This window comes from Gopherus evgoodei, chromosome 4 (genome assembly GCF_007399415.2).
Source record: "Gopherus evgoodei ecotype Sinaloan lineage chromosome 4, rGopEvg1_v1.p, whole genome shotgun sequence".
In the NCBI taxonomy this organism is placed as follows: Eukaryota; Metazoa; Chordata; order Testudines; family Testudinidae; genus Gopherus; species Gopherus evgoodei.
The window spans coordinates 155,310,373-155,447,445 of NC_044325.1; the positions used below are offsets into that span (position 1 = coordinate 155,310,373).

The window sequence follows — 137,073 nt, forward strand, 5'->3', positions numbered from 1 at the left end:
AGGCTCACAGCTCATGACCCCCTCAAGTAATAACCTCATGACACCCTTGTTTGAGAACCCCTGCACTAGACACCCCCTCAAGCCTGGGGGGAGAACCCAGGAGTCTGGTCTCTCAGCCCCCCACTCCCCTCACACAGCTGGGGAGAGAACCCAGGAGTCCGGGCTCTCAGGCCAGCCCCTAACCCCTACTCCCCTCGCAGGGCCAGGAGAGAACCCAGGAGTCCCGGCTCTCAGGCCAGCCACTAACCCCTACTCCCCTCGCAGGGCCAGGAGAGAACCCAGGAGTCCGGGCTCTCAGGCCAGCCCCTACCCCCTACTCCCCTCGCAGGGCCAGGAGAGAACCCAGGAGTCCGGGCTCTCAGGCCAGCCCCTAACCCCTACTCCCCTCGCAGGGCCAGGAGGGAACCCAGGAGTCCGGGCTCTCAGGCCAGCCCCTAACCCCTACTCCCCTCGCAGGGCCAGGAGAGAACCCAGGAGTCCGGCTCGCTCCCCGGCGGAGGCGGGGCTCGAACCCGCGGCTCGGCGCGGGGCGAGCTGCCGCAGGACCATAGAGCTCGCTCCTTGCTGGCGCCGGGAGCAGGCGGGAGCGGGAAGTAGCGTAACAGGGTGGGTGGGTTGGGGACAGGATACGTAAAGGGACCTTCCTCCGCTCGCCAGCCAGTCACCCTGAGCCCCGGCCCGGCGCCTGCCCACCCCGGGGGGAGCCCGGATGCGAGCCCGGGTCCTGGGGGCGGCTCTGCGCACGGGCAGGCGGGGGGCGTCGCGCTCCCCCTCCCCGGGCAGCGCCGGCCGGAGCGGTGAGTGGGGCCCGGGGGCACCAGCGGGAACAATGGAGGGGAGCGGGGGGGAGGCGGTTCAGAGGGAGACGCAGCTCAGCCGCACTGGACCTCCCAGCGCGAGAGAGAACCCAGGAGTCCGGGCTCCCCCCTTTAATCCACTAGACCCCACTCAGCTGGGGAGAGAACCCAGGAGTCCGGGCTCCCCCCTTTAATCCACTAGACCCCACTCAGCTGGGGAGAGAACCCAGGAGTCCGGGCTCCCCCCTTTAATCCACTAGACCCCACTCAGCTGGGGAGAGAACCCAGGAGTCCGGGCTCCCCCCTTTAATCCACTAGACCCCACTCAGCAGGGGAGAGAACCCAGGAGTCCGGGCTCCCCCCTTTAATCCACTAGTACCCACTCAGCAGGGGAGAGAACCCAGGAGTCCGGGCTCCCCCCTTTAATCCACTAGACCCCACTCAGCTGGGGAGAGAACCCAGGAGTCCGGGCTCCCCCCTTTAATCCACTAGACCCCACTCAGCAGGGGAGAGAACCCAGGAGTCTGGGCTCCCCCCTTTAATCCACTAGACCCCACTCAGCTGGGGAGAGAACCCAGGAGTCCGGGCTCCCCCCTTAATCCACTAGACCCCACTCAGCTGGGGAGAGAACCCAGGAGTCCGGGCTCCCCCCTTTAATCCACTAGACCCCACTCAGCTGGGGAGAGAACCCAGGAGTCTGGGCTCCCCCCTTTAATCCACTAGACCCCACTCAGCTGGGGAGAGAACCCAGGAGTCCGGGCTCCCCCCTTTTAATCCACTAGATCCCACTCCCCTCTCAGTGCAAGAGATAGAACCCAGGAGTGTGAGCTCCCACCTCACCCACAAACCCAGAAGTCTGGGCTCCCAGCCCCTGCCCTTCTTTAATCCACTAGACCCCACTCAGCTGGGGTGAGAACCCAGGAGTCCAGGCTCCCCCCTTTAATCCACTAGACCCCACTCAGCTGGGGAGAGAACCCAGGAGTCCGGGCTCCCAGACCCCCCACGCTGCTTTAACCCACTAGACCCCCACTTCCCTTCCACATCTGGGGAAAGAACCCAGGAGTCCTGGGTCCCAGCCCCTGCCCTGAGCAATATTATTGGGGGCTGGGAGCCACCCCTCAGCCCAGCAGGGATACCCAACTCAGTCAGTGGGGGTCAGAGGGGCTGGTGCTCCCAGAAATGTGCCTGTTCAAACCTTGCCTGTCTCTTCCATTGCTCCAGGATGGGTGGGGGGGTCATTGCTAATCCCTAGGTGAACGAGGGGTTGAGCTGCGTCATCTGTGCCATCGCGGTGGCTGGGAGAGCGAGCGGCGTCCATGGGCTGAGACCCACTGTGAAGGGAGCTGATTTTTCCTCACCATCGGAGGCTGGCGAAACTGGCCCAGACGCACCGTCTAGGGCTTGTGTCCACGATTCCAGATTTGGGGTGGTTTCGGAGAGGCCCCACAAAATTGCCTGACTGGAAGTCAGGAGTCCTGGGCTCTCTGGGAGGGGAGTAGGGTCTAGTGGGTTAGGGCAGGGGGGGCAGGAACCAGGACTCCTGGGTTCTGTCTCTGAGTGGGGTCTGGTGGGCTGGAGAGGGGAGGCTGGGAGCTCAGACTCCTGGGTTCTAGCCCCAGCTCCGGGAGGGGAGTGGGCACTGAATCCTGAGAAAGTGACTCTGAAAAGACTTGGGGTTCATAACAGCCACACAACCCAACATGGGCTCCCCGTGCTACAAAGTGCTAATTGGACCCTCGGCCATATTAATGAGAGCGTCGGTGCTGCTGGCCGTTCTGGGGGCAGCGACATGGCCCCACAAAAACAAGGCGAGGACGGGAGAAAGCCTCTGCGGGCGAGAGATTTCGAGAACTCAGCCAAAGGAAGCTGGAGAGGCGACCTGAGCCAATCCTTGCTGCTGATAAGCTCCTGAACCTAGCAGAGAAAGAGCTGAAAAATCCGTGGCCGGCAGCTAAAACCCAAACAAACTCCCGTGTTGAATAAGGCAGCACATTTTACACCGCTGTGGGTGCTTATCCATTGGCACAAACTCCTAAGGGTGGGGGTGGATTTTCCGTCTCTTGAGGCCTCCCCATCTCAACTGGCTGCCTTCCCGGAAGAGGCTTGAATCAAACACAAGTGACTGGGTTCCCTACCAGGAGAAGTGGGTGCCGTTCTCTGACCTGGGTTCTACCGGATGTCAGACGCATCCTGGGCCTGGCCGTTTAAATCGGATTAAATTCAGGAAGGACCTATGCAAAGTACGGAGCTCAGGCAGGAGCAATGCGTCACCCAGATGTTGTCAGCAGCTACCGGTGTGGTGCTCAGCTCTTGTTCGAGGATGATAACAGTCGGCTGCGTGCGTGTTCCCTCTGTGTGCTGCCCCAGCTCTGCAGATCGCTGACACAGCAAACCCCGAGAGAGCCCTCAAAGACCACGCACTCTAATAAGGTACGAAGGAACCCGAGCCAGGTTTATTGTCACACGAAGCATAGGAATAGTTTCCCGTAGACCCTACAGGACATACTATGAATTTGTGCCCCGGCAATGGACCGGCTCAGTCAGTGGCGGGACTTACCACTGCTCCCTAGGCTGGCCAAAGACGCGCACACTGGGACCTACTTTTGTACAGTTACAGGGCAGATTATTCATCCCTCCTAACGTATTGAGGTTCAGCCCCTCGGCTCATTAGGGACTGTCTCCCCTTTGATCATGTTGTTCCAGACAAACAGATCTATCCATCATGCTGTCCTGTCTTTAAGATGCACCTGCCTGTTCCTTGTCATGTCTATGGAGTGTCCTTGTAGCAGGTTGTCCAGGTGCCATCTTGGCACAAGTTCCTCTTATTAGCCCTTATTTGTGAACGCAGCTGCTTCTAACAACCCTCTTCTCGCCAGTTGCTGGGAGTGAGGCCTGCCTCTGGTTCACAGCCCAGCTTTTGCTTAGCAATGTCTGGAAGTACTTTGGTTCAGGCTTCAGGCCTCAGACTAGGCCTCTGACACAAGAGTTTATATTTCAGGGCCTCATCTTACTACACCAGATACAAAGCGGGGAATGATGGCCTAGGAGGCAGAGCTGCAGAAAAGGACCTGGGGCTGAGAGTGGCTCACAGATAAAATACGAGTCAACAAGGTGATGTGGTTGGCAAACACCTCCCCCCCACCCCCACCCCCACCCCCACATGAACATTGTTCTGGGGCGTTGCAGGCGAGAGCTGGGAAGTCGTTCTCCCCCTGTGCTCAGTGCTGCTAAGGCCTCAGCTGTGTCCAGTTCTGGGCCCCGCGCGGAGGAGAAAGAGCCCCGAAAAGGAGGGAACAGTCCAGAAAACATGATTTATGAGGAGAGGTTGAAAAAGCGGGGTTGGCCTCGTCGGGAGAAGAGAAGACAGAACGGGGACACGAGCATCGTCTTCGAGCACAAGAAAGAGGGTTACAAAAAGCAGGGTGATCGATTGTTCTCCTTACCCGCAGAGGACAGGACAAGAAGCAATGGGCTTCAGTTGCAGTCACCACGTGTCCTAGGAGACCCCTTCCAGCCGCTATTGCGATGATAATAAATAATCATTGTCACTAAACCAGCCTCCATTCTGCAGGTCCCTCCACTGCCGGCCAGTGTATTGTCCCGCTGATCTTGGAGTCAAAGTTCTGGCCACCTGATCTTCTTGCATTTAGCCTCTTAGGCTTAGCTAAAAGCCTCGCTGCAGAGTGGTGCTCGGTGTTCTTAACAACGTTGCTAGGCGAATTCCTCACGTCTTCTTCCGCAGAAATAGTGGATGGCAGCACGGGAAGGAGCCGTCCCGAAACTGGCGGAGATGGGGTGAAAAATCTCTGCTCACCCAAATCCATCAATTGCACCTATCTTTCTAGCTGGGGCACAGGTGCGGGGGGTAGGAGCCAGGACTCCTGGGTTCTCTCCTCAGCTCTGGGAGGGGAGTGGGGTCTAGTGGTTGGGGGGCTGGGAGCCAGGAATCTTGGGTTCTCTCCCTGGCTCTGGGAGGGCAGTGGGGACTAGTGGGTTAGAGCAGTGGGGGCTGGGAGCCAGGACTCCTGGGTTCTATCCCCAGCTCTGGGAGGGGAGTGGAGGCTAGTGGGTTAGAGCAGGGGGGGCTGGGAGCCAGGACTCCTGGGTTCTATGTTGAGCTCTGGAAGAAAAATGGCGTCTTATATAGTGCAGCACCTTGTACGCTATGGCCCGATCTCCATCTGGGTTTGTGCAGCACCTGACACTACAGGGGCCCCTGATCTCAGTCAGGGTCTGTCCAACTCCCAGCAGAATGGTGTTACTGTAATTTAAATCATAATAGTAATAAAAAGACTCCACAGGCTGTTAGGTGGCTTTAAAGTTGCTGAAAACACAAAGTGGGGGGGAGGGGAGATGGTGTCAGGTTTTTAAAGGGATAACAGCCAAACGCGTGGACCAGGTTTCCCGAGTTGAGGAGTTAAAGCAAAGCAGCTAAATCCAGTTTCAAGGAAGTCAGGACCGAATCCTGGTCAAATCCGGAGCGACCCCAGTGCAGTCACGGCTGGGTTCTGATCTCAGTGACCCTGTCCCTAATTGGAGTGAGCTGGGCTTGCAGCCACGGATTTTGGAGCCCAAAATCTCAACCCTGCCACTGACTCATCGCGTGCCCCCGGGCACATTACTTCATCGTTCTAATTCCACTCCCTGTGTGTCAAGCAGGGCTAAGAATACCTACCTCACAGGGCTGTTGGGAGGATTAATTAGCTAATGCGCTCTAATTGCTTTGAAGATTAAAAAACCCCCAAAACCTGCATGGAAACTGACAAGGGCTATGAATTTTGTCTGAATAACCCAGGCCAGGAGGGCCGATTCCTGGGGCTCGTGCTGGGGATCCTGCTCCACTTCTCATCGGAATCAGGTGTCAGGATGGATTCAGATCTCGGTGACCCCAGTGTAAATCTAGAGTGACCCCCACTGACACTTGTGGGGACAGGGATCTGGGAGGGGAGAGGAGTGGGGTCTAGTGAGTTAGAGCAGGGTGGGGGCTGGGAGCTAGGACTCCTGGGTTCTCTCCCCAGCTCTGGGAGGGGAGTGGGGTCTGATGGGTTAGAGCAGGGGGGGCTGGGAGCCAGGACTCCTGGGTTCTCTCCCCAGCTCTGGGAGGGGAGTGGGGTCTGATGGGTTAGAGCAGGGGGGGCTGGGAGCCAGGACTCCTGGGTTCTCTCCTCCCTGTACAATTATCTGTTTTTCTTTTCTCTGTGTGCAGATTATCCCGATTCTTCCCCCGCTGTGACCTCCCGGATGGAGAGAGGGGAAGAGCCGAGCGTCCCGGATCTCCAGGGCTCTGAGGAAAGGGAGATCTCAGGAGGTACCCACACACATGAGCAGTGCCGGAGACTGGATTGGAGACAGTCCAGGAATCGACTGAGGCTGGGCTTCTTCGTTCTCTGAGAGGGGTGTGGGGGCTAGTGGGGTGGAGCAGGGGGGGCTGGGGCCAGGATTTCTGGGTTCTGTCCCCAGCTCTGGGAGGGGAGTTGGATCTGGTGGGTTAGATGAGGGGGATTGGGAGTCAGACCTCCTTGGTTTTATACCTGGTCCTGTAGTGGGGGTGCAACCGTCACTGCTCTAATCCACTAGACCCCACTCCCCTCCCAGAGCCAGGGGGAGAACCCAGGAGTCCTGGCTCCCAGCCCCCCTCTGCTCTAGCCACTAGACCCCACTCCTCTCGCAGAGCCAGGGGGAGAATCCAGGAGTCCTGGCTCCCAACTCCCCTACTCTAACCACTAGACCCCACTTCCCTCCCAGAGCCGGGGAGAGAACCCAGGAGTCCTGGTTCCCAGCCCTCTCCAGTTCTAACCCACTAGACCCCATTTCCCTCCTGGAGCCGGGGAGAGAATCCAGGAGTTCTAGCTCCCAGCCCCTCCTGTTCTAACCACTAGACCCCACTCCTCTCCCAGAGCCGGGGATGGAACCCAGGAGTCCTGACACATTCTTATTATCTTTCTCTCTCCCTTTCCCCCAGCGGAGCGGAAATCGCCGGAGGACAAACCTCCCCAGGACCCCAAGCTCGCTGGCCCTGAGTGGCCGTGGGAGAACCTTTCCTGGACCCAAGCGGGCCGCCCGCCCCGCCTCGAGCCCCCGTCCTCCTCCGCCCGGCCCCCTGCCCCGCCGCAGCGCAAGGGCGAGCGCCCCTACATCTGCAACGAGTGCGGGAAGAGCTTCACCCAGTGGTCCAAGCTGGTGCGGCACCAGCGCATCCACACGGGCGAGCGGCCCAACACCTGCACCGAGTGTGGGAAGAGCTTCACCCAGAGCTCCCACCTGGTCCAGCACCAGCGCACCCACACCGGCGAGAAGCCCTACCGCTGCTCCGAGTGCGGCAAGAGCTTCAGCTGGAGCTCCAACCTCATCCAGCACCAGCGCACCCACACCGGCGAGAAGCCCTACCAGTGCGGGGAGTGCGGCAAAGCCTTCAGCCAGAGCACCAACCTCATCAAGCACCAGCGCTCCCACACCGGCGAGAAGCCCTACCAGTGCGGCGACTGCAAAAAGAGCTTCTACCGCAGCTCCGACCTCATCCAGCACCAGATCACCCACACCGGCGAGCGGCCCTTCAAGTGTGCCCAGTGCGGCAAAGGCTTCACCCAGAGCGCCAACCTGGTCAAGCACCAGAAGATCCACGCCGGGGAGAAGCCCTTCCGGTGCACTGAATGCGGGAAGACGTTCATCCAGAGCTCGGAGCTCATCCAGCACCAGCGCACCCACACCGGTGAGAAGCCCTACGAATGCCTGCAGTGCGGGAAGAGCTTCGGGCACAGCGCCACGCTGGTCAAGCACCAGCGGCTGCACATGGGGGTGGAGCCCTACAAGTGCCCCACCTGCCACAAGACCTTCGGGCTCAGCTCGGCCCTGGCCCGCCACCAGCGCTGCCACACCGAGGAGCGGCCCTACGCCTGCAGCGAGTGTGGGCAGAGCTTTAGTCTCAGCTCCAACCTCACCCTGCACATGCGGATCCACCGGGGCGAGAAGCCCTACCGGTGCGGGGAGTGCGGGAAGAGCTTCGGCATGAGCTCCACCCTGATCCGGCACCAGCGGATCCACACCGGCGAGAAGCCCTACCAGTGCGCCGAGTGCGGGAAGAGCTTCGTCCGCAGCTCCCACCTCATCCAGCACCGCCGCACCCACACCGGCGAGAAGCCCTACCGCTGCGGGGAGTGCGGCAAAGCCTTCAGCCAGAGCTCCAACCTCATCACCCACGAACGCATCCACATGGAGGAGCGGCCCCACGTGTGCCACGAATGCGGCCAGCGCTTCGCCGAGGAGGAGGCCCTGCGGCGGCACCAGGAGGAAGGGCATAGTGGCGGGGCGGGAGGCAGGGGGCTCGGGGAGAGCCGGGAGGCTTGCATCTGCAATGATTGCGGGAAAAGCTTTGGAGATAGCTCAGCGCTGGCCAAGCACCAGGAGATCCATTCATCTTGTATCTGCGACGACTGTGGACAAAGCTTTGGAGATAGCTTAGCGTTGGCCAAGCACCAGATAACCCATGTGTCTTGCATCTGTAATGACTGCGGGGAAAGCTTTGGAGATAGCTCAGCGTTGGCCAAGCACCAGGAGATCCATTCATCTTGCATCTGCAATGATTGTGGGCAAAGCTTTGGAGATAGCTTAGCGTTGGCCAAGCACCAGATAACCCATGTGTCTTGCATCTGTAATGACTGCGGGGAAAGCTTTGGAGATAGCTCAGCGTTGGCCAAGCACCAGGAGATCCATTCATCTTGCATCTGCAATGATTGTGGGCAAAGCTTTGGAGATAGCTTAGCGTTGGCCAAGCACCAGATAACCCATGTGTCTTGCATCTGTAATGACTGCGGGGAAAGCTTTGGAGATAGCTCAGCGTTGGCCAAGCACCAGGAGATCCATTCATCTTGCATCTGCGATGATTGTGGGCAAAGCTTTGGAGATAGCTTAGCGTTGGCCAAGCACCAGATAACCCATGTGTCTTGCATCTGTAATGACTGCGGGGAAAGCTTTGGAGATAGCTCAGCGTTGGCCAAGCACCAGGAGATCCATTCATCTTGCATCTGCGATGATTGTGGGCAAAGCTTTGGAGATAGCGTCGCGCTGGCTGAGCACCAGGAGATCCATGCCCCATGCATCTGCCCAGAGTGCGGACAGAGCTGTAAGGACAGTGCTGCCCTCACCCGGCACCAGATCACCCACATGCGTGAAAAGCTTTACAAGTGCCCTGACTGTGGGCAAAGCTTTGGTGACATCTCTGCCCTCACTCAGCACCAGAGGAACCACATCAGGGAGAAGCTGAGGTGCCCCGATTGCGGGCAGGGGCTCGGGGTGAGCTCGGCTCCGGCCCCGTCCAAGCCTTTCCATGAGTGCTCGGCGGCCAGTGCCCACGAAAGAAGCCACGTCGAGGGGGAGCCCGTCCGTGACAGCTCAGAGCTTGGTGTCCACGAAAAAGGCCACCCCAGGGCAGAACCGTCCCACGCAGCTCTGGGCGTCCATCAAAGAGGCCGGGCCGCAGCAGATCCCTTCCCTGATGACTCAGCCAGCGGTGGCCGCCCCAGCTCGGGCGAAATGGCCAGCCTCATCCAGTGCCCGGCCACTGAACCCTACAAGTGCCACGACTGCAGCCAGAGCTTTGCTGAGGGCTCGGGTCTCTCCCGCCACCTGGCCTCCCACCCCAAGCCCTTCCGGTGCCCGCAGTGTGGGCGCGGCTTCCCGGACGCGGCAGCCCTGGCCCGGCACCGGGAAGTCCACGCTGGAGGGGAGCCGGCTGGGCTCGGGGAGAAGAGCCGCAAGAGCTGTGCCGAGATCTCCGCCATCCTCTTGCGCCAGGGAAACCACGTGGCCGGGCGTGGCCCACGGAGGCACGCGGCAGACGGCTCCCTTCCTCCCAGCGGCTCAGGCCTGGCTCGGCCACGCCTCCAACCCTTGGGCCGCGGACCAGCCACGGCTGCCCGCCGGGACGGGAGGATGTCTCTGGCACGTCCGGAATGTGGCAAAGGCTCCCAGGGGGGCTCTGTGCTCCTACAACACCTCCAGAACCATGTGGGGGACAGGGTGTGAAGGCCCCGAGGCCACCCGGCAAGTTCAGAGCTCGAGACTGGGCCGGGGGTGGGGGGAATATAGACAAAGGAGGGAAGGGGTGCCTGGTGGCACATGGGTCGCTGGAGGGGCATGAAGGTTTGAGGGCCCTGGGACAGGAGGCTGGGGGCGAGGAAGGGGAGGTTGGTGGATGTGAGGGTGGCTGGTCTGGGGATTTGTTTGGCAGGGATCTGGTTTGGCAATGAGAGAGATTGCCCTGGGATCTAGTGAATCTGGGTTTGTGGGGATCGTGCCGGAATCTGGGGGAGCCTGGGTTTGCCAGGTGTTCTGCTGGGATCGGGGGGGGAGGGCTGGTTTTGCAGGGGGTCGTGCTGGGATCCGGGGGGCTGGTTTTGCAGGGGGTCGTGCTGGGATCCAGGGGGCTGGTTTTGCGGGGGGTCATGCTGGGATCCGGGGGGCTGGTTTTGCAGGGGGTCGTGCTGGGATCCAGGGGGCTGGTTTTGCGGGGGGTCATGCTGGGATCCGGGGGACTGGTTTTGCAGGGGGTCGTGCTGGGATCCGGGGGGCTGGTTTTGCAGGGGGTCATGCTGGGATCTAGGGGGCTGGTTTTGCGGGGGACTGTGCTGGGATCTGGGGGGGCTCATTTTGTGAGGATCATGCTGGGATCTGGGAGGTTGATTTTGCAGGGGGCGCGGATGGGATGTGGGGCTGGTTTTGCAGGGGGTCATGCTGGGTTCTGGGGGGAGCCTGGTTCTGTGTGGGATCTGGGGGGTTGGTTTTGCAGGGGATGGGGATGAGATGTGGGGCTGGTTTTGCAGGGGGTTGTGCTGGGATCTGGGGGGTTGGTTTTGCAGCGGGTGGCAATAGGATCTGGGGAGTTGTTTTTGCAGGGGGTCATGCTGGGATGGGGGGCTAGTTTTGCAGGGTGTTGTGCTGGGATCTGGGGGGCTGGTTTTGTGGGGGATCATGCTGGGACTTGGGGGGGTGGTTTTGCAGCGGGTAGGGATGGGATCGGGGGAGTTGTTTTTTGCAGGGGGTCATGCTGGGATCTGGCAGGGGAGTGGCTGGTTTTGCAGGGGATCGGGCTGAGATATAATAGACAGACGTGACTTAGATCATGTTGGGATCTGTTTGGGGGATCCGATTTCACTGGGGGGGGGGAGCGGCGAGCCGTCCCTGGGTCGCTTTGCAGCTGTTCCCCAGCTGCCCCGTCTCAGAGGTGGCTGCATCTCAGTGCGGGATGAGTCAGCCCCGTGTAGGTGTTACCCAGCTCCCCAAGAGACAAAATACTTCCTCTTCTACCCACTTTGAATTTATCTCCTCCCTACTCCCAGCCATTGGCTCCCAACTGGCCTTTGTCTGCTCGCTCCGAGAGCCCCCTGTTCTCACAAACTCCCTCATTTAGGCGCTTATAGGTTGGGATCATGTCACCTCTCCAGTCAGCTGAGGTCTCTTCCTCTGTATGGGAGTCTTTCCAGGCCTCGAGTCAGTCGTGGGAGGCAGTATGGCCTAATGGGTAGTGCCTTGGCAGCCAGAACTCCTGGGTTCTCTCCCCAGCCCTGGTCAGGGAGTGGGGGCTGGTGGGTTAGAGAAGTGGGGGGCTGGGAGCCAGGACTCCTGGGTTCTCTCCCCAGCTCTGCCGGGTGACCTTGGGGCAAATGATGTCACCTCTCTGTGCTTCAGTTTCTCCATTTGTAAAATGGGGCTATGTATACCAACATTCTTGGTGAAGGTCTTTGAGCTCTCACCCCCCAATCCTTTCTCATGCAGGCCACTCGATTACACGTGTCTTTCATCTCCTGGCCCGGGAGGAACTCAGCTGGGAACCTTCCCTCGAACTGCAGCGGCTGGGATTTGAGAGCTGATCCAGGGATTGTTTTCGCCCCATTCTCTGCTTAGCCAGGGGAACTACCTGCAACTACATGACAGCAGAGCCTAGAATTAAAAATAAACTAAACTAAGGATGTAACGTTGTGAAGGATAATGCGGGCATTCAAAGGTGTGACTGTCAATAGGACTTTTGGAATAACTAGAGCTGGGAGACGTTTTTCGGCCAAAAATTTTTGGGGGGTGAAACATGCAGATTCCATGAAGCCGTTTGCAGTTCCTTGTCCGTTTCAGCAGATGGTTTCGGTTGGAAAAAACCCTAAAATCGATCCCGAGAAAGGGAAAATGTTTCACAGTTGTGATTGCGGCTTGTTTCAAAACCTCCCTCGGTTTGACTGAAATGACAACTCAAAAGCGTTAAAAAACGACAAAAAACCAAGGCTCAGAAGCAAAAGAAAATATTTTGTTTCACCGCAGATGGGATTTTTTTCAATTTTTGATTTGCCAAAAATTTCATAAACATTCAATTTTGACCCAAAACCTGAATTTTTGTTCCCCTCCAATTTTTCAGACCTGCCAGGGAACCAAAAACTCCATTATTCACCCTAAAATAAGCAATAGTTGGAGGGGAGGGGAGGGAAATGAAATCCACCCTACTCTGGGGTCTGAATTCTTGGGGCTTGAGTGGGATCTTCCTTTCCCTGGGGGCAAGTTATTCCAGAACTGGCCACCAGGGGGAGAGAGGATTGATCTGCCTTTCTCTGAAGCAGCTGGGACCTCACTGGTAGAGGTGGGATACCAGAGTAGATGGGCCCACTGCTCTGCTCTGAGGCAGCGGTTCCTTTGTTCCTCACTGTGTGGTTCTGCCAGCTATGGAAGAGGACCCATGAAATCTACTGTTGCTCCTGCTCTGGACTGGGCAGAGATGCCATGGGGAGGACTGGATATTAAAATCAAGGATCGGGTCTCTTTAAAAGCAAGCAGAGTGCTTGCTACACACTGGCTCCTTGTTCCTTTCACACTCCACTGTACACTGCGTTGCAAGCCCTTTTCTGTATCTGTGCAGTGGCTAAGCACTGGGGGTGCTACTGGGGTCTTAGGCCATGCTTGGTGCTCAGAGATGCTACCACAATCGGGATAATAAATACCGTTAATTTACGACCTTTTTGGTGCCTAGAGATGATGTCAGAACCAATGTATTCCCCTCGAAAGAGATCAGGGTTGTATTTCTGCTTTAAAATATTTGAGTCAGTTTTGGAGGCTGTTAGTGAAATGGGATGGAAATTCCACACCTCCTGCATTTCTGAGGTAGAATTTTTGTTCTACTCCCCAACCCCAGTGAAATTTGAAATTGTAATGAACTTTTTTGTTTGGTTGAAAACTTTCATTGAAATACTGGGATATGAAGTTTTACAACCACTGACGTGTTGAGAAATGCGGATAGAAAGTATTCAGAGAGATTCAGAATTCTGCTGGAAAATATCAAAATTCAAAATGTTGACAGAAAATGTTTTGTTGAAATTGGAAATGGATGCAAAACTTCATTGGAATTTCAAAGTGTGATTGTGGAAAAATGTCAGTGAGATTTGCCATCATGGGAGACAATATCAAAATTGAAATGTCAGTGAAAATGTGGTCGTGAAATTTGAAACTGATGAAAAATGTCATTGGAATTTTCATTTTTGTAGGGGGAAAATTTCAATGAGTCTCAAAATTCTGATGGAAAATATCCAAATTAGGAGTGCCACTGGAATTTTTGGGTTGAAATGCTTATGATATTTTGAGGAGGAATTTTGTTGGTGCTCAAAATTGAGATGGAAAATAGCAAAAATTGAAATGTAGCTGAAAAGTTTTCACTGAAACTTGATATTTTAATGCACATTTTCATCGATATTTGAGGCATCTATGAGAATGTTGGAATTAAATTTTAGAGAGATGAAATTTTGATGAAAAATGTCCCAATTTGAAATGTCAATTAAAAAAACCTTTTTGAAAATTTGAAATTGATGAAAAATGCACTGGAATTTTAATTGTGATGAAAATATTACGACGACATTTGAAATTCTGATGGAAAACGGAAATTTACAATGTCAGTGAAAGTTTTTTGTGTGAATTTGAAATGCTGGGGAATGTTTTCACTGAAATTTGAACTGTGGATGTGAAATGTTGCGATTGAAATTTTTGGTCAAAAATTTGAATAAGATTAAAAATTCTGATGGAAAAATTATTGAAATTCAAAACGTGGATGATTTTTTTTTGTAGAAATGTTGAACATTTTTACTGAAATTGGACCTTTTTGACCATTTTTGACGGGAAATGTGTCAATTCAGTTTCTGATGAAAATATTACAATGAGATCTGGATGGAAAAGAAATATCAAAATTTGAAATGTCGAAAATATTTTCTTGGAATTTGAAATTGATGAAAAATGTCATTAGAAGTTTCAATGGAGAGTGAAAAAAAATTCAATGCCATTCAAAATGCTCATCAAGAAGATCGACGTTTGGAAAGTGGATGAGAAATGTGAATGTTTGAGATGTTCTGAGATTCCGAATTTTGGGGGGAAAACGTTGCAATCAAGCACATTTGACATTTTGATGGAAAAAGGCTGAAATGTTGCAAGTTGTTTGTGAACATTTCAAATGTTGATGAAAATCTTCCCTGACCTTTGGAGGAGAAAAGTTGAGATTCCAGGTTTTGCATCACTAGAGCAAAGACAATGAAGCCAAGATTTTCCCCAGCTTCTCTCTCTTCTCTCTCTGTCTAGCTCTCCCATGAGGCAATGGGCCAGGGAGAATGATGCCCTGTTATGGATAGTATATGGAGAGAATGACCTTCTGTGTTGTCTCCATGCCATGTTGACCTAAACTGGCCAATTTCCTCCAAACAATAAACTGGTCACTGGGAATTTGTGATGTCTGGTGTGAAAAGGAAGCAGAATTTCACCCTCTCCCAAAAATCACTGGAGGCCAGCCTGGCCCTGAAGCATGTGCTGGGGATAAAGGAAGCCAGCTGGACCATCAAAATCAGTCTAGTTCTCTACCTCTGTGGGGCTGAATCGAATGACCCCTAACTGAGCCCGATGTTTCCTGCTCTAGGCTTTCTGTCCATTACCTACAGCCCTGCTCTACAGAGACAGACATCTTCTCCCACCCCGGTGGTGTCCCACGTGGATTGCAGCTCCCAGGGATGGGGTCGTTCTAGCACTACTGGTGGCCAGGAGGGGTACTGCGCCTTGAAGAGCCAGTGCCCCATCTAATGCAAGTTGCCCCCTGGAGGCCAGCATTGTACAACCTCAAAGGAGCACTTGGCGGATTTGCAACGATGCTGGTGGGTTTTTTTTGGGGGAATGACGTTAATAAAAACAAAGCTGGGCTTTAGGAAAGAAAAGCCAGCTCAATGTAGCTTGGAAGTGTGCGAACGTCTAGGAGATTCTCCGTTCCTGGGGACCAGACCTGCGGCCTAGGGCGCTGTGCTGCCTCGAGGAACTGGGTGCTTGCTCATGGATCACTCGTTTGCCAATGTTGCTCTAGGGTAACGAGAGTCTGACCTGGGCTTTCAGCGCCGCCTGGCTGATCTGGACATTTTCCAGCTGCTCTGACAGCAAGTCGTGGGTTACAATCGCTACATGAATTCTGTCCTCCTGTCAGTAATGCACACTGGGTCTGTCTGTCTGTCTCATTAGATTCTGGTCTGTTTGTCTAGCTGTACACTCTGACTCTCTATCAGTCCCCATCCATGCATCCATCCATCCATCCCCATACACTCCCCCTCCATCCATCCATCCACCCCCTGTCTATCCCTATACACCCCCTCCATCCATCCATCCCCATACACCCCCTCTATCTATCTATCTATCTAATCTCCGATTGTGGTGTTTCTACCTATCCAGCCCCCCCCTCTTCTATCTGTTGACTTGTCTGTCTCATTACAGTCTAGTGTCTCTTGCACTCTATAGACTCAGGGCTCAACATTCACTACTCTGCGGGGTAAAGCCTCCACTCTCAGCACGCAAAGAAGTGTGGTTAAGCTGCTGGAAATGACTGGTTTATTTGTGTGTGTTATTCATGTCATGGTAGCAGTTGTCGCCTAGTGACTGTTTCCTTTTTAGCTCTGTGAATGAGCAGTGTGTGGTAAATGCCTTTGCCCTGTATTCTAGGAATGTAACCAGCCTGTGGGTGACGACGGAGAACTCAGGCTTTTTTGTTGGTAGAGGAGAGATGTTTGTTAAAAGTTTTCTAAGATAAACATCAAGAATGTTGGAGTGTGTTAGTGTGTATCTGTGCCTGGAGATCTGGGGCAAAGCTCCCATTGAGTGCAATGGGGCAGGATTCACCTGGGGGGTGGAGGGGAGAGAGAGAGAGAGAGTGTGTGTGTGTGTGTGTGTACACACAGAGCTGTGATTCTCCACCAGCAGGGGGCAGTGTGCTGGTCTCTGGCTCGCTCTCACACACAGACATATGACGTTCACCTTACTGTCCCATATATTCCAAAACTCCCTGAAAATATACCCCAAGCCACTAACCCTCGGGCTCGGTGTAAGCTCAAACGCTGGTCTCTCTCGCCAACAGAAGCTGCTCCAATAAAAGATAGTCCCTCGCCCACCTTGTCTCACTAAGCAAATCAATCGAGCAACCCCCACACCACCCTCAAAGCGTGCCGCTAGCAGGGCTTTCACCCCCCCAAAACTTAGATGTGCCAGAGGCTGTGTGAAATCTAGCAGGTTTCTATCTAGCTGGCGTTATTTGGTCTGCAGAAGAGAAGAATGAAGAAGGATTTGATTGCAGCCTTCAACTACCTGAAAGGGGGCCCCAAAGATGATGGATCTAGACTTCTCAGTGGTAGCAGATGACAGAACAAGGAGCAATGGTCTCAAGTTGCAGTGGGGGAGGTTTAGGTTGGATATTAGGAAACACTATTTCACTAGGAGGGTGGTGAAGCACTGAAATGGGTTACCTAGGGAGGTGGTAGAATCTCCTTCCTTAGAGGTTTTTAAGGTCAGGCTTGACAAAGCCCTGGCTGGGATGATTTAGTTGGGAATTGGTCCTGCTTTGATCAGGGGGTTGGACTAGATACCTCCTGAGATCCCTTCCAACCCTGATCTTCTATGATTCTAGGTGTTCTGCTAGTGCTATAGAATTTACCCAGAAGGCGCCCAGACACAGTGACAATGGGCAGCCAGGATAAATGGACAAGCAAGCCCCCCACCCCGCACACAGACCTGTGTGAGAAGAGCCATGTGAAGTGTGCAGATGTGTGATTAAAAATACACTGTGTCTAGGTGCCAGAGCCAAAAGGTGAATTATTTGTGTGTGTGGGAGAGAGATTAGGATTATAAAATGTGTGCGCTTAAAACTATCAATGGTGTATGTGTGTGAGGCGAGAATGTGGAGTCCGGGCTGCCGAGAGCGGGTTCGGGGCCCAGTGAAAAATTTTTTTCAGGCTCCCCAGCAAGAGCGGACCGGCTAAACAGGGCCAATGAAGCCAGGCCCCAGGCCCCGCTGGGCCCCGGTAATTTGTACCGGCTTCCCCCTCCCTCATCGGCCCTGTGCAGAGTGCGTCTGTCTAGACATTGTGAGGATTTGATTTTTATCAGTAAATGTCGACTTCATCATATCCACCCACAGCCCCAAAACTATTTCCGGCGATAATCAAAATGTGCAGCGAGGCAAAGTGAGGAAAACACGGCCAGAGAACTCACGAGCATTAGATTTCAGGAGCTTTTGACCTGTGGTGGTGACTGTGTAGTAATGGTGACAAAGCTCGAACTTTTTGAATCTCACCAGCTCCTGTCATTTAATAATTATTCTCCGACCTCCCCAGCCCTGCCCCGATCTCTTCCATCATTTCCCGCAACTGTAAAATTTAAATCGATACAAATTGGGGAAAAAAGCTTAAACCCCGAAATGTTATTCAACCCAACGTTTAAACTGATAAAAAAGGCATAAAAATAAACATTGCTGTCCGCCTAAATTATAAAAGAGTACAAATCGAACACTGCCAAGGCTACATATGTGTGACTCTCAGATTCAAATGCAAATTGTGCGTGTTTGTGTGTGAGACGGATTAGAAATATAACTATGGGGTGTGTGTTTAAAACGACGTCTATTCAGAGGTGGATTAAGGTTTTGTGGAGCCCTGGACACACACACACACATGCACGCGCAGGCCTGATCTCCTCCAGTTGTTTTTGGACTTTCCCTCCTCACCCGTGTAGAAAATGTGTGCAAGTGATTTCCAGAGAAGAAACAATACGTGTATGTATCCTGCATTGTGTGTGGGAAGCGACTGAGCAGGGCTGCCCTCTGCGAGATGGAAGCCGGACTGTGCACGTTACCTGAGGAGAAGATCCCAGAGGAGCGGAGCAGGCCGTTAACCTGTGGAACTCACATCCACATGATGGGCTGTTGCAAGATTCCCAGAAGGACTGGGGATTTCATATAGGCAGCCAGAACATCCACATTTGTAAGGGCCAGGATTAGCAAACTAGACAAGGCTTCTCGCAGGGGAATTCTGGGCCTAAACCAAGCTTGAAACTTGGGGTTTGGGAATAAATTTTCCTCTACGGGGAGGTTCTTCCCGGACTGATCCCTAGGGGGGCACGCTGCAGTTTTCCCTGCAGTAACTTGTACCGACTGCTGGGCGATAGGGCCGTAGGGCTGATTCTGGCAGGAGGGAGGGGGCGGGATACCGGGCTAGGTAGGCCCTGAGGGAGAGAAGCTGGGCTTGGGGCACTGCTGTGGGGAAGCTTGCAGCACTGGAGTCCCTGGCTGGGCACAGCGAAACACACGGGGAGCCAGGACGCCTGGGTTCTGTTCCCCACCCTGGGAGGGAGGTGGGGTCTAGTGGGTTAGAGCGGGGGGGCGGGGGTCCAATGGACACAAAAAGCCCTGGGACAGCCCCTCCCACCAGCCCTTCACGTGCCCGGGAAACTACACTCCCCATGGTGCTTTGCAAGGGGGGGTGCGGCCTTTATCGGCAGCTTCCTGCCCCCCAAGCGGCGGCGCGTCGGAGGGGACTGGGGGGGGGGGTCGCTGCATGGAGCCGGGACCCCTGCGCACGGAGCCGCCTGCCGGTGCCACCCGCCCGGCCGGGAACGGGGCACCCAGGGCCGGTGGGTGCCGGGGTGAGCCCCCGCCGTCCGTCTGCTCCGCATCCCGCACCCCAACCCCAGCTCCTCATCCCGCGTCCCCGTGCACCCCATCCCGCACCCCTTCCCCGCACGCCCGCACCCCTGCTCCGCGTCCCGCACCCCTCTGTCTCCCTGCTCCCCATCCCGCAACCGCCGAACCCCCCGTCCCCGTGCACTCCATCCCGCACCCCTTCCCCGCACCCCTCTGTCTCCCTGCTTCCCATCCCGACCCCCCTTCCCGCACCCCCGAACCCCTGCTCCGCACCCCTCTGTCTCCCTGCTCCCCATCCCGCAACCGCCGAACCCCCCCGTCCCCGTGCACCCTATCCCGCACCCCTGTGTCTCCCTGCTCACCATCCTGCACCCCTGCACTCCCTCCCCGCACCTGCCGAACTCCCTCCCCCCACCCCTGTCCCCCTGCTCCCCATCCCGTACTCCCCAAACCTCCTCCCCGCACCCCTCTGTCCCCCTGCTCCCCATCCCGAACCCCCATCCCAAACCCCTGTCCCCCCCGCTCCCCATCCCACACCCCTCTGTCCCCATCCTTCCCTCCCCGCGGTCCCCGTGTACCACCTCCTCAAACCCCCATCTGCATCCTTCCCTCCTCCGTCCCCTCATCCTGCACCTCTCTGTCCTTATCCTTCCCTCCCTGCACCTCTGTCCCCATCCCTCTCTCTCTGTCCCCATCCCTCAACCCCCCATCTCCGTCCCTCCTTCTCTGCATGTCTGTGGACAGATAGATGAAAAGGTTTGTGGGGATAGAGAGAGGAGTATATGGTGGGAGAGAGAGCGTGTGGGGATGGATGGAGAGATGGGGGGTATGGATGGAGATAGATACGTGAATAGAGAGATGGGGGGATGAAAGGCTAGATAGATACATGGATAGAGAGGCATGTGGGGGATGGATTGTTTGGGGGTTGGATGGATAAATGGATAGAGAGGCATGGGGGGAATGGGTGGATAGATGGGGGATGGATGGGGATAGATACATGGATAGAGAGGCGTGGGGGGGGATGGATGGGGATAGATACATGGATAGAGAGGTGTGGTGGGGATGGGTGGATAGATGGGGGATGGATGGGGATAGATACATGGATAGAGAGCGTGGGGGGGATGGATGGGGATAGATACATGGATAGAGAGGCGTGGGGGGGATGGATGGATTGTTTGGGGGTTGGATGGATACATGGACAGAGAAGTGAGTATGGGGATAGGTGAACTGGCTATGTGCGTGGATGGATGGGTAGGAAGATGGATGGACCAAGGCGTATCATGTCTTCTTTTCCATCTCCTCTCTAAGACGCACAGTCCCCAGTTGGTACCACCTCTCTTCAGACAGAGCCCACCATGTGTCTTGGGTCGCCAGGGAGCATGAGCAGAACCATCCCCAGTGCAATGTCTCTCTCCTCCTGTCCCCAGACTCTGGTGCATGGGCTGCGGAGCAGGAAGCTCCCATGACGGTGTCAGTGTGTGGCTGGTGTTCTCTGGCGGTCCTTGTACTCAGCACCTGCTTGCTTGTTCCTCAGGTCATGGGTCCAGATGTCAGCCCGAGAAGGACAACAGATCTGCTAAGATGGCGCCACCAATCGGGGACGTTCCTGGAAAGGCCCAAGAGGAAGGTCTGACCTCCGTGTCATGGACAGGCCCTAAGACGGAGGAGGAGGAAGTCGCCAAGATGGCGTGTCTCAGAGGAGATGTTGTTATGGAGGCCACGAGGGAGCATGCAGTATCAGTGACCATGGCCAACATGTTGACTCCCAATATGGACATTCCTGGGAAGGGTCAATGGGAACGTTCAGCCTCCGTCTCACTGACTGTCCCTAAGGTCGAGGAGGAGGAAGAGACTGTCAAGATGGAGCCTTTCAATCGGGATGTTGCCGTGAAGACACAAGGGGGACGTTCACCGTGGATGACGATGGCCAAGATGATGCCTCCAAACTTGGATGTTTCTGGTGTGGGCCAGCCGGGACGTGTGTCCTCCGATTTATTGCCTGTCCCTAAGACTGAGGAGGAGGCCGAAGACACCAAGATGCTGCCACCCAAAGGGTCTATTTATGTGAAGGGACAGGGGGGACATTTTACATGGATGACCATGGCCAAGACGGTGCCTTGCTCCCAGGATGTTGACATGAAGACCCAAGCGGAACACTTGACCTTGATGCCATTAGCCATCCCTATGGCTGAGGAGGAGGCTGAAGACCCCAAAATGGTGCCACCCAATGGGAACGTTGACATGACGATCCAAGAGGGACATGCAACATGGATGACCATGGCCAAGATGGAGCCGCTCAACGGGGATGTTGCCGTGAAAGCCCAAGGGGAACCCTTGACCCTGGTGCCATTTCCTATCTCCAAGGCCGAGGAGGATGAAACCACCAAGCCGGTAACTCCCCCTGCTCCTGCTTGCTGGGAGCGCCCATACCGCTGCGGCGAATGCGGCAAAGCCTTCTCCCGGAGCTCATCCTGCGTTAAGCACCAACGCACCCACACAGGTGAGCGCCCCTATGGGTGCCTGGATTGTGGCAAGTCCTTCGGCCAGAGCTCCACCCTCAACCGGCACCGCCAGGCCCACCTGGCCGACAGACCGCACCGCTGCGCTGACTGCGGCAAGGCCTACGTGACCGCCTCGGCCCTGGCCCAGCACAGCAAGAGTCACCTGGCCGAGAAGCCCCATCGGTGCCCGCAGTGCGGCAAAGGGTTCAGCGAGCGGTCGAACCTGGTGAAGCACCAGCTGACCCACACGGGCGAGCGGCCCCACCGGTGCACCCAGTGCGGCCACGGCTTCAGCCAGAAGGCCAATCTCCGGCGTCACCAGGAGACTCACCGTGGCGCTGAGCTGCACCGGTGCGCCGACTGCGGGCGGGCCTTTCGCCACGCCCGGCGGCTGGCTCAGCACCGCCGGGCCTGCCATGCGCCCGGCGAGCCCCACTCCTGTGCCGTCTGCGGCCAAACCTTCGCCGCCCGCTCCCAGCTGGCCCGGCACCGGCGTGGCCACACGGACGAGCGCCCTTACCGCTGCGGCGTCTGTGGCAAGACATACAGCATCAGCTCCCACCTGCTGGTGCACCTGCGTGGGCACACGGAGGAACGGCCGTACCGCTGCGCCGAGTGCGGGGCCGGCTTCGCCGAGGCCGCCAAGCTGGCCCAGCACCGGCGCAGCCACTCCGAGGAGAGGCCCCACCAGTGCACGCAGTGCGGGCGGCGCTTCGGCCTGCGCTCCAACCTGACGCGGCACCAGCGGGCCCATTCCGGTGAGAAGCCGCACTGCTGCGGCCAGTGCGGCAGGGCCTTCAGCCGCCGCTCCAACCTGGCCCAGCACCAGCGGACTCACCGCGGCGAGAAGCCGTACCGGTGCGGCCAGTGTGGCAAGGCCTTCGCCGTCAGCACCCACCTCCTCATCCACCAGCGCTCCCACACCGGGGAGAGGCCCTTCCCCTGCCCCCACTGCGGCAAAGGCTTCACGGTCAGCTCCAACCTCCGGCAGCACCTACGGATCCACACCGGGGAGCGCCCATACCCCTGCACCCAGTGTGGGAAGAGCTTCCGGGCTCGGACTCACCTCCGGGCCCACCAGAAACTCCACGCATGAGCGGGCAGGGCAGGGCCGCGCGGGAGACGGCTATAGAGGGGGATGGCAGGAGGCGGTGGAGCTAGTTATGGGGTTAGTTGTAGCGTAGGAAGCACGGCTCTGTATGGCCATGGGGAAGTATTGGGCGAGGGATCACGTGTCTTCAGAGCCGTGGGGTCCATGGGAATGGAAGTTTCATGGATCTTCAGGCTCAGAACGGACGATGGAGGGGGTAGGTCGTAGCTTTGATGGGGGGTTCATAGGTGGAGTCTAACCTTGATGCAGCTGAGTATGAGCCACAGAGGCTCTCAGGGCACCGGTGGCAGATGAATAGGTTCAGAGATGACACGGCCAGGAGGGACCATCGTGATCTGACTTACAGAGCAGAGAACCTCGCCTGGTGATTCCTGCATCCAGCCCATAGCTGGTGGTCGAGCTCAAGCGAGACGTTGGGTTGTCGTTTAAGGATGCCGAGCGGCAGAGAATCCACCCGCACCCGTGGCTTGCAGCTCCATCCATTAATTAGGAGGCTGAGTTAAAAATATGGGCCATGGTTCTGGTTCTGAGGAGTGGGGTCTGGTGGGATAGAGTCAGGGGGGGCTGGGGGCCAGGACTCCTGGGTTCTCTCCCCAGCTCTGGAAGGGGAGTGGGGACTGATGGGTTAGAGCAGGGGGGCCTGGGAGGCAGGACTCCTGGGCTCTATCCCTGGCTCTGGGAGGGGAATGGGGACTAGTGGGTTAGAGAAGGGGAGGTGGCTGGGAGGCAGGACTCCTGGGTTCTCTCCTTGGCTCTGGGAGGGAAGTGGGGTCTGGTGGGTTAGTGCAAGGAGGGGGGCGGTCTGGGAGCCAGGACTCCTGGGTTCTCTTCCTGGCTCTGGCATTGTCCTGCTGGGTGACCTTGGGCATGTAGCTTCTCTGGTCAGTGCCTCTGGTTCCCTCCTGCTCTTTGCTTTGTCTTTTTAGCATGTGGGCTCTGCAGGGCATGGCCGGTCTCTCACTGTGGAGCACTGTTGGTCGGGGTCTGGGCAGTGCCTGGCATGCCGGGGCCCTGATCTCCGCTGGGGTCTGGGTAGCGCCAGGGCCCTGATCTCAGCCGGGGAATGGGTAGCGCCAGAGCCTGGCTCTCGGCTGGGGTCTGGGCAACACCCAGCGCGCTGGAGCCCGGATCTTGGCTGGGGTCTGGGCAGCACTGGGCGCGACGGGGGCCGGATCTCAGCCGGGGTCTGGGCAGCAGAAAGATCTGTCAGTCCAGACTTGGGCTCCCCACAGCCAGGAGCCACCTGTTGGGAATCCTCCCCTTCCCCAACAAACTGCCCGAAATGCTGATGTGTCCAGGCTACAGTGGCAGACTGACCTAGGGGGTTTAGAAGCCTCAGCTTCACAATTAGTATTATTAGTGTTTGTGTTCCTGTAGGGCTTAGGACAGGGGTGCGGAGACGGATCTGGCCCTCTGCTTAATTTCATCTGGCCTGTGGCAAGTCTCCATGCTGCGGGCTGGAACCCCGAGCCTGGCACCCTCTTCCCCCCCAAGTGGGGCTGCAGCCACAAGCATGAGCTTGCCCCACTGCCGGGGGAAGCTAGTGTTGCCAGCCTGTTAAAAGTCCGGTCGGCTCTGTGTGGCTCCCAGAAGTGGCCGGCATGTCCCTGCAGCCCCTAGGCACAGGGACGATCAGGGAAGCTCTGTATGTTGCCCCCGCCTCACGCTGGCTCCACAGCTCCCATTGGCTGGGAACCGGAGCCAATAGGAGCTGTGAGGGTGGTGCCTTCGCTAAGGGGCTGGACACAGGGGCTGCTTCTGGGAGCAATGCGGAGCCAGGGCAGGCAGGGAGCCTGCCTTAGCCCCGCTGCGCCGTCGACCGGGAGCTGCTGGAGGTAAGCGCTGCCTGGCCAGAGCCTGCACCCCAAATCCCTACCCGGTCCCTGGTTGAATCCCCTTCTGCACCCTAACTCCCTCCCGGAGCCTGCTGCCTCCCGCAGTCTGAACCCGCAGCCCCAGCTGGAGCCCTCACCCCCCTCCTGGATCCCAGCTCCCTGCCCCAGCCCAGTGGCAGTGAGTGAGTGAGGATGGGGGAGAGTGAGCGAGGGAGGAAAGGGGGGCTGGAGTGAGTGGGGGCAGGGCTGCAGGGAAGGGGCGGGGCCTCTGTGGAGGGGCGGGGCCAGGATGTTCAGTTTTGTACCCTTAGAAAGTTGGCAACCCTAGGGAAAGCCGCGCCCCACCCCCCGCAGGGCTGTGTGTGGCCAGCGAATGATTTTTTTTTCTTCTGTGGGTCAGTGGCCCCTGATAGAAAAAAGGTTTCCCACCCCTGGCCTAGGAGGCTGTGCCCTTGAACTGACCCTGTCTCACATGGGCCCTGGAGCTCCCAACTCCCATTGGCACGGTGGGGACCTGCCCTCTGGCTCTGCGCCCCAGCGCTGGGTGGCCACCTCACTCCCCTAAAGTGAGTGACATCAACGGGGGCTTGGGCCCTAAACTCCTCTGAGGTTCTGGGCCCAGGGCTAAATGACACTGGGACTATTGGACTGTCTGTCCAGCACTACACACCCCTCCCATGTAATCTGTCCATCCCCACCCCCCATCTATCCACCCCCATCCACTCCCTCTCTCTCTATCCTCACACTCCCCTCTCATCTATCCGTCTACCCCCATGCACCCCATCTAGCCATCCACCCCACCCCCCATCTATCCATACCCGTCCTCTCCCTCTCTCTCTATCCTCACACACCCCTCTCATCTATCCGTCTACCCCCATGCACCCCATTTAGCCATCCACCCCACCCCCCATCTATCCATACCCGTCCTCTCCCTCTCTCTCTATCCCCACACACCCCTCATCCATCCATCTACCCCCATACACCCCATCTATCTCTTTGTCTACCCCCATACACCCCATCTATCTACCCCCATATACCCCATCTATCTGTCTGTGTGTCTACTCCTATACACTCCCTCTATCTATCGACCTATCTATCTATCCCCATACACCCCATCTCTCTCTCTCTCTCGTTCAAGTGTCACACTCCAGTCCATTACATGGGATCTGACGCTTTCCCTCGCTGGACGACATTACCCATGTTAGAAAGTCAGAGTCTGGGTCACCTTCCCCCGTCCATGTCCCGTGTGAGTTACCCCCTTCCCTGTCCCTCTTGCCCAGCCTGCCACTTAGTGCCCATCTCAGGGGGCTCCTTGCTCCCCCACCCGCCCACCCCTGCTCTCCCCCTTTCTGGGGCTCGAGCTGGGGGGATTCGCGGGCTCTGGAGTTGGGGGTCAGAGGGAGTCTGGCTGATGGACTCCCCCAGATGGGGGGCAGCACACCCGGCATTTGGATCAGGAGCCCAGCACGGGACACGAGCAGGGATGGTGCCTCCTGGGAGACGGGAATGAGAAACGACACAGCTACCCTCTGTCCTGCAAGCACCCTTCCCATCAGATGGTAGGTTAGGACAGGGGAGGGGGCCTGGGAGCCAGGATTCCTGGGTTCGCTCCCTGGCTCTGGGAGAGGAGCTGATAGGACAAACTTGTAAGTTCTAGTGATTGCTGTTGGCTCTAACCACTAGACTTTTCTCCCCTCCCAGAGTTAGGAATAGAACCTGGGAGTCCTGACTTCCTAGTCCTTATAGCAGTGGAGCATCCCTGACCCGGCTATTTGGCAGTGAAATATAACGGAAAGCCCTAGTGTTTGTGTTGCCATTATTAGGTTTCAGGATTAATGCGTCACCCTAGAGACATATGCCAGGTCTGATCTCTGACTTGGACCTGGGAATCCCCCCAACTCTTGGCACCTGGCTCGAGTGGCTCCTCCTTTTAGGCCGGGGCGGGGCTTCAGATGTGGGAGGTAGGGGGCTCGCTCCAGCCCTCCCTGGCGATTCAATAGGTGAGCCTGGGGATGAGGCAATATTCTAATAATTTGCCATTCTGCTGTCAGGACTACAATTCCCATGATGCCCTGTTGCAGAAGCTATAGTACCCATGGTGCTTTGCGAAGGAAGACAGTAAAATGGTCAGCCACCCATTCCCTTCATGTACACTCAGCCTGGGGGGGGGAGGGGCTGAGAGCCAGGACTCCTGGGTTCCAGCTCCAGGAGGAGAGTGGGGATTTCTCCTTCAACAGAGACTGAAATTAGTATTTAGTGTCTGGAACGCAGTAATGCAGCGGAGCCGGACTCCTGGGTTCTCTCCCCAGCTCTGTGAGGGGAGTGGGGTCTAGTGGTTAGAGTGAGCGGGTGGGGGGAGAGGGAGTTGGGAATCAGACTCGGTTATCTGGGGTATTTTGCCCCCTTTCTGTTCCCCTATAGGGTTTTCCGAAGATCTCATGGCAGGTGGATGCTGAGGGGAGTTATATGACTGGGTCTTCCCATGCGAGCTAGATTCTCAGCTCAGCACCCCCAGGGGTCAAGTGGGAGTCAGCCCTGGGCTGCAACGGGGTCACCGACAGCTACTCTCAGACCCTCTGGTGTAAATATTGAGCCATGCCCTGAAAAACTGTGTGGTAGTTAATGGACTCTGGATTCACACCCGTTTCCTTGTATTTGGGGCTATCACACCGTCTCAGATATCTGCACGTGTTTGGGGGGGGGGGGGGGGTGAACTGATTTAATTCCTTTCCAATACACCCAGTCTTAAAGCAGCCAGAAATTTCCCCGTAGGGGCCAAAGCAGCTGGCAAGAAATTGCTCCCGGCTCCGAAATAATTGGTGGGCTATTTGGAGCTCGCAGGGTGTGATCACGCCGCCCGTCCTCACATCTTTGGGTTTGGGCTCCGTTGTGTCCAGCCAGCATTGCGGGTACAGGGGCTCGGTGGGGAATAGCTTTGTATCTCCGCGGTGGACTGAAATTCCACCAGCTCGGTTTGGCAGAATTCAACGGGGATCGTGTCCGTTTGACAGCTAAGAGCCATCGGGATTTGTAAGCGTTTTATTTCTGCTCGGGTTGGATTTTAAACTCTTCACCGTGGAGGCAGAGATTCAAGCTTCCTAACGGTTACGAACGCAAATGGTCAAACTAGACACAATAAATAGCCTTCAAGCTGCCGGCGGGAGCTTCCCCAAGGAGCATGTTTCTTAGGGTGCCTCGCTGTCATTTTTGACAAGCGCTGGATTTGTCACCTTGCGCCTGTCTGGTGAAATCCACCTTTCTGGATAAAAAAATCGACTCCTGCCAATGCCAAGCCTGGACCTTATTGCGTGGCCCTCTCCTGAAATTCAGGCAGCTGCACTCTGCCCTGGTGAGCAGGTTTGGCAGGGGATCGGGCTGCTACCCATTAAATTGTCTTGCAGAGGTGGAAAGCTAATAAAGGGGCTCTGGCTCTCCAGCCGTTTCTCACGATGCAGGAAGCAGCTGCATACCCTAGAGCCGCGGTTCTCCAATGGTGGGACCCCCGAGTGGGTCAGGGCCCCATTTTAATGGGGTGGCCACGGCTGGCTTAGACCGAGCCCCGCTGCCCAGGGCCGAAACCGAAGCCCGAGGGCTTTAGCCTTGGGTGGTGGGGGCTCAGGTGACAGGCCCCCCTCCTAGGGTCCTGGAGTGGTTTTTGTCAGAAGGGGGTCGCAGTGCAGGGAAGTTTGAGACCCCCTTGAACTAGAGACCCTAGGGGAAAAGGAGCCAGCAAGAAGGTGAAAGATTTGGGGGTCATCCTGGCTAATCAGCTAAACATGCACTCCCCGTGTGACTCATGCAAAGGGGCCAATGCGATCCCGCGATGAATAAACGGGAATCTCCCCTAGGAGCAGAGAGGTTATTTTACGTCTGAATTTGGTCCTGGTGCCCACAACTGAAGGATGTGGATAAATCAGGGCAGGGTTAGAGAGCGATTAAAGGCTCAGAAAACCTGCTGTACCCATAGCCTCCAAGGGGACAATCGATTTCACTTAACAAAGAGAAGGTCTGGGGTGACCCAGTCCAGAAATAACTCCATGGGGAGCGAATATTGAACAAGGGGCTTCTTCAGAGAAAAGGTCTAACATGATCCGATGGCTGGAAGCTGGAGTTAGACAAATTCAGCTGGGAAAGAAGGTGTCAGTTGTTAACGGAACAAGCAATTAGATTGGAAGGGCCCATTTTCAAATCAGGAGAGGATGGTATTTCAAGAGATCTGCTCTGAGAAGTATTTTGGGCAGGTCTCTGGCCTGAGACTGACCAGCTCCTGCCGTGGTGGCTTCGGCCCTGGGAATTGATACCAGTCCAGGGGGATTGCTGTTTTTGTAGGGCTGCGTGTGTGTCTCATGGGTGAGCCCGTCATGGGCAAACAGGTCGCATTAGAGGTCAGAGCAGCGGGCGCTGCGTTTTCTCCACTACGTCTGCCCTTCGCGGGCTAGCCCGGGTCGGCCGCCCCGGCCGCTGGAGCCTGAGGAGAGGGCATTTCGCTTTGCCGTGCGGAAAGTGAGACATGCAGAGATTCTCCCACAAGCCCAGCAAGGAAGCTCCACGCCAGAAAACTTCATGAGTGAGACGGGTTTCAGAGGGCTGATGAATATTCCCATCTGTGACACACTAGAACAGGACTGAGGAGAGACTGAAGCTTCACTTGAGGCCAGAGAGAGGTAAAAACCCGTAAAAACTGGAGGATGACTTAGGAAAGAAGAGGAGGAAATGATATAGGGTGGAATTTAGTAAAGAATGGGCCAGTAGTTAGAGAGGAGAGGACAGGAACTCTGGTTCACTCCCCAGCTTGGAGGGGAGTGGGGTCTAGTGGTCGGAGCAGGGGCGGCTGGGAGCCAGGACTCCTGGGTTCTCTCCCCAGCTCTGGGAGGGGAGTGGGATCTAGTGGTTGGAGCAGGGGGGCTGGGAGCCAGAACTCTTGGGTTCTCTCCCCAGCTTGGAGGGGAGTGGGGTCTAGTGGTCGGAGCAGGGGCGGCTGGGAGCCAGGACTCCTGGGTTCTCTCCCCAGCTCTGGGAGGGGAGTGGGATCTAGTGGTTGGAGCAGGGGGGCTGGGAGCCAGAACTCTTGGGTTCTCTCCCCAGCTCTGGGAGGGGAGTGGGGGCTAGTGGATTAGAGCAGGGGCGGCTGGGAGCCAGGACTCCTGGGTTCTCTCCCCAACTCTGGGAGGGGAGTGGGGGCTAGTGGATTAGAGCAGGGGGGGCTGGGAGCCAGAACTCTTTGGTTCTCTCCCCAGCTCTGGGTGGGGACTGGGGGCTAGTGGATTAGAGCAAGGGGGGGGAGGTTTGAGAACCTGCCAAGAGTGTGACAGGAGAACACATCAACTGCTATGCCAATAAGTCTTTATTACAAGAAGACGGGTAAGGAACGCAGGACCACAGCTGCGAGCAGTGCCGGATTCCTCCCAGGTACCTCCCTCTGCCCCCACCAAGCGCTGCTGCCCGCCTGCCCACCCCAAAGTGGGGATGACAACCACAGACCCGCCCCCATGCTGACTCCCCGACTCCCCTCCCCCTGCACACAAGGAAGTGTGTGTGTGGGGGAATAACTCCCCAAGCCCCACTCCCCCCAGACTTCACCAACAGAGTATCCCCAAGGGCTGCATAGATGTTCATGGGTTAAACGTGAGAAGCCCACCCCAGGTAGTGTTACTGATCCCCAGTCTAAACATGGGGAAACTGAGGCACAGAGTGGCATGCACCTCATGGTTACATAATGACAGAAGAAAGGGAGGACTGGGCAAAGAACCCAGGAGTTCTGACCCTGCCCCCAGTCCTCCCCCCTGCTCTAACTGCTACAGTCCACTCCCCTCCCAGAGCTGAGGACAGAACCCATCCCCCGCTCTAACCACTAGACTCCCCCGCCCTCCCCAAGGTGTATCGAATCTCCCAGCCTAACTGAGACACCCTCTGCTTTCTTCTCTCTGTAGTGGTGGGGTTACGCCAAACTCCTCGCAACTCACTTCCTGTTTAGCCCCCCGCACCCGCCAGACTGGAGCTGGCGTCCCCTAGTGGGGAAAGGCCCCAGGTCCGATTCCCCATCTCTGCACCTGTCTGCTGCTTCTCTACGGCATGGCCTCTACTCAGCTAGCACCCCCTATGGCGACGGGGAACGCTGCTTCCTTGCTAACGTCGCCAACACAGCTGATTACGGCATCCTCACCCCACCAGCCCCACGGCTCTAACCGCTACACCCTACTTCCCTCCTGGAGTCGGGGATAGAACCCACGAGTCCTGGCTCCCAGCTCCCCCTGCTCTAACCCACCAGACCCCACTCCCCTCCCAGAGCTGGGGAGAGAACCCAGGAGTCCTGGCTCCCAGCTCCCCCTGCTCTAACCCACCAGACCCCATTCCCCTCCCAGAGCTGGGGAGAGAACCCAGGAGTCCTGGCTCCCAGCCCCTCCTGCTCTAACCCACCAGACCCCAATCCCCTGCAAGATCCAGGGATAGGACCCAGGAGTCCTGCCTCCCCCTGCTCCCCTCCCCCTCCCCCACCTGTATACAAAAGACAGATACATTTCGTTCGGACCCAAACCCTCCACGCTTATTAGCGTCAATCTCAGAGGGTTCCTAGTGTGTCCTCCCCCAGCGCCCCATTGCCTCCCCCTCCGCTTCCTTCCCCTCACTGCTTCCTCCCCCAAAGGGTGCAGGTTCTCATACTCCCATGCCTAGCGCCACCGACACCCCCTCCTCCACCGGCACCCCGAGCGCCCCGGAGAACCCTTGTGTCCCGGCCCCCGGCGCCACCTCCAGAGCGGCGGAGGCCACTGGTGCCGCAGATCCTGGCGCCGCCCTGGCCCTCTCCTGCGCCAGCAGCTCCTCCCGGGCGTGCACCTTCTGGTGACGGGTGTACTGCAGCAGGTAGCGGAAGCAGAGGCCGCAGCGGGAGCAGCGGTAGGGCTTCTCCCCGGTGTGGATGCGCTGGTGCTGGAGCAGGGCCGAGCTCTGGCTGAAGCTCTTCCCGCAAGTCCCGCAGGCGTAGGGCCGCTCGCCGGTGTGGGTCCGGCGGTGCTGGGCCAGCGCCGAGCTGTGGCCGAAGGCCCGGCCGCAGTCAGGGCAGGCGTAGGGGCGCTCGCCGGTGTGGGTCCGGCGGTGCTCCAGGAGCTTGGAGCTCTGGGAGAAGCCCCGGCCGCACTCCCCGCACTGGAAGGGCCGCTCGCCGGTGTGGGTGCGCCGGTGCTGGGCCAGGTGGGAGCTCTGGCGGAAGCTCTTCCCGCAGTCGCCGCAGATGTAGAGGGTGCCGGGCGGGCGGGCCTCCTCGCCGGCCCGGTGCACCCTGCGGTGCTGGGCCAGGTGGGAATTCTGCCCGAAGCCGCGCCCGCAATCCGGGCAGCGGAAGGGGCGCTCGCCGGTGTGCACCCGCCGGTGCTGCACCAGGTGGGAGCTGACGCCGAAGCTCTTGCCGCAGTCCTGGCAGCGGAAGGGCTTCTCGCCGGTGTGGGCTCGCCGATGCCGCAGCAGCGTGGAGCTGAGGCCGAAGGTCTTGCCGCAGTCGGGGCACTGGTAGGGCCTCTCCCCGCTGTGGGTGGTCTGGTGCTGGATCAGGGTGGAGCTGAGGCTGAAGCTCTTGCCGCACTCGGTGCAGTGGAAGGGGCGCTCGCCGGTGTGGGTGCGCTGGTGCTGGGTGCGGGTGGAGCTCTCCGAGAAGCGCTTCCCGCACAGGCCGCAGGGGAAGGGCTTCTCGCCGGTGTGGGTGCGCCGGTGGTTGAGCAGGTTGGAGTTGCGGTTGAAACTCTTGCCGCAGTCAGGGCACTTGTAGGGCCGCTCGCCGGTGTGGATGATCTGGTGCTGGAGCAGGGTGGAGCTGAGGCTGAAGGCTTTGCCGCAGTCGGGGCACTTGTAGGGCCGCTCGCCGGTGTGGACCCGCCGGTGCTGCAGCAGGTTGGAGCTGCGGCTGAAGGCTTTGCCGCAGTCCGGGCACTTGTAGGGCCGCTCGCCGGTGTGGGTGCGCTGGTGCTGGAGGAAGGTGGAGCCCCGGCTGAACGCCCGCCCACACTCCCCGCACTTGTAGGGCCGCTCGCCCGTGTGGATGCGGCGGTGCTGCGCCAGGGTGGAGTTGGAGCCGAAGGATTTGCCGCAGTCCGGGCACTGGAAGGGGCGTGCCGGCAGGGTGGGGCGGGAGGACGGGGGGCCCGGAGGGGGCCACGTTGCAGAGGCTGGGCCCGGATTGCCAGCGAGGTCGAAACCAGGGGGGGCTTCCAAGCTGGCCTGCAACCCGAGTTCCCCGTCCTCGTGCGAGCCATGACGGAAGCTTAGCTCACTGTCCTCGTGCAAGCCCAGCTCGTCATCTTCGTCTGAGCCATGATGGAAGTTTAGTTCGCCGTCTTCGTCTGAGCTGGCGTGCAACCCAAGATCACTGTCCTCATGCGAGCCAGCGTGCAGCCTGAACTCATCATCTTCGTCTGAGCTGGCGTGCAACCCAAGCTCACTGTCCTCGTGCGAGCCAGCGTGCAGCCTGAACTCATCATCTTCATCTGAGCCAGTGTGCAACCCAAGCTCACTGTCCTCGTGTGAGCCAGCGTGCAGCCTGAACTCGTCATCTTCATCTGAGCCGTCGTGCAATCCAAGCTCACTATCCTCGTGCGACCCAGCATGCAGCCCAAACTCACCATCTTCATCTGAGCCGCCATGCAGCCCACGCTCACCATCCTCGTGTGAGCTAGTGTGAAGTTCAAGCTCACTGTCTTCTTCGGAGCCAGCATGTAATGTGAGCTCACTGTCCTCGTGTGAGCCAGCGTGAAGCCCAAGCTCAATGTCGTCTTCTGAGCCAGTGTGGAACCTGAGCTCACCGTCCTCATGCGAGCCGGCATGCAACCTGAACCCGCCATCTTGACGCGAGCCACGCTGGAAGTCAAGCTCACCGTCTTCCCCTGAGCTGGCGTGCAGCCTGAGCTCCCTGTCCTCGTGCGAGCCACGACAGTAGCTCCTCCCATAGGCTGTGGGGCTGCTGTCCGGCTGGGAGCTGGCATCTCCCACTCCCCTGCTGACGGCTGGGCTGTCCTGCCCCCACTCCTCGTTATCCGACCAGCACTGGATGTCACACGAGATCTCCCGCTCTGACCCCGTCAGGCTCAGCAGCTTTTCCTCTTCCTCGGCCCACGGAGTGGGGCTGGGCTCTTCCTCCTCGCTCATGGCTGGGGCTGGAGGGAGAAGAGAGGAATTCATGGAGTGAGTGACCAAGAGGGGACCTGACCCCCCTGGACTGGGAGCCAGGACTCCCGGGTTCTCTCCCCGGCTCTGGAAGGGGAGTGGGGGCTAGTGGGTTAGAGCAGCGGGGGCTGGGAGTCAGACTCCCGAGTTCTCTCCCTGGCTCTTGGAGGGGAGTGGGGGCTAGTGGTTAGAGCGGGGGGGTGGGAGCCCAGACTGCTGGGTTCTCTCCCCCCGGGTTTCAAGGCTGGAGGATGCGATGAATGTCAAAGGTGCAGTGTGTATACTCACACACACACACACACACACACGGGGGGGTCAGTGCTGCTCTCCCTGGACAAGGCAGGGGGAGGGCCGGCGGAGGGCGGAATGGGGCTGAGAAACGTGGGGGGTCCAAACAGCCTCAGCCTGGGGTGCTGAGCAAGTCACCCCGAGCTGGGATCCAACAGCTCAACCACCCCGACCCCAAGCAGGCTGGGGGGGACCCGGCACCGCCCCTGTCCCCGTGCGCCCCCGGGCCGGGCTGGGGGGACCCGCCACAGCCCCCAGTCCCCGTGCGCCCCCGGGCCGGGCTGGGGGGGACCCGGCACCGCCCCCGTCCCCGTGCGCCCCCGGGCCGGGCTGGGGGGGACCCGGCACCGCCCCCGTCCCCGTGCGCCCCCGGGCCGGGCTGGGGGGGACCTGGCACCGCCCCCCGTCCCCGTGCGCCCCCGGGCCGGGCTGGGGGGGACCCGGCACCGCCCCCCGTCCCCGTGCGCCCCCGGGCCGGGCCGGGCTGGGGGGGACCCGGCACCGCCCCCCTCCCCGTGCGCCCCCGGGCCGGGCTGGGGGGGACCCGCCTGGATCCCGGGCGGCCCCGACTCACTCGCGCCGGGGAGCGGGGGCTGGATCCCCGCTGGGGGCCCCGATCCGGCCCCTGGGGCCCAGCCGGCGCCGAGCCCAGGGCCGGGGTGGGCGGGGGCCGGTGACAGGAAGGTCCCGGCGTGAAAGCGGCTCCCGGTTACGCACTTCCTAGGCGGGGGTTTGAACTGGCGCCGGGGCCGGAGCCCCGAGACCGGGGATGGGGGGCGGATTTCCCCGGGGGGGGCTACCCCCGGCCCACAGCGCCCCCCTGCACCCCCACACCCATCCGCCCCATAGCCCTCTGGGTCCCACTCCCCCTGCACCCCCACACCCATCCGCCCCATAGCCCTCTGGGCCCCACACCCCCTGCACCCCCACACCCATCCGCCCCATAGCCCTCTGGGCCCCACTCCCCCTGCACCCCCCACACCCATCCGCCCCATAGACCTCTGGGCCCCACTCCCCCTGCACCCCCCACACCCATCCGCCCCATAGCCCTCTGGGCCCCACACTCCAGTCCCCCTGCACCCCCCACCCCCATAGCCCTCTGGGCCCCACACCCCCTGCACCCCCACACCCATCCGCCCCATAGCCCTCTGGGCCCCACACCCCCTGCACCCCCACACCCATCCGCCCCATAGCCCTCTGGGCCCCACTCCCCCTGCACCCCCCACACCCATCCGCCCCATAGACCTCTGGGCCCCACTCCCCCTGCACCCCCACACCCATCCGCCCCATAGCCCTCTGGGCCCCACACTCCAGTCCCCCTGCACCCCCCACCCCCATAGCCCTCTGGGCCCCACACCCCCTGCACCCCCACACCCATCCGCCCCATAGCCCTCTGGGCCCCACACCCCCTGCACCCCCACACCCATCCACCCCATAGCCCTCTGGGCCCCACTCCCCCTGCACCCCCACACCCATCCACCCCATAGCCCTCTGGGCCCCACACCCCCTGCACCCCCCACACCCATCCGCCCCATAGCCCTCTGGGCCCCACACCCCCTGCACCCCCCACACCCATCCGCCCCATAGCCCTCTGGGCCCCACTCCCCCTGCACCCCCCACACCCATCCGCCCCATAGACCTCTGGGCCCCACACCCCCTGCACCCCCACACCCATCCGCCCCATAGCCCTCTGGGCCCCACTCCCCCTGCACCCCCCACACCCATCCGCCCCATAGCCCTCTGGGCCCCACTCCCCCTGCACCCCCCACACCCATCCGCCCCATAGACCTCTGGGCCCCACACGCCCTGCACCCCCATACCCATCCGCCCCATAGCCCTCTGGGCCCCACACTCCAGTCCCCCTGCACCCCCCACCCCCATAGCCCTCTGGGCCCCACACCCCCTTCACCCCCCACACCCATCCGCCCCATAGCCCTCTGGGCCCCACTCCCCCTGCGCCCCCACACCCATCCGCCCCATAGCCCGCTGGGCCCCACTCCCCCTGCACCCCCACACCCATCCACCCCATAGCCCTCTGGGCCCCACTCCCCCTGCACCCCCACACCCATCCGCCCCATAGCCCTCTGGGCCCCACACCCCCTGCACTCCCCACACCCATCCGCCCCATAGCCCTCTGGGCCCCACACTCCAGTCCCCCTGCACCCCCCACCCCCATAGCCCTCTGGGCCCCACACCCCCTGCACCCCCACACCCATCCGCCCCATAGCCCTCTGGGCCCCACTCCCCCTGCACCCCCCACACCCATCCGCCCCATAGACCTCTGGGCCCCACTCCCCCTGCACCCCCACACCCATCCGCCCCATAGCCCTCTGGGCCCCACACCCCCTGCACCCCCCACACCCATCCGCCCCATACCCCTCTGGGCCCCACACTCCAGCCCCCCTGCACCCCCCAACCCCATAGCCCTCTGGGCCCCACGCCCCCTGCACCCCCCACACCCATCCGCCCCATAGCCCTCTGGGCCCCACACCCCCTGCACCCCCCACACCCATCCGCCCCATAGCCCTCTGGGCCCCACACCCCTTGCACCCCCGGCACCCCCCACCCCCATAGCCCTCTGGGCCCCACACCCCCTGCACCCCCACACCCATCCGCCCCATAGCCCTCTGGACCACACACTCCAGCCCCCCTGCACCCCCCACCCCCATAGCCCCCTGGGCCCCACACCCCCTGCACCCCCACACCCATCCGCCCCATAGCCCTCTGGGCCCCACACTCCAGCCCCCCTGCACCCCCCACCCCCATAGCCCTCTGGGCCCCACACCCCCTGCACCCCCCACACCCATCCGCCCCATAGCCCTCTGGGCCCCACACCCCCTGCACCCCCCACACCCATCCGCCCCATAGCCCTCTGGGCCACACACCCCTTTCACCCCCCACACCCATCCGCCCCATAGCCCTCTGGACCCCACACTCCAGCCCCCCTGCACCCCCCACCCCCATAGCCCTCTGGGCCCCACACCCCCTGCACCCCCACACCCATCCGCCCCATAGCCCTCTGGACCCCACACTCTAGCCCCCCTGCACTCCCCACCCCCATAGCCCTCTGGGCCCCACACCCCCTGCACCCCCACACCCATCCACCCCATAGCCCTCTGGACCACACACTCCAGCCCCCCTGCACCCCCCACCCCCATAGCCCCCTGGGCCCCACACCCCCTGCACCCCCACACCCATCCGCCCCATAGCCCTCTGGGCCCCACACTCCAGCCCCCCTGCACCCCCCACCCCCATAGCCCTCTGGGCCCCACACCCCCTGCACCCCCCACACCCATCCGCCCCATAGCCCTCTGGGCCCCACACCCCCTGCACCCCCCACACCCATCCGCCCCATAGCCCTCTGGGCCACACACCCCTTTCACCCCCCACACCCATCCGCCCCATAGCCCTCTGGACCCCACACTCCAGCCCCCCTGCACCCCCCACCCCCATAGCCCTCTGGGCCCCACACCCCCTGCACCCCCACACCCATCCGCCCCATAGCCCTCTGGACCACACACTCCAGCCCCCCTGCACTCCCCACCCCCATAGCCCTCTGGGCCCCACACCCCCTGCACCCCCACACCCATCCGCCCCATAGCCCTCTGGACCCCACACTCTAGCCCCCCTGCACTCCCCACCCCCATAGCCCTCTGGGCCCCACACCCCCTGCACCCCCACACCCATCCACCCCATAGCCCTCTGGACCCCACACTTCAGCCCCCCTGCACCCCCCACCCCCATAGCCCTCTGGGCCCCACACCCCCTGCACCCCCACACCCATCCGCCCCATAGCCCTCTGGGCCCCACACTCCAGCCCCACTGCACCCCCCACCCCCATAGCCCTCTGGGCCCCACACCCTCTGGGCCCCACCCCCCCTGCACCCCCCGCACCCATCCGCCCCATAGCCCTCTGGGCCCCACACCCCCTGCACCCCCACACCCATCCACCCCATAGCCCTCTGGACCCCACACTCCAGCCCCCCTGCACCCTCCACCCCCATAGCCCTCTGGGCCCCACACCCCCTGCACCCCCACACCCATCCGCCCCATAGCCCTCTGGGCCCCACACTCCAGCCCCACTGCACCCCCCACCCCCATAGCCCTCTGGGCCCCACACCCCCTGCACCCCCCGCACCATAGCCCTCTGGGCCCCACACTCCAGCCCCCCTGCACCCCCCCACCCCCATCCACCCCATAGCCCTCTGGGCCCCACACTCCAGCCCCCCTGCACCCCCACACCCATCCGCCCCATAGCCCTCTGGGCCCCACACCCCCTGCACCCCCCACACCCATCCGCCCCATAGCCCTCTGGACCCCACACTCCAGCCCCCCTGCGCCCCCCACCCCCATAGCCCTCTGGGCCCCACTCCCCCTGCACCCCCCACACCCATCCGCCCCATAGCCCTCTGGGCCCCACTCCCCCTGCATTCCCCCCACTCATCTGCCCCATAGCCCTCTGGACCCCACACCCCCTGCACCCCCCACACCCATCCGCCCATAGCCCTCTGGGTCCCACACTCCAGCGCCCCTGCACCCCCACACCCATCCACCCCATAGCCCTCTGGGCCCCACACTCCAGCCCCCCTGCACCCCCCACACCCATCCGCCCCATAGCCCTCTGGGCCCCACTCCCCCTGCACACCCCACACCCATCTGCCCCATAGCCCTCTGGGCCCCACACTCCAGCCCCCCTGCACCCCCACACCCATCCGCCCCATAGCCCTCTGGGCCCCACTCCCCATGCACCCCCCACACCCATCCGCCCCATAGCCCTCTGGGCCCCACACTCCAGCCCCCCTGCACCCCCCCACCCCCATCCACCCCATAGCTCTCTGGGCCCCACACTCCAGTCCCCCTGCACCCCCACACCCATCCGCCCCATAGCCCTCTGGGCCCCACCCCCTCAGTCCCCCCTGCACCCCCCACACCCATCCGCCCCATAGCCCTCTGGGCCCCACCCCTCAGTCCCCCCTGCACCCCCCACACCCATCCGCCCCATAGCCCTCTGGGCCCCACACTCCAGCCCCCCCTCCACCTCCCAGACCCATCCGCCCCATAGCCCTCTGGGCCCCACACCCTCCTGCACCACCCACACCTATCAGGGCCCACCCCCCACAGCCTCCCCCCCAAGCATGCATATGGCCCTCTACAGTCTCTACAACCCCCCCCAGACCTCCCATAACCACAGCCACCCCTATGACGCACACCCTGCCCCTCTGTGCACACCCCCATCCCTGCACTGCCCCCCATGCACCCGCCTAGCCCCCCTAACCCGCACCCACACCTGCAGTCCCGCTCTGCACCCCGTCTACACACACCCAGCCCCTCGAGGCCCAGGACGTGTGTGCACACAAACGCCACAGAGCTGCCAGTTCTGGCGGGAGGTCTTCCTGGAGGTTTCATCATGACCCTCTGTAATCCCTGTAGAGTCCAGGCCAATGCTGGAGGGTTGGCGGGAGAGACACAACCCCACTTGCAATGATATTCTCCAAGGCCCGTCGGTAGAAACCAAAATTCTTCCACTGTCCCCACTCAGAACTAGCCCCAGCTCATCCGTTTTGATTTTTTTCCGGCTTAAAACGAACAGACCTGGGTTTTTTCGGTAACATAATGAGCCTTTGCCCTGATGGAGCCAACCAAACAAATAACCATTGTGAACATAAACCAAAGGCTTTTATTTCACTTTGATCCCACTGAAGTCGTTTGATGCCACCTGCCATATTTGAGCCGTTGTCTGATCAAAACTAGAAGAAAGTTTGCCCTGATAGAACAAGGAAAGATTTTGACATTTCCATTGTTTCACCCTGAAAATGGTGGTGGGGTTTTTTTTTTTAAATACAAAGTGAAACATTTTCACTTTTCCTGGTGGAAACTGAATGGAAATAATTTTTGTAAGAAGTGAGATGATTTAACTTTCTATTGAAACTAAGTGAAATCCTCCTATTGCCATCAAATTAAAAAGTTGACTTTTCTTCCTTGTAACGAAGTGAAAATTGTAATTACGAAAAAGGGAAATGTTTATTGATCGCATATGAAAGAAAACCATCTTTCGAATTAGCTGAAATTTCAGCTTTCTCCAATTCAAAGCAATTTTCATTAGGACTCTAATCAACACGAAGTGCAGTTTGGGTTTTTGAGGGTTTTTGGGGGGTTTTTTGGTAAAGATTCACAATATGTTGAATTTGTTTGATGGAAAAATCAATCGCTTTAGCCAGAGCAGACATTTTCTTGCAAAAAAAAATCAGTTTAGATGAAGACATTTTTTGCTGGGAAATCTTTCTGCACAAACCATTTGGACCAGGGTGAAAAGAGACAGCCCCTGCCCCTAAATGCTCACAGTCTAAATAGACAAAGGCAGGATCATCCCCCCATTTTACACATGGGGAAACTGAGGCCCAAACTGATTCAGTGACTCCACAGAGGTCACATGGGGAGTCTGTGACAAAGCCAGGGATAGAACCCAGGTGTTCTGAGACTCAGTCCCCACTAGACCCGGCTTTCCTCCCAGAGCTGGGGATAGAACCCAGGAGTCCTGGTTCACAGCCACCTCTCCCCTGCCTCTGACCTACTTAACTCCACTGCCCTCCACCTCCAGACAGAACAAAAGTTGGGCAAGAAGCAGCTTTTCCATTGAGCAGGAAACACTAAGATTTCAAAAATATTTCAGTTCCCCCAAAATACTTTTATTTTGAAATATTTTTGAAAAATGATGGTTGGGGGGGGGGAATCACTTTGCATCAATCAAAATATTATGGTCCAATTTCAACCTTTATCAAAAATTATTTCCTATAAACAGTTATGTAAAGTTATATTAATAGACAATTGTTTATATACTTTTAAAAAAATCCAGTCTGTGAAATATTGTATACAAAATATTCATTGTATAAGTACACATATAGCATGATATTTAAATATTCTAGATAGCACATAATCGTCTAAGTTTAATGTGACTTAAATTTATATTCTATGAATATTCAGCTTGGGAGAACTAGATTCGTAATTTATAATTTGGATGCATATTGATGTTTATTTTTAACCTTTTTTTTTTTTTAATCAATTTAAACTCTCTCAGTTGCAGGAAATTCGGGGAGTGTCAACTAATTATTTAATGATCGTCTCTAAAGTTCGCAAGCCACTTTTGTCTTTGATTATCTGTCCAGGTCAATGATTACTAACGGAAATATTTATTGGTCAGTTTGGGGGCGCGGATGGTGAAACTGACGTTAACGGATACAAATGAGCCGATACAAATCCAGTCCTTCCAAGCCTAAAGAGTGTAGGGCTGATAACAATGACAAATGTAAAATTCAAAAATATCAAAACGAAACATCACGTTGAAGCAAAAAAACCCAAAATGCCCTGATGTGATTCTCCCCTGCCTGCCAGTCCCTCCTCCCCGAAATGTCATCCATGGCATTTTTTCCCTACATGAACATGGTCCATATTTGGAAAATTTCCCACCGCCTCTAGCCAGAACTCAGGAGTCCTGGCTTCCACGCGGGTACCTTTAATGCAAGTGCGTCTTTGCCTCTTATCACCCACCCACCGATTATGGAGCATAGAGCAGCATAGAAATCTGTCTCCTGTGAGGATCCAGCACGTGTCTGTGGCATTGTTTCAGATGATCCAGGGCCTAGCGCCAGGATGTCACTGTGACCCCATCCACTCTTGATTGAAAACTTGCCAGGGATGGAGAATTCACCACAGCCCTTGGGAAATTGTTCCCAGGGTGAATTCCCCTCCCTGTTACAAATTTGTACCTTATTACTCCTCTGAACCTGTCTAACAGCCAGTGGATTGTGTTAGACCTTTCTCTGCTAGACTGAAGAGCCCACAATCACGTCCATTCCCCATGGAGGTAGTTACAGACCATGATCTAGTCACCCCGTGGCCTTCTCTTTGTTCCTCTAAACCCCTTGAGCTCCAGGAGTCTCTCATGCTAAGGCAGGTTGTCCAATCCTTTAATCCTGGTTCTTCTCTGACCCCCTCTCCAGTCGATCCACGTCCTTCTCGAGTGGTGGGCACCAGAACTGGACACAAGACCCCAGCCACGGTTGCATCAGGGCCAAATAAACCTCTCGGCTCCTACTTGCCGTTCCCCTGTTTGTGCAACCCGGGATCACACTAGTTGGATCTTTAGATTCTTTTCAGAGTCCCTGCTTGGCAGGATACAGTCTGGCCTTGCACTCAGCTCCTTCTTGCTTTGGAGAACCAAACAGCTGGGCTTGACAGGTTTGAGAGTTTTTTTCGACGTGTAAGGTGGTGCTTATAAAGCCACTGGCTGGCTCTTGGGGGCAGGGAATGGGGCACGGGGCCTCTCCCCTCTAGGGGGCTGTGGCTCTGATCTGGCCCCAGGGCAGAGGACCAGCTGGCTCAGGGCAAGGGGCAGATTTTCAGGGGGGTAGCGTTCCCCTCCGAATCGTACAGCCCGGGGCAGAAATAGGGATACACACTCTCTGCAAACTGAGCGCTGAATGTATAGAGGTGGGCCATGCCCTGGGCATCGTAGAAGGAAACCTGGCCCCCTTCGTAGTCCAGGTACACCCCAATCCTGTGGGGCAGGGCCTGGGGGCGGAGCACCATTGGGGGCGTGTCCTTGGCCATGAGCTCGGCCCCGCCCCGGAGTCGAATGACCCAGAATCCCTTGCTGGGGGAGGCGTGGATCTTCCCTTTGCGGCTGATGGAGGCGTGGACCACGCCCAGCGTCCACGCCGGCTTCTCCCCGACCTCCACCTCCCAGTAGCGCCTCCCGGAGGCGAATGCCCCCGCGCCCAGCACGGCCACGCAGAAATCGAAGCGGGTGGGAGTGTCGGGGAGGGGCCGGCGGAGGTGGCCATCCCGGACCCGGATGCGATCCTCCGAGAGAACCAGGCAGGGATGAGCCGTGGTGGGATCCAGCGTCACCAGTGGGAGATCTGGGGAGGGAAATGGAGAAGGGGGGGAGGGGGCAGGGTTGGTTTAACATAGGACCCCCCTCTTGAGCCCCCACCCTGCTCCCTGCAGCACAGCGCCCCCTAGTGCCTCACTGGGGCTTTGGGGCCAGCCCTGACTGCCCGGGGAGAGCGCCCCCTACCGAGCCCTGCTCCCTGCAGCACAGCGCCCCCTAGTGCCACACTGGGGCATTGGGGCCAGCCCTGACTGCCAGGGGAAAGCGCCCCCTGCTGAGCCCCGCTCCCTGCAGCACAGCAACCCCTAGTGCCGCACTGGGGCATTGGGGCCAGCCCTGACTGCCAGGGGAAAGCGCCCCCTGCTGAGCCCCGCTCCCTGCAGCACAGCGCTCCCTAGTGCTGCACTGGGGCCAGCCCTGACTGCCAGGGGAAAGCGCCCCCTGCTGAGCCCCACTCCCTGCAGCACAGCGCCCCCTAGTGCCGCACTGGGGCATTGGGGCCAGTCCTGACTGCCAGGGGAGAGCGCCCCCTGCTGAGCCCCCTCCCTGCAGCACAGCGCCCCCTAGTGCCCGGGGAGAGCGCCCCCTGCTGATCCCACCCCGCTCCCTGCAGCACAGCGCCCCCTAGTGCCGCACTGGGGCCGGCCCTGACTGCCCGGGGAGAGCGCCCCCTGCTGATCCCACCCCGCTCCCTGCAGCACAGCGCCCCCTAGTGCCACACTGGGGCATTGGGGCCAGCCCTGACTGCCAGGGGAGAGCGCTCCCTGGTGAAACCCATCTCTTACCTATGTTGAGGATGGATTTCATGTCCTTCCAGGCAGTATACTGGATCGGCCCTTTGAATTGCCCTAGAGTCTGTGATAGGGACCCCGTATTCGGCCCACAAGGGGTAACCAGTTGCTGCTTCATCCTATGTAAGAGGGAAGAACCGCCCCCCCACCCCCCATAGGGTGTGTTAGTGAGCAATAATGGAAGTGTGGGGGGAATCAGGGAATGAAGCTGCTTCTGCAGTAGCAGACTTACCAGTCCAGGGAGGATTTTATGTCCTACGAGGGGACGGACATGGAGAGAGAGACAAGGAATTAGTATTGTTCTGTCTCTTTAAGACACTGTGGGGTGTTGGGACTGGCTGGCTCAGTGGGGTGGGGGATGAGACATGGGGTCTTTCCCTTCTAGGGGGCACCGACTCCCATCTGGCCCTGTGGTGGGGGACTGGCTGGCTCAGGGGGGTGGGGAATGAGACGTGGTCTTTCCCCTCTTGGGGGCGCCGACTCCCATCTGGCCCCATGGTGGGGGACTGGCTGGCTCAGTGGGGTGGGGAATGAGACATGGGGTATTTCCCCTCTTGGGGGCGCCGACTCCCATCCGGCCCCATGGTGGGGGACTGGCTGGCTCAGTGGGGTGGGGAATGAGACATGGGGTCTTTCCCCTCTAGGGGTGCTGGACTCACTGTCAGGAACTCCATGGTGTTCTGCTGGGGCAAGTGGGTCTGGGCCTCTGCGAGCATCTCCTGGGCTGCCTGGCATTTCCCTGCCAGCTCCTGCAGGTTCCTCTCCATCGCCCGCAGCTGGGCTCTGCCCGCCCGCTGCAGCCTTTCCTGCCACTCCTCCTCCTGGGCGACCAGCCAGCCCCGCAGCTTCCCGAACTCCGTGGCGATGTGATCCTCCAGGCTGAGCACCGTCGCCTGCAAAACACCGGCCAGCGGCTCCAACACCCCCTAGGTACCCTCTCACATCTCCTGAGCTAATACTGCAGGTACTAGAGCTAATACTCCCTGGGACCCAGCATCCCTTGGGCTAATACTCCCAGGTACCTCCCAGGATCCTTCTATAGCTAATACTCTCTGGGGTGCAGCAGCTGTCCAGCTAATACTCCCTGGTACCCAGCATTTCATGAACTAATACCCCCGACATCCTTCTATAGCTAATATGCCCCAGTACCTAGCATTGCTCCAGCTACTTGAGTACCCAGCAACTTTCTAGAGCTAATGCTCCCAGGTACCTACCATCTGTGCATTGCGAACATCCCAGGGTACTCAGGTACCCAATATCTCCATATAGCGAATACTCCCAGGTACTACCACCTGTGCATAGCGAATACCCCCAGGTACTCAGGTACCTAGCATCTCCATATAGCGAATACTCCCAGGTACCTATCATCTGTGAATAGCAAACACCTCCTGGTACTCAGGTACCCAATATCCCCATATAGCTAATACTCCCAGGTACCTACCATCTGTGCATAGCGAATACCTGCCAGGTACTCAGGTACCCAATATCTCCATCTAGCAAATACTCCCAGGTACCTACCATGTGTGCATTGCGAATACCCCTAGTAGCAGACTTACCAGTCCAGGGAACTAGTATCTCCATATAGCTAATACTCTCAGGTAATCAGAAATTAACTTCACTATACACCAAGTATCTCACATTCTCTCCAAGCTATGGTAAGACTCAAGGTACCCCACCCTCAACCCTACCCTTACTAGGGTGACCAGATGTCCTGATTTTATAGGGACAGTCCCAATACTCAGGGCTTTTTCTTACATACCTGCCTATTACTCCCCACCCCCAGTCCTGATTTTTCACACTTGCTATCAAGTCACCCACTCAGCCCTGCTGTCCCCTAGAGGGCTGCCTGCCTCCTCCCCACAGTCCCTCAGGTGGGGGGAGTCAGGGATCCCGCCCTTCCCGGATCCACTCAGCCCCAGGTACCTGGTGGTTCCAAATCCTCTCTTCCTCCTCCGTCTTCAGCTTCAGGAGCCCAGCGAGGCTGGACTCCAGCTGGGCTATGGCTGAGGGCAGCTCCTCCTACAGGGCAGCAAAAAGGCTGGAGGTGAGGGTGGGGGATCACAGGCCAGTGCACCCAGCTCCAACCCACCAGAGCCCACTCTCCAAGCGGTGCACAGAACCCAGGAGTCCTGGTTCCCAGCTCCCCCCCACTAGACCCCGCTCCCCTCCCAGAGCAGGAGAAAGAACCCAGGAGTCCTGACTCCCAGCTCCCCAGGCTCTAACCCACCATACCCCACTCCCCTCCCTGAGTCGGGGAGAGAACCCAGGAGTCCTGGCTCCCAGCCCCCCTGCTCTAACCACCATCCCCCACTCCCCCCCCTGAGCTGGGAATAGAACCCAGGAGTCCTGGGTCTCCCAGTCTCACCTGATGCTGCCCAGTGGCCTGGTGGATGGGGAGGAACCGGAGGTTTTCGTATAAGCCTGGTTCCCTGCAGAGCTCACTGGTGAATGCCTCACCTGCCACCCTCTGGGGTTCGCTGTGCTCCTGGCACCTGCCCCCTGGGCACACCCCCTCCCCTGCCCCACCAGGGCTCAGCCCCCTGGCCTGGTTGATCAGCTTCCCCAGCAGCCTGCAGGGGGCATATCTCCTGTCGGAGCAGGGCTCCCGGCATTCAGGGCAGGCAGGGGGGACACCCAGGGTGCCCCACATTCTCTCGATGCAGCCCTGGCAGTAGACATGGCCACAGGGCAGGGTGACGGGATCCTGAAGCCAGTCCAGGCACACGGGGCAGGAGAATTCCTCAGAGAGAGACCCCAATTGGGGGGCAGGAGAGGCCATGGGGGGCAGATCCTGGCTCCCAGCCCCCCTGTTCTAACCAGTAGACCCCACTGCCCTCCCTGGGCCGAGGGGAGAAGCCAGGAGCTGCTGTGCCTGTGTGCTCTGCAGCGAGGCCCAGGGAAAGGTGCGGCACAGGTTACATTTGCTCTACCCACGAGTTTATCACTCCCAGGGTGTGGGCCTGAGATCTCTGCTCAACACACCCAGCCAGTGAGAGATGCTCAGAGATAGACACGGAGTCCCAGCCAAAACACACCCACACCCACACTCACAGCCAGAATCTCTCTCACACACACACACAAACACAGAGGACAACAGCCAGAATCTCTCTCTCTCTCTCCTCACACACACACACACGCTAACAGCCAGAATCTCTCACACACACACACACACAAACACAGAGGACAACAGCCAGAATCTCTCTCTCTCCTCAGATACACACACACGCTAACAGCCAGAATCTCTCTCTCTCCTCAGACACACACACACGCTAACAGCCAGAATCTCTCTCTCTCACACACACATACACACGCTAACAGCCAGAATCTCTCTCTCTCACACACACATACACACGCTAACAGCCAGAATCTCTCTCTCTCACACACACATACACACGCTAACAGCCAGAATCTCTCTCTCTCCTCAGACACACACACACACTAACAGCCAGAATCTCTCTCTCTCACACACACATACACACGCTAACAGCCAGAATCTCTCTCTCTCTCACACAAACACACAAACACAGAGGCCAACAGCCAGAATCTCTCTCTCACACACACACACACACACACACGCTAACAGCCAGAATCTCTCTCTCTCTCTCACACACACACACGCTAACAGCCAGAATCTCTCTCTCTCTCTCACACACACACACGCTAACAGCCAGAATATCTCTCTCTCTCTCACAAACACACAAACACAGAGGCCAACAGCCAGAATCTCTCTCTCTCTCTCTCACACACACACACGCTAACAGCCAGAATCTCTCTCTCTCTCTCTCTCACACACACACACGCTAACAGCCAGAATCTCTCTCTCTCTCACACACACACGCTAACAGCCAGAATCTCTCTCTCTCTCTCACAAACACACAAACACAGAGGCCAACAGCCAGACTCTCTCTCTCTCTCACACACACACACACGCTAACAGCCAGAATCTCTCTCTCTCTCTCTCACACACACACACACACACGCTAACAGCCAGAATCTCTCTCTCTCACACACACACGCTAACAGCCAGAATCTCTCTCTCTCTCTCACAAACACACAAACACAGAGGCCAACAGCCAGACTCTCTCTCTCTCTCTCACACACACACACGCTAACAGCCAGAATCTCTCTCTCTCTCTCTCTCTCACACACACGCACATGCTAACAGCCAGAATCTCTCTCTCTCTCTCTCTCTCTCACACACGCTAACAGCCAGAATCTCTCTCTCTCTCTCTCTCTCACACACGCTAACAGCCAGAATCTCTCTCTCTCTCACAAACACACAAACACAGAGGCCAACAGCCAGACTCTCTCTCTCTCACACACACACACACACGCTAACAGCCAGAATCTCTCTCTCTCTCCCTCACACACACACAGCCAGCCAGCCAGCAACGCACATGCACAAACATGCTTGCTAATGGTCTCTCTCTGTCTCCGTCACTCTCACATACTAACAGCCAGATTTACACACACACCCCTCCCGAGGCAGGTGATGAGCAGAGCCGGAGGCACCCCCTCAGGCCAGCAGGGGGCAGCCCAGCACTCGCCGTCTGGCAGCCCCGGCAGGGCAGGATGGGTCTGGTGGGGATAAGATGTATTAACCAACCACAGACTCTAGGGGTAGGGGTGCCAGGGTCCGGTTGTCGACTGGAACGCCCAGCCGAAAAGGGCCCCTGGTGGCTCTGGTCAGCACTGCTGACAGGGCCGTTAAAAGTCTGGTTGGTGGCACAGCCGGGCTAAAGCAGGTTCCCCGTGGCTCCTGGAAGCAGCAGCATGTCCCCCTTCCGGCTCCTATGCATAGGGGCAGCTAGGGGGGTCTGCACTCTACCCCTGTCCCAAGCGCCGGCTCTGCAGCTCCCATTGGCTGGGAACTGCACCTTCCGGTAAGAGCCAGAGGGGGGACATGCCGTTGCTTCTGGGAGCTGCTTGAGGTAAGTGCTGCCCAGAGCCTGCACCCCAACCCCCTGCCCCAGGCCTGATCCTCCTCCCGCCCTCCAAACCCAGCCCGGAGCCTCCTCGTGCACCCTAAACCCCTCATCCCTGGCCCCGCCCCAAGCCCACACCCCCAGCCTGGAGCCCTCACCCCTTTCTGCACCCCAACTCCCTGCCCCAGCCCAGATCCCCCTCCCACCCTCTGAACCCAGCCCGGAGCCGCCTCCTGCACCCTAAACCCCTCATCCCCAGCCCCACCCCAAGCCCGCACCCCCCAAGCCGGAGCCCTACCCGCTCCTGCACCCCAACCCCCTGCCCCAGCCCAGATCCCCCTCCCACCCTCTGAACCCAGCCCGGAGCCGCCTCCTGCACCCTAAACCCCTCATCCCCAGCCCCACCCCAAGCCCGCACCCCCCAAGCCGGAGCCCTACCCGCTCCTGCACCCCAACCCCCTGCTTCAGGCCTGATCCCCTTCCCGCCCTCTGAACCCAGCCTGGAGCCCCCTCCTGCATCCTAAACCCCTCATCCCTGGAGCCCACACCCCCTTCTGCACCCCAACCCCCTGCCCCAGCCTGGAGCCCCCTCCCACACGCCTCATTTCCGGCCCCACCCCAGAGCCTGGACCCCCAGCCAGGCCCCTGCCCCGTGAAAAGAAGGGAGGGGGGGAGAGTGAGGGATGGATGGGGGCGGGGCCTCAGAGAAGGGGCGTGGCAGGGGCGTGGCAAGGGTGTTCCCTTCTGTGTGAGCAACCGCAACCCCTATCCAGGGGTGACAATTCACCGCACCCTGGGGCTTCAATTGGATGGTCACGCCCCTCCCCCACAGCCGGGGAGAGAACCCAGGCGTCCTGGCTCCCAGCCCCCACTCCCTCCCAGGGCGGTTCTGATGGTCACTGGCCCTTTAATTTTTAGTCATCCATAAAACGTCGCTTGGCCCTTTAAATCCCCCCCCCTTCCACTGTTGCGCTCTGATTTAATAAGGAAGTAATCGCTGATTGGTTAGATTCCTGAATTAGGCGGGACGGAGACAGGATCAATTTTCTCTTTCTGACTGGCAGCTTTGTCCATAGAGCCGTCTCTTGATTGGCCAATTACTGAGAATGGGCGGGACAAAGGGAAGAAAACAGCTCCACTTGCCTCTAAGCGCTCTTCCCATTTCCTGATTGGATAGGAACTGCACGCATACTCCCTGTGATTGGTCAATCTGTGCTAAGAGGCGGGATTTAGAGGACTATAAAGCCGTTGCCATGCGCAAGGAGAGGCCTCACGTTCTTACCTCTCTGATTGGCTTCATTCTCACTGAGCTAACCTCTGATTGGCCGAATCTTTGTGGAGGAGGGAATTGCGTGCGGAAACCGCCTCTCTTGCGCAGGGCCGCGCCCCTCTAAGTCTGATTGGCTGACAGTCACGAGACCCGCCTGCGATTGGCCCATACACTAGAAGGGGGCGGGATTTGGTCCCGCCAAACACCTGCGCGCTTCTGAGGGCACCGCCCCTGCCCGCCAGTCTGATTGGGCGGGTGGGCGAGAGCGGCGACATCCGGGCCCTCGGGGAAAGGCGCAGGGAGCGGCGGACCCGAGAGGGAACCAGCCCGGGGCTGGGAGGGTCCCGGGTGCGAGCCGGTGAGAGACTATGAGGCCCCGCCCCCTAGAACTTTCCCCTGCCCCGCCCCGCCCCGCCCCTTGGGACTCTCCCCTATCCCGCCCCTTGCGGAGACCCCGCCCCCTGGATCTCTCCCCGGCCCCGCCCCCATGGACTCTTCTCTGCCCCGCCCCTTGCGGAGACCCCGCCCCCTGGGGACCATTGGCCCCTCCCCACATAGGAGAGAGGCCACGCCCCATGGGGGCCCTGCCCCAGCCCCGCCCCCTTCAGAGACTCCCTGCCCCCACCCCATAAGGGAGAGAGGCCCCGCCCCCTCCCTGCCCGGCCTGCCCCTTGTCCCGAAGCCCCACCCCTCCCTCACCACAGCTGGTTGAAGCTCCGCCTCCCCTGTGCTCCCCATTTCCAGCCCCCTCCTGCACCTCCCCCTGTGCTGCCCCCTGCCCTGCTCCCCACCGCCCGGACTCCTGGGTTCTCTCCCCTGGAGATACAGGGCGCCTCGTCCCCCCTGCCCTGCTCCCCACTGCCCGGACTCCTGGGTTCTCTCCCCTGGAGATACAGGGCGCCTCGTCCCCCTCCCCTGCTCCCCACCGCCCAGACTCCTGGGTTCTCCCCCTGGAGATACAGGGCGCCTCGTCCCCCTCCCCTGCTCCCCACTGCCCGGACTCCTGGGTTCTCTCCCCTGGAGATACAGGGCGCCTCGTCCCCCTCCCCTGCTCCCCACCCCCCGGACTCCTGGGTTCTCTCCTCTGGAGATACAGGGCGCCTCGTCCCCCTCCCCTGCTCCCCACCCCCCGGACTCCTGGGTTCTCTCCCCTGGAGATACAGGGCGCCTCGTCCCCCTCCCCTGCTCCCCACCCCCCCGGACTCCTGGGTTCTCTCCCCTGGAGATACAGGGCGCCTCGTCCCCCTCCCCTGCTCCCCACTGCCCGGACTCCTGGGTTCTCTCCCCTGGAGATACAGGGTGCCTCGTCTCCCCTCCCCTGCTCCTGCTGGGCCCCCCTGACCCCGGATTCCTGGGTTCTCTCCCAGGGCCGAGGGGGCCCGGGTGCCTCTCCCTGATCCCCCCACTCGGCCTGCCTTCCCTTGGCAGGAGACGGGCGCCATGGCGGAGCCGCGGAAGGAGGAAGAGGAGGAGGCCGAGGAGCGGGGCAAGCAGGAGCCGGGCCACCGGGCCACCGTCGCGGCCAAGAACTTGGCCATCCTCAAGGCCCGCTCCCTGGACGTCACCTTCGAGGTGGGGGACGAGTACGAGGTCATCGAGACCATCGGCACTGGGGCCTACGGCGTGGTCAGCTCTGCCCGCCGCAGATCCACAGGTCAGCTTGGACACCTGGGTCCCATCCCCACTCTTGGGAGGGGCGTGGGCTCTAGTGGGTTGGGGAGGGACTGGAAGCCAGGACTCCTGGGTTCTCTCCTCAGCTCTGGGAGGGGAGTTAGGTCTGGGGGGTCAGAGCAGGGAGCCGGGACTCCTGGGTTCCATACGGGAGGGCTGCGCAGGGGGCGGTGTCTCTGCTCTGACCCTCCCTGCGCCGTCTGCGTCCAGGCCAGCAGGTGGCGATCAAGAAGATCCCCAACGCCTTCGATGTGGTGATGAATGCCAAGCGCACCCTCCGTGAGCTCAAGATCCTCAAACACTTCAAGCACGACAACATCATCGCCATCAAAGACATCCTGAAACCTGCCGTGCCCTATGACGACTTCAAATCTGTGTGAGTGCCCACCCGGACGCCTGGGTCCTATCCCCAGCCTGGGAGGGGAGTGAGGGCTAGTGGTTAGAACTAGGTGGGGTTGGGAGCCAGAAGTATGGGGAATAAGCAGGAAGAACTCAAATGCTAGTAAATAAATACACCTATGACACCGTTGGCATCACAGAGACCTGGTGGGATAATACACATGACTGGGATATTGGTATTGACAGGTACAGCTGGCTCAGGAAGGACCCGTACTGAAAAAGGGAGGCAGTGTTGCCTTATATATTAAAAATGTACACACTTGGACTGAGGTTGAGATGGAAATAGGAGATGGATTTGTTGAACGTCTCTAGGTAATGATAAAATGGGTAAAAACAAGGGTGAGGTCATGGTGGGGGTCTACTACAGACCTTCTAACAGGAAGAAGAGGGAGATGTGGCTTTTTTTAAACAGCTAACAGAACCATCCACATCACAGGACCTGGTGGTGATGGGGGGACTTCAACTATCCAGACATCTGCTGGGAAAATAACACCACAGGGCCCAGATTATCCGACAAGCTCTTGGAATGTATTGGAGACAATTTTTTATTTCAGAAGGTGGAGAAAGCTACTGGGGGGCGGCTGTTCTTGACTTGATTTTGACAAACGAGGAGGAACTGAAAGCGGAAGGCAGCTGGGGGGAAAGTGATCATGGAATGGTAGAGTTCATGATCCTAAGGAATGGTAGGAGGGAAAACAGCAAAATAAAAACAATGGATTTCGAGAAGGCAGACGCTAGCAAACTCAGGGAGTTGGTAAAATCCCAGGGGAAGCAAGTCTAAGGGGAAAAACAACTGAAGACAGTTGGCAGTTTTTCAAAGAGACATTATTAAGGGCACAAGAGCAAACTATCCCCCTGCATAGGGAAGACAGGAACTGTGGCAAGAGCCCACCCTGACTTACCCAGGAGATCTTCAGTGATCTAAAAATCAAAAAAAGAGCCCTACAAAAAGTGGAAACTCGGTCAAATTACAAAGGATGAATATAAACAAATAACACACCTTATGTAGGGACAAAATTAGAAAGGCCAAGGCACAAAACGAGATCAAACTAGCTAGAGACATAAAGCGTAACAAGAAAACATTCTACAAATGCATTAGAGGCAAGAGGAGGACCAAGGAGAGGGTAGGCCTGTTACACAATGAGTGTGTGTGTGGGGGAAATACTAACAGAAAATGTGGGAAATGGCAGAGGAGCATAATGACGTCTTGGTTTCGGTTTTCACCAAGAAGGTTGGTGGCGATTGGATGTCTAACGTGAATGCCAGTGAACATGAGGTAGGATCAGAGGTAAAATAGGAAAAGAAGTTAAAAATTACTTCTACAAATTAGATATCTTCAAATCACCAGGGCCTGATGAAATGCAGCCTACATACTGGAGGAGCTGACTGAGCAGACATCTGAGCCATTAACGATTATCTTTAAGAAGTCATGGAAGATGGGAGAGATTCCAGAAGGCTGGAAAAGGGCAAATCTAGTCCCATTCTATAAACAGGGAAATTAGGACAACCCGGGGAATTACAGACCAGTCAGCGTCACTTCTGTACCCGGAAAGATAATGGAGCAAATAATTAAGCAATCAATTTGCAAACACCTAGAAGATTAAATAAGGTGATATTTGTCAAGAACAAATCATGTCAAACCAACCTGAGAGCTTTCTTTGACAGGGTAACGAGCCTTGTGGGCAGGGGGAATGCTGTAGGTGTGGTATATCTTGGCTTTAGTAAGGCTTTTGATACTGTCTTGCATGACGTTCTCATAAAGAAACTAGGGAAATACAACCTACATAGACCTATTAGTAGGTGGGTGCAAAACTGGTTGGAAAACTGTTCCTAGAGAGTAGATATCAGTGGTTCACTATCATGCTGGAAGGGCATAATGAGTGGGGTCCTGCAGGGATTGGTTTAGGGTCAGGTTCTGTTCAATGTCTTCACCAATGATGTAGATCATGGCATAGAGAGGACACTGATAAAGTTTGTGGATGATACCAAGCTGGGAGGGGTTGCAAGTGCTTTGGAGGATGGGATGAAAGTTCAAAATGCTCTGGACAAACTGGAGAAATGGTCTGAAGTAAACAGGACGAAGTTCAATAAGGAGAAATGCAAAGTGCTCCACTTAGGAAGGAACAATCAGTTGCACACACACAATGGGAAATGGCTGCCTAGGAAGGAGAACTGCAGAAAGGGATCTGGGGGTCATAGTGGACCACAAGCTAAATATGAGTCAACAGCATAAAGCTGTTGCAAAAAAGCAAACATCTTTCTGGGGTGTATTAGCAGGAGTGTTGTAAGCAAGACACAAGAAGTGATTCTTCTGCTCTACTCCGCACTGATTAGGCCTCAGCTGGAGTATTGTGTGCAGCTCTGGGCACCACATTTCAGGAAAGATGTTGAAAAATTGGAGAAAGTCCAGAGAAGAGCAACAAAAATGAGGAAAGGTCTAGAAAACATGAGCTGTGAGGGAAGTTTGAAAATATTGGGTTTGTTTAGTCAGGAAAAGAGAAGACTGAGGGGGGACATGAGAACAGTTTTCGAGTACATAGAAAGTTGTTACAAAGAGGAAGAAGAAGAATTGTTCTTCTTAACCTCTGAGGACAAGACAAGAAGCAATGGGCTTAAACTACAGCAAGGGAGGTTTAGGTTGGACATTAGGAAAAGCTTCCTAACTGTCAGGGTGGTTAAGCACTGGAATAATTTGCCTAGGGAGGTTGTAGAATCTCCATAATTGGGGATTTTTAAGAGCAGGTTGGACAAACACCTGTCAGGGATGGTCTAGATAATACTTACTCCTGCCTTGAGTGCAGGGGACTGGACTAGACAACCTCTCGAAGTCCCTCTCAGTCCTGTGATTGTGTGACTCCTGGGTTCTGTCCCCAGCTCTGGGAAGAGGGTGGAGTTTAGTGGGTAGAGCTAGGTGGGGTTGGTAGCCAGGACACCTGGGTCTTACCCCCCAGCTCTGGGAGGGGAGTGGGGTCTAGTGGTTAGAGCAGGGGGGGCTGGGAGGCAGAACTCCTGGGTTCTCTCCCTGGCTCTGGGAGGGGAGTGGGGTCTAGTGGGTTAGAGCAGGGAGGCCTGGGAGCTCAGGCCGCTGGGTTCTATAGGGAGGGGAGTTTAGTGAGTTAGCAGGGGCGGGGGCTGGGAGCCAGGACTCCTGGCTTCAATAGGGAGGGGAGTTTAGTGAGTTAACAGGGGCAGGGGCTGGGAGCCAGGACTCCTGGGTCCTCTCCCCGCTGACCTCCCCATCCTCCGGCAGGTACGTGGTGCTAGACCTGATGGAGAGCGACCTTCACCAGATCATCCACTCCTCCCAGCCCCTCACGCTGGAACACGTCCGATACTTCCTCTACCAGCTGCTCCGGGGCCTCAAATATATCCACTCGGCCAACGTCATCCACCGGGACCTGAAGCCCAGCAACCTGCTTATCAACGAGAACTGCGAGCTGAAGATCGGCGATTTCGGCATGGCCCGGGGGCTGTGCACCAAGCCCGACGAGTACAAGTACTTCATGACGGAATACGTGGCCACACGGTGGTACCGGGCCCCCGAACTGATGCTCTCCCTCCACGAGTACACTCAGGCCATCGACATGTGGTCTGTTGGCTGCATCTTCGCTGAGATGCTGGGCCGCAAGCAGCTCTTCCCCGGGAAGAATTACATCCACCAGCTGCAGCTGATCATGACGGTGCTGGGCACGCCGTCCGCCAAGGTGATCCACGCCATCGGGGCCAACCGGGTGCGTGCCTACATCCAGAGCCTGCCCTCCCGCCAGCCAGTGCCCTGGGAGAGCCTCTACCAGCAGGCCGACCGCTCGGCCTTGGCGCTGCTGGCCAAGATGCTGCGCTTCGACCCCCGGGAGCGGATCGCCGTGGCCGAGGCCCTCAAACATCCCTTCATGGCCAAGTACCACGACCCGGACGATGAGCCTGACTGCGTGCCTGCCTTCGACTTCGACTTCGACAAGCAAGTGCTCACCAAGGAGCGCATCAAGGAGGCCATCGTGGCTGAGATCCGCGACTTCCACGCCCGCCGCGAAGGGATCCGCCGGCAGATCAGTTTCAAGCCCGCCCTCCGGCCTGCCGCTGTCACCGCCCCGCCCACTGCAGCTGCCCCCTTGCGCTGCCAGGACGTGGACATGCCCAGTGCGGGCTCCACCGGGGGAGACTACGCCATGGAGTCGCCAGCCCCCGGGGAAGTCCCATACCCTCCGGAGACCATCGACCTGACCTCGCCTGGGGCTCCCCCGCAGCCCGAGGGGCCGGCCGAGGTGAAGGCGGAGCCGGAGGCGGTGCCACCCAAGAGGGAGGGGGCCATCTCAGACGACACCAAGGCGGCGCTCAAGGCCGCGCTGCTGAAGTCGGCTCTGCGCAATAAGAACAAAGGTGAAAGGCTGGGATGTCTGGGTTCTCTCCTCCTCTCTGGGAGGGAGTGGTGTCTAGTGGTTAGAGCAGGGGGGGCTGGGAGCCAGGACTCCTGGGTTGTCTCCTCCTCTCTGGGGGGGGGGGAGTGGAGTCTAGTGGTTAGAGAGGGGGGGGCTGGGAGCCAGGACTCCTGGGTTGTCTCCTCCTCTCTGGGAGGTGAGTGGGGTCTAGTGGTTAGAGCAGGGGACTGGGAGCCAGAACTCCTGGGTTCTATTTCCGATTTTCATAGAATCGGAGTTGTGTGGGACCGAAAGGCACCTCAGTAGGTCAACTAGTCCCGTCCCCTGCACTCATGGCAGGACTAAGCATTACCTAGACCAGGGGTGGTCAGCCTGAGACTGAGAAGGAGCCAGAATTGACCAATGTACATTGCCAAAGAGCCACAGTAACAGGTCAGCAGCCCCCCATTCAGTGCCCCCATTCGCTCCCAGCGCCTCCCACATATTAACTTCTGAAGAGCCGCACGCGGCTCTGGAGCCCCAAGTTGGCCACCCCTGGTCTAGACCCTCCCTGAGAGGGGTTTGTCCAACCTGCTCTTAAAAATCCCCAGTGCTGGAGATTCCACAACCTCCCTAGGCAATTTATTCTAGTGCTTCACCACCCTAACAGGTCCAGCCTTTCCTGATGTCCAACCTAAACCGCCCTTGCTGCAGTTTAAGCCCATTGCTTCTTGTCCTGTCCTCGGAGGTTAACGAGAACAATTTTTCATCCTCCTCCTTGTAACAACCTTGAAAACTGTCTGTCCCCTCTCAGTCTTCTCTTCTGCAGACTCATCAAACCCAGGTTTTTCAATCTTCCCTCACAGCTCTTGGTTTCCAGACCCTGAATCATTTTTGTTGCTCTTCTTTGTCCACATCCTTCCTGAAATGTGGCACCCAGAACCGGACTCAATACTCCAGCTGATTCTGTATCAGTGTGGAGTAAAGCGGAAGAATCACTTCTGGTGTCTTGCTTACAACGCTCCAGCTAATACAGCCCAGAAGGATGTTTGCTTTTTTTGCAAGAACCTTACACTGTTGACTCATATTTAGCTTGTGATCCACTCTGACCCCCAGATCCCTTTCTGCAGTTCTCCTTCCTAGGCAGCCATTTTCCATTGTGTGTGTGCAACTGATTGTTCCTGCCTAAGTGGAGCACTTTGCATTTGTCCTTAATGAATTTCATCCTATTGACTTCAGACCATTTCTCCAGTTTGTCCATTTTGAATTTTCTTCCTATCCTCCAGAGCACTTGCAACCCCTCCCAGCTTGGTATCGTCCACAGACTTTATCAGTGTATCTCTGTGCCATTAGCTAAATTGTTGATGAAGATACTGAACAGAACCGGACCCCGCACCAATCCCTGCAGGACCCCGCTCGTTATGCCCTTCCAGCATGACTGTGAACCACTCATAACGAGTCTCTGGGAACAGTTTTCAACCAGTTTTGCACCCACCCTGTAGTAGCTCTATCAAGGCTGCATTTCCCTAGTTTGTTTATGAGGGGGTCGTGTGAGACAGGGTTTAGTGTAATCTTGCTTGTTTCTTTCTGTCTCTGCCTTGCCTTGGATAGCGGGGGCTGCGGGTTGGGAGTGAGGGGCACCGGCAGAGTTGGGGGGGCAGGGCTGGGCTGGCAGGGGCTGTGGGTCAGGAGTGAGGGGCACCGGCAGAGCTGTGGGGGCCCAGGGCTGGGCTGGCAGGGGCTGCAGGTCGGGAGTGAGGGGCACCGGCAGGGCTGGGGGGGCAGGGCTGGGCTGGCAGGGGCTGCGGGTCGGGAGTGAGGGGCACCGGCAGAGCTGGGGGGGGCAGGGCTGGGCTGGCAGGGGCTGCGGGTCGGGAGTGAGGGGCACCGGCAGAGCTGCGAGGTGGACCTAGGGCTGGGCTAGCAGGGGCTGCGGGTTGGGAGTGAGGGGCACCGGCAGAGCTGGGGGGGCAGGGCTGGGGGAGTGGGGGCTGCGGGTCGGGAGTGAGGGGCACCGGCAGGGCTGGGGGGGCAGGGCTGGGCTGGCAGGGGCTGCGGGTCGGGAGTGAGGGGCACCGGCAGAGCTGGGGGGGGGGCGGGGCTGGGCTGGGCTGGCAGGGGCTGCGGGTCGGGAGTGAGGGGCACCGGCAGAGCTGCGAGGCGGACCTAGGGCTGGGCTAGCAGGGGCGGCGGGTTGGGAATGAGCTGACTCCTCTCTGCTTTGTTGCCAGACACCCAGTGCTCTATGCCGGAGGCCCCGGACGTGCGGAAGCCGGTGACGGCCCAGGAGCGGCAGCGGGAGCGGGAGGAGAAGCGGAAGCGGCGCCAGGAGCGGGCCAAGGAGCGGGAGAAGAAGCAGAAGGAGAAGGAGCGGAAGGAGCTGCGGCGCGGGGACGTGCTGGGTGGGCTAGTGCTGAGCGAAAATGACCGCAGCCTGCTGGAGCGATGGACCAAGATGATTGACCGGAACCACCAGAAACCAGCTCACAATGGGCCCATAGACCAGGTTCTGGCTGTGCCTGCTGGGCCCGTTCCACCGGGAGCCACCGGCCACCTCCCAGCTACACCCGCTAGTCACATTCCATCGGGAGCCACTGGTCAACTCCCAGCCACACCTGCTGGTCCCGTTCCGTTGGGAGCCACTGGCCACCTTCCAGCCACGCCTGCTGGCCATGTAACACTGGGAGCTGCTGGCCAACTCCCAGCCACCCCTGCTGACCACCTTCGACCAGGAGCCACTGGCCACCTTCCAGCCACCCCTGCTGGCCACCTTCAACCAGGAACCGCTGGCCACCTCCCAGCCACCCCTGCCGGCCACCTTCCACCAGGAGCCACTGGCCACCTCCCAGCCACCCCTGCTGGCCACCTTCAACCAGGAGCCGCTGGCCACCTCCCAGCCACCCCTGCTGGCCACCTTCAACCAGGAGCCACTGGCCACCTCCCAGCCACCCCTGCTGGCCACCTTCAACCAGGAGCCGCTAGCCACCTCCCAACCACTCCTGCTGGCCACGTTCCATCGGGTGCCGTTGGCCACCTCCCAGCCACGAGTTTCCCCGAGAAGGCGCCAGCCGGTGGTGGCCCCAAACTCACCGTACTGCCGATAGTGACAGATCCAGCCCACGGCTCGGTCCCCAACATGGTCCAGTACTTCCCGGCCCCGCCCGGCTCCTTCCCTCCGGTTCTGGTGGCCCCCACAGCTTGCCACAAAGCTTTGGCTAAACCCGAGTGCCTTCTGAGTGTCAAATATGCCCCAGGTCAGATCTTCCAGGCCCCCTTTGGCCTGGCGGGGATCAGCGCATGGCCCGGTGTCCAGTGCCCAGAGAACTGGGCTGTGGCCGGGAGGCCGGCATCTGGGGAAGTCCCGACAATGCCTAGCGGGGCACCGCCGCAAGAGGGGCCATCAGTCCGCGCCGTGGGCAGCCTTGTGACACCAGGCAGGGAGGGTGTGGGGTTAGATCCGGCCGCTTTCCTGCAGGAGATGGGGAAGAGGGCACCAGACCCAGCAGTGGGAGGAGTCAAAGGGCCCTGCCAGCACCCGATCGCCACAGCCGCGTCGCCAGAAACCGCACCCACCACGGAGTCGCCTGACATCACCATGGTCACCCACCAGCTTTCCAAGTCGCAGGTAATGGGTTCTTTCCCCTCTAGGGGGCACCAGCACCGAGCCGGCGAGGTGGGCCTGGGTGGGGCGTCCCCATCTCTGTGGGGGGAGCAGCCGGTCGGGCAGGATCCTGCCCGGGTGGCGATGGGCCCTGGGGGGTGCCACACTCACCGTGTCTCACTGCCATCGCAGGTGGAGGATCTCCTGCCGCCAGTCTTCTCGGTGACACCCAAGGGCAGCGGCGCAGGCTACGGCGTGGGCTTTGACCTGGAGGAGTTCCTGAATCAGTCCTTCGACATGGTGGGGGAGAACAGGGACAGGTGAGAGCTCGCACAGCAGGGACAGCTCCCCACTGCTCTAACCACTAGACACCACTGCCCTCCCAGGGCCGGGGAGAGAACCCAGGAGTCCTGGCTCCCAGCCCCTCCCCTGTGCTGATCCACTAGGTCCACTCATGAGGATTCTTCAGACTCTTCAAGCTTTCTATAGGTCAGGCTCCCTGGTCAGACTACATCTCCCATGGTGCACCATGGCTCTGAGATGGGCTCCCTCATCAGACTGCGTCTCCCACAGTGCACCCTGATTCTCCTCCTCTAGGGGAGGCAGTGCACTATGGGAATCCCTGGCCATTGTGCATCATGGGAGATGTAGTCTGGCTGGGGAGTCCTACCCATGGCAAGAAGATATGATGTGTTACCCGCACACTCTTGGGTACCCACCCTTTCCCAGTCCCTAGGGCGCTGGGAAGAAGACACCTACCCCTATCCAGTTCCTGTCCAGACCCAGTTCCTAGGGCTCAGGAGAGGGAGGGCGCTCAGGGCTGGGGCACAGGATTGGGTTGCAGGGAGGTGTGGCGCTGGGGTGGGGCCAGGCCTGAGGGGTTCGGGGTGTGGGAGGGGGCTCAGGGCTGGGGCAGAGGGTTGGAGTGGCGGGGAGCTGCAGGCTCTGGAGTGGGGCCAGGGATGAGGGGTTTGGGGCACAGGAGGGGGCTCGGCTGTGCAGAAGGTTGGGGTACATGGGGTGTGGGGCTGGGGTGGGGCCAGGCATGAGAGGTTCAGGGCACAGGAGGGGGCTCAGGGCTGTGCAGAGGGTTGGGGTGTGTGGGGGGGATGTGGGTTCTAGGGTGGGGCTGGGGATGAGGGGCTTGGGGTGCAGGAGGGGGCTCAGGGCTGGGGCAGAGGGTTGGGGTGCCGGTGTGTGTGTGTGGGCTCTGGGGTGGGGCCGGGGATGAGGGGTTCAGGGTGCAGGAGGGGGCTCAGGGCTGGGGCAGAGGGTTGGGGTGCAGGGGGGGTGTGGGCTTTGGGGTGGGGCTGGGGATGAGGGGTTCGGGGTGCAGGAGGGGGCTCAGGGCTGGGGCAGCGGGTTGGGGTGCAGGGGGTGCGGACTCTGAGGTGGGGCTGGGGATGAGGGGTTTGGGGTGCAGGAGGGGGCTCAGGGCTGGGGAAGAGGGTTGGGGTGCAGGGGGGGTGTGGGCTCTGGGGTGGGGCTGGAGATGAAGGGTTCGGGGTGCAGGAGGGGGCTCAGGGCTGGGACAACGGGTTGGGGTGCAGGGGGTGCAGACTCTGGGGTGGGGCTGGGGATGAGGGGTTTGGGGTGCAGGCTGCCCTGGGACTGTGGTGGGGAGAGAGGACTCCCCGCCGCGGCCCTGCACACCCCTCCCCTCTCTCCTCTCCAGCACAGGCCCATGCGGCCGCGCGGCTCGGAGGGAACTGACCCGCCACCCGAGTCGATTTGCCCCCTGCCAGATGAGTTCTGTAACTGACGAACCACTGGAAGAACCAGAGGGAGATCAGGCCTCAGCCCTTACAGATGCTCAGCCAGAAGGGAGGTCCTGGGGCATCATGGGAAATGTAGTCAGGCTAAGGCCCCGGAACTACAACATCCATGAAGCTCTGCAGCAACTTTGGTTCACGGGTTCAAATCCTTCCCCGGGTCTCACTGGAAGAGGGCTTGGGGTTCTTATCTGGCCTGGCCTGACGTCCGTCCGTCTGATCTCTCTCTTTGTCTTCTTCCTCCCTCCAGCCAGGGCGATTCAGCCCCTCTCTCGGCCTCCCTGCTGGCTGACTGGCTCGAGGTCCATCGGATGAACCCCGCCGATATGGAGTCCCTCCAGCAGGAGCTGCAGCTAGGTTCTCCCATGATCCTCTCCGACATTCCCGACCTCCAGGACGCCTGAGGCTGAGATCCCAGCTCCCTTGTGCCTCCCCTCCCCATGGGGGGGGGAGGGTGGGGCCGGGACCAACCCCCTTCTTCCCCTCCCCCGGGGTCAGGACCGGCTATGCATCAGGGTCTCGATGGGGCAAGCAACAAGTAGACACTTCCCCCTTCCAATTGCCTGGGTCCATTGCTGGATTTGCCTGCTGTCCTGTCAGATCTCATGTTAGGCAGGGTCAGGAGGGCTCCACGCATGGCTGGGAGAGCTTGACCTAGTGGACACTGTGCTGTGGGGCAGGGGCTTATGGGGCGCCGTCCCCTGGGAGTCAGTGCTGGTCCTGACGTCCCAGAGCACCACTAGGGGGCACTGCAGTGCAGCATGGGTGTGTTTTGATTTCCTTCCTGATCCCTCTGAATTGCCCTGGAGCATGAGCGTGGGTCACACCCATTTGACTCTTACTAAGCCGAGCTGCCTAGGGAATCCCCGCCCTCGCTGGAATGGGCCAGCGCTGCTGAGGCCTCGGTTTGATCCCCGCCCACGCTGCAGTGTCGAGGATTTAGCCTGGGCTTGATCCCGTGGGACGTGAATCATCATCCTGCTGTGTCAGCCTAGCTGTCTCCTGTCATTTCCCTTCTCCTCATTCCTACCTCCATCTCCCTCCTCTAACTCTGATTTCTCATCCCGTCCCCTAACAGCCACCTTGCTCCCCCACCGATCCTGATCCTTCCAGCCATTTAAACACCTAACTCCGACCAGGATCTTTAGGAGCACAGATCTTGCCGGAAGTCAGTAGGGTTTAGGATCCTAATGGCTTGGATCGCTGTGGGATTCAGGAGCCTAAATCTTGTAAGCCATTTTGATGGTATCTCTTCTTGCGTCAATCTAATCCCCACCCCCTTCAGTGGAGACGGAGAACAGCTGATCGCTGTCCTCTTGTAACAGCTCTGAACATCTTTGAAAACTGTTTTCCGGTCCCCCCTCCGTGTTCTTTTCTCTAGACTAACCGTGCCGGTTTTTTAACCTTTCCCCATAGGTCAGGTTTCTAAACCTTTGGTCATTTTTGTTTCTCCCCTCTGGACTCTGTCTAATTTGTCCACATCTTTCCTAACATGGGGCATCCAGCACTGGACACACTGCTCCAGCTGAAATCTCACCAGGGCCGAGCAGAGGGGAGAATCGCCTCCCATGTCTTACATATGACACTCCCGTTAATGACAGGAGCCTTTTTCGCCACTTTCATTTAGAGTGACATTTTCAAGTGCAAACCCCACAAATTCGGTGTAACCGAAACCTTTCAGAAAGTTGGCTTTGGTTTTGCTGAATTGTTTTGATTGGAAAACCAGCCAAAAAACTCCAAGGGGGGAAAAAAATACATCTTAGAGCTGAAATGTTTTTGTTTTTTTAATTCCAAATTTAATATAATTAAAAAAAAATTAAAACTAGAAAGCCACAGAAACCTTTTGTTTTGACACTTTCGGAGTTGAGTTTTCTCTTTGAAGCGGCTGTTTGTTCAGAAATTACCTGTGAAAAGGTAAAAAAAAAAAAAAAAAGTTTGACTGAAAACAGATGTTTTTTCTTTTTGATTTGCCAAACGTTTTTAAAAATTGCGTTTTCTGTTTGACCCAAAATGATTTTTTCTTTTCTTTCAAAAAAACCAAAAACTCCAATATTTGTCCAACTGTAATTCCACCAGTTTACTCTGGTCCCCACTCTGTGTTGAATCTAATCTCCAATCCCCTCTTTACTTTCCTAATATAATCCCCATTCTCATTGTTTTAACCTGTCCAATCTAATCCCCACTCTGTCTCATGTAAAACGTATTCTCCTTTTAATCTACTAAATTTAACCCCCAATATAATCTCTTCCCCTTTTTACCTGCATAATCTAATCTCATTCTCAAATTTAATCCATAAAAGATGCTCAGAACTTTTTTTTATTAAAACAATTGGTTTCCATTTAAAAAAAGCCATTTTGACAACACCGATTTCCTCCCCCAAATGGTATCATTTCAACTCACTGTTGTTTGCAGAAATAGAATGTTTTATTTGAAAATGTCACAGGTTTCAATATTTTGTTTGGGAACGACCTTTCATTTTGATATTTATTTTATACCAAACAAAAACAAAAAAAATCCTCATGTTTTGAATGAACCAAAATGAAACATTTTGACCCAAACTGAACTTTTTTTGCTTGCAAAAAAATCTTGCAATTTTGGGGTGAAAAAACCCTCAATGTTTTCCCAGGAACGGGAAATCCGTTTTCCAATCAACTCTCCTAATCCCCAGGGTGTGCCTAATCTAATTCCCAATCCGTGTCTAATCTAATCCTCAATCTCTTTCATTTTCTTGTTTTATTCAATTCCACTGCCTATTGTCGTCTAATCTCCAGTCTTCTCAGATTCACCCAGGGAGCAGACACTCAAACCCAGGCACCTGGAAGCAGGTGACTTGCCCGATCCGTGCACACCCAGGCACCCTTGGAGCACCCATGGAAAAAAATGAGTGGGTGTTTAGCACCCACTGGCAGCCAGCTCCCCCCGTCCTCTCCAGTGCCTGCCACGGCTCCGCCAATCAACTTCTGGTGGGGGAAGGGGAGGAGTGGGGATGGGGTGTAGTTGGGGGAGGGGCAGGCGCAGGGTGGGGGGTTGGGGGAAGGGATGTAGTGGGGGCGGAGCCTGGGGCCGAGTGGGGGTTGAACACCCCCGGGGAAAGGAGGAAGCCAGCGCCTGTGTGCATACATGCTGTACTGCCCGGTTGCCACCTTCCCCAGAGCCACGGTTTCTGTGGAGGAGGGGTAGTTTTGACCGGTCCGTTGTGTTCGTCTGCTGCATTCAGGGCTGCCTGGGGGGTGGCAAGTGGGGCAATTTGCCCCAGGCCCTGCAGAGGCTCTCACGAGAATATAGTATTGTATAGTATTGCAAGTTTTTTTTTTATGGAAGAGGCCCCCGAAATTGCTGTGCCCCAGGCCCCCTGAATCCTCTGGGTGGCCCTGGGCCAGCAGGGGGCAGAGCAGGCTGGGGGTGTAGGATGGATGCAGTTGTGTTGGGCTGGGGAGAGGCAGGGAAATGGGGTCGGCATCCCCGGTCCTCTCCTGGGCGATCTGGAAATGTGGCAGAGGGGCAAGCCCACCTCTGAAACGAGCCCCTCCCCTCGCCCGTCCAGGTCCCCGACTGGCCCCGCTGGCGGCTTTCGCGTCCCCCCTCCCCCGGGGATCTACTTGGGCCTTTGCCACCAAAACGTGGGGGGGTTGAGGGAGGGGAAGGGGGCTTTTTGCAGCCGAAATGCTGGGAGGGGAAGAACGGGAATTGAGCCGGGACAGCTGCGACTCTGGGGTTAGGGGGATGGGGGTAAATCGGGATCCTGTGCTGCAGTTTACAGCCAAAATACTGTGGCTGGAGGGCAGGGGAGTCTGAGCCCTGGGAAAAGGCTTCCTGCACCCTGATCCCGCTCAGCCGCCCCACGCACCAGAGACACGAGCAGCCCCTGGTTTGCAGGCACGTGAGAAGTGTTTGAGCCCAGGAATTGGTCCCTAGCCTGGGTCCCTGTTCATTGGAGCCAGTTGTGTGTGTGTGTACCTGTGTGTGCGTACCTCTGTGTGTGTGCGTGCATACCTCTGTGTGCACGTGTACCTGTGTGTCTGTGTACCTGTGTGCATGTGTGTGTGCGCGTATACTTCTGTGTGTGTGTGTGTGTTTGTATATTTTTCTCCAAGCGGTTGTGGTTTTTATTGTAATGCGTTTGGCATTTAAACTTTGGATAAATGATTTTAATAAAGCCGGAAGCGCGGTGTCTGGAGGGTTGCTTTGGGCGTCCCCTGAGACTGGGGCCCCAGTGGGCTGGGTGCGGGGCCCTGCCATGCTGAGGGCTGCCTGACCCCCCTGGCTGAGATCGGGGGACCCTGTTGGGCCGGGTGCTGCATGGACCCAGTGAGAGACAGTCCCTGCCCCCAAAGAGCTCCTCGTTTAAACAGATAAAAGCAGGTGGGGAAACACGGTCAGAGAAATGAAGAGACCCGGTAAGGTCGCAGGCTGTTTGTGGCAGAGCTGCAGAGGGAACCCAGGAGTCCTGGCTCCCAACCCCGCCCCTGCTCTAACTCACTAGGGCCCACTCCCCTCCCAGAGCTGGAAAGAGAACTCAGGAGTCCTGGCTCCCAGGATCTAACCCTGACTCATACGTGCTACTTTAAGTGCTTGGACTACAGGGTAGGAGATCCCAGGTGCTTCATAGTCTCTGCAGGGTGACCAGTGCTAGCCCTGGGGCAAGGAGATTGAGCGGGGGGGATTGGAAGCGGCGTGTGGGGGTCTCTAGAGGGGACATGGATGGCAGGATTCCCAGGGCTGATGGAGTGAGCAGTTCCCCCACTGGATCCTAGTGACAAAGGGGACAGGGGAACTACCCAAAGAGGTTTGAGTGCTCCGGGTTCGGCCTGCCGCTTGCACAGCTGCCTCCTGTTCATTGCCGCAGGCTCCACCCAAGAGCTGGCTGCATCTCAGCGCTGGACAAGCTGTTCCCGGGCAGCGTTCAATGCGGCTGTTCCCAAGGTGCCCCACCCCAGAGCTGGTTGCGTCTCAGCACTGGGCAAGCTGTTCCTGGGCAGTATTCTATGCGGCTGTTCCCAAGGGATCAGGGCAGGGCTGTGGGCAGGGTCTGGATAGAGAGGGTGTGTCTGTGGGATCAGAGTGGGGCTGTGGGCGGGGTCAGGGCAGAGGGGCATGTCTCGGATTCGGGTGGGGCTGTGGGTGGGGTCAGGACAGAGGGCGTGTCTCTGGGATCAGGGGGCAGGGCTGTGGGTTGTTCACTCCTCCTGCTCTGGGATAGGGGAAGTGTCTCTGGGGCAGGGGTCCCTTCCCCTGGTGCAGAGACCTCCCCCCTCACCCCCTTACAGCTCTGCCCCTCATCACCCTGGACCTGGCCACCAACCACCCCAACCTGCTGCTGTCCCCCGACCTGCCCGCCGTCCAGCTGGTGGACGAGCCCCAGGAGGACGGGCCCGAACGCTTCAGCAAGAGCGTGTGCATGACGGGCTCGGCCGGGTTCACCCAGGGCCACCCAGAGGATTCAGGGGCCTGGGCCAAAGCCATTTCGGGGACACCTTCCATGAAAAAAAAGTTGCAATACCATAGAATACTATATTCTCGTGGGAGCCCCTGCAGAGAGCTGGGTGGGGGGCTCAGAGGGGGCGCTGGGCTGTAGGGAGTGGGTGCGGGGCTCGGCAGGGGGTGCTGGGCTGCGGGGAGCTGGACGGGGGGATCGGCAGGAGGCTCTGGGCTGCGGGGAGCTGGGCAGGGGAGGCAGGGGCTCAGCAGGGGGCACTGGGCTGCAGGGGGTGGGTGGGGGCTCGGCAGGGGGCGCTGTGCTGCAGGGGGCGGGCGGAGGGGCTTGGCAGGGGGCGCTGTGCTGCAGGGGGCGGGCGGGGGCTCGGCAGGGGGCGCTGTGCTGCAGGGGGCGGGCGGGGGGCTCGGCAGGGGGCGCGGGGCTGCGGGGAGCGGGGCAGGGGCTCGGCGGGGGGTGCTGGGCTGCAGGGTGGGTGGGGGGCTCAGCAGGGGGCGCCGGGCTGCAGGGAGCGGGGCAGGGGCTCGGCAGAGAGCGGGTGGGGGGCTGCAGGGAGCGGGGCAAGGGCTCGGCAGGGGACTCTGGGCTGCAGGGAGCGGGGCAAGGGCTCGGCAGGGGACTCTGGGCTGCAGGGAGCGGGCGGGGGGCTGCGGGGAGCGGGGCGGGGGGCTCAGCAGGGAGCGGGCGCCGGGCTGCAGGGAGCGGGGCAGGGGCTCGGCGGGGGGTGCTGGGCTGCAGGGTGGGTGGGGGGCTCAGCATGGGGCGCCGGGCTGCAGGGAGCGGGGCAGGGGCTCGGCAGAGAGCGGGTGGGGGGCTGCAGGGAGCGGGGCAGGGGACTCTGGGCTGCAGGGAGCGGGCGGGGGGCTGCGGGGAGCGGGGCGGGGGGCTCAGCAGGGAGCGGGCGCCGGGCTGCAGGAAGCGGGGCAGGGGCTCGGCGGGGGGTGCTGGGCTGCAGGGTGGGTGGGGGGCTCAGCATGGGGCGCCGGGCTGCAGGGAGCGGGGCAGGGGCTCGGCAGAGAGCGGGTGGGGGGCTGCAGGGAGCGGGGCAGGGGCTCGGCAGGGGACTCTGGGCTGCAGGGAGCGGGCGGGGGGCTGCGGGGAGCGGGGCGGGGGCTCAGCAGGGAGCGGGCGGGGGGCTCGGTGGGGGGTGCTGGGCTGCGGGGAGCGGGGCGGGGGGCTCGGCGGGGAGCGGGGCGGGGGGCTCGGCGGGGGGCGCTATCACCTTTCTCTCTTAGCTGATTTAAAATGTGCCCCCTGCATTACACAGAACAAAGTTTAAAAATCTCATTTTGCCTCAGTTTGATTTGCCACATGGACTAAAACTCCCTCTTTGCTCCCAGCCGGGGGGCGCGTTTCCGTTCTGCAAACCCTCTGCATGGGGACCTCCCCCCTCCCAGACTTGGGGATGCTGAAGAACTTTGAACAAATGATTTTCGAGATTTTGCTGCCGGATCTTTTTTCTCTTTCATGTTATTTGCACCGGAGAATAAAACCCAGCTTCGCTGCCAGGCGGAAAGGCTTCTCTCCAGCGCTTCACTTTAACAGGAAAAAGGGGAATTCTCAGCTGAAAACTTGGTCGTGACGAAGAAATTCAATATCTCGTTAACAGCCGCCTTCAGATACGTGGCTGCCGGTTAGATTTCAGTTCAGTTGTGTTTGGGCCGATGAAGACAGACCCTCTTTGTGTTTCGGAAGAGAGATTTTCAGAAGAATGTGCACTTCGGCAAATATTTAGAAGTTCGGCGACAAACACCTATGTTAAGGCGAAGTGAAAGATGCGAATGTGTATCACTAAGTTAAAAAAATAGCTGAGATCAAAATTCAGCAAAAGGTTTCCTCAAAAATGAGGAAATTTCAAGGCACCCCTCCCCCCGCACTTAAGGTTGAAAATAACTTTTCCATTAAGGAAGGAGAAAATAATATCAAAGCATGATTGAGCTCACAACCAAACCCACACAGGCACAACCAACCAAAACAAATGGAATAGATCCACCCCACCCCCCAAAAAAAAATCTAAGGAAAGTTCAAGGCAAAAAACTTTGTTAAGGGTGAAAATAACTTCTCCTTAAAGAGAAAATAATTTAAAAAAATGATTGAGATTGCAAACAAACAAATTGAATAGACAAGAAAAAAAAAACCCCAAAGGACGTTCGGACGAAATTGTGTCCTTGGTGCCTCAGTTTACCCACCTGTGATTCGGGGATAATAACCCCCGTGTCCTGTTCTGAGAGGATGGAGTCCTTTACATCAGCAGAGCGATTTGAGCCCCCTGCATGGCCGGGGCGAGAGGTGGGCATCTTTCTGGGTGCGCATTGTGGGTTGGAAACAAACATTAACTTATTGGGGCAGCTGGTGAAATGGCCCTGGTGATAAGCACCCCTTTGTGGCACGCCCAGTTTATCTCTTCCCCTCCGTGCCATGCGTTGACCCCATGCCCCAGAAGACAGAGAGCTTGAGAGGTGACCTGTGCATGGCAGGAAGCAATAAGAGAGGTTGGTCTAACTTAGGTTGGATGCACACTCCTGAGAAGCCGGCTGGAGCCTACGTTGTTCCTGTGGTTTGTTACGCTCACCGTCGAGAATTTCTGCCTTATTTCCAGTCTGAACTGAGCTAGCTTCAGTCTCCAGCCGCTGGATCATGTTAGACCTTTGTCTGCTAGACTGAGGAGCCAACGATCACACGTCTGTTCCCCACGGAGGTACTTGGAGACCATGATCTAGTCACCCCGTGGCCTTCTCTTTGTTCCTCTAAACCCCTCGAGCTCCAGGAGTCTCTCATGCTAAGGCAGGTTGTCCAATCCTTTAATCTTGGTTCTTCTCTGACCCCCTCTCCAGTCGATCCACGTCCTTCTCGAGTGGTGGGCACCAGAACTGGACACAGGACCCCAGCCATGGTCGCACCAAGGCCAAATCCAGGGGGCAAATAAACCTCTCGGCTCCTACTCGCCATTCCCCTGTTTGTGCATCCCAGGATCACACCAGCTCTTTGGGCTGGGATCCCACGCTGGGTTGCTTGTCCTTGAGGACCCCGAGAGCCTTCTCCGAGCCCCTGCCTGGCAGGACATGGCCTGGCCTTGTGCTCGGCGCTGCACGTTATTAATTATGGGTGTGGTGGTGGCACCTTGGGCTCCAGCCCCAGATCAGGAGCCCACGGTGCCAGGCCGCGCTTCATCTGAAGGAACACTGCTGCAGCTCCTCACTTGCTCCTAGCAGGAGCGGGACTTTACACGACAGACCTGCCACGTGAGCCGCTGTGGTGCTAAGAGGCAGAGATGGGGGTGCAGTAATGGCGTCGGCGGGGGAGGCAGGGCTCGGGGGTTCTCCTCGTCCGGGGACTTATTTACACCCTGAATTGCTTCAAGATCTAAACATCTGCTGGCAGTGGCCCTGGACTGTCTTTAGTAGTGGGGGTGCTGGAAGCCAGCCCCTTTACCCCTGGGCTGTGTCTCTGGGAGGGGGGCACCCAGACACGGGTAAGGGGGCTGAGGTGTGGTCACAGCTGGAGGGGTGGATGTGGGGCCAGAATCAGAGGCTAGGGCTCGGGCTGGCAGCTGGGACCCCACGTGCGGGGCCAGAAGCAGAGCCCTGGCTGTGGAGCCCTGGGAGTGGGGGACCGTGTGCAAGGCCAGCGGCCGGGGACAGTGGCCGGTGGCTGGCCCCTGGGACCCGAGCCGAGGAGTAGATCCCCGGGTGTGGGGCCGGTGGCCCCGCATAAAACCTGGGGGTGCTGCAGCACCCCCTGTGCCCCCACTTTCCGCACTTACGTCTGCTGATTGAGGAATCGACTTAGCAAACGGGCAGAGGTGGGCAAATGTGTGACTAGAGGGACTCGGATAAAATCAGTCCCGTGGGCCGGTCAAATCAGCAATGGCCGTGCTTTGGGGCCGATAGGGAAGATCTTAGAAACTGATTCCTCCTCCCCAGGGCCTGCTTTGGGCTTTATAAAACTGACCAGGCTGATGTGATTGAGAGAAATCAGACAGAGAGCAAGGTAAGAACTATCCCTCCTACTTTGCCCCGTGACCCATTACCCCCTGAGCCAGCCAGTGCCCTGCCCTGGGGGCAGATGGGAGCCGGCACCTCCTAGAGGGGAATGTTCCACATGGCTGGCTAGTCTGATATGGTCATTTGGGGGTTTTTCAGCTGAAGCCCCTCCGTGAATTATTCAGGGCATGGATGCAAGGATGTCCCCTGAGAAAGTCACGCTCCTGCTTTTCACTGTGGCTTGGGCGCTGCCTACTGGAACCTCAGGGGTAAGTGGCTTCGATACAATATCCCTGCCCCACCCCAGAAGTGGCTGCATCTCAGCTCTGGGCGAGCCATCCCTGTGCGATGTTATGTGCTGCTGTTCTCCAGCTGCCCCACCCTAGAGGCAGCTGAAACTTTCTGTGCTTGAATTTCCAGCAATCTGTAAAAGTCAGATATTGGCCACTTGCTGGTATAGTTTGTGTTGGAGAAGCACCGGAAAGCCCCATCCAGCAGGCGCTCCATTGTGTTGGGGGCTGCCTAGATCCCAGGGGGGCTATCGAGGCCCCTGGTGTGCCAGGCACAACACAAACACAGGCCCTGTCCTGAAGAGCTACCAGTCTGATAGACAGGGTGGGAAAGGAAACAATCTCCACAGAACCATGGAGATTTGCCCAAGGTCACCCAGTGATAGCAGAGCCAGGGATAGAACCCAGGAGTCCTGGCTCCCAGCCCCCCTACACTAACCCACTAGACCACACTGCCCTCCCAGAGGTGGGGAGAGGACCCCAAGATGTTGAGGACTCTCTACAGCATTGCTGTCTTAGCCTACACTTTGGAAGAGCTGCCACTCTATGAATCATTCAACGTGGCGACCAGAACGGCATGGAAGAGGCCCCAGGCATATGCCTACTTTGCCTTCAAGTCCTTGCATTTCCTCCTGACCCAGGTGGCCAAGAAGTTAGGAACCAAGGAGCCCCGTTGTGCCAACATCTACCGAGGAACCAAGGTGAAGTTCTCCACTGAGGGTTTGTTCTGCTTCGGCCAGTTCACGTTCACCTCCAAGAAGAGGTGCACAACCTTCTTCGTGCTGGTCTCGTGCCAGGGGTTCCCGGTGGGGAAATCTGTCCCGCTTCCCAGGGGAAGAGGAGATGGTGGTGCTGCCCTATAAGATGTTCTGGGTCACCGGGGTCAAGGAGACGCCAAGGAAGAAGACGGTGCGCACCAAGTCGGTGAGACTCTGCAGCAACCATAACTGTGCCTACCTGGGGAAAGGTGAAGGGGAGGACGCAGGGAGGGGTGCGAGCTATGGAAGGCCACCAGGGAGATAAAAACTAGCCCCTAGGGGGTGACAGCTCAGGTCTGGCCCGGGAGTGGGGTGAGGAATAGGACACAGGGCCTTTCCCCTCTAGTGGGTGCTGAGTCCCACTCCAGGCCATGGGACTCGGAGGCTGGCAGGGAAAATTAATTGTCTGTTTTCTGTTTTCCAGAAGGAAACAGTACAACGAGCTGCCGTGATCACTGAGGTATGGGGGTAGGGTGGAGACTCATCCCTTGGCTGGACAGGGAGCGTGCGTGGGGCTTGAGACAATTACTTATAGGACTCCTGGGTTCTCTCCCTGACTCTGGGAGGGGAGTGGGGGTCTGGGAGGGTGGGGGTTTGGTGGTCTAAGAATCAGGGCACCTGGATTCTTTTCCCTGTTTTGCAACTGACTCCCTGGGTGAGTTTGGGGGCTTCTCTGCCCCCCTCTGTGCCTGTTTCCCCTGCTGTGCTGGAGGGCACCGGCACCAATCCAGCTGGGCAAAGTGCCATGGCGGGGTTGGGGGTGGGTCTGTGGCTGAGGCGCGTGCGGACGACTAATGTGGCATGCGCTTGTGTCTCCCCACAGTGCAGTATTTGTGAGGTGCTCACCACATCAGAGCGAGGAGGGGAAGCAGCAACCCCCGGGATGCTTTTAGCCAGGAGCTCTGTGGACCCGTGTGTGTGTGTGTGTGTGTGTGTGTGTGTGTGTGTGTGTGTGTGTGTGTGAGAACAGTGCTGCCCCCTGCTAGAGGGGATCAGGGCCGTGTGTGTGTGTGTGTGTGAACAGCGCTTCCCCCTGCTGGAGGGGATCAGGGCTGCGTGCATGTGTGTGTGTGTGTGTGTGAACAGCACTGCCCCCAGCTGGAGGGGATCAGGGCCATGCGTGCGTGCATGTGTGTGTGAACAGCACTGCCCCCTGCTAGAGGGGATCAGGGCTGTGTGTGTGTGTGTGTGTGTGTGTGAACAGCGCTTCCCCCTGCTGGATGGGATCAGGGCTGTGTGTGTGTGTGTGTGTGAACAGCGCTTCCCCCTGCTGGAGGGGATCAGGGCTGTGTGTGTGTGTGTGTGTGTGAACAGTGCTGCCCCCTGCTGGAGGGGATCAGGGCCGTGTGTGTGTGTGTGTGTGTGTGTGTGTGAACAGCGCTGCCCCCTGCTGGAGGGGATCAGGGCCGTGTGTGTGTCTCTCTGTGTGTGTGTGTGTGTGTGTGTGTGTGTGTGTGTGTGTGTGAACAGCACTGCCCCCTGCTGGAGGGGATCAGGGCCGTGTGTGTGTGTGTGTGTGTGTGTGTGTGTGTGTGTGTGTGTGTGTGTGAACAGCGCTGCCCCCTGCTGGAGGGGATCAGGGCCGTGTGTGCCTGTGTGTTTGTGTATGAGGCTGTGTGCCTGTGACCTTTCCACCCTCATATTCTGCAGCCCTGTATCTGCTAGTGCAATAAACGCCCGCATTGCAAAGGGTTGGATTTTTTTAACCGTCACATCTGCAGCAGGACATGGGGCAGGAGTGGGGGCGAGAGGACAGCAGAGGCAACACAGGTTTTGTCGACAGTGGCAGGATTTAATCATTTTGGGAAATGAACCTCTCAGATCTAATCACCTCCAGCGTGGCCACTATTTGACCATGCTAGCTGGGCAGAGGTGCTATAAACGCCGAGCGGCTGGCCCGGAGCACAGAGTTTCTCTCTGCCCAGCAGGCCGGGGTCCCGGAGCAGCGTTTAGATCTAGAGCCGAGCAGAAGTTTTCATGCCAAACTTTTCTTCCCGGGGAAAAAAAATGGAGATTTGGTGAGTGTGAAACGTTCTGTCAATTTCACCGACTTATTTATTTCGGAGGGGGAAAAATGAAGAAAACCAAACAAATTCAAACAAAGAAAGAAAGAATAATTGCATCTGGCAGTCGCAGATCGGCTACAAGTCCCCTCATACCGTCCCCACCACAAACTGATCAAATGCCATCTTGAAGCCAGGTAGGTTTTTTGCGCCCCCTGATCCCCTTGGGAGGCTGTTCCAGAACTTCACTCCTCGGGTGCTTAGAAACCTTCGTCTAATTTCGACCTAAACTTGTTGCCGGTCAGTTTCTCTCCATTTGCTCTTGTGGCCACATGGGCACTTAACTGAAATAACTCCTCCCTCTCCTGGGGTTTATCCCTCTGATGTATTTAGAGACAACAGTCATCAAGGAAAAATCATAAAAGAACTAGATACGTCCATGGAGGGTGGGTCCATCAATGGCTATTAGCCAGGCTGGGCAGAAACGGTGTCTCTAGCCTCTGTTTGCCGGAAGCTGGGAATGGGTGACAGGGGATGGATCACTTGATGATTCCCTGGTCTGTTCATTCCCTCTGGGGCACCTGGCACTGGCCACTGTCAGCAGACAGGACACTGGCTAGATGGACCTTTGCTCTGACCCAGCAGGGCAATTCTTATGTTCTTATATCCCCCTGCAAGATGCCGGGATGCACCCCTGGATGCTGGGACTCTGGCCAACAAACGGCGACTGGGGTGCAGCGGAAGGGTCCCTGCGAGGTAGGAAACTGAGGCAAAGGGCAACAGGCCAAAATACCAGGGCCGGTGTTCAACTTTGCCAGATTTCCCAGGGGTTTTGTTCTGTACTCTTAAGAGGAACCCCCGGCTATCGAACCCGGCCTTTGGAGCTGCCGACACTGCCGGTGTCGGGGGTCATTGGAGAAGGTCACCCCTTCATTTCTACTCATCCCCCAGCTCCTAGACGGCTCCGCTCCTTGCCTCACTCGCCACTAGGTGGAGATGGTGTGTAGCAAATTCCTTTGTGCCTTCTCGTCTCAGAGCTGCTTGTTTCCAAGCTCCAGATTTAAACAACTTTGATCCCGGTACCCGTCAGGGCCATGGCATCTCAGAGCCACCTGTCTTCCATGGGCAGCAGGTTATATGGTACCAGTGGCTGGGCCCCACCTATATCCTGAGGCTGGATTGGAGCCAGCGCCCCCTAGAGGGGCAAGGCCCCGTGTCCCATTCCCCAACCCCCTGAGCCAGCCTGTCTTCTGGCCTGGGGCAGGATCGGGGCCAGTGCCTCCTAGAGGGGAAAGGCCCCATCTTCCATTCCCCACCCCCGGAGCCAGCCAGCCCGTCACCCTCTTCCTTTTATTTCATCACACCCTTATACTCCTGCAGCAGGGTGACCAGATGTCCCGATTTTATAGGGTCAGTCCTGATTTTTTGGGTCTTTTTCTTATATAGGCTCCTATTACCCACCACCCCTTGTCCCGATTTTTCACATTTGCTGTCTGGTCACCCTACCTGCAGCCCCACAGGGCCTGGGCTCCCAGGGTAGCAGCAGACCAAGCCTAGAGCTTGCGGCGTAAACGCGGCAGAGCTGGATAAAGTGAACAGAGCCCATTGCTAGCGGCTGCAGTGCATCCACCCTTTGCCATTAGGCCCAGTCACAAACCCCGGCACCTCCCTTTCCAGTGCGGCTTTCCTGGCCCCGCTACCCCAGCTGGTACGCTCGACGGCGTCCGCACCGTGCCCGCGAACCTCTGACGGGCTCCTGTCCATGAAGGATCACACATGGTGACCTCCAATTCTCCTCCCCCAGCAGCACAGCAGGGTCTGAAGAAAGCCAAACACATTGCAATGCGGGCGTGTTTATTGTAGGGGCAGATACGGAGAGAGAATAAGCATCAGTTGGCTCAGCCATAGAAGAACCAGGCGAGTGACTGAGAAGAGTGGCCAGAGAAGAACCAGGAGAGTGACTGAAGGCGTAGACACCTTGCCTCCAGGACCTCAATCTATTCAGCTTAGCAAAGAGAGGCTCCCGGGGTGGCTTGATCCCAGTCTAGAAGGACCTGTGTGGGGAACAAATATTTGATAATGGGATCTCCAACCTAGCAAAGAAAGGTCTAATGTGAGCCCATGGCTGGAAACTGAAGCTGGACCAATTCACACTGGGAAGATGATGTAAATTTTTTGACCGTGAGGGGAACTGACCATCAGCGCAATTAATCAAGGGCTGTGGTGGATCTTCCATCACTGATGAAGATTGGGGGGGGTTTCTAAAAGATCTGCCCTAGGCCTTGTTTGGGAGAAGTTCTCTGGCTGGTGTCAGACCAGATGACCCCAACGGTTCCTGCTGGCCTGGAAATCTGGGAACCTATGACCCCAGAGCTTGCAGGGCTCAGGCCTGTCTGCTGATGAGCTTAGGGTTAGGGTTAGGGTTAGGGTCCCAGCAATGGCCCTCATACAACTGGAGAACCTCAACGGGGCAAACCCACGAGCAACCTCGTCTGCACAGCTAGGGTTGCCAGTCTGGGTTGGACGTATTCCTGGAGGTTTCATCACATGAGATAATCTTCCATTCAAGAGGAGCTTTTACTTCCCTGGAGACTCCCGGACAATCCTGGAGGTTTGGCAATGCTCTGCAGTGCCCAGCTTTACGACTCTGCATAGGCGTATGCACGGCCATGACAGCCGCCCGGATGGTGGCTCTGCCAATGCCCAGCTGGCTGGCTATTGGCCGGTAGCAATCGGAGGGGGCGAGGCCCCAACGGTGGTGGGAGGGGAGCAGGTAAATCACAGGATGTCAGTAGAGGAATCCTGGCAGTTGCTTAGTTTGATCCCAACTCCCAGAAGTCCAGGGCAGGAGTTCCCAGACGATTTGGGGTCCCTGGGAGCACTGGGACGTGTGTGTGTGTGTGGGGGGGGGCATCAGCACTGGAACTGTGGCCCCACCCCCTGTTCCTCCTCTTTTCCCCGAAGTCCCCGCCCCCCCGCCCCCCGGCCAGGACGGAAGCCAGAGCCGGGCCGTGGTAAGACCTGCTCAGGGAGCCCTGGACTCTCCACCAGCCCAGGGCAGATGGAGGGTCTGGGGTTCCCCACAGCGGCCCAGGTTCCCTGGGTCACAGGTGGCTCTTAAGGGATTAGGGGGGGCAATGTTCTTTGCGACCAAGGCCCCAATCAATCCTAATCTGCCTCTGGTCCAGTGGGTTTAGAATCATGGACGTGCCGGGCTGGAAGGGACCCCGGGATGTCCCCCAGTCCCCTGCGCAGAGACCAGGCCCTAAGGAACCCGAGCCCAGCCCTGATGGGGGGGTTGGCCAACCTGTTCTTATAAACCTCCAGTGACGGGGAGCCCACGCCCGCCCTGGGAAGCTAAGAGCCCCCGTGCGTTAGAAAGTGTTTCCTATGATCTAACCTTAGGGTGACCAGATGTCTGTTTTTATAGGGACAGTCGTGATTTTTCGGTCTTTTTCTTATATAGGTTCCTATTACCGCCCACCTCCGTCCCGATTTTTCACATTTGCTGTCTGGTCACCCTATCTAACCTCCATCTCTCTGGCTGCAGGTTAACCCCCTTACGTCTTGATTTACCTTCCTGCCCTCCTGCAGTGCACCCTGGGAAAAACCCCAGCGGGGCACAGGGCCGAACGGCGGGGCAACGCACCGGGGGAGACCAGCTCCGGCTGTGGTACAGCTGTCGGGGAAAGCGCAGACCTGCCAGGGAAGAAGCTTAAAGGGGAGTAAAGAGAGCGGTGGGGGCCAGGTGTGTTTTGCTACAGTGATTCCCCGTTAGTGAGAGCGGAAAAGCACAGGGGGAATTTTTGCTTGCCTAGGTAGACAAGGCCATGCACGTGATGATCCCTGGAGCTCCCGGCCAAAGGCTGCCTCCCCTCCTCGCTCTGGTGCCTCACAAATGCAGCACTGCAGGGAGACACAGACATGCCCCACGTTAGCCAGCAAGACACCCCTCAGCACAGCGGGGTCAGTTCTATTCTTCCCCTGGCATGGAGAGTAACTGGGGCACACCGATATGCCTAAACTGGGGATAGAACCCAGGAGTCCTGGCTCCCAGGCCCCCTGCTCTAACCCACCAGACCCCACTCCCCTCTCAGAGCCAGGGACAGAACCCAGGAGTCCTGACTCCCAGCCCCTCCCCCTGCTCTAACCACTAGCCCCCGCTCCCCTCCCAGAGCTGGGGACAGAACCCAGGAGTCCTGGCTCCCAGCCCCCCCTGCTCTAACCCACCAGACCCCACCCTACTCCCCTCCCAAAGCTGGGGACAGAACCCAGGAGTCCTGACTCCCAGACCCCCCTGCTCTAACCCACCAGACCCCACCCCACCCCACTCCACTCCACTCCCCTCCCCTCCCCTCCCCTCCCAGAGCTGGGAGAGAATGCAGGAGTCCTGGCTCCCAGTCCCCCTGCTCTAACCCACTAGACCCCACTCCCCTCCCAGAGCTGGGGACAGAACCCAGGAGTCCTGCAACTACGGTCACTACCCTCCCATGCACAACCTGCCCAGCTGAGGGGTGAGCCCCTCGTACCTTGGTGAGGAGGACATTTCTTCACATTGGGGTCTCCTGGAAAATAGAAAAAAGGCAGTTCATTTTCCTTGTCACCCCAAGACACCCCGTCCCCTGCCCTGCGGCTGGACTGGAGCCGGCGCCCCTAGCGGGGAAGGGCCCCGTGTCCCACTGTGCTGTGGCGTGTTCTTAACCCCCTGCTGGAACCCCATAGCTTACGTCCCTCCTGCCTCCCCATCCTCACCTTTCCTTGTGTAGGCACAGTTGTGGTTGCTGCAGACCCCCACCGACTTGGCATGGACAGTCTCCCTCATCCAGGTGCGCTGGATCCTGGTGACCCGGAACATCTCGGAGGGTGGCACCAGCACCTCTTGTTCATCAGGGAAGTGGGACAGGTCCCGAAGCCGATACCCCATGCACGAAACCAGGATGAAGAAGGTCTTTTGGCCGAAATTGGTCGCCTTCTTCGAGCTCTTTGAGGTGGAGGTGAACTGGCCGAAGCGAAACAAGCGGCTGATGGAGAAGTTTACATTGGTTCCTCTGTAGACGGTGGCACAACTGGGCTTTATCCCCCATATCTCTTTGGGCGCCTGGGTCAGCAGGAAATGCAAGGCCTTGAAGGGGTACCTTGCGTAGGCGTTGGGTCCCGTCCAGCCCGTCCTGGTGGCTGTGTTGAAATCCTTATACAGAGGTGGGTTGTTTAAGGTATAGGCCACCACGGCGACGCTGCAGAAAGCTTTCATTGTGTTGGGGAAGATGTACATATTTGTCTTCCTCATCCACTCCTTCTTGGCCTTGTTCCAAGCCAGGCAGAAGTTCTTGTTCTTGGTCAGCTCCTTTTTTATCAGGGACGGGAGATGTTGCCTCATGGCGTACTTGCAGCCTTTGTACAGGTCATCCACCGAGGAGGAGGCCAAATTGAGTGTGGGATTTCCTGCTCCCACGCAGATCCCGGGGGGGCTGGCCTAGGAGAGGGTTTGGTTCATGGTCAGGTGTGAGACGAGGCGCACGGCGACGTCATTTGAGGCAGAGCTAATTCATTCCGGTCGCTCACGCTGGGAAGAAGGTGGGGCTGGTTGCGATGGGAATGGCCAGCTCTAGTGGGTGGAGCAGGGAGGGTATTGGAGGAGCCAGGACTCCTGGGTTCTATTCCCAGCTCTGGGAGGGGACTGGGATCTACCAGTTCGAGGGACCTCAGCGCCTGGCTGGTCCTTGGGAATGAGCATAATCAACAGGGTGAATCTGGCCCCAGGTCCATCTCTCATGGGGGCCATGAATACCGCTGCAGCATCATAGGGGAGACACAACTGACTCCCCATCTCCGAGAGGCAGGCGTGAGGGCCAGGGACGAGAGCTGAGCTTCATCAACACTGGCGAGTGGGTTGGCTTAATGACAGGGCTCAGGAGTGTGAGTTTTTCACCCTCCCCCCCAAGTGATGGCACAAGGGGAATCCACATTTTAAGTGTAGATCTGGCTTGTGTGTCTGTGCAGAGCCTGGCACGAACTCGATCAGGGTCTGTGCAGGGCCTGGCACGAGCTCGATCAGGGTCTGTGCAGAGCCTGGCATGAACTCGATCAGGGTCTGTGCAGGGCCTGGCACGAGCTCGGTCAGGGTCTGTGCAGGGCCTGGCATGTGCCCCACTCCACCTGCCCCCCCCTCCCCAGGCTGGTCCCTGGTTCCCCACTTCAGCCAGCCTTCACACCCCCTTCCCGCTGGGCCCCTCGTCCCACCCAGCAATTCCTCCCCCCCTTCACCCTCCCCCTCCCAGCCAGGCCCCATGCTCCCCCACCTCCACTCTGCCCCGTCTCCTCCAGCCAGGCCCCCTCTCCCGGACCGCCCCCCCCCCATTCGCACTTGAATGCCAAGACAACACACTGATCTCAGCTAACGTGAGGGACCCTCTGTTGCAGGAGTGGGCAAAGTTTTTGGCCGAGGGCCACAGCGGGGTGTGCAGCTGTCTGGAGGGCCGGGTAGGAAGATGGTGTCTCCCCAAACAGCCTGGCCCTCACCCCCTATCCGCCCCCTCCCACGTCCTGCCCCGCTCAGAACCTCCAACCCATCCAACCTGCCCTGCTTCTTGTCCCTAAACTGCCCCCTCCTGGGACCCCCTGCCCCTAACCACCCCCCTGGGACTGCACCCCCTATCCAGCCCCCCTGCTCCCTGTCCCGACTGCCCCACCCCATCCACACCCCTGCCCCCTGACAGCCTCCTGACAGCCCCCCCAGGACTCCCACCCCCATCCAACCGCCCTCTGCTCCTCATCCCCTGACTACCCCCTCCCGGGACCCCTGCCCCTAACAACTCTCCCGGGACTCTGCCCCCTATCCAACCCCCCCGTTCCCTGACTGCCCCGCACCCATCCACACCCCTGCCCCCTGACAGCCCCCCTGGGACTGCACCCCCATCCAACTCCCCTGCTCCCTGTCCCCTGACTGCCTCGCCCCCTTTCCACACCCTGCCCCCTGTCAGCCCCCCGGGACTTCCACCCCTATCCAACCACCCTCTGTTCCTCGTTCCCTGACCGCCCCCTCCCGGGACCCCTGCCCCCTATCCAGCCCCCCTGCTCCCCCGACTGCCTCGCCCCCTTTCCACACCCCTGGACCCCTGCCTTTAACAACCCTCCCGGGACTCTGCCCCCTATCCAACCCCCCCATTCCCTGACTGCCTCGCCCCCATCCACACCCCTGCCCCCTGACAGCCCCCCTGGGACTGCACCCCCATCCAACTCCCCTGCTCCCTGTCCGCTGACAGCCCTGCCCCATCCACACCCCTGCCCCCTGACAGCCCCCCTAGGACTCCCACCCCTATTCAACTGCCCTCTGCTCCTCATCCCCTGACTGCCCCCTCTCTGGATTCCCTGCCCCAACCACACCCCCAGGACTCCACCACCTATCCAATCCCCCTGCTCCCTGTCCCCTGACTGCCTCGCCCCCTTTCCACACCCCTGCCCCCTGTCAGCCCCCCGGGACTTCCACCCCTATCCAACCACCCTCTGTTCCTCATTCCCTGACCACCCCCTCCCGGGACCCCTGCCCCCTATCCAGCCCCCCTGCTTCCCCGACTGCCTCGCCCCCTTTCCACACCCCTGCCCCCTGTCAGCCCCCCGGAACTCCCACTCCCAACCCTCCCTGTTCTCCATCCCCTGAGAATGTAGAACTGATAAATGAAATTGTTTTCAATTGTTCACTTTATTAATGTAACTTCTGTTCACCATTCACTACACTTGCCTATACTGTAACTTCTGTTCCATATTGTAATTCAAACCCCATTTTAAAACGCTCACTCCATTTTGTAAAAGCTTCCTCCAACCTTCATTTTTGCAAACCCTGCTGTAATCTTGTTAGTTTAGTTTAGATGTATGAATGAGGTATGTATGAATGATGGAATCAACCTCCAGCCCCAGCCTGTCCTGATGAGATAAAGTTCAAATACCAACAGCTGAAGACCTAGACAACAGCCCTAAACAAAGTAAGAAGCATCCACCCTAAAAAGAAAAGGACAACAGAAAAACAGAAGGAAGATCAAAGCCAGGTCCAAGGCTGAAAGTCACGCCTGCAATTGATGGGTGATCAATCCAAACCCAGAGGCAGCGTGACACAGCAAGACCTATAGACTTTGAATCCAAACGAAAAGCCTATGGCCATGTCTACATCTAAAATTTTGCAGCGCTGGTTGTTACAGCTGTATTAGTACAGCTGTATAGGGCCAGCGCTGCAGAGTGGCCACACTTACAGCAACCAGCGCTGCAAGTGGTGTTAGATGTGGCCACACTGCAGCGCTGGTGGGCGGCTTCAAGGGGGGTTCCGGGACGAGAGAGCAAACCGGGAAAGGAAACCAGCTTCCCCGCGGTTTGCTCTCTCGGTCCCGGAGCCAGCCAGCAAACCGCAGGGAAGGAGACCTGCTTGCTCGGGGTTCCGGGACCGAGAGAGCAAACCGGGAACGCCGCGGTTTGCTCTCTCGGTCCCGGAGCCAGCCAGCAAACCGCAGGGAAGGAGACCTGCTTGCTCGGGGTTCCAGGACCGAGAGAGCAAACCGGGAACGCCGCGGTTTGCTCTCTCGGTCCCGGAGCCACCCAGCAAACCGCAGGGAAGGAGACCTGCTTGCTCGGGGTTCCGGGACCCGAGAGAGCAAACCGGGAAAGGAGACCAGCTTCGCCGCGGTTTGCTCTCGCGTTCCCGGAGCCACCCAGCAAACCGCAGGGAAGGAGACCTGCTTGCTCGGGGTTCCGGGAACGAGAGAGCAAACCGGGAAAGGAGACCAGCTTCGCTGCGGTTTGCTCTCGCGTTCCCGGAGCCACCCAGCAAACCGCAGGGAAGGAGACCTGCTTGCTCGGGGTTCCGGGACCGAGAGAGCAAACCGGGAACGCCGCGGTTTGCTCTCTCGGTCCCGGAGCCACCCAGCAAACCGCAGGGAAGGAGACCTGCTTGCTCGGGGTTCCGGGACCGAGAGAGCAAACCGGGAACGCCGCGGTTTGCTCTCGCGTTCCCGGAGCCACCCAGCAAACCGCAGGGAAGGAGACCTGCTTGCTCGGGGTTCCGGGACCGAGAGAGCAAACCGCGGCGAAGCTGGTTTCCTTTCCCGGTTTGCTCTCTCGGTCCCGGAACCCCGAGCAAGCAGGTCTCCTTCCCTGCGGTTTGCTGGCTGGCTCCGGGACCGAGAGAGCAAACCGCGGCGTTCCCGGTTTGCTCTCTCGGTCCCGGAACCCCGAGCAAGCAGGTCTCCTTCCCTGCGGTTTGCTGGGTGGCTCCGGGAACGCGAGAGCAAACCGCGGCGTTCCCGGTTTGCTCTCTCGGTCCCGGAACCCCGAGCAAGCAGGTCTCCTTCCCTGCGGTTTGCTGGGTGGCTCCGGGAACGCGAGAGCAAACCGCGGCGAAGCTGGTCTCCTTTCCCAGTTTGCTCTCTCGGTCCCGGAACCCCGAGCAAGCAGGTCTCCTTCCCTGCGGTTTGCTGGGTGGCTCCGGGACCGAGAGAGCAAACCGGGAAAGGAGACCAGCTTGATTACCAGAGGCTTCCTCCTTCCACGGAGGTCAAGAAAAGCGCTGGTAAGTGTCTACATTGGATTACCAGCGCTGGATCACCAGCGCTGGATCCTCTACACCCGAGACAAAACGGGAGTACGGCCAGCGCTGCAAACAGGGAGTTGCAGCGCTGGTGGTGCCCTGCAGATGTGTACACTTCCTAAGTTGCAGCGCTGTAACCCCCTCACCAGCGCTGCAACTTTCTGATGTAGACAAGCCCTATAAAAAAGAAGGGTGAGATGAGAGACTCTGGGTAACATTCTGCTGCCAACATGGGAGAACATCGGTGCCTGCCCAACAGAGATCCAGCTCAGCCTTGTGCCCAGCTTTCCTGGCCAGTTAGCTGCCACAAGCTAAGAACCCAAGCTGCAAAATCAAGCCATGAACTCAAGCTATCTTCAGGACTGGTAACTATGCAGCAGCTGCAGAACACCTGATGAATGTAGGTGTGTGTGTGTGTGAATGTGTGTATGTGTGTGTGTATAGGTATTAGGTATAATGTGAATGTGTGTGTGTGTGTATAGGTAATAGGTATAATGTGTGTGTATAAGAATTAAGATATTAGTCATTAGTCATAAATTGTTATCATAATAAATGTGGCATCTTTGTCTTGTCCTCTTTAATAAGATCCTGCTGGTTTTTACTGGTCTAATATAATTGGTACAACAAGAGCCCCCCAGGACCCACCGCTCCCTGCCCCCTTACCAGCAGCAGGAGCTCGCAGCCGCAACACCTGGCCAGAGCCAGCTGCTCTCCCCACACTGCCCAGCAGGAGCAGTGGGGCAGAGCGTGGCCCATGCAGCAGCGTGGCTGTGGGGAAGGGGGCACAGGCTGGGGACTAGGCTCCCCGGCTGGGAGCTCAGGGGCCGGGTAGGACATTCCCACAGGCCGTAGTTTGCCCACGTCTGCTCTAGTGGTTACCTATTTCTCATAGATTGCTGGAAAATGAGGTGTAGGGTGTGCCACTGGAATAGAACCCAGGAGTCCTGGCTCCCAGCCCCCACTCCCCTCCCAGAGCTGGGGAGAGAACCCAGGAGTCCTGGCTCCCAGATTCCCTCCCCACAAACCACTAGACGCCATAACTTGACATTTTCCTTGCAGAAAAGCTTCCCCTGTTCTTCAGGATGTGGGTGAGGGATGGGTGAGATGCAGCCACCTCTGGAGCGGGGCAGTTGGGAAACAGCTGCAAAGCGTCACTGCACGGGGAAGGCTCACTCGGCGCAGAAATGCAGCCACCTCTGGGGCGGGGCAGGGATATTGTATTGAAGCCACTTACCCCTGAGGTTCCAGCAGGCAGTGCCCAAGACGCAGTGAAAAGCAGGAGGGCGACTTTCTCGGGGGACATCCTGGCATCTGAGCCCCGAATAATTCACTGAGGGGTTCAGCTGAAAAAACTAGAATGACCAAGAGTCAGAATAGCCAGAAATGTAGGAACGTTCCCCTCTAGGGGGTGCCGGCTCCCATACAGCTCCTGGGGTCAAGATGGCTCAGGGGTGAGATGGGGAATGGGATATGGGGCCTTTTAAAGGGCGCCAGCTCCAATCCTCCCCGAGGGCAGGGGACTGGCTGGCTTAGGGGGCTGGGGAATGGGACCATGGGACCTTTCCCCTCTAGGGCGCGCCGGCTCCCATCCTGTCCTAGGGCAGAGACTGGCTGGCTCTGGGGCATGGGGCTCTATCGGAGGGTTACAGCTTGGCCAACTCTCATGATTTTGTCATGAGTCTAATTCTTGTTTTCCTTAAAGCACCAGCTCCTGGAGTCAAGGGGATACGTGATGACGCCAGCCTTCGTTCATAAAGGGAAAGTCCGTTTCCAGCCCTTGTGGCTGCGGAGAAAGCTTCCAAATGTGGCCCCCGTGAACCCTAGAGGCTCTGAAAGCAGAATGCCAATCAGAAGAACCCCAAATCTTCTTGTTTTCACAGAATCCCACGGTTTGAAAGCCAAACTCGTGAGTTCTGCTGAGCCGGACACCTGGTTTGGGGTTGGCAATTCTGGGGTGATCTCTTACCTGCCACTCTCTGTCTGTGTCCTCCCAATGTCATTGGGCTGCAGGGTTTTAATGGCAGCTCTTGGGCTGGGGGAATGAGACACATGTTATCAAGATCTCCGTTATTGGCAAGAAACGCGGCCGTTACTGAAACACTCAAATTTGGCAACTTTGTGGTTAACGGGCTGATTTTATCCGACACCCCTTTACATCATTCTCCCGCCTCGGCTCTCGGGCTAAGCTCATTGCTCAGGCTAAGCTCCTGCAGCTCTTGCAGGAGTTTGGGGTTGAAATAGCTCCCCCTCCAAAGGAGTCCCAGGAATCCTGGCTCCCAGCCCCCTCTGTCCTAATCTACTATATCCCACTCCCCTCCCAGAGCTGAGGAGAGAAACCAGGAGTCCTGGCTTCCAGCCTCCCCCTGCTCTAACCCACTAGACCCCACTCCTCTCCCAGAGCTGGGGAAAGAACCCAGGAGTCCTGGTGTCCACATCTGACAAAGAGGCCCCTGTGCTGGGCAAGGTGCAGGGAGCTGCTGGGGCACCGGAGCGTCGGCCTCACAAGAGGAGACTCAGGGAGCTGAGCTCCATTACCCTGACCCAAGGGCTGGGGGGTGGCAGCTCGTTCTGAGCACATTGTGGTGGTGGGGGAGCCCTGGAGGCGGAAGGACAGCGCTGGCAATGAGGACAAGGCTCCAGAGGAGGCAAAGTCTGGAAGAGCCTCCCCATGGGAACCAATACCCTGACGAGGCCAAAGATGGAGCGCAGCAGGTTTCTGAAGGGTGGATAGGATGGGGTGGCCGGTGATAGCAGAGGACTTGGTGACACAATCCAGGAGATCCCTTCCAGTCCTATGTAGCAGTGAGTCCCAGCCCCTCTGCTCTGACCCACCAGTCCCCATTCCCCTCCCAGGGCCAGGGATAGAACCCAGGAGTCCTGGATCCCAGCCCCCTCTCCTCCAACCCACTAGAGCCCACTCCCCTCCCAGAGCCTGGAAGAGAACCGGAGTCCTAGCTCCCAGCCCCCCCTGCTCTAACTACTAGACTCCACTGCCCTCCCAGAGCCTGGAAGAGAACCCAGGAGTCCTGGCTCCCAGCACCCCCTGCTCTAACCACTAGACACCACTGCCCTCCTAGAGCTGGGGATCAGAACCAGGTGGAGTCCTGCAACTGTAATTGTCTCCAGCCTCAAGCATGTCTCTGTTTCCCCCTGTGTGCCACACACTGTTCCTGACAATGCAGCCCCATGTCTCCGAGCCAGGAAGGCTTCCAGCCGCCTTTCCCCCAGCTCCATCCAAGGCTTGTGCTGTGCTCCGCAAGTCGATATAGTGTGAGGGGGATCTGCTTCCAGCCCGAGCACCAGCTCCCTCCATCCACCCTTCAGTCTCCCCAGCCCGCACGGCACCACCCGCGCTCCGAGCAGAACTGAAAAGCTCCTTCCCGCTGCCCAGGTGTCCTGTGAACAGCTCCACCAGCCGGAGGAGCTGCCGGAGAAGCTGGTCTCCAGCTGGGCTTGGGAGCAAAAGGCCCTTTCCTTCCTGGGCTGTTTTGGAAGGTCTCCACATCACGGACCTTTGTTGACCACCTCAATATTGGGGAACCTACCATGGTGGTCAGCCAGGTCTCAGAGCGTCACGGGGATATACCCTCTTCTCTTGACAGCCCCTGAGGCCTGTTCGGTGGTGGGTGGGCGGGCGGGGGCAGAGACTGGGTCCCATCAGTGGCCCCAGTATAACAGGAGGACAGAAGATGTTCAGATACACCAGTAACCTCCTGGGCTGTGCCACATTTCATGGTCCAGGCCATCAGCCCCCTCGCCACAGCGGAGCAGGCCTCTCACAGCAGACCTGGTGGTTGAGCCTCAGCACCCAGCTGGTTGGCTGACCGGTGACAATTGATGGGTAGCGCCACTCGCTTTTCCATGCTGAGGGCATCTGCCATGGAGGTGTTTGGCCACCGCCGATCCCAGCTGGGTGCTGAACTGATCTAAGAGGAATCGCGGGGATGATTCGGTTTGGCCCCAACCCCGCTACAATTCCCCTCCCACAATGCGCAGCCCGAGAGAGCCCAGAATACAGACAGCTCCACAACACCCATCACAAGTGGCAAGGGTGGCCGTTGCCCTAAGAGAAGACTCACTTCTCATCATTTCCAACATCAGCTGAGTTCTAAAATAGACGTTCGTTGCTAACCCCTCACTGGGCAAATCGCTCTACTGACATTAATCACAGGACTCTAGGCACCTCAGGCTGGAAGGGACCTCGGGAGGCCATCCAGTCCATCCCCTGCGTGGAGGCCGGACAAGTAACCTTAGACCATCCCTGACAGGTATTTCTCCAACCTGTTCTTAAAAACCTCCAGTGATGGGGATTCTGCCACCTGCCTCAGTCACCAGTTCCAGGGCTAAAGTAGCCACGAAGTTAGGAGTTTTCCCTAATATCTGAATCTCTCTTGCTGCCCTCTCCACGGACAACATTTGATCTCCATTCTCTTTGTACAACCTTTGACATCTTTGAAGCCTGCTCTCAGGTCCCTGCTCCGCCTTCTCTTCTCAATATGAAAACACGTCCAATCTTTGCAAACTTTCCTCACAGGTCAGGTTTTCTAAACCTCTGATCATTTTTGTTGCTCTCTCCGGACTTTCTCCAATTTGTCCTCATCTTTCTGAAAGGGCAGTGCCCAGACTTGGACACAGGGTGTCAGCTGAGGCCTCACCAGTGACAAGAAGAGTTGTCTCCAGCACATGTCAAGAACGTATTGGCTATTTTGCGTTACTTTTCCAGTGGCTGGCTGGGTGGCTCAAGGTCCTCATTACTATGGAGTCTTGTGTCCGGGATCTTTCGTGAGTTGTTCTAGAAATGCCTCTTCCACCTCCTGATTTGGTGGTATACAGTAGACTCCTACCATGACCTTGTCGCCTATTTCCACACTCCTCCACACCCAGAGGCTTTCAACAGGGATCCTTCTGGACCTCAAAACAAGTGTATACATTTCTGATATATAAGACAACGCACTCTCCCTTTTTCTCTTGCCCATTCTTCCTCAACAAGATGTCCCCCTAGATCAATATTCCTGACAATCTCCGTAGTCTTTTAAAAAAGAAATTCTCTGCTTAAAAGGATCTTTCTTCTAATGGCAAAACCTCCTGCTAAATGTACATCTCAAATGGACTTTGAGTGTAAGGATAAATAACTACATCCTAAGCATCACAAAGATTTCCTCTTGGAATTTCCTTTTATCTGCAGAAAGGCAGGGTCTTCTAACCAGAGACCTCTTCCTATCTATCAGTAGTGTCTTCAAGGATAAGCATGGGTAAAGGGAGTTCTCCTTTGGGGTATATGGCATTTACCCACATCTCAATTGGGGAATATTAAATCTACAGTGCCTTCTTCTTTTTTTTAACCCCTGCACCACGTCTGTAGATAAAGAATGACTGTATTCTTCAGTGGAAACCAAATGAGATGAAATAAAATCAGACCTCAGGGATTCAAAGTCTCTGGTTAACAATTTATTGACTTTATTTACTGTAACAAAGTTTTTTGGCTGAGAATTTCCTTAGTTAAAAAAAAAAAAGTATAGTGTAAATCCCTCTGTCCAGGAGTAAAGCTGGACTTTGATTCTGCAGAGCAAGTGAAGCTAAGGGAAAAGCAAAGCAGACGCCTGTTCTTGGACGTTGGTTGTTAAACGTTTACCGGATGTTTTATTTGCTTCAGTGGCATAAAAACGTTTAAAACATTCACTCTTGGAAACAAATAGTGGAGCCGCAGGCGCTGACTCCGTGGGTGCTCTGGGGCTGGAGCACCCATGGAGGAAAATTGGTGCTCTGCACCCACCGGCAGCTCTCCGCCCTGCCTCGCCCCTCTGCTCCAGTTCACCTCCGCTCTGCCTCTGCCTCTTCCCCGTGCACGCTGCGTGCCCACTTCCCCCCTCCCAGCACTTGCGCCGCAAAACAGCTGTTTCCTGCAGCAGGGACGGAGGGGGGAGGAGGGGGAACGCGGTGCACTCGGGGAAGAGACAGGGCCAGGGCGGGGATTTGGGGAAGGGCTCCAATAGGGGCAGGGAGGGGGCAGAGTTGGGGCAGGGACTTTGGGGAAGGGGTGGAATGGATGTGGGGCAGGGGTGGGGAAAGGGTGGAGTCAGCGCAGGCCAGGGGCAGGGGGGCCCTGCAAACACCCGCCAGAGCCGGGGAAAGTTGGCGCCTATGCGTGTAGCTGGGATTGAGGTTGGTCAGTGGGGACAGCTTGGGACTGGCATGAATGGTGGTTGCAGAGGGTCTGTAATGCTAGAGGGAAATTTTAAAGCCGGCTGAGTGTGACTCAGTTTCCCTATTCACATTCTGTTGCTACCCGCTGGGTGTGAAGGGTTTAAGTTCTTGGGGATGAGGGCGGGATGGCCAGCCTAGGTAGACCCCAGAGATTGATCCCAAAGCCCTGAGATGCAACATCTGTAAGTCAGGGAATGAGCTGGCCAGCTGTCCAGTGAAGGTCTAAGCTGGGGTGTGTTTGTGTATGACTGTCCCCCCCCCCAGTTAGGGTGCCTGTATCAAAGACACACTTGAAATGGGGGTGCCAAGGAGGGGCCCAAAAAGGTCAGGTTCCATGATGGGAAATAACCTGGACACCAGCACCTGCCCCACGGGCCCAGCCCATCAAACTGCTGCCTCTGGCTTGGCGGGGAGAAGGACTCCCAGGGCAGACTTGAGTGGAGCTAGGAAAGAGGTGGCTTCCAAAAAAGGGGAAACTGAGGCACAGCTACTTGAGCTGGAGGCCCCAAAGCTGGGACTCCTGGCTTCAAATGCCTGCCCGCCCCCAGGGTGAGTGCCATGCTCAGCATGGGCTGTGTGTGTCTTAATTCTGAGCCACACACAGGTTGTCAACCATTTTTCACACTCACACACACACACACACACACACACACACACACACACACGATTCCCTCCAGCAGGGGGCAGCATCACACACGTGCAGAGCCCCCTCCCCGTGCACGTGTGCGCGCGCGCGCGCGCGCGCACGCACACACACACACACACACTATAGAGCATGTCTTAGTTCCCTTCTGCCTTGAAAACAGTCATGATTGCAAAGTGTCAGCCTCCCCTGCCCGCAGCAAAGCAGGCGCGTGTTGTTGTTCCACATGGGCTGGGGGCTAATTAGCAACAACCCTCGTGTCTCCAGGCCCCACCTTTTCCCTCCTCCCCGCACGGCTCCGTTTCCATTTGCCATGTGCCCATAACTACACGCAGGGGGTCGCCAGGCCGCAGGGTGTTAGAAAGCATCAAACCCACCCAGGAGTGTGAAATAATTATATGAATTAGTAAATAACAGTTATTAAAAAACAACAAAAGAAGATGGAAGAGATTGTCCTTATTCCCTCCCCCCCAGCTCTGCCGGTGCCCCTCACTCCCAACCCGCAGCCCCTGTCCCCCAAGCTCTGCTGGTGCCCCTCACCTGCAGGCCCTGCTAGCCCCCCCCCGCTCCCCGTAGCTCTGCCGCTGCCCCTCACTCCTGACCCACAGCCCCTGCTAGCCCAGCCCTGCCCTGCCCACCAGCTCTGCCGCTGCCCCTCACTCCCGACCTGCAGCCCCTGCTAGCGCCCCCCCGCTCCCCGTAGCTCTGCCGCTGCCCCTCACTCCTGACCCGCAGCCCCTGCTAGCTCAGCCCTGGGGTAACCCTGCAGCAGGGTGTCCCCTACTAGGCTTTCCACCCCATTCCCCGCAGCTGACAGCTGGCAGCAGCTGGAAGGGGCAGGGTGCTCTGGAGTCTCTGATCCCCAAGACACCACCGGGCGCACCTGGGATGTGCTCCCATACCCAGTGGCTGCAGGTGCCGACCCGGCTGTAGACTCCTGGGCGGTGGGGGGGCCATGCACGTCTCCCCCCAGCTCACGACCCCTGCCAGGAGCCAGGGTCCCTGCCATGGACAGACCAGGGGCCCCTGGAGTCACCCTGAAACAGAAAGGGGGGAGTTAGTTACCCAGAGAGGGATGTCACCCCTTTTCCTTCCCCCACCCAACTGGGGCCTCCCTTCCCCAACCATCTGGGAACCCCTTACCCCCAACCAGTCAGGGGGTTGTCACCCTTCCCCCCATCCAGCTGGGGTCCCCTCTGCCCCTCCCCCACCCAGCCAGGGGGCCTCCAATCACACTGATGCCACCCCTACCAGGGCATCCCTCCCCTCTGGGGTGCCCCATCCTCTGCCCAGCCACAGGTCTTCCATCACAGCCCCCACAGCTGGCAAGGGCTACTGGGCAACTTCTTCTGGTCCCGAGGAAATGCATTGTGGCTACAACACCAAGGAAGGACAGATGGCAGTCACAGCTATCGCCCCAGTGCATTGTGGGAAGGCGGAGGCACTGCAGTAATGTCCCTGGAGCTGTGCAATGCATTGCACGAAGGCTGAGGTTGCCATGCAGCAAGGGCTGTGGGGTAATTTCCCCCCCCCAGAGACAGTGCAACGAAATGAACATGTGATACCTGTCAGCACTCCATACTCTGGCCTTCAGCCCTGGAACTAAAGGGTTAACTCCTGGGGCGGTGGGAGGGGATAGGGGGCAGGAAGTGAGCTGGGAGCAGGATGAGGCTGCAGTTACAGGGAGCAGCCACTAGAGGGTATGTGGGGGGGGTCAGGAGCAGGAGGCTGTAGTTACAGGGAGCAGCCACTAGAGGGAGGGGGCAGGAACGGGAGGCTGCAGTTACAGGGATCAGCCACTAGGGGGAGGGGTCAGGAGCGGGAGGCTGCAGTTACAGGGAGCAGCCACTAGAGGGAGGGGGCAGGAACGGGAGGCTGCAGTTACAGGGATCAGCCACTAGGGGGAGGGGTCAGGAGCGGGAGGCTGCAGTTACAGGGAGCAGCCACTAGGGGGAGGGGGCAGGAGCAGGAGGCTGCAGTTACAGGGAGCAGCCACTAGGGGGAGGGGGGTAGGAGCAGGAGGCTGCAGTTACAGGGAGCAGCCACTAGGGGGAGGGAGTAGGAGCAGGAGGCTGCAGTTACAGGGAGCAGCCACTAGGGGGAGGGGGGTAGGAGCAGGAGGCTGCAGTTACAGGGAGCAGCCACTAGGGGGAGGGAGTAGGAGCAGGAGGCTGCAGTTACAGGGAGCAGCCACTAGAGGGAGGGGCAGGAGCAGGAGGCTGCAGTTACAGGGAGCAGCCACTAGGGGGAGGGAGTAGGAGCAGGAGGCTGCAGTTACAGGGAGCAGCCACTAGGGGGAGGGGTCAGGAGCAGGAGGCTGCAGTTACAGGGAGCAGCCACTAGGGGGAGGGGGGTAGGAGCAGGAGGCTGCAGTTATAGGGAGCAGCCACTAGGGGGAGGGGCAGGAGCAGGAGGCTGCAGTTACAGGGAGCAGCCACTAGGGGGAGGGGGTAGGAGCAGGAGGCTGCAGTTACAGGGAGCAGCCACTAGAGGGAGGGGTCAGGAGCAGGAGGCTGCAGTTACAGGGAGCAGCCACTAGGGGAAGGGGCAGGAGCAGGAGGCTGCAGTTACAGGGAGCAGCCACTAGAGGGAGGGGCAGGAGCAGGAGGCTGCAGTTACAGGGAGCAGCCACTAGGGGAAGGGGCAGGAGCAGGAGGCTGCAGTTACAGGGAGCAGCCACTAGAGGGAGGGGCAGGAGCAGGAGGCTGCAGTTACAGGGAGCAGCCACTAGGGAGAGGGGGTAGGAGCAGGAGGCTGCAGTTACAGGGAGCAGCCACTAGAGGGAGGGGTCAGGAGCAGGAGGCTGCAGTTGCAGGGAGCAGCCACTGGGGGGGGGTGTTACCTGGCAGGCATCTCTCTGCCCCTCGGGGTACCAGCGCAGAGCATGTTGTCCTGGATCTGCGGGTCCTGGCGGGTCTGGCGGAGCCCAGGAGGCTGGGGGCCTCGCAGGTCGAGGTGTCCACCAGCGGGATGGACACCTCCTGCGGGGGCTCTGGGGTGGAAGAGGAGGAGTGGAGTCAGGACACCTGGGTTCTATTCCTGGCTCTAACCACTAGACTCCCACACCGCTCGCAGAGCCAGAGATGGAACCCAGGAGCCCTGGCTCCCAGCCCCACCACCCCAGCTCTAACCCTGAGACTCCACTGGCTTCCCAGAGAACCCAGGCGTCCGGGCTCACCTCCTTGGCAGATGTCCCCCCCGCTGGTGACACAGCACCCGGTGCCCAGGGGGAATCGGACCCCGGCGTCCGGGATGCAGACGGGCCTGACATTGGGGGTGAGGTTGGCGGGGGTCTGGAGCTGCAGCAGCGCGTTGTCCCCACTGGCTTGGATGACAACGTGGCAGGGGTGGGGGATGAGCCGGCTCATGGGGATGGAGATGGCGCCAGGACGGGGGCCGACAGCATGTGGGCCCCCAGGAGGACTGTGTACAGGGCAGGGTCATAGAGGCTGCAGGGGGCGAGACCGGGATGAGGAATAGAACCCAGGCATCCGGGAGCGGGACCCGCAGAGCTCCCAGAGTCCAGGGCAGTGAACGGGACCCAGAGATCCAGGATGTCATCACTCCAAGCCCCCCTGCCCTGGGTGTGATTGGATGAGACCCTGGCATCTGGGTCAGCAGTGCCCCCAGCTCTATGAGGAGAGGTTGGATGGGACCCAGGCATCCGGGACGCCTCGCTCCCCTGGCTGTATTTTAAAGAATCCTTATTGAGGTTGCAGGAACAAACCATCCCGATGGGTAGAAAGAACAGTAAATACGGCAGGCGACCAGCTTGGCTTAACAGTGAAATCCTTGCTGATCTTAAACGCAAAAAAGCAGCTTACAGGACGTGGAAGATTGGACAAATGACCAGGGAGGAGTATAAAAATATCGCCCAGGCATGCAGGGGTGAAATCAGGAAGGCAAATCACACTTGGAGTTGCAGCTAGCAAGGGATGTGAAGGGTAACAAGAAGGGTTTCTACAGGTGTGTTAGCAACAAGCTGAAGGTCAGGGGAAGTGTGGGCCCCTTACTGAATGGGGGAGACAACCTAGTGCCAGAGGATGTGGAAAAAGCTAATGGACTCAAGTGATTTTTTCTCCTCTGTCTTCACAGACAAGGCCAGCTCCCAAACTGCTGCACCGGGCAGCACAGCATGGGGAGGGGGTGACCAGCCCTCTGTGGGGAAAGACGTGGGTCAGGACTATTTAGAAAAGCTGGACGAGCACAAGTCCATGGGGTTGGATGCGCTGCATCCGAGAGTGCTAAAGGAGTTGGCGGATGTGATTGCAGAGCCATTGGCCATTATCTCTGAAAACTCATGGTGATCGGGGGAGGTCCCAGATGACTGGAAAAAGGCTAATGTAGTGCCCGTCTTTAAAAAAGGGAAGGAGGATCCGGGGAACTACAGGCCAGTCAGCCTCACCTCCGTCCCTGGAAAAATCATGGAGCAGGTCCTCAAGGAATCACTTCTGAAGCACTTAGAGGAGAGGAAAGTGATCAGGAACAGTCAGCATGGATCCATCAAGGGCACGTCATGCCTGACTAACCTTATTGCCTTCTGTGAGGAGATAACTGGCTCTGTGGATGAGGGGAAAGCAGTGGACGTGTTATTCCTTGACTTTAGCAAAGCTTTTGATACGGTCTCCTACCGTACTCTTGCCAGCAAGTTAAAGACGTATGGGCGGGATGAATGGACTAGAAGGTGGATAGAAAGCTGGCTAGATCGTCGGGCTCAACGAGTAGTGATGATCAATGGTTCCATGTCTAGTTGGCAGCCGGTATCAAATGGAGTGCCCCAAGGGTCGGTCCTGGGGCTGGTTTTGTTCAATATCTTCATTAATGATCTGGACGATGGCGTGGACTGCACCCTCAGCAAGTTTGCAGATGACACTAAACTGGGAGGAGTGGTAGATACGCTGGAGGGTCGGGATAGGAAACAGAGGGACCTAGACAAATTAGAGGATTGGGCCAAAAGACACCTGATGAGGTTCAACAAGGACAAGTGCAGAGTCCTGCACTTAGGACGGAAGAATCCCATGAACTGCTACAGACTAGGGACCGAATGACCAGGCAGCAGTTCTACAGAAAGGGACCTAGGGGTTATAATGGACGAGAAGCTGGATATGAGTCAACAGTGTGCCCTTGTTGCCAAGAAGGCTAATGGCATTTTGGGCTGTATAAGTAGGGGCATTGCCAGCAGATCGAGGGATGTGATCATTTCCCCTCTATTCGGCATTTGTTGAGGCCTCATCTGGAGTACTGTGTCCAGTTTGGGGCCCCACACTACGAGGAGGATGTGGCAAATGGGAAAGAGTCCAGGGGAGGGCAACAAAAATGATTAGGGGGCTGGAGCACATGACTTATGGGGAGAGGCTGAGGGAACTGGGAGTGTTTAGTCTGCAGAAGAGAAGAATGAGGGGGGATTCGATAGCTGCTTTCAACTACTGGAAAAGGGGTTCCAAAGAGGATGGATCTAGACTGTTCTCAGTGGTAGCAGATGACAGAACGGGGAGCAATGGTCTCAAGTTGCACTGTGGACGGCTTAGCTTGGTTGTTAGGAGACACTTTTTCACTAGGAGGGTGGTGAAGCACTGGAATGGGTTACCCAGGGAGGTGGTGGAATCTCCTTCCTTAGAGATTTTTAAGGCCCAGCTTGACAAAGCCCTGGCTGGGATGATTTAGTTGGGGTTGGTCCTGCTTTGAGCAGGGGGTTGGATTAGATAGCTCCTGAGGTCTCTTCCAACCCTGATATTCTATGATTCTATGGAACCCAGGCATCCGGGATGTCCCCCTCCCCCCATCACCTCTGGAAGCAGTGCCTGGCTGCCAGCACTCACTGGCGGGCGATGAGTGATCTCCTCCCCCTCCCTGTGCACATGGGAGTCCAGGAGGCGCAGGTTGACCTGCCACGGCCACACTCCCTCCATGGCCACCCTGCCCCCCACGATCCGGCCTGAGGGGGAGGGGTGGGCACAGGCTGCGGGGAGACCAGAGACCGAGATGAGGGGCAGCCAGCCAGGGAGGTGAGAAAAGCCAGGTGTGTGTGTGTGTGTGTGTGTGTGTCGGGGGAGGGGTCAGATACTCACCTGGGACAGGCAACGGGAGCAGGTAATGCAGGTTAAATAGAACAGGATTAGCAGGGAGGCGTGATGCCGGGCTAGATGGGCCCATTGCTGCTGTCCAGCCCCCGGCTCTGCCGGTGCCCCTCAGTCCCGACCCGCAGCCCCTGCCAGCCCAGCCCTGCCCCCCCCAGCTCTGCCGGTGCCCCTCACTCCCGACCCGCAGCCCTTGCTAGCCCAGCCCTGCCCCCCCAGCTCTGCCGGTGCCCCTCCCTCCCGACCCGCAGCCCCTGCTAGCCCAGCCCTGCCCCCCCAGCTCTGCCGGTGCCCCTCACTCCCGACCTGCAGCCCCGTGGGGCCCAGGGGGACACAGGCCGGGCTCCCAGCTGAGGCTCGGCAGAGCTTGGCCGAGGCTCTGGGTCTCCAGAACCCGTGGGCAGTGAGCTCATCCCTCAAACGGTCGCTTTGGCTGCAGGGCCTGGGCGGGAGCCAAGTATAACCACAGCGAGCCAGGGAACTGCAGCTGTCTAGACAGGTCTGGTGGGTCAGACGGGAGCGAGGGGCGGGGGAGTGGGCTGGGAGCCAGGACTCCTGGGTTCTCTCCTGGTTCTGGGACAGGCGTGGGGGCTGGTGGGTTAGAGCCAGGGTTCAGGGGGGTGGGGGGGCTGAGAGCCAGGACTCCTGGGTTCTCTCCTGGTTCTGGGAAGGGAGTGGGGTCTAGTGGTTAGAGCAGGGGGCTGGGAGCCAGGACTCCTGGGTTCTCTTCCCAGCTCTGGGGCAGGAGTGGGGGCTGGTGGGTTAGCGCGGGGGCTGGAAGGGACTCTCTTACCAAGAAGAATAACAAAGAGGGGCTGGGCTCCCGTCCCAGGACCACGAAGCATCTTGCGGTCGGTCTCTCAGATTCCTGGCCCTGGGGCAGCAGCAGGTGTCGAGGCCAAGGGATCCGACACGACTAGCTGTTCTGAGCCCTCCCCAGCCCGAGCCCTGCCCAGCCCTGCTCTCCTGGGATTGTGCCTGGGGCCCCCACCCCCGCCTCGCCCTCCCCCCTGCAGTGAGGCTGGGAGCAGGATGCCTGGGTTCTCTGCTCCTATGGACTCCTTCCCCCTCCTGTCACTCCTAGCACAGTGGCCGATATTCGGAGACCCTCTCGTGCGTGGCTGTTTCCCACCAGGACTCTGTGTCCGGTCAGGCCCGGTGGGGGGGAATGGGGGGCTGGTACATATGGCGGGATTAGCCGGGGCTTCTGGGGTCTAGAATGTAAAGTCAGTGCCCAGATGCCAAGCAAGGAACCTGGGATATGGCTCATGGAGGGGGGGAATCTAGCCCTGGTTGGGGGGCACTGGTTGGCTCAGGGTGATGGGAGATGGGAGATGGGGCCTGTCCCCACTAGGGGGCACCGGTTGGGATCCAGCCCCAGGGCGGGGACTGGCTGGCTCCGGGGGGTGGGGAATGGGAGATGGGGGTTTTCCCCTCTAGGAGGCGCCGGCTCCAATCCAGCCCCAGGGCGGGGAGGCAGGGAATGGGGGGGCTCCGGGGGGCAGGGAATGGGGCAGGGGCCTGTCCCCTCTAGCGGGCGCCGGCTCTGAGGGTCTCTCCTCTGTTTGTTTACTGTTGCTATTTGCATTTTGCGGGAGTAATTTCTACCCAGCTCCAGCCGGGCCCTTTCCCCCGCTCCGTCGGTGGCTCTTCGGTGCACAGGGAAATCGTGGGGTGTCCGATGGGTCAGCAAGCGTGTTGCCGGAGCAGTTCAGGCCGCCCAGTCTCTGCCCGGGAAGCTGAGCCCCGTGCCGGTGCGAGGGACTTTCTTGTTCTTTTCTCTCTCCCCTCTAGCTTTGCCTGCTTTAGGGACGACCAGACGGGTGTTTGTGCAGCACCTAGCGCTGTGAGCTGGTGCCCCCTAGAGGGGAGAGGCCCCATGTCCCATTCCATGCCACCCTGGGCAGGTCAGTCCCCTTCCCCCAGTTGGGGTGAGATTTTTTGCCTGGGGGCTGGCGGGAGGATGGCATGGGGGGGGGCAGGGCTCTGAGCCCCAGGACACCACTGGAGGTAGGGAAGAGAGCGGTGCCATGCAGTGCATTGTGGGACAAAGTATATCCCAGGCCCCTCTGGGAACAAGGGGATGGGACCCAGGCATCCGGGATGGCAGGGCCCCCAGGCTCCCTCACCCCAAGGCAGGGCCTTTTGGTGCAAACTGAGCTGAGACCTGGTGTCACTCCAAGACCTGTTGGAGGAGGGGAGCGTGTCAGGGGGTGGAATAAGGACTGGGGGACCCCACGTGTGCTGACAGGGATCGGGGTTGGGTCCCCCAGTATCCTCCCCCCACCCTCATCCAGCAAAGAGCCAGTGAGGAGCCTCAAGGAACCGAGTTTTATTAGGGGACAGAGAGTGGGGAACAAGGGGGCAGCAGCCAGCCTCTCGGGTGGGTGCCCCTCACTCCCGACCTGCAGCCCCCTGCCAGCCTAGCCCTGGGCTCCCCCCTTCCCGCTGCTGGTGCCCCTCACTCCCGACCTGCAGCCCCCTGCCAGCCTAGCCCTGGGCTCCCCCCTTCCCGCAGCTGGTGCCCCTCAGTCCTGACCCGCAGCCCCCTGCCAGCCTAGCCCTGGGCTCCCCCCTTCCCGCAGCTGGTGCCCCTCAGTCCTGACCCGCAGCCCCCTGCCAGCCTAGCCCTGGGCTCCCCCCTTCCCGCAGCTGGTGCCCCTCAGTCCTGACCCGCAGCCCCCTGCCAGCCTAGCCCTGGGCTCCCCCCTTCCCGCTGCTGGTGCCCCTCAGTCCTGACCCGCAGCCCCCTGCCAGCCTAGCCCTGGGCTCCCCCCTTCCCGCTGCTGGTGCCCCTCAGTCCTGACCCGCAGCCCCCTGCCAGCCTAGCCCTGGGCTCCCCCCTTCCCGCTGCTGGTGCCCCTCAGTCCCGACCCGCAGCCCCCTGCTGCCCCTCCTCCGAATCCTGAGTCCGGCCCGGTCTCGTGGCGCCAGGTCACCCAGGCCAGGATTAAAACTCACGTCCCCAGTCCGATATAATAAAAGCCCATTGAGCCACAGGACTCTGCTCCTCAGGGCTCTATCCTGATGCCCCCCTGCCCCTTTTCTCTTCCCCCCAATCCCTTCCCCCGAACTCCCCCGAGCTCTGGCCCCGATCCCGGGGGGCGGGAGGGGCGCTCGCCGCTCAGATGTGCCTGATCTTCATCTCGCTCTTGCGGAGCGAGTAGTAGAAGCCTTTCCACTGGGCCCAGTTGAGGCCGTTGGCGTAGGAGAGGTGGGCCCCGCCCAGGTAGAAGCCGTTGAGGTTGGAGAAGTGGCAGCTTTTGAACCACCAGGCGCCGGAGGAGAGGGCGGCGCAGTTCTGCACGTACAGGTCTTGGTCGCGGTCGAAGGTGGAGAACTTCTGCCCAGTGTGGTAGGACAAGGAGTCGCCTGGAGAGGGTGGGGGGAGAGGGGATGGGTTAGATGAGGCATCTCCGTCTTGGCCGGGGGACCACCCTGCCCTGGCTGGGGATGGGCCCCTTTGATTTCCACGGTGGCTTTTGGCTGGCGAGAGGGTAATTAAGGAGGGCCCCGGGGATGCCCCCGGAGCTCAGGGTTGCCGAGCGATCGAGCTCACAAGGTAGCGGAGATGGGGGTGGGTTGGAGCTGGGGGGGGCACCTCAGGGCTCCGAGTGTCAGGATGACAAGCCCCAGCACTAAGATGCAGCCACCTCTGGGGCGGGGCAGCTGGGGAACAGCCGCACAGAGATGCTGCCCGGGGATGGCTCACTCGAGGCTGAGATGCAGCCACCTCTGGGGCAGGGCAGGTGGGGGTTTGACTCAGAGGAGACTAACATTGACTCCCTCATCAGTGTCAGGACTCCTGGGTTCTCTCCCCAGCTCTGGGAGGGGAGGGGGGTCGAGTGGGTCAGAGCAGGGAGGGTCTGGGAACCAGGACTCCTGGGTTCTCTCCTGGCTCTGGGAGGGGAATGGGGACTGGTGGGTGAGAGCAAGGGAGCTGGGAGCCAGGACTCCTGGGTTCTCTCCCTAGCTCGGGGAGGGGAGGGGAGTGGGTAGAGCAGGAGGGGTCTGGGAACCAGGACTCCTGGGTTCTCTCCCCAGCTCTGGGAGGGGAGGGGAGGGTCTGGGAACCAGGACTCCTGGGTTCTCTCCTGGCTCTGGGAGGGGAGTGGGGGCTGGTGGGTGAGAACAGAGGGGGCTGGGAGCCAGGACTCCTGGGTTCTCTCCCCGGCTCTGGGAGGGGGGTCGAGTGGGTCAGAGCAGGGTGGCTCTGGGAATCAGGACTCCTGGGTTCTCTCCTCAGGTCTGGGAGGGGAGGGAGGTCTAGGGGGTTAGACCAGGGAGGTGGGAATCAGGAACCCTGGCTCCAATCATTGCCTGCAGAAGGGGCATGGAGTTTTGTGGGCTGGATTCCTGGGTTCTCTCACCTGCCCCTCCATCGGTGAAGCCCCCCACGTGCAGGGTGTAGCCATCCTCCTCAGCGCTGATGGCGTGGGGTGAGAGGGAGAAATCCGCATACTTGGCCCAGGCCGTGTTGTTCTCAAAGTCCTCCAGGTCCACCCGCAGCTCGTACTTCCGCTTCAGGGTCAGCAGGTGGATGTTCTGCAGGCCTGTGGGCAAGGGGGGAGCACGTGTGTGAGGATCCAGCAGGGAAAGAGTTAACTCGGAGGGTGGGGGTGGGGGTGGGGGAAGAGGGATGTGTGTGTGTGTTGGGGGGCTGCTATCCAGCAGAACATCTGGCCTAGGGGGCTTGTGGGGCTGGAACAGGGAAGCCGGGGACAGGAGAGAGGGGAGAGAAAGGGAATGGGGGAGATGGAATGGGGGTGAATAGATGGAGGGGTATGTGGGGGTGCAGGGATGGATGAAGGGGTGTGTAGGTGGGGATGGATGGATAGGGGGGGATATGGGGGTTGGTGGATGGATGGATGGAGGAAGAGGGTGTGTAAGGATGGCTGGGTGGATGGTGTGTGTGGGGCGGATGGATGAGTGAGTAGGTGGAGATGGATGGATAGGGGACATGTGGGGGTGGATGGAGGATGAGTGTGTAGGTGGGGGTGGATGGATGGATAGAGGGGTGTGTGGGGTGGATGTGGATGGGTGTGTGTGGGGGGCTGGCTGGAGGGATGGGTAGGTGGGAGTGGGTGGATGGATGGATGAAGAGATATATGGGGGTGGATGGTAGGTTAGATGAGGTGGGGATGGATGGGTGTGTGGGGCTGGCTGCCTGGAGGGGTATGTAGGTGGGGGTTGGTGGATGGATGGATGGATGAAGAGATATATGGGGGTGGATGGTAGGTTAGATGAGGTGGGGATGGATGGGTGTGTGGGGCTGGCTGCCTGGAGGGGTATGTAGGTGGGGGTCGGTGCATGGATGGATGGATGAAGAGATACGTGGCGGTGGATGGTAGGATAGATGAGATGAGGGTGGACAGGACAGAGAGATGGACGAATGGAGGGGCAGCGTGGCAGAGGCTAGGACTGGTAGGATGAGCGGGTGCGGGGGAGGTTGGCCCAGCTGGCTGCGGGGCCAGGGCCCCGTCCCATCACCTACCCAGCCAGTACTCGCTGTCGGCCCTGCCGAACCCGAACCGATAGTCGTTCCAGCCCCGGAAGAAGCTGACCGAGCCATTGAAGCGCTTCTGGAACACCTGTTGGCATGACAGAGGGAGAGCGGGGTCAGACACCCGGAGTAGGAGCTTTGGGTTAGGTCCAGCAGGACGTCCCTTATGGCCTGAAACCTCTATGAATAATGGATCTATGGGCTGAGCCAGTCAGGGACAGTGGGGAGCAGGGCAGGGGACCCACCCAGGACTCCTGGGTTCTCTCCCCAGCTCTGGGCAAGGAGTGGGGTTGAGTGGGTTAGAGCAGGGGCAGCTGGGAGCCAGGACTCCTGCGTTCTCTCCCTGGCTCTGGGAGGGGAGTGGGGTCTGGTGGTTAGAGCGAGGCGGGGGGCACACCCCTGGCTCTTAACGATGCTACGCACCGTCCACTTCCCATCGTCCGTGGTCATGTCGCAGTAGACTGGCACGGGGATGTTGGGGCCAGACGGGTAGATCAGATAGACGCCGTCCGTCTCCGATCCCTGGTCGTAGACATCCTCACAGTCCAGGGGAAAGGAGTCGTCTGCACACAACTTCTGCTGAGCTGCCCAGTGGAGAGAGCATTAGCCAGACCTGTCCCTGTTCCCCGACGTGTCCTGCGCTGGGATCGAATTCTCCACCTCTGCCTCTAGCAGCACTACATCGCTCCTCTAGGGGGCAGCAGTCATGTCCTGGCCCTTTATGCCCCGCCCAGCCACTAATGGGTGACGGGGCAGGATACGCTCAGCTGGGAACGGGCTTGTTATGGGACTTACCTTGAGCATTGATGGCTTGGCCATCGGTCACGGGCGCCCACGCCAGGAGAAAGAGGAGCAGCGGGAAATGGACCAGCCAGGATGCCTGTAGCAGCCGGAGAGAGAGACACACCGAGTGAGGAAGGGACCTTCATCTAGAGTAAAAATGGGAGACCCTGGACTCGGACCCTCTCCCGGCTCTGAGATCACGGGATGAAGAGCCCCAAATTCACCCCCTCCCCATCGAGATTTAATGCATAGTCCCACAAAGCTTTTGGCCTGGGAATTGGTGACATTTTGGGGCTCACCCAGACCAGTAAGACCCTTGGACTTTTCCTCTCTGGTTCATTCCCCCCAAAGGACTGAAACTTGCCCCTGGGTTTCAGTCTACTTGGGACACTCACTGCACCATGGGTATAGCTACAAGTTTTGTCACATATACCCCTGCATCCAGGCATTGCCATCACCAAGCTACCGAGCTCCGCATGCCCCTCCGGTTCAGAACGTGACACGCTCCCATAAAAGACCCACTGGGCGTCCATTGACGTTGTAGACAGCTGACTCAGTTGCTTATTCTGGGGTGGGGAGGGTCCTGTTCTCCCCTGGAGGCGGCTGGACCCCGGCTGTCACACAATGGCCTCACTTTAATTCACAGTTTCCAAATGTTCACTTCCCAGGGGTTAATTCCCCTCCCTGTGAAAAATGGATGCTTCATTTCCCGTCAGAATTTGTCTAGCTTCAACGTCTAGCCACTGGATCATGGTAGATGTATCCAGGCTAGATTGAAGAGCCCATTAATAAATATCTGCGGACTGGGATCAAGTCACCCCTGGAGCGTCTCTGTTAAGATAAACAGACTGAGCTCCTGAAGTCTCTACTATTAAGGATGGTTTCTAATCCGTTCATCATTCCCATGGCTCTTCTCTGACCCATCCTTCTTGGATTGTGGGCACCAGAACTGGATGCAGCGGTCACACCAGGGCCAGATAGAGAGGTGAGATAACTAGGGCTGTCGATTAATGGCAGTGAACTCAAGCAATTAACTCAAAAAAAGGTATCGCAATTAAAAAAATCAGTCGGGATTAGTCAGAGTTTTAATTGCACTGTTAAACAATAGACAACCAACTGAACTTTCTTGAATATTTTTGGATGTTTTTCTACATTTTCAAATATATTGATTTCAATTACAATACAGAGTACAAAGTGTACAGTGCTTGGTTTATAGTATTATTTTTCATGACAAATATTTGCCCTGTAAAAATGACAAACAAAAGAAATAGTATTTTTCAATTCACCTCATACAAGTACTTTAGGGCGATCTCTTTATCATGAAAGTGCAACTTATAAATGTATATGTTTTTTGTTATATAACGTCACTTAAAAACAAAACAATGTAAAAAATCACAGCCTACAAGTCCACTCAGTCCTACGTCTTGTTCAGCCAGTCACTAAGACAAACAAGTTAGTTTACATTGACGGGAGATAATGCTGTCTGCTTCTTATTTGCAATGGCACCTGAAAGTGAGATCACGCGTTCGCATGGCACTGTTGTAGCTGGCATTGCAAGGTATTTATGTGCCAGATGCACTAAACATTCATATGCCCCTTCATGCTTCAGCCACCATTCCAGAGGACATGCTTCCATGCTGATTACCCTCGTTAAAAAAATAACGCATTCATTAAATTTGTGACTGAACTCCTTGGGGGAGAATTGTATGTCTCCTGTGCTGCATTTTACCCACATTCGGCCATATTTAATGTTAGAGCAGTCTCGCATGATGAACCAGCACATGTTGTTTGATTTACGAACACTGTCTTTGCAGATTTGATAGAACACAAAGGCACCAATGTGAGATTTCTAAAGTTCGCTACAGCACTTGACCCAAGGTTTAAGAATCTGAAGTGCCTTCCAAAATCTGATTGGGACGGGGTGCGGAACATGCTTTCAGAAGTGTTAAAAGAGTAACACTCCGATGCAGAAATTACAGAACCCAAATGACCAAAAAAGGGGGGGGGTATATGGGGATACATAGATAGAAGGGGGTTATGGGATAGATAGAAAGGGATTATGGGTGTAGCTAGGTAGATAGATAAAAAGGGGGGTTATGTGATAAGTAGAGAGAAGGGGGTTACGGGGCTAGACAGATAAAGAGAAGGGGGTTATGGGATAAGTAGATTAGGTTATGGGATATGGACATGGAAAGGGGTTATTGGATAGGTAGAGAGAAGGGGGTTATGGGATATGGACATGGAAAGGGGTTATTGGATAGGTAGAGAGAAGGGGGTTATGGGATAGGTAGATGGAAGGGGTAATGGGATAGGTAGAGAGAAGGAGATTATGGGGCTAGACAGATGAAGAGAAGGAGGTTATGGGCTAGGGAGATGGAAGGGGGTTATGGGCTAGGGAGATGGGAGGGGGTTATGGGCTAGGGAGATGAGGGGGGTTATGGATAGCTAAAGAGAAGGAGGTTATGGGATAGCTAGGCGGACAGACAGGGGTCTGCGTGGGGATGGCTAGACAGAAAGGAAGAGAAGTGGGGCTGGGTGGGGCTGAGGATCAGTAGCTGGCTCTGTAGAAGATGGTTGGCCAGATAAGGAGGGTTTCTAGCCGTTGCTACCGGCGAGAGCCAAGACAGACCCAGCGGCAGAGGCAGAGCGCTCGTGCGATCCCACACGCGGCAGAGCCTGGCTCTGTTCACACTGAGCTCTGTCGGCCCCTGCTTTCCAACCCGCTCACCCAGCGCCCCGGGTGCAAGTTACCTCCATGGTGCCGTGTGCTGCCCGTCGACTCCTGGCCTGCAGCCCCTGACTTGTGTGGCCGGAGCTGACCTGGATCACCGCTAGCTCTGCTCCCGTCTTCCCGTGTTTTCCGCTCGGCTCCCCGCCCCGCAGACACCCCCAAAGGCAGGGGATCAGCTTACAGGCTAGAAATCATGGCACAGGGGCTGTATGTAAACACAACATCTGGCAGGAAATGAAAGTGGGGGGGAATCGCAGCCATGGCCTGAGCTAGGACACCCACGCCCTCCGGGCGGCTTGGCGTGAACATATTGTTCACCGTTCGCAGGCTCACGTGTGAATGGGCCCGGGCCAGCAGTGGTGGGGGGCGGAGACAGAGGTGCCTGCTGGGGACTGCAAGGGTCAGCTGGGGCTTAGAACGCCTGGGTTCTCTCTGGGAGCGGGGGCTAGTGATTACAGCAGGGGGGGCTAGGAGCCAGGATGTCTGGGTTCTCTCCCTGGTTCTGGGAGGGGAGGGGGTCTAGTGGGTTAGAGCACGGAGGGGCTGGGAGCCAGGACTCCTGGGTTCTCTCCCCAGCTCTGGGAGGGGAGTGGGGTCTAGTGGTTAGAGCAGGGAGGGGCTGGGAGCCAGGACTCCTGGGTTCTCACTCAGCCCTGGGAGGGGAGTGGGGTTGGGGGAGGGGGACTGGGAGCCAGGACGCCTGGATTCTATTGGTCAAGAGAGGATCCTAAGCGTAGGCTCAACAGGGTTAAAATTCCTCTCTGGTTTCAATACAGCCTTCAGCTCAGCCGTGGGAGCAGGCAGCATCTGGCTTGAGCCTCAAGCTCACCCAGGGCTGGAAGCAACCCAGCGAGATCCTGTCTGAACCCGCCCACCCCCGCCCTTTTGCCTCCCCTCCAACACCTCTGGGCCTTGTAGGGAGAGTGGGGGGGAGGCACGTCTGTGGCGCACCTCCAGATGTGCACAGCTGCACGTGTTCACTTCTAGCCCGCTTTGCATCCCCCACCTGGATCAGCAGCAGGGAACTGGCTGGCATCCAGGGGATCCTGAATTCTCTTCTCCATGAAGGGAACGTCAGGTCAGCCCTAAACCGAGGCCAGGGCCCACCTCCCCCAACCCCCATCCACACCCGGGGCAGGATAGTCCCCGGCCCATCTGCGCCCCAACGGAGACGCCCCACCTCGGCAGCGTTGCATGTCCCGTCTCTGCTTGCTCTGAATTGCAGCTACTGTGCACATTGGACCAGTTTTAAGGGCAGCCCCCCCCAAAACAAAGCAGGAATCCCTCCCGCCCTTCTCCCAAATGTCTGGAACATAGGCCTCCCAGCTGCACTTTATTTCCGTTGCTTATTAGCTCCAAGAGGCCACATTTGGATTGAAAGGAGTTTATTGGCTTAGAAAGAAGAATCCAGGCCTGAGCATATCCAGAATGCATGTTGGGCACATTAAACAACAAAAGGCCCGTGAGCCGCTGCTGGTGGCTCGGAGGTGGGCTGCCAGAGTGGAGAAACAACCTGGCTCCTCTCTACAAACAATTCACTTGGTGGGAGGTGCCTATCACAGAAGCGGTGGGCCGGACGGGGTCATCTCGTTCAGTCCCACCAAACTGAGGCAGGACCAAGTCAACCTAGACCCTCCCTGACAGGTGTTTGCCCAACCTGTTCTTAGACACCTTCAGCGATGGGGCCTCCCCAGGGAGCCCGTTCTGGCCCTGAACTCGTCTGAGATCTGGAAAGTTTTTCCTGATATCCAACCCTTGCTGCAAACGGAGACAATTCCTTTGTCCACCCGTTAGTGGAGCTGGAGACTCAATCAATGGTGAGGAGCCATTCGCTTCTCTGGTGTTCGGCTCAGACTCCTAAGCCCAGATCCTGAAAAGGTATCTAGATGCCGAGCTCCCAGCGAAATTCAGCTCCCTGGAGGATCTGAGCCTTCGTTAGAGAAGCAGGGAGAAGGATCTGGAGCGGCACTCACAGAGAGGAGACTCATTTGTTCCCATTATCGCCTGCCACGTTTGGAACCTTCTGAGAACATCACCCCAGGGACGCAGAGTTTATAAACTTCGTTTAAGAATGCAAACTCCCTGAGACTAATCTCTCTGGCCCAAGGGTCCCAGAAATTCTGCCCGCAGAGTCACAATGCCCTGTCCAAGCAGCTAGGTCAAAGGAGTCTAACAGCGGTTGAGAAGGTCACGTTTCCCCTCTGGCGCAGCCGGCGGAGTTTGCAACCTACATCTGCTAAACAGCCTGGACCAAAGAAGTCATACACTCCACTGGCAATATATCGGAACGCTGCATCATCTTGTGCGTGACTGAAACAAGCTACCGCATCTCCAATAGCGAAACAGATGCTCGATCAGACAGAAAATAATAACCAACGGCATCAAGGTTTTGTGGATTACAAAAACTAAGGAAATTCCCAGACAAAAAACTTTGTTAAAGCCGTAATCAATTCACTTACAAAACATCGGCAAAGCCTGAAATATTTAAAGTCACAATAAAGTGAAATGGTTGAAATACTGGAAAACTCATACCATTTCCATAAATACCCGTAATTCTGGCATGTTTATCAACACACTTTTATTCATCCATCAATGTGGTGTCCAGCTACCGGACTACTCCTTTATATCAAAACATCTGAGCACTAGCTCATCCACAGTTTGCCGTCCAGAGAGGAAACACCATAAAGCGACATCAGATGATCTCAGTACTTAAATATCTGTGTTTTATGATTTTTAGATCTAGTTCGTGTGAGAAATGCCATCAATTAATCCATTGTAAATATAATCCAAGAAATATCCTCTCAAATGTACATAGGGGGTCATTCAACCCAGGGAACGAGACTTCCACTTCAAATGAGAAAACAAAATGCTTGTTCTTATGGTTTCTAACCCAGATTGCTGGTTAAAAGAGGGTGGTGGTGGAAGAGGAGAATTGAAAACATTTTTATTTATTTATGTCAGAATTTTTCCTATTATTTTCCTCATCTAAATTTGCAACTTTCAAATGTTCAAACATTTGCAATTTTCAAATTTTCTACATTTACAAACTCAGTTCCCCTCTCAGTCTTGGTTTTTCTAGGTGAAAAAAGCCAACCTCTCTGAGTTGCTTCTCAGAAGATCGGCTTCCCAATCCCCTCATCATCTTAGAAGACCTTTTCTGCACCTGTCCAACTCTGAGTCCCGCTTTCTTTAACTCAGGTGCCCAGAACTGAGCACAGGAGTCCAGATGAGGTCTTCCCCGGGCCTTGTCCGATGGCATTAATACTCATCAATTGTTTCCTGGTCAAAATCAGAAATGTTGACATGTTGTTGTCAAATTAGCAACATTCAAAACATTTTTGATTAGCTTCACTCTCAGCCAAAACCTCCGTGACTCCTCCCAAGTTAGCTCACCCCCCTGGCAAAAACAGACCCTGATTGCTGGGCCCCGTGTATTTATGAAATGATCAGCAAAGGTTGTTTTGTTCCATCTTAAACTCCCTAGTCCTAAATATATACCTGAAGATAGAGATCTAGAACAAGTGGTTGACCACCCCCCATGATTACAGCACCCTTGCTGTAGTTGCAGAGGAGTGTACACATGTTTAAAGTGTTTCACAAAGTTTTTTGGCTGGGAATTTCCTTAGTTTTTAAATGTTTAAAATACTTCCCCAAAGGGAATGCTAAAACCCAGGGCCTTTAGGTAGCCAACACTGAGGAGACTGGACCAGAAATATAGATTTCTTCTTCCTTTTCCTTCTAGCCTGACAGAGGAGTGGGGGAATTCTCTCTTTTTCTCTGTCCACTCGCCTTGGTTTTAAATCAGATACAGCAGGCAGGCCAAGAGCAGCAGGGTGTTGGCAATGACAGAGGCAGCCTGGCTGGGTGAGCCAGCGCCAGGGTGCTTTTGACCCTTGATGTCTGCCACAGCACGGGATTCCCGGCCTTTGGGCTCCTTGACAAACTCCAGGTTTGGGATATATTCGCGGATCCAGCTTTGGTAGGAAGTGAGGCGACTGTAGACCCCGGGGCGGTTTTTGATGGTGCAGCCTTCGCCCCAGCTGACGATTCCAGCCAGCACCCAGACATCACCCACAATGCACGCCATAGGGCCACCAGAGTCACCCTAAGGAGCCGAGAGAGAGAAGGGTTAGTGCACTGGGCTGGGAACCAGGGGGTTGGAGTCTATTCTGAGCTATGCCACGGACTTCCTTAATCACAATGGGGCCCTGATCTTGGTCGGGGTCTGTGCAGTGCCTGGCACAATGGGGCCCCAGTCTCAGTTAGGAGGGTCTCTACAGGTGGCAGCTCTAAAATGCAGCCACCTCTGGGGTGGGCCACTGGATACACACAGCAGTGCTCCAAAGGGATGGCTCGCCTAGTACTAAAATGCAGCCACCTCTGGGGTGGGGCTTGGCAGGTGGATAACAGTTGCCCTGTGATGCAGCAAAGGGATTGTCTAGTAGCTGTGACCTGCTTTGTGATGGGACCCTGGGCTTATAACCCACCCAAAGCCTGCTCCCTGGGCTGGGAGGCAGGACTCCTGGGTTCTCTACCCAGCTCTGGGAGGGTAGTGGGGTCAGGTGGATTAGAGTGGGGGAGCTGGGAGCCAGGACTCCTGGGTTCTCTCCCCAGCTCTGGGAGGGGAGTGGGGTCTAGGGAATTGCAGAGATGGGGAGAGGCTGGGAGCCAGGACTCCTGGGTTCTCTCCCCGGCTCTGGGAGGGGAGTGGGGTCTAGGGAGTTGTGGAGATGGGGAGGGGCTGGGAGCCAGGACTCCTGGGTTCTCTCCCCAGCTCTGGGAGGGGAGTGGGGTCTAGGGAGTTGCGGAGATGAGGAGGGGCTGGGAGCCAGGACTCCTGGGTTCTCTGGCCAGGCGGCTCTCACATTGCAGGCGTCCCTCATGCCCTCGGCGTAACCGGCACAGATCATGTCATCCTGGATATTCCTGTGGGGCAGCCTGTTCTGCATGTTGGTGAGGTACAGGATCCTGCACGTCTTGGAGTCAATGATGGGGACTTTCAGCTTCTGCAGGGTCTGCGGGGAGGGCAGGTCCACTGCAAGGGGTAGCAAGAGCTGGTGGTGAGGCGCTGGGCTCAGCGCTGGGCTGCCCTCCCCAGAGCACCCTGCCATTCTGCCTTTGTCTGCTCCGGTGCTGCTTCTCCCGCGGCCCGGCCATTGCATCCAAGGCTCTTCCACGCTTTCTTTCTAAGCCCCCTTTAACGCAGGAGTTTCTTTTTATTTCTTTCTCCCTTTCTCCCCTGTTCCCCCGTTCCCTTCCTTCCTACTCTTCAGTTCATTTCTTTCTTTCCTTCATTTCCTTGTTCTTCCCTTCTCTCTCTATCCCTCCTGCAACCACGGGTTCGTTCGCTCTTTTTCCTGCCTTTTCTCTTTCTTTTGTTCTCTCGCTGCCCTCCCCTTAAGTCCAAGGCTTTTTTTCACTCTTCCATTCATTGTCTCATTCTCTCTTTCTCTGCCAGGCCCCCTGTCTTTAACTCGAGGGCTCATTCTTTCATTTTTACACTCTGTCCTTCCCTCGGCACGTCCCACCCCTTAATGTTAGGCCTCTTCCTTCCTTTTCATTTGTTTTAATGCGTCAATTCACTCTTTGTCCCCTCCTTTAACATTAGGGGTCAGACTTCCTTTCTTTCTTTCTTTCTTTCTTTCTTTCTTTCACCCATCACTGGTACTCCAGATCGCCTGACCCCTGCCAGATCTCACTCCTTCCCATCCTTCTGGCCCCGCATTCCCCCAGACCTACCCCAAGGACCTGTCCCCACCCCGGGTGTCCCATCCTGACCTACCCCAGGAGCGCACGTGGCCCCAGCCGGTCACCCAGCAGACTTTGCCAGGGGGGAAGTGGACGGAGGCATCCGGGAGGCAGATGGGCAGGATGTAGTCAGTGAAATTCAGCCGCCGGCCCAGCTGGACCAGGGCAATGTCTCCGCTCGTGGTCTGCCCGGCGTAGCGGGGGTTGGTGATAATGCGCTGGACTGGGCAGGCGCACGCGCTGGGGCCTGGCTTCAGCAGCTGGTGGGCCCCGAGCACCACCCGGTACTGGGTCAGGTTCTGGACCCTGGTTGGGAGCAGAGAAACATAACAGTGACAGGTCAGGAGTGAGGGGCACCGGCAGAGCTGGGGGAGCCCAGAGCTGGGCTAGCAGGGGCTGTGGGTCGGGAGTGAGGGGCACCGGCAGAGCTGGGGGGGCAGGGCTGGGCTAGCAGGGGCTGCGGGTCGGGAGTGAGGGGCACTGGCAGAGCTCGGGGGGCAGGGCTGGGCTAGCAGGGGCTGCGGGTCGGGAGTGAGGGGCACTGGCAGAGCTAGGGGGGCAGGGCTGGGCTGGCAGCAGCTGCGGGTTGGGACTGAGGGGCACCGGCAGAGCTGGGCTAGCCGGGGCTGCGGGTCGGGAGTGAGGGGCACCGGCAGAGCTAGGGGGGCAGGGCTGGGCTGGCAGCGGCTGTGGCTCGGGAGTGAGGGGCACCGGCAGAGCTGGGGGAGCCCAGAGCTGGGCTAGCAGGGGCTGCGGGTCGGGAGTGAGGGGCACCAGCAGAGCTGTGGGGGCAGGGCTGGGCTAGCAGGGGCTATGGGTCGGGAGTGAGGGGCACCAGCAGAGCTGGGGGAGCCCAGGGCTGAGCTAGCAGGGGCTGCGGGTTGGCAGTGAGGGGCACCGGCAGAGCTGTGGGGGCAGGGCTGGGCTGGCAGGGGCTGCGGGTCGGGACTGAGGGGCACCGGCAGAGCTGTGGCTGGAGAACCCCGGACTCACTGGAAGAAGCAATGAGCAGCCGTAACCACCCATTCGTCGTTGATCAGGGACCCCCCGCACATGTGGACGCCTCTCCACTGGATGCTGGCCTGCCAGGGGAACTCTCCCGGCACCGTGTCCTGCCCCTTCACCAGCCGGTTCAGGGTCAAGCGAGGCTGCCCGCAGACTGCGGAGAAAGGGGACCGAAGGTCGGATCCTGGCTCGGCCCTGGGGTCTGGTGGGTGGCATTGCCACCTGTCTAACCGCACAAAACCATACACCTTAGCCCCGCCCCTCCCCAGAGGCCCCGCCCCTAACCCGAGGCCCCTCCCCTCCTCACTACATTCTCCCTCCCCCGGTGGCTCGCTCGCCCCGACCCTCACTCACTTTCACTGGGCTGGGGAAGGGGATTGGGGTGTGGGAGGGGGTGCGGGCTCCAGGGTGGGGCCAGAAATTAGGGGTTTAGGGTGTGAGAGGGAGCTGCAGGTTGAGGCAGGGGGTTGGGAGGCGGGCGGGGCCGAGGGCTCTGGGTGCGGGCTCTGGGGTGGGGCTGGAGAGGAGGGGTTTGGGGTGCTCCAGGCTGGGAGGTGGGGCCAAGGGATTTGGAGTGCGGAAGAGGGCTGTGGGTTGGGGTGCAGGAAGGGGTGCGGGCTCTGGGGTGGGGCTGGAGAGGAGGGGTTTGGGGTGCTCCAGGCTGGGAGGTGGGGCCAAGGGATTTGGAGTGCGGAAGAGGGCTGTGGGTTGGGGTGCAGGAAGGGGTGCGGGCTCTGGGCTGGGGCTTAGGGGTTTGGGGTGCAGAAGGGGTCTCTAGGTTGGGGGGGCTCAGGGCTGGGGCAGGGGGTTGGGACTCGGGGTTGAGGCACTGGCTTACCTCAGGCAGCTCCCGGTCAGCAGCCAGGGGGGCCAAAGCAGGCTAGTCCCTGCCTGTCCTGGCTTCGCGCTGCGCCCCAGAAGTGGCCTGCAGGTTCGGCTCCTAGTCGGGAGGCCAGCAGGCTCTGCGTGCTGCTCTCGCCCACAGGCACCGCCCCCGCAGCTCCCATTGGCTGCGGTTCCCGGCCAATGGGAGTGTGGAGCTGGTGCTCGGGGCAGGGGCAGCGCATGGAGCCCCATGGCCCCCCAGCCTAGGAGCTGGACCTGCTGGCCACTTCCAGGGCGTAGTGCGGTGCCAGGACAGGTAGGGACTAGCCTGCCTTAGCCCCGCTGGGCCACCAACTAGACTTTTAAGGGTCCCTTTTTGACCAGGTGTTCCAGTTGAAAACCGGACACCTGGCACCCCTACTGCTGGGGGGCTGGCACCCAGTGTGGGCATTGCTGAAAGTGGGTCAAGACTCACCTCTGTTTGCCTCACTCTGCTGGGCACCTGAAATGCAAAAAGACAGAGTTAGAGGGAGAGCCATGGGGTCTGCCTAGATGCAGCAGCCTCAAGGGTCCTTTCTCCCATCCACCACCAGGGGGCAGCAGAGAGACCAGCTATGCTACCCAATTCCACCCCAGAGGTGGCTGCATCTCAGCACTAGGTGAGTCATCCCCCCTGTGGCACTGCTCTGTGGCTGTTCCTCAGCTGCCCCACCCCAGAAGTGTCTGCATCTCAGCACCGGGCAAGCCATTCCGGTGCAGTGTTGTGTGTGGCTGTTCTCCAGCTGCCCCGCACCAACAGTGGCTGCATCTCAGTGCTAGTCGAACCATCCATGTGTGGCTGTTCCCCAGCTATCCCACCCCAGAGGAGGGAAAAAAAGGTCTTTTGAGCTGGCCAAAAAGTTTGATTTGGACATTTTGGGACAGAAAAATTCCTGCCTCAAACAGATTTTCAATTTTGAACTATAAGGAAATGAGCGGGGGCGGGGGGGGGGGGAGGAAGGGGAGGAGAGGGGAAGAAAAAAAGTTCAGAAAAAAGTGGAAATAAAAATTCCCCCTTTTCGATAGACCTAATATGGGAAAAATATTTTTTTCAGTTCCTTAATATCATCAGAGTTTGGATTTTTGAGCCCAATTTCAGCTGGGAAAAAAGTTTGGAAAATATTTGAGTGGCAGGAAACTGTTTCCCACCCAGCTCTGATTTGGGCTTCTCAGAGCAATTGGTTCAGGCTCTCTGAAGACTCAGGCAGTGTTGGTTTCAGTCAGGTTGGTTTGAACCTCTCTGAGCAATCGGCTCAGGCTCCTGGCAGACTCAGCCAGCCCCACCATGTTGGACACCCTCCGAGCAGCTCCCTGCCTCAGGTTCAACCTGCTGTGACGGGTCTGGGATTGAGGGTCTCGGACCCAGGGCTGTTCCCCGGCTGCTCCCAGAGGCAGATCTACATTCCAGGGCCGGGATGGGATCCGAGCAGGCGCATCACAGCTGGTTTCATGTTCCCCTGTTTAATTATGGGTGGCAATTACCCGGGATTAGGGAGAAGGAAGTGAAGGATGGAGGCAGGGAGCTCCAGCATCATGGAATGTGGTTCTGCCTTCGTGTCGTAACAGGTCTGGCGACAGGCCCGGCCCAGTGTCTTTGGGCTAGTCACACCCCGGCATCCACAATCCTTCCTGCTGCCCCTGATTAGCCCCACAGGCCCATCTACCCTGGTATCGCGCCCCCATCCCTGTCACCCCGGGTCAGACCCATGGGCCCATCTACCCTGGTATTGTGCCCCCACCCCTGTCACCCCAGGTCAGACCCATAGGCCCATCTACCCTGGATCCCGCCCCCACCCCTGTCACCCTAGGTCAGACCCATAGGCCCATCTACCCTGGATCCCGCCCCCACCGCTGTCACCCCAGGTCAGACCCATAGGCCCATCTACCCTGGATCCCGCCCCCACCCCTGTCACCCCAGGTCAGACCCATAGGCCCATCTACCCTGGATCCCACCCCCACCCCAGGTCAGACCCATAGGCCCATCTACCCTGGATCCCGCCCCCATCTCCACCATCCCAGGTCAGACACACAGGCCTATCTATGCAGGTATCCCTCTCCCATTGCTGCCCCCCATCTAGCATGACATCATGTCTCCTCCTTCCCATTCCTTGGCATTGTGTACTCCATCCACACGATCCACATGAATGATGTTGCCTTTTGCCAGGCTTGCCTGGGCAGTGGCTCGTTAAGAATTACAGCAGTCCCTCATTAGCCAATTAAACAGCCCAGCTGTAGAACACCCCTGGAGGTGTGGAGTTCTGCCGGCTGGTTGCACCCGGGGCTGGGGGATGAGCGCTTGGGAAGACGGTGCCCACCTTATCTTCCAGGCCCGGCCTCACTGGGATCCTGGCGGGCAGAGCTGTTCGCCTGGCACGGCTCGGCTGGAGTGTATGGGCAGGTCGGGCATCGGCTGAGGGACACGGAGGAGAGACCAATGGGATAACTTTCTCCCCTCACATAATTCTGGAGCCCTTCAGGACAGGAGAAAGGCAGGACTCCTGGGTTCTATCCCCAGGTCTGGGAGGAGAGTGGGGTCTAGTGGGTTGGTGCAAGGGGGAGCTGGGAGCCAGACTATCTTGGGTTCTTCCCCGTGAGGTAGTGGGGTCTGGTGCGTAGAGCAGGGGGGGTGGGAGCCAGGTCTCCTGGGTTCTCTCCCCAGCTCTGGGAGGGGAGTGGGGTCTGGTGCGTTAGAGCAGGGGGGTGGGAGCCAGGGCTCCTGGGTTCTATTCCCAGATTTGCTAAAGAGTCCCCATGGGTAAGTCCATGCTTTGCTCTGGGGCTCAGCTTCCCCCTGTATAAAATGGGGCACATGATTCTGTGTAGCTTGTAGCAGGAACTGTCTCTTCCTGTGTGTCTGTGATGGGATTAAAAAGTTTGTGCCAGAAGCTTCATTTGATTAGGAGAGAGGCTTAAAATATGTGGGGAGGGGTGTGCAGACACTGAGAAAAAGACAGCTGCATCTCAGGCAGGGCAGATGGGGAACAGGCCCACAAGGATGGCTTGCCCAGAGCTGCAATGCAGCCACCTCTGGGGCAGAGCAGCTGGGGAACAGCCGCACAGAATTTGCATTTAATCAGAGTCTGACTTAAATCTGCAGGTGATTCCAACTAGGGAGGTGTTGCACAGACAAGGGTGGACTTGAAACTCAATATAAAGGTTGCTAGCAAAAGGTGAAACAGGCCAGAGAAATAACTAAATGATTTCTATTGCCTATGTAATGAACCACACTGGCGCATGCTTGATATGGATACAGATTTAGGACAGTTCTTACAATTTAACCCATTTTTGTGCCAATATAGATATATACTTTTTTTTTTGCATTATTTTAACCAAAATCATGTTGCATGTTTGCATAAAACCTTGTTTTTCAGCCCAGGTTATGGCATTTTTGGATCAAGCCACATTTTCAACTCAAACATTTGACCCAAAGTTTAGTATTTTTTGACAAATCTTGGCTTCCTTTCCCCACTAAATGTCTTTGATTTTTTGCATTTTTGGACTGGGTCCTCTTTCAACCACAATTTTTGCGTATTTGACCCCAAAATCTTTAACCAAGATTTTAGTAGGTTTAAGACAAATTACTGCTTTTTCCCCAAACCACCAATTTTTTGACCAGTTCCCCTTTCAATCCCAATTGTTGGTATCCAAATTTTAGTGTTTCTGAGCAAATGTTTGCCCCACTGAAAATATCTTTCAGCTCAGCTTTTTTGCACTTTTAAATATTTTTTACACTGATTTTTCTGGTTTTTTTTCTCTTCAGAAATTTTTTTTTCTGCCCAGAATTTGGCATTTTTTAACCCAGACCATGGCAATTTTGGTATCACAAGGTTTTTTTAAGCATGGATGTTTCCATCACAAATTACTTGACCCAGAATTTTGCAGTTTTTTGACCAAAACCTTTGAACACCTCAGATACTGCAAATTGATGGCAATTTTGCAACCAGTGACTGATGCTGACACAAAGCCAGAACAAGGATAACAGGCTTGCCAGGACCCTGTCTCTAGCCCTCAGCCAAGGCAGTAAGTTCATTAGACCAACTCCACCAGCAACATCAATTAACAGGAAGCTGCAGATTTGCCACAGTGCAGAGAATACTTTAGATACAAAGGACACAGACAACCCTTGACTCAGGGAACTATGAATGGAACCAGGAATCCTGGCTCCCAGCCCCGCCTCCTCTGCCTGCTCTAACCACTAGACCCCACTCCCCTTCCCAGAGTCAGGGATAGAACCCAGGAGCCCTGACTCCCAGCCCCCCTCTGCTCTAACTACTAGATTCCACTCCCCTTCCCAGAGCCAGGGATAGAACTCAGGAGTCCTGGCTCCCAGCCTCCCTGCTCTAACCACTAGATCCCACTCCCCTTCCCAGAGACAGGGATAGAACCTAGGAATCCTGCCTCCCAGCACCCCCTGCTCTAGCTCTTGAGACTCCCCTCCCAAAGCTAGGGGTAGAACCCAGAAGTCCTGATTCCCCAGCTCCAGCCCACTAGACCCTAGTCTACTCCCCTCCCAGAGTGGCAGACAGAACCCAGGAGTCCTGCCTCTCCCCTCCCCACTCTCTCTCTGTAAGCAGATCACTCAGACAGCAGACAAAGTGGGTATTCACCCACGAAAGCTCATGCTCCAATACATCTGTTAGTCTATAAAGTGCCACAGGACTCTCTGCTGCTTTTACAGAGCCAGTCTAACACGGCTCCCCCTCTGATACTCAGACAGACTGACTCTCTCACCCATCAGCACAATGTGCAGGACCAGGGACCCCATTCTTCTTGCCCAGCTCAGCCCGCTGGCCTTGGTTTGCGGCTCCTCCATACTGCTCATTAACAGCACCAGTCACTGAACCCAAAGGGGATTCCAAAGCTCCCCGAGAGAGAGAGGCAGCTAGGCCACCGGGCGATGCACCCAGCCAGGAGAGGGTGTGCACCCCAATGCGGTTTATAGCCAGCCAGTTAGTCTGCCTAGAATGTTAACCAACAGGTTCAGCAGAGGTCGGGACATGTCCTTCCTTCTGCCCAAGCATCCCTGTTGCCGCTTGCCAGATGTGCACCAATTGTTCCCTCAATTCTCCTCTCCTGCTCCTTCTCCTTCCTCTGGAGCTTCCCTGGCCTCTCTCCTTTGCTGCTGCTGGCACCCCAGGTGACCCCAGTTTGCGGGCTGAGGTGTCAGAGGCAATGCCTTGCCAATAGTAACACGGCCCTCCGGTGCAGGATTAATAAATGGAGCTGCCAAAAGGTGCTGAGGTTCTTCACAGTAATATTCCAGTAAGAATACAAGTACTATGATAGTGTTAATAACGATTTATTATTACTTATTATCTTATTTTATTTTATTTTATTAAAGGTGGTGTTCTGGTATAGCACAGTAATGCTCCTGCAAGCTCGGTGGTGTGGAGATATGTGATGGAGCTGCAAAAGGTATTCTGGTATTTTTACAGTGGTACTCCAGCAAGAATATTAGTACTGTGGTATTAAGATGACAAAAGGTATTTGGGTATTTTACAGTACTATTCTGGTAAGAATACTACTACTGTGGTATTCTAATTATGACTCCCAAAGATGCTCTGGTATGTTGGAGCAATAGTCTAGCAAGCTCACTGATAACATAAATGCTTTTAATAGAGATACCAAGAATTCCCTGCTATTCTGCTGTAATACTCCAGTAAGAGAACCAGAACTGTGGCACTCTTAGGAGAACTACAGTTGGTATTCTGGTGTTTTACAGTAACACTCTAGTTAGATCAGCCATATTATTGTAGCCTTAAAAGGACTATTAAAAAGTACTCTGGTATTCTGTGGCAATACTCCAGGACGCTCACTGATACAGTAATATTCAGCAGAGGGGCAAACTGTACTCTTGTATTCTTTGGGAATATTCCAGTAAGATCATTCATATTTTCACTCTTTATAGGTCTCTACAAAGTACGCTGGTATTTTAAGTAATAAGTTTACCAGGAGTTTGGTACTCTTAACACAGCCATGAAAGATACTTTGGTATATTATGCTACTAGTCCAGAAATCTCACTGGTAGAATAATACCAAACAGAGCTGCAAAAGGTATTCTGGTATTCTACAGTAACATTCCAGCAATATCACCAGGACTGTGGTACTTCTCACAAAGGGTACTCAAGTATTTTACAGTAATACCCAGCAAGTTCACTGGTACAATAATACTCAGTGGAGCAACAAAAGGCACACTAATATTTTACAGTATTACTCCAGCAGGCTCACTGGTACTGAAATACTCTTAGATCTTTAAAATGTACTCTGGTATGCTTCAGTCTGGTATTATAATCAGGCTCAGAAAAGGTACAGTAATCTGATATTTTAAAGTAATCCTCCAGTAAGATGACTAGCATGGTAGCAATCTTAATAGGACTATGAAATATACTTCAGTATTCCTGAGTAATAATGCAGTTATTGTAGTACCATGCGCAAGTACTCTTGTAATACCCTAGTTGGATTACTGGTACCATACAAAATCTCACTAGTACTGTAGTATTCTTTATAGGTTTTCTAAAGACAATCTGGTACCTAGAGCAGTACTCCAATTACTTTATTATAGTACTGAACAATAATACTCTGGTATTCCACCTTAATACTCCAGTAAGTTCACTATCAGCATGGGGCACTTAATAGGGCATAAAATACTTTGGCATTCTATAAGAAATAGTCTAGTTACATTACTAGAATGCATCCTAATGCCATACATATTAATCACGCTGCTATGCTGTGACAATGCTCAGCTAAACACCTTAGTCCTCTTAATACAGCTATAAAATATACCTGAGTATTCTACCATAATGGCCCAATAAAATGATCGATACTGCACAAATATATGCAGGCAATACTTCCAGAAAACTGACTCTTTCATGTAGTACTCATACAAGGAGAGTCACAAGTGCTGTAGTACTTATCCCAGAGACAAAAGACTCAGGTATTTTATAACCAAACTCCAGTAAGTCCACAGGCGCTGGATTTCTCTTAACAGGGTTACAGATAATATTGGGGTAATATTCCAATTGCATTATTATAAGTACTGTTAGATTACAGTAATACTCCAGGTAAAGCACTAGTGCTGTAAAACTCTGCTCTGCTACTTTACAGCAGTAAAGTCACTCTTACTTTAATACTCTTAACAGGGCTACAAAAGTCCTTTAGTATTTTACAGTTAGTCTCCAGTGAGAGTATTTTTATGCTATACCAGCACTATTATTATTATTGGAGAATACCGGAGTACCTTTGTGCAGTACTAATAGTCTCTCTGTATTATTACTGGAAAACACCAGAGTACCTTTGTGCAGTACTAATAGTCTCTCTGTATTATTACTGGAAAACACCAGAGTACCTTTGTGCAGTACTAATATCTAATGATATTACTTCTGGACAATACAAGAGTACTTTCATGTAGTAATAAATCTATTATTACTATTATTACTGCAAAATACCTGAGTACTCTCTTGCAGCACTAATGCTCTAATTGTATTATTGTTATTGTTATTACTGTAGAAGAGCATAATATTTTTTGCATGCAGTATAATACTCTGGTACGCTGCAGTAACAATAATCCAGGATGACTCTTGCAGGTTTCTGGAAGTGTCTGTGAAAAACAGGAAACCTGTCAGGGTTGCAATCTTGCAGGAACAAAGGGTATGAAACCCAGTTAAGTTAGAGGAGAACTGATTTTTTTCCAGACTGTTTAAAATGCCCAGTTGTTTTTATTAACAGGTATTTAACTAAACACACAAGTATCACATGATGGAAAGAGCTCTTCCAATCACTCCTGAGAAATATCTCAATGTACATCCCTAAGACATCTAAGCAGCTATCCAGCAAACAACAGAAGAGAGATTTTTTTAAGCAATTCCCCAGCTTCTGGAGGGGAGTGGGGTTTAGTGGGTTAGAGCAGGAGGGGCTGGGAGCCAGGACTCCTGGGTTCTCTCCCCAGCCCCTGGAGGGGAGTGGGGTCTAGCGGGTTAGAGCAGGAGGGGCTGGGAGCCAGGACTCCTGGGTTCTCTCCCCAGCTCCTGGACGGGAGTGGGGTCTAGTGGGTTAGAGCAGGAGGGGCTGGGAGCCAGGACTCCTGGGTTCTCTCCCCAGCCCCTGGATGGGAGTGGGGTCTAGTGGGTTAGAGCAGGAGGGGCTGGGAGCCAGGACTCCTGGGTTCTCTCCCCAGCTCCTGGAGGGGAGTAGGGTCTAGTGGGTTAGAGCAGGAGGGGCTGGGAGCCAGGACTCCTGGGTTCTCTCCCCAGCCCCTGGACAGGAGTGGGGTCTGGTGGGTTAGAGCAGGAGGGGCTGGGAGCCAGGACTCCTGGGTTCTCTCCCCAGCCCCTGGACAGGAGTGGGGTCTAATGGGTTAGAGCAGGAGGGGCTGGGAGCCAGGACTCCTGGGTTCTCTCCCCAGCCCCTGGACAGGAGTGGGGTCTAGTGGGTTAGAGCAGGGGGAGCTTTGAGCCAAGACAACTGGGTTCTTTCCCTGGATGCGGGAGGGGAATGGGGTCTGGTGGGTCAGGGCTGGGGGAGCTGGGAGCCAGGACTCTTGGGCTCTATTCCCACTTCCTGGCTGGGTTGCGTGAGACCCAGAGGAGACAAACCCATCTAATTTTACCTGACCCCACCTTTCAGAGATGCTGCAAACCCTGCCATTTCTTGCCAGGGATTTCAGTGAACCCCACCATCCCCTAGGCCAAAACCCCATTCATGGCAGTTGGGGTCAGATGGGCAGGAAAAGAACTAGGGGATGCTATGGGGGTGGAGGATCTGTTGGGGAAGGCCTCACTGGAGGATTGGAAGGGAGTCAGGGTGCTGGAACTCTGCCTGGCTGGCCTTGTTTGCCCAACAGCTTCCTGGAAAGGCTGTAATTATCAGGGCGAGGCACCCAATTAGAGGGAAAAACTCCCCATCCAGGGGCCCTTCTTTTGGGGCAAGCTTCCAGCAGAAGTCCTAGCTCCCCTTCCAAAGCCAGAATAGAACCCAGGAGTCCTGGCTCCCAACCCTCCCCCCTCTAATTGTCTAGACCCCACTCTTCTCACAGAGCTGGGGATAGAACCTAGGAGTCCTGGCTCCTAACCCTGCCCCCTTTAATTGTCTAGACCCCACTCTTCTCACAGAGCCAGGGAGAGAACCCAGGAGTCCTGTCTCCCAGCCCCCCCTGCACTAACCCATCAGACCTCACTCCCCTCCCAGAGCCAGGGAGAGAACCCAGGAGCCCTGGCTCCCAGCCCCTCGCTCCCCTGCTCTAACCCACTAGTTCCCATTTCCCTCCCAGGATTTCTGACGCCTAGCTCCCCCACTGCTCTAACCCACCAAAGTCCATTCCCCTATCCATCGATCCATCCCCAGTACCCCCATCTATCCCTATATACATTTTTCCATTCAGCCTTATCCCCACTGTGACCTCCTGACCCCCCCAATATTCACCACTGTCATGTAATTAGGATATGTTTTGTACAAAGGCTGCCTTGTGAGGTATCATTCTAAATGTCTTGATCTACTAGACCAGGGGTAGGCAACCTTTCAGAAGTGCTGTGCTGAGTCTTCATTCATTCACTCTAAGTTAAGGTTTCACGTGCCAGTCATACATTTGAACGTTTTTAGAAGGTCTCTTTCTATAAATCTATAATATATAACTTAACTATTGTTTTATATAAAGTAAATAAGGCTTTTAAAATGCTTAGGAAGCTTCATTTAAAATTAAATTAAAATGCAGAGCCCCCCCCCGACCTGTGGCCAGGAGCCGGGCAGTATGAGTGCCACTGAAAATTAGCTCGTGTGCCGCCTTCGGCCCCCGTGCCATAGGTTGCCTACCCCTGTGCTAGACAGTAATTCCTCATTGGATTGTATGTGCTATTGTGGTCGGTGAAGGTATGAAGTTTGGCTAGGTAGGTGTTACTGAAACATGCTGTGAGGCTGAAAACACCCACAAGCAGCCTTTTCAGGAACAACAGTAAAAAGGCCAGACAAGGTTAATGGGTTATTGAGGAAACGCGCGCAGGCACAAGGATTACCCCAGGAACTGTGTACAACAGAAACTTCTCAGAGATAGCGCTGAACCGTGGGAACTGCTTGACCCAGGTCACAGCCAAAGAGCTTTCCAGCGAGTGGGAAGAAGATACAAAAGGGGGTAAACGACATCATGGGGGGACCTCACTCTCCCTGCAACACCACACCTGGAAACGCCCGAGGAACAAAGACTGAACAGGGGGGAAGTGATGCGCCGAGGCTAAAGGAATTCTAGCCTGTGTTTGAAAACCTGAGAAACCGAAAGCTGCAAAGCCAGGGCAGTGTGTGCCTTAAGAATCTGCTGGCCCGTTTACACTCGGGGTGAGCATCTGCTAATTCATATCCTACCTACCTAGTGTGTTAAGCTCAGTCTCCGGTTTTGTTTAGTAGGCAATCTGCTTTGATCTGTTTGCTCTCACTTATCATCACTTACCATCTATCCTTTTGTGGTTAATAACCTTATTTGATGTTTTAATCCAAACCAGGGTATGTTTGGCTAAAGTGTCCGGGGAAGACCTCAGCTTGGTTACCAAAGGTGTGCATGGTCCTCTTCACACTGAGGGAGAGGCAGACCGGGTGTTAAACCATATCCTGGCCACCCCCACCATCTGTTGGTCTATCTACCCCTGCATCCCTGTCCATCTACCATCCACCTCCATACACACCCCTCCATCCATCCATCCATGTAATGCCCCCAGTCAGTGCGTGTGGTGGAAAAGTAAATGCACTCCCAAGGGAAGCGGAGTATTCTCCAGCTTTCGATGGCATCAAGACCAGCTGCCTTTCTGGAAGACGCTTCAGGCCACCACAAGTGACGGGGCTCCACAAAGGTGTCTCAGGATCAAATTTAATGGTTTGCGTTTTACAGGAAGTCCAACTACGGGATGTATTGGTCCCTTCTGGACTTAAAATCCATGGATTGATGACTGGGAGAGAAGGAGGAGGAAGAGGAGAAGGTGGCATCATCCCATAGATTTGAATTCCAACATTTGCCTGCACACACTCCAGTCACATTCACGGCCTCAGGCATTGCTGCGCTGAGTGACGGCAGGATCAGCTGGCTCTGCGCTATGAAGCGAGGTGCACGTGGGCCTTGAGAGATCCATCACGCCCCGGGTCAGCGCCAAGTCCTGGAGGGTGGCCCAGGTATCTTCTTGCTCGTTGGTGTTTGGTTGCCTCCGTGACTAATCTCCAGGGCTCAGGGCCAGGTGAGGGAGGGCAACTTCCCAGAAGGAAACCTCAAGGCAGGGGCTGGGGGTAGCTGGGAACACAGGATGTTACGCTGTAGGGAATAGGGGTGACCATTTATAAAGTTACGGATACCAATGTTACTAAGATATGTCACGTCAGGTATCTGTGGGACAGTTATAATTAAGTCACAGACGTCACGGATTCTGTGACTTTCTGTGACCTCCGTGACTTCTGCACCAGCTGGTGTGCCTGGCCCGGGAGCCGCCCAAGCATGGCCAGGTGCACTGGCTGCTGCTGGGGCAATCTCGGCCCCCCCACCCCCTGGAATCAGGAATTGGGTGTGTGCGGGGCCCCAGAGCTGGGATTGGGGTGTGGGCGGTACTTACCTGATGGGGGAGCTCCCCGGAAGCCAATGGGAGCTGCAGAATTGGGGCTGGGGCCTAGCGGAGGCAGCACATGGGGCTCGCAGCTGGAGGTCGCTGCTTCCCAGGAGCCAGGTAGAACCTGCCCCAATCCTGATACCCCCCGCAAGCATCCGCTGCACCCCCCAGGCCATGCCCCTCTGAGCACCTGTGGCACCCCCTGGGCCATGCCCCTCGAGTACCTGTGGCACCCCCTGGGCCATGCCCCTCAAGTACCTGTGGCACCCCCCGGGCCATGCCCCTCGAGTACCCGTGGCACCCCCCAGGCCGTGCCCCTCCGAGTTCCCTCAGCATCCCCCTGGGCGATGCCCCCTTTGAATATCCATGGCACCCTCCAGGCTGTCCCCCCAGCACCTTTGGTGCCCCCAGGGCTGCCCCCCCAAGCCTCTCCCCCCAAGTTTTAGCCTGGGGTATATAGTAAAAGTCATGGGTCATGAGCTGTGTATTTTTGCTTACTGCCTGTCACCTGTCTGTGATTTTTACTTACAATCCCCGTGACTAAAATGTAGCCTTAGCTATACCTGGCTAAACGGGATGATTGTGTGTATATGTATGTATCCCATATGCATTATGCACGGTATATTTGTATATCAAAGCTGTGCTGTGTGGCTGGGAGACACCCATAGACCGATCGGCATCTGCACTGTCTCGCCTGCGAGACGGCCCACCAAGCACAATCAGCTGTACAATGGACCCACTGAGAGAAGTCAGGGGCAACGCCTGTGAGTCAACGTGACATGCAGGGACAGGCCCGTGAACAGGAGACTCCAAGAGCTTTTCCGTGCCCATGTGCTTGGAGCTTGTGTTTGGGACAGAGGATGAACAGGCCACATGGCAAAAGATATAGAAGGCAGCTGCATCTTCTCTGTTTTGTCTTCAGTCCTGCTTCTCATCTCTGCAGCAACCTCTCTGAAAACCGAAGCTTTGAGCCGAGGACTGATAGACCCATCCAAGCTGCGGATGCCTTCCAGAGGGACTTTCAAGCCTGCTAAGAACTGATACATGCAGCTGAGTGCTTTGACTATTTAATATCTCTCCTCCTGTTCCTGTCTTTTTGTTTATAATAAAACCTTTCGTTTTAGATGCTAAAGGATTGGCCGGCCGTGTGGTGTTTTGGGTAAGACCCAGACTAGTACGGATCTGGTAATGTAGCTGGTCCTTTGTGGTCAGAAGAACATTTTGTAAAGCGAATAGAATTTTAAGTAATTTCTCACTGTACTGGACCAGAGAAGCAATGCAAGGAAGGGGGCTCTGGGATTGCTTTTTTCTAGGTTCTTGGTAACCAGCGTGGGGGATCAGGAGCCCAGTTGGTGACTGGTTGGTGAGTCTAAGGCCTGGTCCACACTACGCTGTTAAACCGATTTTAACAGCATTAAATCGATTTAACGCTGCACCCGTCCACACTACACTGCTCTTTATATCGATTTAAAGGGCTCTTTAAATCGATTTCTGTACTCCTACAAAACGAGAGGAGTAACACTAAAATCGATATTACTATATCGATTTAGGGTTAGTGTGGATGCAAATCGACGTTATTGGCCTCATTCTTTTACAGGAGCTACCCACAATGCACCGCTCCAGAAATTGACGCTAGCCTCGGACCACGGACGCACACCACCGAATTAATGTGCCTAGTGTGGACGCGCACAATTGACTTTATAATATCTGTTTTATAAAATCTATTTTAGCTAATTCAAATTTATCCTGTAGTGTAGACGTACCCTAACTTTGATGTTAACCTCCAGTTTGGGGAGAACCTGCTCTCCTTTTTGCAGCCTGGCATTACCTTGGCGTTTGCAGTGCGGGTTACCCTAGGCAACTCGGGTCACGCAGGACGCAGGGCATTGCAGCGTTTAGACTGATTTAGAATGCAAATTGCACAAGTCATTAGTAACAGGTTCTTTCCTTGGGTGGCTTTGTGACACTCTGTAACGAGTGGGACTGGAGGGTTACAGATCTAAAGGCAGGAAGCCTTCATTGCAAATCCGAACGGCAACAGCGGCCTGTACCCATATGGTAGCAGAGAGAGAGCCTGGAGCACGGGGCCTGGTGGCCGAAACCAGAGGCTGTGAACGAAAGTCAGGCCACGTATTAACGCAGCTGCTCACAAGTTCACTGTCCGGTACGTGAACTTGGCAAAGTTGTTGCTAGTGTACAGGGCCGTCCTTGCCCATACGCAGAGTGCGCAGCCGCGTCGGGCACCAGGGGATTTGGGGCACCACATTGCCTGGTGCCCTGCGCAGCTGCGCTGCTCCAGCCCCTGCTCTGCCTCTTCCGCAGGGCCCCCGCCCCTGCTCCGCTGCCCCCCTGTCGCTGCCCTGCCCATTCCTGCCCCCACTCCCCTGAGCTCTGCAGCAGGGCTGGGCCTGCACTCGCCGGCGGCGGGAGTGCAGCGACCTGGCTCCAGCCGTGCCACTGGTGAGTGCTGGGGGGTGGTTTCCCCTGCCCCACAAGCCAGCCCCACCCATCCCGTGGAGGCCTGGGGCCAGCTCCTTGTCTGCGGATGCCTGGGGCCAGCCCCCTGCCCCCCCCCCCCGCAGAGACCTGGGGCTCCACCTCCCTTGGGGGGGGCCGCGTAGGGCCCCAGAGTAGCTAGGGAGAGCCCTGCTGGTGTTCTAGGTATTAGGTATTCACCTAAACATCTGTTTCTGTTACACCCCAATCTAGTAGAAGTCCAGCTGGTTCGACGGGTTTGTTCAAGATATCAGGAACAAGGGGAGGTCACAAACAAATCTCATGTCACGCATAAGGTGGTAGGTAAGTTGGGTATCCTAGTTATCTGCCTCTGTCTATAAATGTCACCGTAACCCTCTGCCCTGCCTCGGGGGCAGCAAAGAGTCCTGCTGCATCCGTTGTAACGGCCATAGATGTGCAGACATTGATCCAGGGAGCTAAAACCGTGCTTCGCTGGCAATAAATCTGCCCAAGCACCTGCGCCACCCAGCCAGGTGGGTGGCCTTTCTGGGTAGTGCTATAGAGGCCTGCTGGGTCAGCTATCTGCACCGAGCTGGGACAGCCCATGGAAAAAACCACACGTGCGAGTCAACTGACACCAGCTACAAGAAAGAGATCCACATCAGAGAGCAGTTTCCAAGGCTCACGAAGATGGGTGAGAACAAAGAGAGAAGAAAGCAGCCAGTGGTGAGCGCTGGCAGCGGGATGTGACAAGTCAGTTTATGCCATCCTCTCAACTGGCTGTACCCAACTAGGAGCTGGGCGGAGACCTCTTGTAGACACTTTTTCCTTACATCCATACATGTCTGGAGAGAGCAAAGAAAGCACCTCAAAGCAAACCGCGAGAAGTCCAACATCCTCATAAACTTATGGGAGACCCAAGCCCTCGACCGTTCAGTGGAGAAGGACCTTGTGGCAAAGATCTCACTGTTTCGAGACCCAATGAAGACCACAGGAAATGGAGAAATGGGACAGGAGGTGAGAATGCACCATAGCTTGATTCAACAAACAAGATCGGCCCCTTCCACTGGGAAACATCTGCCACATCTGTCATAAGATCTGTGGATCCCAGGTTGGCCTCATTAGAGGAATCCACCAGCGATAACTGGCTATCATTTCTTGGAAGACAAACCCTCAAACTCTGAGAGATTGCCAACTGTTACATGTGTGGGACCATATTTCATTAGGTCTCAGGCCCTTGCCAGCATGTGGCATTCCAGACATGAACTGGATGCAATGGAGTGGAAGAGACAAAATCCTCCACCTGCTAGCTCTATTTCCCCCAAAATCCACAAAAGGGAATGATTATGCCCGCAGCATGATAAATCCAGTGATATTGCCAAATTATTTCATCACCTTTGAGCGACTGTGCACTCTCCATGCAATTTCTGAAGATCAAAAAATGACCACTTTGGTTGCAAACTTGACTGGGAGAGCTCTGGACATATTCAGTAAGATGCCTATTGATGCTGCTGCAAACTATGGTAAATTTAAGGATCTAGATTTAAAACAGTTCCAGATTACACCTGAAACCTACAGGGTAAAATTCAGGAGTCTTAAGAGGGGATCTGGATTGAGAAATGTGGCTTATGTAGATGAAATGAGAGATTTGTTAGATAAGTGGGTGAGGGGAAAAGGCATTACAAACTTGGAAGAAATGTGTGATTTGGTTACTCAGGAACAATTCCTGAATATGTGTAGTGATGATGTAAAACAGTATTTGTGGGACAAAAAGGTGGATGCAGTGGGTGGATTAGCTGGGTTTGCAGACTCTTTCGAGCAACCACAAGCAGCAATTAAACATAAACCACTGGCAGAGGGGTACAGGGTTGGGGGAAAGCAGAAAATTGGTCAGGAAATTGGGTCCAGAAGGCCAGGAACATGAGGCCTTGATGCCACAACTGATATCAGGACCACCCCCACGTCGTGCTGGGCACTGCACAGATCCCCCCCCCGAGGCGAGATAGGGTTCCCTGTTGTACCAGGTGCTGTACAGACCCAGGGTGGGTCTGGTCCCCCTACTGTGGTGGGCACTGCCCAGACCCGCACTGATATCAGGTCCCCATTGACTTCTTTCCCCAGCTCTGGGAGGGGAGTGGGTCTAGTGGTTAGAGCAGGGGGGCTGGGAGTGAGGACTCCTGGGTTCTATTGCTGGTTTGGGGAGTGGGGTTTAGGGGTTAGAGGAGGGGCAGGGCTGGGAGTCAGGACTCCTGGTTTCTATCCCCAGCTCTGGGAGGGGAGTGGGTTCTAGTGGTTAGAGCAGGGGGGCTGGGAGTGAGGACTCCTGGATTCTATCACTGTCTAGGGGTTAGAGGAGGGGCAGGGCTGGGAGTCAGGACTCCTGGATTCCATCCCTTGCTGTGACCTCAGGCAAATCAATATCTCCTTTTCCTTCCTGCTAATGAGCTCATTCTACCTTCCCCGGGGTGGTGCGAGGCCAAAGTTGTTAACCTCTGCCAAGTGTTGGGCGCCAGCAAGTGGGCAGTGGCTGTAATTAACACACATTATCCACCCTCCCTCGGCAGGGTCAGGAGAGGAGCCTGTGCATTACTGGGCGAGACAAGGGCGTGCCATAGGGGAAGATGTTTATCAGCTTGTTTTGCTCCGTGAAGCACTCACCATGGCTCTGTCACGCTGGAACGGGCCGGCCGCTCGGTCCTTGATCCAAAGCCCTGCTTGAAGCCGAAGGCTATGCCAAGCACCCAGGGAAGGAGAAATCAGCCCCGCTTACAGAGTTGCAGGGCTGGAAGGGACCTCGGCGGGTCTAGTCAAGTGCCCTGCGGTGAGGCAGAACCAAGTAACCCTCAACCATCCCCGACAGGGGTTTGTCCCACCTGTTCTTAAAACCCTCCAGTGACAAGGATTCCTCAACTTCCCTTGGAAGCTTGGCCCAGTGATGCACTACCCTTAGATTTTCCCCCCTAATCTCTAACCCAAATCTTCCTTTCTACAAACTAAGTGGATTCCTTCTTGTGCCACCCTCAATGGATGTGGAGAACAATTGATCCCCATCCTCTTTCTAACAGCCCTGAACATCTCCCATGACTGCTGTCAGCTTCCTCCTCAGCCTTCTCCGCTCTAGACTAAATGTGCCCATTCTCTCAACCTCTCCTCACAGTTCGTGTGTTTCACAACTCCGGCTTGGCAGAGCCAGGAGTCAGATAACCAAGAGACAGATCCACCACTACCACTGGCAGGAGAGTTGACCTTGTCTCACAGCTGCTTCCTGGAACGCTCCCTGGGCTTAAATAAGGGGCCTGGACCAATCAGGGGCCAGGAGGGAAGCTGTCAGTCTGGCCTGGAGGTGGAACTTCCTGCGGTATTTATCTCCACAGAGTTTATTAGGTGCTAATGCAGAGAAACTTTTTACAGCTAATGCATAGTGGTGTGGTGGTGGCATTAGCTAAACCCTACCTTGTAGGCCTAGGTTCAAGGCCTGTTGTTGTGGTGTTTTCTAAACCTTTTCTCATTTTTGTGGCTCTCTTCTGGACTCTCTCCAATTTGGCCACATCTCTCCTAAAGAATTGAACACAATTCTCCAGCTGAGGCCTCCTCAGCGAAACAATCACCTCCCGTGTCTTATAGACAATGCTCTTGTTAGCACAACAGTGATCCTGAGAGAGCTCCCAGCGCGATGCTCCCAGAGTATGAATTCAACCTAGCTGGCTCTTGGCAAATGCAATTAGTAACAGGGAGTCATCGCTGAGCAGGGGTGTGCTGGATGGCCACCACCAAGGATTGGACTGGGGATTTCCAGGACTAAGAGCGTGTGATACTGCTACTTGAGTGACAGGGTGAAGGCTCTGTAGCCGGGTGCTTTGTCCTCTGTGGGCTGGAGACAGGATGGGGACCTATAACACACACTTCTTCTTCGAGTGATTGCTCACATCCATTCCAGTTAGGTGTGCGCGCCGCGCGTGCACGTTCGTCGGAAACTTTTTACCCTAGCAACTCCAGTGGGCCGGCAGGTCGCCCCCTGGAGTGGCGCCGCCATGGCGCCCAATATATATCCCTGCCGGCCCGCCCGCTCCTCAGTTCCTTCTTACCGCCGTGTCGGTCGTTGGAACTGTGGAGCGCGGCATAGCTGTCCTCCACGTCCCTAGCTCTCCTAGTTTCTATCGCTTGTTTATCGCTTATCTCTAGTTCTATATAGTTGTTAAATTAGTATTGTTAAGTAGATAGTTTAGTAAATAGCTGTTAAGTAGTTCCTGGCCGGGGGGCTTAGCCCTTCCCGGCACCGGGCGTCAGGCTCATGCCTGTTTCGCCAGGCTTCAAGCAGTGTGCGGCCTGCAAGAAGCCCATGCCTACCAGCGATCCCCACGAAGCGTGCCTGAAGTGCCTCGGGGAATCGCACAGATCCGACAAGTGCCGCATCTGTAAGGCTTTTAAGCCGAGGACAAAGAAGGAGAGGGATCAAAGGCTCCGAACTCTCCTAATGGAGGCGGCACTTGACCCGACGGCTTCGCAGGCCGTGGTATCGGCACCGGCACCGGATCGCTCCGGCACCGAGAAGACTCCTCGGCACCGACCCTCTCCGGCACTGGAGTCAGAGCCAAGGCCGTCGAAGTCTGATACTCCGGCCAGGCAGACCCGGCTAGAGCGCCCGGCCTCGACATCGGCCGCGGCGCCGCCGGCACCGTCAGCACCGTTGACTCCGGGCCCGGCGGGTCCGTTGAGTCCGGTGCCGCCGAGCTCCCCCATGAGATCTGGGGTTGAGATAGTGGTCCCATCCACACCGGAGACCTTCGCCTCGGCTCGGGACCTTATTGCCCTGACTGAGCCCACTCGGCTGCCACCCCCGGTACCTCCGGTGCGGGTCGTGTCCAGAGGCAAGCCCATGATGTCGGCACCGCCCAGAGACAGTCGTTCACGATCCAGGTCCCGACGTCTTGGGAGCTCCAGATCCCGACGCCGCTCGCAGTCCCGGCACCGCTCCCCTCAGCGGTACCGGTCGCACTCACGGCACCGGTCGGCATCGAGACGGTCACGGTCAGGCTCCAGTCGTCGACACCGGCACCGCGATTCCAGGAGCAGGTCCCGACGCTACTCGCCGCACCGGTCGACCTCCCTGCACCGAGCTGGTGGCAGGTCCCGGTCTCGGTCGACCTCCCGGCACCGAGCTGGTGGTAGGTCCCGGTCGACCTCCCGGCACCGAGCTGGTGGCAGGTCCCGGCACCGAAGCGGCACCCGGTACCGATCAGGATCCCGGCACCGTGACAGATCCCGGTCCCGATCCCGATCCCGGCACCGATATGACTCCCGGCACCGGTCCCCGGCACCGAGACGATCCTCCGTGCCGGCCCGCGCAGACCCTTACCATCCAGGGTCGGCCCCACCATGGCCCTCGAGACAGCCGTCCGTATCCTCCCAGACGGACAGCGGGTATGCGCTGGGCACCGACTGGCAGGCGGCGCTGTTCGGTGATCCGCCGCTGCAGGACCAAGGCCCACAACAGTGGGGATTCTGGACACCCTGGGCATACCATCAGGCCCAGGGCCCCCAGCAGCTCTCTGCTAGACCAGCGACTGCGGAGCGTAGGGCCCCTGAAGCCTCGTTGTCTCGCCCCCCTCCCTCCCCGGAAGGGGAGGAAGGGTCCAAGCAGCAGGACTCCGCTGCGGCTCCGGAGGCAGAGGCGAGGGCTGAGGAAGACCCTCAGTTAGACACTCTCGTGCCTGGGGTCTCATCATCCTCCTCCCCGGATGAGGAGGTGGCGGGTACCTCCTCCAACAGTCCCCCCCCGCTGGATCTCAGGGCGCACCAAGACCTCCTCAGGCGCTTGGCTCAAAATCTGAGTCTGCAGGCAGAGGAGGTCTCGGAGATAGAGGATCCAATTGTCACCATCCTCTCTTCTGATGCTCCCACCAGGGTCGCCCTGCCCTTCATACGGACCATCCAGGCCAACGCCAACACCATCTGGCAGTCCCCGGCCTCCATCCCTCCGACAGCGAAAGGCGTCGAGAGGAAGTACATGGCCCCTTCTAGGGGATACGAATATCTCCATGTACACCCGACTCCGGGTTCACTGGTGGTGCAATCAGTGAACGATAGGGAGCGTCACGGCCAGGAGGCTCCAGCCCCCAAATCCAGAGAAGCCAGGCGGATGGACCTCCTTGGCCGTAAGGTGTATTCGGCTGGGGCGCTGCAGCTCAGGGTCTCCAACCAGCAGGCCCTGCTGAGCAGATATGCCTTTAATTCCTGGGTGGCAGTGGACAAATTTAAGGAGCTGCTGCCACAGGATGCTCGCCAAGAGTTTACGGCCATCTTGGACGAAGGCAAGAAGGTCGCACGCACGGCCTTACAAGCCTCCTTGGACGCTGCGGACTCAGCTGCCCGTACCCTCGCGTCAGGAGTTACGATGCGTCGCATCTCCTGGCTGCAGGTTTCCGGCCTTCCGCCGGAGCTCCAGCATACTATACAGGACCTTCCTTTCGAAGGCCAGGGCCTGTTTTCTGACAAGACAGACCCCAGACTCAAGAGTCTGAAAGACAACCGGGTCATTATGCGGTCCCTCGGGATGCACACCCCCGTGACGCAGCGTAGACCCTTTAGGTCGCAACAACAGCAACAACGTAGGCCGTTTTCCCAGTTCCGCCAGCGGCAGGACCTTTACAGGCGCCGCGGCAGGAACGGAAGGCGCAGGCAGTCGGGGAACCAAGGGGGGCAGAACCAAGGCTCCTCAAAACCCCCGCCTGGTCCTAAGCCTTCATTTTGAAGGTGCGCCCGAGGGCGCGGTAACAGTTTCCCCTATGGATCCTTCCCCCCCGTTTTTCAACCGCCTTTCGTTTTCCTCCCGGCGTGGTCCCAAATAACATCGGACCGCTGGGTCTTAAGCATGGTGCAGACGGGATACCGCCTGAAGTTTGTTTCATTTCCTCCTTCCCGCCCTCCTTCCTCGTCCCTCTTCAGGGACCCCTCTCACGAGCAATTCCTTCGGCAGGAGGTGCAGACGCTCCTCAGCAAAGGAGCTATAGAGGCGGTTCCGGAAAACGAGAAAGGCAAGGGGTTTTATTCCCGCTACTTTCTGATCCCCAAGGCCAAGGGGGGCCTCAGGCCTATCCTCGACCTGCGAGAACTCAACAAATACCTCGTGAAGTTGAAGTTCCGCATGGTATCCCTGGGGACCATTATTCCATCCCTGGATCCGGGAGACTGGTACGCCGCCCTCGACATGCAGGACGCGTATTTCCACATTGCCATTTGGCCGCGCCACAGACGCTTTCTCCGCTTCGTTGTGGGGGCTCTTCATTATCAATTTGCAGTCCTCCCATTCGGCCTGTCCACGGCCCCGAGGGTGTTTACAAAATGCATGGCAGTTGTCGTGGCACATCTTCGGCGCAGCCGTGTCCACGTGTTCCCTTATCTGGACGACTGGTTGATTCGGGGCACGTCGGAACAGCAAGTCAACAGCCATGTCCGCGTGATCACCGGCATGTTTGCAAGTCTGGGCCTCTTGATAAACACAGACAAGTCCACCCTGAGGCCCACGCAGAAGGTGGAATTTATCGGGGCCGTCCTGGACGCCACTGTGGGCAGGGCCTCGCTGCCTCTGCAACGGTTCCAGACCATGGCGGCGATCGTTCAACGTTTGCGGTCAGCCCCATTGACGTCAGTGAGGACATGTCTAACCCTGTTAGGCCACATGGCGGCGTGCACCTTTGTGACCGACTACGCTCGGCTCCACATGAGGCCTCTCCAGCTGTGGCTTATCAGTCATTACAGGCCGGCAAGGCAACCGTTAGACATGTTAGTCACAATCCCCCAGAAGGTCTTAGATTCTCTCGGCTGGTGGTTAGACCAGTCCGTATTATGTGCGGGTCTTCCCTTCCACCCCTCTCAGCCCTCGGTATCCCTGACAACGGATGCCTCAGATCTAGGCTGGGGGGCCCACCTAGGGGCCCTGAGGACACAGGGCCTGTGGTCCCAGGAGGAGGTGGGGCTCCACATCAACATACGGGAGTTGAGAGCGGTCCGCCTTGCTTGTCAAGCGTTCTGTCATCAGCTTCAGGGTCGTTGTGTCGCCGTGTTCACGGACAACACGACGACCATGTACTATATCAACAAGCAGGGCGGCACCAGGTCCTCCTCCCTGTGCCACGAGGCGATACGACTCTGGGACTTTTGCGTAGCCCACTCCATTCACCTCAGGGCTTCCTTCCTCCCTGGAGTACGGAACACGCTGGCGGATCGATTGAGCAGATCCTTCCTGTCACACGAGTGGTCCCTTCGCCCGGACGTCGCTCTCTCCATTTTCCGGAGGTGGGGTTATCCCCGGGTGGACCTCTTCGCGTCCAAGGGGAACAGGAAGTGCCAAGCGTTCTGCTCCTTTCAGGGCAGGGAGCCGGGGTCGATAGCGGATGCCTTCCTCATCCAGTGGTCGACCCACCTGTACTATGCGTTTCCCCCGTTCCCTCTGGTCCACAAGGTCCTCCTGAAGGTGCGCAGAGACAGGGTTCTCGTGATCATGGTGGCCCCGGCATGGCCCAGGCAGCACTGGTACACCATGCTGCTGGACTTGGCCGTAGCCGACCCAGTTCCCCTGCCCCTTCATCCGGACCTGATTACCCAGGACCACGGGACCCTCTGTCACCCAGACCTGCAGTCGCTGCACCTAGCGGCGTGGCTCCTGCGTGGCTGACTGGTTCCGAGCTGCGCTGCTCCACGCCTGTGAGAGAGGTGCTCTTGAGCAGCAGGAAACCGTCCACAAGAGCCACATATTCGGCGAAATGGAAGCGCTTCTCCTGTTGGTGCGTAGAGAGAAATCTCCGCCCTATGGAAGTTTCGATAACCGAAATCTTAGACTACGTTTGGTCCCTCAAAGGGCAAGGTCTGGCCTTATCGTCGTTGCGAGTCCACCTAGCAGCTATCTCCACCTTTCACCCGGGTGCGGACGGTCGCTCCGTTTTTTCTCACCCGACGGTGTCGAGATTCCTTAAAGGGCTGGAACGTTTATTCCCTAACGTCCGTCCCCCTGCTCCAACCTGGGATCTTAACCTGGTGTTGTCCCAGCTCATGGGGCCCCCCTTTGAGCCGTTAGCTACTTGCTCCCTGCTCTACCTCTCTTGGAAAACTGCCTTTCTAGTGGCTATCACCTCAGCTAGACGGGTGTCGGAGCTCCGAGCTCTTGTGGTAGACCCCCCATATACGGTCTTGCACAAGGACAAGGTGCAGCTGAGACCACACCCTGCTTTTCTGCCCAAGGTGGTCTCAGCCTTCCACGTCAACCAAGAGATTTTCCTTCCGGTTTTTTTCCCAAAACCTCACTCCTCAGGCAGGGAGCAGCAGCTCCACTCGCTGGATGTCCGTAGGGCTCTCGCGTTCTACATAGAGAGGACTAAGCCCTTCCGAAAATCCCCCCAGCTTTTCGTGGCGGTAGCAGATCGTATGAAAGGGCTTCCTATCTCCTCCCAGAGGGTATCCTCTTGGGTTACGTCCTGTATCAGGACCTGTTATGACTTGGCCCATGTCCCTACGGGCCGTGTGACTGCGCATTCTACCAGGGCACAGGCGTCGTCGCTGGCTTTCCTCGCCCGTGTGCCCATCCAGGAAATCTGTCGGGCAGCGACCTGGTCATCGGTCCACACCTTTGCTTCCCACTACGCCCTGGTCCAGCAGTCGAGGGAGGATGCGGCCTTCGGAACTGCAGTGCTCCGTGCCGCGACTTCTCACTCCGACCCCACCGCCTAGGTATGGCTTGGGAGTCACCTAACTGGAATGGATGTGAGCAATCACTCGAAGAAGAAAAGACGGTTACTCACCTTTGTAACTGTTGTTCTTCGAGATGTGTTGCTCACATCCATTCCACACCCGCCCTCCTTCCCCACTGTCGGAGTAGCCGGCAAGAAGGAACTGAGGAGCGGGCGGGCCGGCAGGGATATATATTGGGCGCCATGGCGGCGCCACTCCAGGGGGCGACCTGCCGGCCCACTGGAGTTGCTAGGGTAAAAAGTTTCCGACGAACGTGCACGCGCGGCGCGCACACCTAACTGGAATGGATGTGAGCAACACATCTCGAAGAACAACAGTTACAAAGGTGAGTAACCGTCTTTTACCGGGGGCATGTAGCTGTGTTTACAGGGTGGGGTGTCCCACAGGAATCAGTTCTTG

General features: G+C 57.3%; 8 protein-coding genes and 1 long non-coding RNA gene across 13 annotated transcripts; 4 read left to right on the forward strand and 5 right to left on the reverse strand.

Moving 5' to 3' along the window:
• The first annotated feature begins 736 nt into the window (after positions 1-736).
• Positions 737-11,650, forward strand: LOC115651113 (zinc finger protein 271-like). Of its 3 annotated transcripts, XM_030562013.1 has the most exons (5): positions 737-797; positions 6,004-6,105; positions 6,760-8,273; positions 8,349-9,836; positions 11,568-11,650. In XM_030562013.1, the coding sequence occupies exons 2-4, from the start codon at positions 6,039-6,041 to the stop codon at positions 9,816-9,818; spliced, it is 3,051 nt and encodes a 1,016-aa protein (XP_030417873.1). In that variant the 5' UTR covers positions 737-797; positions 6,004-6,038; the 3' UTR covers positions 9,819-9,836; positions 11,568-11,650. The 3 variants fall into 3 exon arrangements, with proteins under 3 accessions (XP_030417873.1, XP_030417871.1, XP_030417872.1); XM_030562011.1 differs by having other exon boundaries at positions 6,760-9,836; XM_030562012.1 differs by lacking the exon at positions 737-797 and adding an exon at positions 2,438-4,653 and having other exon boundaries at positions 6,760-9,836.
• Positions 11,651-18,651: 7,001 nt separating this feature from the next.
• Positions 18,652-22,533, forward strand: LOC115651115 (zinc finger protein 497-like). 2 transcript variants are annotated; one of them, XM_030562017.1, is made up of 2 exons: positions 18,652-18,749; positions 20,282-22,533. In XM_030562017.1, the coding sequence occupies exons 1-2, from the start codon at positions 18,662-18,664 to the stop codon at positions 22,342-22,344; spliced, it is 2,151 nt and encodes a 716-aa protein (XP_030417877.1). In that variant the 5' UTR covers positions 18,652-18,661; the 3' UTR covers positions 22,345-22,533. The 2 variants fall into 2 exon arrangements, with proteins under 2 accessions (XP_030417877.1, XP_030417878.1); XM_030562018.1 differs by having other exon boundaries at positions 18,652-18,737.
• Positions 22,534-30,631: 8,098 nt separating this feature from the next.
• LOC115651130 (zinc finger protein 345-like) lies at positions 30,632-34,294 on the reverse strand. The gene is made up of 2 exons (XM_030562035.1): positions 34,207-34,294; positions 30,632-33,334 (listed from the first exon to the last, which is right to left on the reverse strand). Exon 2 carries the CDS (start codon positions 33,324-33,326, stop codon positions 30,849-30,851), a length of 2,478 nt encoding a protein of 825 aa, XP_030417895.1. The 5' UTR covers positions 33,327-33,334; positions 34,207-34,294; the 3' UTR covers positions 30,632-30,848.
• Positions 34,295-39,293: 4,999 nt separating this feature from the next.
• Positions 39,294-46,406, reverse strand: LOC115651135 (nuclear factor 7, brain-like). Its single transcript, XM_030562058.1, has 6 exons — positions 45,679-46,406; positions 45,237-45,332; positions 43,973-44,206; positions 43,546-43,568; positions 43,308-43,432; positions 39,294-42,550 (listed from the first exon to the last, which is right to left on the reverse strand). The coding sequence occupies exons 1-6, from the start codon at positions 46,090-46,092 to the stop codon at positions 42,009-42,011; spliced, it is 1,434 nt and encodes a 477-aa protein (XP_030417918.1). The 5' UTR covers positions 46,093-46,406; the 3' UTR covers positions 39,294-42,008.
• Positions 46,407-49,693: 3,287 nt separating this feature from the next.
• Positions 49,694-63,791, forward strand: MAPK7 (mitogen-activated protein kinase 7). The gene is made up of 7 exons (XM_030562036.1): positions 49,694-49,866; positions 50,937-51,162; positions 51,390-51,555; positions 54,829-55,955; positions 58,165-59,558; positions 59,727-59,854; positions 61,557-63,791. The coding sequence occupies exons 2-7, from the start codon at positions 50,949-50,951 to the stop codon at positions 61,708-61,710; spliced, it is 3,183 nt and encodes a 1,060-aa protein (XP_030417896.1). The 5' UTR covers positions 49,694-49,866; positions 50,937-50,948; the 3' UTR covers positions 61,711-63,791.
• A 1,521-nt stretch (positions 63,792-65,312) lies between these two features.
• On the forward strand, positions 65,313-68,528 carry LOC115651143. Its single transcript, XR_004000319.1, has 2 exons — positions 65,313-66,796; positions 68,081-68,528. It is a non-coding gene; the product is annotated as an uncharacterized LOC115651143 (long non-coding RNA).
• A 6,707-nt stretch (positions 68,529-75,235) lies between these two features.
• LOC115651138 (NAD(P)(+)--arginine ADP-ribosyltransferase 2-like) lies at positions 75,236-85,377 on the reverse strand. 2 transcript variants are annotated; one of them, XR_004000316.1, is made up of 6 exons: positions 85,312-85,377; positions 84,580-84,697; positions 78,527-79,247; positions 78,304-78,339; positions 77,611-77,680; positions 75,236-75,828 (listed from the first exon to the last, which is right to left on the reverse strand). XR_004000316.1 is itself a non-coding variant. In XM_030562062.1 (6 exons), exons 2-5 carry the CDS (start codon positions 84,646-84,648, stop codon positions 77,667-77,669), a joined length of 840 nt encoding a protein of 279 aa, XP_030417922.1. In that variant the 5' UTR covers positions 84,649-84,697; positions 85,312-85,377; the 3' UTR covers positions 75,236-75,828; positions 77,650-77,666. The 2 variants fall into 2 exon arrangements, 1 of the variants encoding a protein (XP_030417922.1); XM_030562062.1 differs by having other exon boundaries at positions 77,650-77,680.
• Positions 85,378-99,155: 13,778 nt separating this feature from the next.
• On the reverse strand, positions 99,156-105,527 carry MFAP4 (microfibril associated protein 4). Its single transcript, XM_030562063.1, has 6 exons — positions 105,307-105,527; positions 102,568-102,652; positions 102,196-102,356; positions 101,764-101,860; positions 100,640-100,822; positions 99,156-99,641 (listed from the first exon to the last, which is right to left on the reverse strand). The coding sequence occupies exons 1-6, from the start codon at positions 105,310-105,312 to the stop codon at positions 99,394-99,396; spliced, it is 780 nt and encodes a 259-aa protein (XP_030417923.1). The 5' UTR covers positions 105,313-105,527; the 3' UTR covers positions 99,156-99,393.
• A 3,555-nt stretch (positions 105,528-109,082) lies between these two features.
• Positions 109,083-117,716, reverse strand: LOC115651136 (serine protease 27-like). Its single transcript, XM_030562059.1, has 6 exons — positions 117,635-117,716; positions 113,340-113,366; positions 112,028-112,193; positions 111,069-111,340; positions 110,152-110,321; positions 109,083-109,391 (listed from the first exon to the last, which is right to left on the reverse strand). The coding sequence occupies exons 1-6, from the start codon at positions 117,714-117,716 to the stop codon at positions 109,083-109,085; spliced, it is 1,026 nt and encodes a 341-aa protein (XP_030417919.1).
• Positions 117,717-137,073: the final 19,357 nt, after the last annotated feature.

Excerpts from the sequence above, each read along its gene's own strand:
- LOC115651115 (XM_030562017.1), top strand. The coding sequence starts at position 18,662 with ATGGAGCCGGGACCCCTGCGCACGGAGCCGCCTGCCGGTGCCACCCGC. Across the intron at positions 18,750-20,281 it reads CAGGGCCGGTGGGTGCCGGG|GTCATGGGTCCAGATGTCAG; the intron begins GTGAGCCCCCGC and ends CTTGTTCCTCAG.
- MAPK7 (XM_030562036.1), top strand. The coding sequence starts at position 50,949 with ATGGCGGAGCCGCGGAAGGAGGAAGAGGAGGAGGCCGAGGAGCGGGGC. Across the intron at positions 51,163-51,389 it reads TGCCCGCCGCAGATCCACAG|GCCAGCAGGTGGCGATCAAG; the intron begins GTCAGCTTGGAC and ends GTCTGCGTCCAG. Across the intron at positions 51,556-54,828 it reads TATGACGACTTCAAATCTGT|GTACGTGGTGCTAGACCTGA; the intron begins GTGAGTGCCCAC and ends ATCCTCCGGCAG.
- MFAP4 (XM_030562063.1), bottom strand. Across the intron at positions 102,357-102,567 it reads CCAAGCCATCAATGCTCAAG|CTCAGCAGAAGTTGTGTGCA; the intron begins GTAAGTCCCATA and ends TCCACTGGGCAG. Across the intron at positions 101,861-102,195 it reads CGGACGATGGGAAGTGGACG|GTGTTCCAGAAGCGCTTCAA; the intron begins GTGCGTAGCATC and ends TCATGCCAACAG.
- LOC115651130 (XM_030562035.1), bottom strand. The coding sequence starts at position 33,326 with ATGAGCGAGGAGGAAGAGCCCAGCCCCACTCCGTGGGCCGAGGAAGAG.
- LOC115651135 (XM_030562058.1), bottom strand. The coding sequence starts at position 46,092 with ATGGCCTCTCCTGCCCCCCAATTGGGGTCTCTCTCTGAGGAATTCTCC. Across the intron at positions 44,207-45,236 it reads AGAGGATTTGGAACCACCAG|GCGACGGTGCTCAGCCTGGA; the intron begins GTACCTGGGGCT and ends GGTGTTTTGCAG. Across the intron at positions 43,433-43,545 it reads ATAAAATCCTCCCTGGACTG|GATGAAGCAGCAACTGGTTA; the intron begins GTAAGTCTGCTA and ends CCTCTTACATAG.
- LOC115651113 (XM_030562011.1), top strand. The coding sequence starts at position 6,039 with ATGGAGAGAGGGGAAGAGCCGAGCGTCCCGGATCTCCAGGGCTCTGAG. Across the intron at positions 6,106-6,759 it reads GGAAAGGGAGATCTCAGGAG|CGGAGCGGAAATCGCCGGAG; the intron begins GTACCCACACAC and ends CCTTTCCCCCAG.
- LOC115651138 (XM_030562062.1), bottom strand. The coding sequence starts at position 84,648 with ATGTCCCCCGAGAAAGTCGCCCTCCTGCTTTTCACTGCGTCTTGGGCA. Across the intron at positions 79,248-84,579 it reads TGCCTGCTGGAACCTCAGGG|GCCAGCCCCCCCGGGATCTG; the intron begins GTAAGTGGCTTC and ends ACCCTCTCCTAG. Across the intron at positions 78,340-78,526 it reads CTGTGCCTACACAAGGAAAG|GAGACCCCAATGTGAAGAAA; the intron begins GTGAGGATGGGG and ends TCTATTTTCCAG.
- LOC115651136 (XM_030562059.1), bottom strand. The coding sequence starts at position 117,716 with ATGGAGGAGCCGCAAACCAAGGCCAGCGGGCTGAGCTGGGCAAGAAGA. Across the intron at positions 112,194-113,339 it reads GCAGAGTGAGGCAAACAGAG|TCTGCGGGCAGCCTCGCTTG; the intron begins GTGAGTCTTGAC and ends CTTTCTCCGCAG. Across the intron at positions 109,392-110,151 it reads GCATGAGGGACGCCTGCAAT|GGTGACTCTGGTGGCCCTAT; the intron begins GTGAGAGCCGCC and ends TCGGCTCCTTAG.